The sequence below is a fragment of the Antedon mediterranea genome, chromosome 7 (genome assembly GCF_964355755.1).
Source record: "Antedon mediterranea chromosome 7, ecAntMedi1.1, whole genome shotgun sequence".
Taxonomy (NCBI): Eukaryota; Metazoa; Echinodermata; class Crinoidea; order Comatulida; family Antedonidae; genus Antedon; species Antedon mediterranea.
This window is the reverse complement of record NC_092676.1, coordinates 25,413,301-25,547,343: the sequence shown is the minus strand read 5'-3', so window position 1 is coordinate 25,547,343 and position 134,043 is coordinate 25,413,301. Positions and strand designations below refer to the sequence as shown.

At 33.3% G+C, this 134,043-nt stretch overlaps 13 protein-coding genes and 2 non-coding genes across 22 annotated transcripts; 8 read left to right on the top strand and 7 right to left on the bottom strand.

Annotated features, from left to right (window-relative positions):
* Positions 1-39,319: 39,319 nt before the first annotated feature.
* Positions 39,320-40,165, bottom strand: LOC140054369 (uncharacterized). Its single transcript, XM_072099339.1, has 2 exons — positions 40,142-40,165; positions 39,320-39,796 (listed from the first exon to the last, which is right to left on the bottom strand). The coding sequence occupies exon 2, from the start codon at positions 39,794-39,796 to the stop codon at positions 39,320-39,322; it is 477 nt and encodes a 158-aa protein (XP_071955440.1). The 5' UTR covers positions 40,142-40,165.
* A 540-nt stretch (positions 40,166-40,705) lies between these two features.
* On the top strand, positions 40,706-47,405 carry LOC140054352 (ubiquitin carboxyl-terminal hydrolase 44-like). 2 transcript variants are annotated; one of them, XM_072099311.1, is made up of 13 exons: positions 40,706-40,783; positions 41,166-41,298; positions 41,614-41,732; positions 41,864-42,031; positions 42,181-42,528; positions 42,714-42,837; positions 43,009-43,133; positions 43,265-43,414; positions 43,809-44,015; positions 44,632-44,856; positions 45,131-45,295; positions 45,586-45,632; positions 45,778-47,405. In XM_072099311.1, the coding sequence occupies exons 2-13, from the start codon at positions 41,191-41,193 to the stop codon at positions 45,945-45,947; spliced, it is 1,956 nt and encodes a 651-aa protein (XP_071955412.1). In that variant the 5' UTR covers positions 40,706-40,783; positions 41,166-41,190; the 3' UTR covers positions 45,948-47,405. The 2 variants fall into 2 exon arrangements, with proteins under 2 accessions (XP_071955412.1, XP_071955413.1); XM_072099312.1 differs by having other exon boundaries at positions 40,752-40,787.
* A 220-nt stretch (positions 47,406-47,625) lies between these two features.
* Positions 47,626-57,024, top strand: LOC140054356 (2-amino-3-ketobutyrate coenzyme A ligase, mitochondrial-like). The gene is made up of 10 exons (XM_072099320.1): positions 47,626-47,712; positions 51,358-51,584; positions 51,863-51,952; positions 52,600-52,819; positions 53,020-53,116; positions 53,454-53,623; positions 53,747-53,856; positions 54,392-54,493; positions 54,907-55,030; positions 55,928-57,024. Exons 1-10 carry the CDS (start codon positions 47,694-47,696, stop codon positions 56,035-56,037), a joined length of 1,269 nt encoding a protein of 422 aa, XP_071955421.1. The 5' UTR covers positions 47,626-47,693; the 3' UTR covers positions 56,038-57,024.
* A 3,800-nt stretch (positions 57,025-60,824) lies between these two features.
* Positions 60,825-76,043, top strand: LOC140054372 (cubilin-like). The gene is made up of 33 exons (XM_072099344.1): positions 60,825-60,877; positions 61,149-61,248; positions 61,424-61,561; positions 61,704-61,921; positions 64,414-64,579; positions 64,722-64,921; positions 65,414-65,582; positions 65,683-65,915; positions 66,146-66,320; positions 66,431-66,600; positions 66,837-67,021; positions 67,172-67,332; positions 67,422-67,469; positions 67,575-67,762; positions 68,030-68,195; positions 68,450-68,628; positions 68,851-69,025; positions 69,177-69,352; positions 69,455-69,538; positions 69,719-69,803; positions 69,933-69,960; positions 70,084-70,267; positions 70,652-70,817; positions 71,032-71,213; positions 71,325-71,499; positions 71,856-72,049; positions 72,153-72,336; positions 72,469-72,650; positions 73,613-73,796; positions 74,308-74,492; positions 74,885-75,059; positions 75,198-75,385; positions 75,769-76,043. Exons 1-33 carry the CDS (start codon positions 60,845-60,847, stop codon positions 75,931-75,933), a joined length of 5,241 nt encoding a protein of 1,746 aa, XP_071955445.1. The 5' UTR covers positions 60,825-60,844; the 3' UTR covers positions 75,934-76,043.
* A 158-nt stretch (positions 76,044-76,201) lies between these two features.
* LOC140054359 (methylthioribose-1-phosphate isomerase-like) lies at positions 76,202-81,659 on the top strand. 3 transcript variants are annotated; one of them, XM_072099323.1, is made up of 8 exons: positions 76,202-76,303; positions 76,840-76,991; positions 77,731-77,872; positions 78,588-78,826; positions 79,397-79,572; positions 80,097-80,273; positions 80,444-80,668; positions 80,895-81,659. In XM_072099323.1, the coding sequence occupies exons 2-8, from the start codon at positions 76,909-76,911 to the stop codon at positions 81,023-81,025; spliced, it is 1,173 nt and encodes a 390-aa protein (XP_071955424.1). In that variant the 5' UTR covers positions 76,202-76,303; positions 76,840-76,908; the 3' UTR covers positions 81,026-81,659. The 3 variants fall into 3 exon arrangements, with proteins under 3 accessions (XP_071955424.1, XP_071955425.1, XP_071955426.1); XM_072099324.1 differs by lacking the exon at positions 76,202-76,303 and adding an exon at positions 76,316-76,400; XM_072099325.1 differs by lacking the exons at positions 76,202-76,303; positions 76,840-76,991 and adding an exon at positions 76,326-76,400.
* Positions 81,660-81,746: 87 nt separating this feature from the next.
* LOC140054364 (uncharacterized) lies at positions 81,747-86,014 on the bottom strand. Its single transcript, XM_072099329.1, has 6 exons — positions 85,848-86,014; positions 85,445-85,507; positions 85,199-85,329; positions 84,729-84,948; positions 84,186-84,299; positions 81,747-83,589 (listed from the first exon to the last, which is right to left on the bottom strand). Exons 1-6 carry the CDS (start codon positions 85,990-85,992, stop codon positions 83,300-83,302), a joined length of 963 nt encoding a protein of 320 aa, XP_071955430.1. The 5' UTR covers positions 85,993-86,014; the 3' UTR covers positions 81,747-83,299.
* A 45-nt stretch (positions 86,015-86,059) lies between these two features.
* LOC140054370 (small ribosomal subunit protein uS17-like) lies at positions 86,060-88,243 on the top strand. Its single transcript, XM_072099341.1, has 4 exons — positions 86,060-86,090; positions 86,576-86,698; positions 87,193-87,398; positions 88,053-88,243. Exons 1-4 carry the CDS (start codon positions 86,079-86,081, stop codon positions 88,177-88,179), a joined length of 468 nt encoding a protein of 155 aa, XP_071955442.1. The 5' UTR covers positions 86,060-86,078; the 3' UTR covers positions 88,180-88,243.
* LOC140055787 (small nucleolar RNA SNORD35) lies at positions 86,803-86,879 on the top strand. The gene has a single exon (XR_011846709.1). It is a non-coding gene; the product is annotated as a small nucleolar RNA SNORD35 (small nucleolar RNA).
* Positions 87,546-87,622, top strand: LOC140055785 (small nucleolar RNA SNORD35). Its single transcript, XR_011846708.1, has one exon. It is a non-coding gene; the product is annotated as a small nucleolar RNA SNORD35 (small nucleolar RNA).
* A 4-nt stretch (positions 88,244-88,247) lies between the features above and the next one.
* LOC140054366 (thialysine N-epsilon-acetyltransferase-like) lies at positions 88,248-93,650 on the bottom strand. Of its 5 annotated transcripts, none has more exons than XM_072099335.1 (5): positions 93,567-93,650; positions 89,971-90,102; positions 89,671-89,841; positions 89,241-89,281; positions 88,248-88,761 (listed from the first exon to the last, which is right to left on the bottom strand). In XM_072099335.1, the coding sequence occupies exons 2-5, from the start codon at positions 90,095-90,097 to the stop codon at positions 88,591-88,593; spliced, it is 510 nt and encodes a 169-aa protein (XP_071955436.1). In that variant the 5' UTR covers positions 90,098-90,102; positions 93,567-93,650; the 3' UTR covers positions 88,248-88,590. The 5 variants fall into 5 exon arrangements, with proteins under 5 accessions (XP_071955436.1, XP_071955435.1, XP_071955437.1 ...); XM_072099334.1 differs by lacking the exon at positions 93,567-93,650 and adding an exon at positions 90,204-90,838; XM_072099336.1 differs by lacking the exon at positions 93,567-93,650 and adding an exon at positions 90,655-90,838.
* A 1,320-nt stretch (positions 93,651-94,970) lies between these two features.
* On the bottom strand, positions 94,971-97,268 carry LOC140054368 (diamine acetyltransferase 1-like). Its single transcript, XM_072099338.1, has 5 exons — positions 97,195-97,268; positions 96,867-96,998; positions 96,306-96,470; positions 96,153-96,193; positions 94,971-95,469 (listed from the first exon to the last, which is right to left on the bottom strand). Exons 2-5 carry the CDS (start codon positions 96,991-96,993, stop codon positions 95,302-95,304), a joined length of 501 nt encoding a protein of 166 aa, XP_071955439.1. The 5' UTR covers positions 96,994-96,998; positions 97,195-97,268; the 3' UTR covers positions 94,971-95,301.
* A 719-nt stretch (positions 97,269-97,987) lies between these two features.
* LOC140054367 (thialysine N-epsilon-acetyltransferase-like) lies at positions 97,988-100,253 on the bottom strand. The gene is made up of 5 exons (XM_072099337.1): positions 100,110-100,253; positions 99,571-99,699; positions 99,088-99,258; positions 98,612-98,652; positions 97,988-98,287 (listed from the first exon to the last, which is right to left on the bottom strand). The coding sequence occupies exons 2-5, from the start codon at positions 99,692-99,694 to the stop codon at positions 98,120-98,122; spliced, it is 504 nt and encodes a 167-aa protein (XP_071955438.1). The 5' UTR covers positions 99,695-99,699; positions 100,110-100,253; the 3' UTR covers positions 97,988-98,119.
* An 86-nt stretch (positions 100,254-100,339) lies between these two features.
* LOC140054358 (endoplasmic reticulum-Golgi intermediate compartment protein 2-like) lies at positions 100,340-107,484 on the top strand. The gene is made up of 11 exons (XM_072099322.1): positions 100,340-100,451; positions 101,035-101,165; positions 101,370-101,525; positions 101,976-102,090; positions 102,441-102,606; positions 103,168-103,255; positions 103,620-103,718; positions 104,230-104,327; positions 105,099-105,261; positions 105,776-105,855; positions 106,346-107,484. Exons 2-11 carry the CDS (start codon positions 101,060-101,062, stop codon positions 106,466-106,468), a joined length of 1,194 nt encoding a protein of 397 aa, XP_071955423.1. The 5' UTR covers positions 100,340-100,451; positions 101,035-101,059; the 3' UTR covers positions 106,469-107,484.
* A 1,462-nt stretch (positions 107,485-108,946) lies between these two features.
* Positions 108,947-118,065, bottom strand: LOC140054357 (isocitrate dehydrogenase [NADP] cytoplasmic-like). Its single transcript, XM_072099321.1, has 11 exons — positions 117,934-118,065; positions 116,381-116,420; positions 115,271-115,377; positions 113,934-114,020; positions 113,299-113,459; positions 112,870-113,084; positions 112,568-112,636; positions 111,713-111,864; positions 111,072-111,212; positions 110,382-110,544; positions 108,947-110,046 (listed from the first exon to the last, which is right to left on the bottom strand). The coding sequence occupies exons 1-11, from the start codon at positions 117,947-117,949 to the stop codon at positions 109,968-109,970; spliced, it is 1,230 nt and encodes a 409-aa protein (XP_071955422.1). The 5' UTR covers positions 117,950-118,065; the 3' UTR covers positions 108,947-109,967.
* A 5,928-nt stretch (positions 118,066-123,993) lies between these two features.
* LOC140054353 (probable RNA-binding protein 46) lies at positions 123,994-133,732 on the bottom strand. Its single transcript, XM_072099313.1, has 8 exons — positions 133,034-133,732; positions 129,913-130,087; positions 129,417-129,642; positions 129,037-129,199; positions 126,679-126,777; positions 126,195-126,327; positions 124,594-124,800; positions 123,994-124,111 (listed from the first exon to the last, which is right to left on the bottom strand). Exons 1-8 carry the CDS (start codon positions 133,730-133,732, stop codon positions 124,101-124,103), a joined length of 1,713 nt encoding a protein of 570 aa, XP_071955414.1. The 3' UTR covers positions 123,994-124,100.
* Between the last annotated feature and the right edge of the window lie 311 nt (positions 133,733-134,043).

Sequence of the window (134,043 nt, the reverse complement as noted above, 5' to 3'; positions counted from 1 at the left end):
GAGCAGCAGCAGGATGAGGAGGGTGAAGCTGCAGGAGATAGAGGAAACAACGGAATACCGTTTTATTATTATCAAGGCCTAAGTTATGAAGATATAGATAGTATAAATTTCGATTGATGAATTTATGTATGATTCATCTGCAAGTAATGAAATTTCACATTGCAAAAGCTATCACCAGACTTCCTATTCTCAATTCCTATTTTCTGAATTTCGGCAGATCTTTCTCTTCGTACAGATTTTTTGTACCTATTATCTAAGCACATTTCAATCTCACATTTTTTTAAATATTATTCACATAATAAAAACTTGCTTTATAAAGCTGATACAGTTATATTGTTTTCTTTAAATTTCCACGTCAAGCTAAACAATTATTTGTGTAAACATGCCATTTTTTTAAATCTCTATGAGCTTCTCGGAATAAAAGGGGACCTCCATTTTTAAAAGTTATTTGTAAAGCCTAATTTTTAGATATCTTGTACAATTTTGACGTACAAAGGGTAAGATAAACAATTTGATCTTATTTTCATTTGACCTCTAGTACCAAAAAGTAATACTGATATTGTATTGTTTATTAATAATTGATGAATTATTTTACATTAGTCAGGAGATGAAGTCACGAGTGACAACCGAATGAATGGAATTTTGCTTGTTTTAGACTTACTATGACAATTATTATATATGATACATTGGTGTACAAAGTAGATGTTTTTTAAATTCTAATGAATGTCAATATTCCAAATTGATCACGTCTAATAATATTCGTGGTACCGAGATCGCGTTTACGAATAAATATTTTGTTTTATATCCGCATCTATATATAAATTTACGTAAGGGCAAAATTCGGTAAATCGCGCCTTACTTTTAGAATTTTTACTCGATGGTATGTAAAGTTGGTTCGTACTTTCGGTACTGATTTTAACCGCCTGATGTAACCCTGTTTACTAATTAAATTAAGTTAGATAATTAGTTATTGACGATTAAAACGAATTTAGGTTCAAAGATTTGCCCCAAATAGGGGTGTTTTCCGATCGTGGTATACACTGTCTAATGGATGTCCATCTTGAAAAATACCCGCCACAAAAATGCGAGGAGGCTTCGCATTTTTCTATCTCCTCCTACGATAATTGTTTTTAATAGCTGAAAACCGGTTGAACAGTTCGAGTACAGCATCATAATGTTGAAGACAGGCCGATTTTCTTTAAAAAATACTATTTTGATACATTTAATATACGTTTTTACAAATGTATTGATTTGTGATGAATGGAACATTCCAAATTATTTGGTTTAACCATACAGGTATAGATTTAGATTTATGGGCCTCCTTGGAGAATAAACATAAATAGTATTGCAATGCTGTACAATACTGTTAAGGTATTAACCACTTTTGATCGCAATTTGAATCGCAAATGTCTTACTGTGAGTGTTGGTACTGTTAGATGTAATATAAAAATATATACAAATAAACTTTATTACTGTGAGTGTGGGTAGGCCCTACTGTTAGATTATAAACATATAATATACAAATAAACATTCCAAATTATTTGGTTCAACCATAGAGGTATAGATTTAGATTTATGGGCCCCCTTGGAGAATAAACATAAATAGTACTGCAATGCTGTACAATACTGTTAAGGTATTAACCACTTTTGATCGCAATTTGAATCGCAAATTTCTTACTGTGAGTGTTGGTACTGTTAGATGTAATATAAAATATATACAAATAAACTTTATTACTGTGAGTGTGGGTAGGCCCTACTGTTAGATTATAAACATATAATATACAAATAAATAAACGTTATTACTGACAGTTGCTTCTCAACGTTTGTATTAATTAATAATTTAAAAATATATAAACGTCGTAGTGGTGTATCGTTACATGTACTTTACTATTTCAATCGACTATGACAGTGAGAGTTTTAACAAAGTACCGTATTAAATCGTAAATGTTTTACTGTATTTAGTGGTATATTATTTATAGGCCTATAAAACATTAAAAACAATATTTCGTTACTGAGTGGATAAGAATATATTTTAAAATGTTTCCTCTTTGTACCTATCTTCTTTCCCCATCCCTCAACCCTTAATGTTACATACAAAACACAAATTGGGTTTGTTTAAATGAGTCCGAATAAAAAAATTTGTTTCTCTCTCGGAAGTAATTCCCAGGGTGCTAATTTTGGTTGACTACATAAATCATTGTGTATATTTATTCGTTTCTGTAAACGACAATGTATTATAGTCCTGCGGTACGTACATTTGAAATCTCCATTTTTTTCTCGCTGGAAATACTGTGTATTCGAGAACCATCTGTGGGCACGACCTAGATGGTACGCGAGCGAAGCGAGCGTGCCATCTAGTTTGTTCAATTTGATTTCTTAGTGTATAAGTTATACGTATGATTTATAATGAAATTTTGAGAAAAGTGATTTATGTTTTCATTATTGTAATTATCTATATGCATAATGGTTTACGACGTACGCGGAAGGATCTCTGGTTGTGTATGGTGGCTCGATGTTCAGTGTTTGCGGCAACAAGATTTTATCTTTCTTTACTAATTATAAATTCTGACAAAATCAATGAATTACTATCTTTAAAAAATTAAATTATCCTTATTTAAATCAATGCATATAACTTATAATTCGTCATAGGGATGAATTAAATCTAGTTTCTTTTACTCACACCGTATTCCTCTCAACGTTATATTTAACATTTTGTTTTTAGGGAGTTTCATCTACCTTGTTTGTTTAGTCAGATACTCTTTATAAAGGTGGTAACTATGAACCTAATGAGTGCAAAAGCAAACCAATATATTTACTATTAGTAGGCGGAACGTTTGACAAATACATATAAAATGATTAGCAAGAAAACCAACACTCCAATCATCAAATTAGGCCTATCTTTTTTTGGTAAATTTTCGAAACAATCCATTTGTAATCATAAACTGAGTTCAAAGAGAGATATTGCTTTAAAGTTAATGTATTGATATTTGCTTTATCGTTTGCTATGTTTACACAATATTCCTATTGGACTGTTAAAGGTCATTCGATCCGAGTTTACAATTATTTTATAAGTATGATGCTAAAAAACTAAAACTTTTATTGAACAAACGCTTTTGTATCAGCGTTTATAAGGCAATTTAAACACAAAAAGAAAAGACATTTAAGTCTTAAATAAGAAGCGAATTATACAAGTAAAATGAAATAGTAAAAACAAGATAATCTTACAGATCGAACAATCTATATGACCTATATGATGTAGTTAATTTTATTATCTATTTATTATCATTATTTTTGTTGTCAATATTATTAATATTTTCAAGTTTAAAGCGAATATTATCATTATTATTATTAAAAAATATAATTGATAATTAATTTTAATATACTGTTGTTATTAAAATTAATGCAACTGTTATATGATTATTTGTTCTTATTATATTTAATTTTAATAGTTATTTGTAATTTAATTAAACGTGATACTATTTTTATATTATTTAGTCTTATTTTTCGTACTGTATTATTTATTTATATTATTTAATTTAGATTTAGGTTAGATTATATAATTTTGGAGAAAGAAAACAAAATTTAAAAAAATATATATAATATATATATTATTGAATTAGATAAATGGTAAAATAAAAGTTAGTAGATAATATGGTGGGCGGTAAACATTTATATATTATATATATAATTATATAAGTGTAGTCTTTCTATGTCTCCATGCAGCAGCTAAGTATTGTTTACAGTGATTGTCTACAATTTCACCTATTCTCTCAAATGGAAATATGATGTTGGTAGTCGATTGTACCACTTCTAAAATTCTCCCAGAATGTATCATAACCACAATACAATAAATCAATTTTTAGTTAAAATGTGTATCTCCTACATTTTTAAGGTTTGAACATTCAAGTAGAAAATGGTCTGTAGTTTAAATTACCTGATTGTTGCATAGCTTGCAAAAACCAGGCTCATTTTCTGACCATGTATTTTATCTACCTTCTAAATCAAGAGAGTTAGACCTCGCTTTAAACTTTAAACTAAAGGAGTCAAAATTCACCATATCAAGCATGCTTTAGGTTCGTGTTTATATTTCAAATATTCGGAGAGGGTTTACTTTGTTTATGCACCTTTTAACCATTCCTTAATATTTTCTAGAGAGTTGGCATGTGTAAAACTCTTAAACCATTGACTTTCCGGATTTAAATTAAACTTATTTCCTAAATCAAATTTACATAATAAATCTTTGATATGGTTAATCCACTTCCATTTCACCTTAGCTTCTACATCCATTATAGATTTACATAGGAGTTTTTGACACATTTGGTCGTCCATATTTTAAATTCTGTTAAAGTAGGACATCCCAAACTTATTTTGAATGGTGTAGAGTGTCTCCCATCCTAGGTCACCATCAACGTTTCTTGGTGCCTTCAAAGCCATTTGGTATTGTAAATTTTCTAACTTATTTAGTGAGCCTTTAAAGTTACATAACCATATTGCAGAGGCGTAATTAATTGTTGGTAGTCCTTGTTCTCCATAAAAGATGACCGTAGTATGCTATACCCTATTGAAATCATTCTGATTGTTTACAATAGAGGTAATAAGCTATAGGCTATTATCCTATTTCCCTTTTTTATTATTTGTTTTATGTACCCAAAAATCCGGGCGATTTCCGCTAAACGGCATGAAATCACCAAAAAACAGCAATTTTTTTGGTTTTTCAATGTAACTTTGTTATTAATTGACCGATTTTTATGGCTGTTTCGACATTGTAATGCCTAATTAAGTACCTACAATAACATGTTATTTTAAACATTTTTTAATATTTTAATTTAAAAAAACTTCGTCGGCATTGATTTTTAAAGTTAGACGATTTGAAAATTGCCCTGTTTTAAAGAATAGGCTTGTTCTGCCAATTTGTTGAGATTTTTACAAAAACGTTCATAACGTTTGACCTAGTTATCCAATGATATTGGCTGTTCCACCATGCAAAAGCTAATCAATCAAGCTTTCTAATGACCTAATGTAAAATGTGATTGGTTCAGATACTTTGTCGGCACAGCCCCTTTTTTGAAGCAGTGTTTTGGTTTGTCAGTGACCGGATAGTGTTAAAGGATAGGGGAAAATTTTCGAAGTCGCCAAACCTTTCCTGAGCAGTCAGAATGTAACATTAAAACTAAAATTACATTTGCTAAAAAACTACTTAACCAAAACGCTTTATTTTTCCACAAAAGTTAAGAGTTATTATCCCTTATTTGTAATATGTAACTGTATTTAAGATTAGGGTACAGGATTTTTTATATAAGTAGTTTTAAAACACTTGGTTTACAATAGGCCCAAAAAACAAAAACAAATTGTAACGATATTGTCTGAATCTGTATGAACGTAATATTATTACACCAAGATATTTATACATTTCCATTTCTGTGATATAATGATTACCAAGGCTCCATGTTCTATGTGGATTAACTCTTTGCCCTGTGACCTGAGCACATTTGATTTGTCAAAATTAAACTCTAATTTCCATTTTTGTGAATAATCACTTGTTACTTTAAGTAGTTTCACAAGTTCTGACTCATTGTCACCGATTAAAAACCACGTCATCAGCAAAGAATATTGCACCTATTTGTGTGTCATAGATTTGAACACCTAGTTTATAACTTTTGATTAGGTTATTTAGTTCGTTAATGTAAATAGAAAAAGAACTGGTGACAATGAACAGCCTTGTTTCACTCCTTCATTAATGCTAAAATGACTAAAGTCATTGAACAAAACTCATCAATCATAGTACATATTTCTTATTAAGTTAAGAAGTTTACCACGGATACCAATTCTTTTGGCAGCAGTAATTAACCCTTATCGCCAAACTGAAACAAAGGCTTTTTTAAAGTTCAAAAAGACTAGAAATGTTTTTTTTACCCTCAGCACGCCTTGTGGCGATAATGCTTTTCAAGACAAAAATGGGGTCTTCACATCTGTCTGTCCGAAAGCCCCATTGGACTTCACCAAGGATGTCATTTTCTTCTAAAATTTAAGAAATATTATATACAATAATTCGATAATAAATTTTAGAAACACGTGAATTAAGTGTGATACCTCGATAGTTGTTGAGATCACGTCGATCTCCTTTTTAAAATATTGGGATAATTATCCCTTCATTCCATTCATTCGGTGTAGTTTCAGTTTGTATAATGCTGTTTAGTAATTAAAACATTTTAACATTTAAAATTTAAAGTAGAGATTATTAAACCTAACGAACAAGGCCACACATACATACAAAACTCTACCGAAAAAATACGAAATCTTGAACCTACGACGAAAGAACTTGAATCGGCGTTATCCCGTACAAAAACAGATTTAGACATTCAAATTAGTGAATTAAAAGAGAGTTTATCGGACATATAAAGGAAAACAAAGTTATCATTCTTTCGAAAGAAGAAAAAGATAATATAGGACATCAAAGTAATTTGCTACAATAATATAAATGAGACTTAAGTGTAATAAAATACAATTAATTTTTTAACGTTTGACTTTTTTTTAGTATAGGGCCTAAAAAGTAATAATAATCGTATCGATATATTATTTATTGTCTGCCTACAATCAACATGGTGAATATCATTTCACCGAATAACATAAGTCATAACAGAAAGGCATTATCAATAATAATACAACCATATTTTGGAGTGTGTAAAATAATGAAGACAAACAAAATACAAACAAGTTTAACATTGTATCATTTGACTCACTTTAAATAACTATAGGCGCTTATGTTTATAATTAAAATATATATTAACATTATAGAAATAAAAAGCGAATTAACAACATCCTCTGGTGTTATTGCAGTGTTTATTCACGTGATCATTTAATGCAAGCGTTTTTTTTATGTCGGTGATATACAAAACAAATTAAGGATATAACATTAAAACAAAAATACAAAAATATTTAACCATTAATATTGATTAGATAGTTAATAAGTTTACTCCTATGGAATTTATATCTTACTTTGTCTATTCTATTGATATCAAATAAAATCTGTTTGGATTTTTTTCTTCTTTTTTTTTTAGAAAGCAATTCTACGTTACCATGTACAATGTAGGCCCAATGTGTTTTGGAAACTCAGCCTTAAAGACCTCATTGGCTTATTTGAGATTCCACACATAAACAAAGACTTAATCAGGTTTTTTCTTGATCTTTTTTTTCTTACTTTATGTGGAACAATAAAAAAATGAATGAACAAATACTCAACTTTATTATAACGGTATATAATGCAGCGCTTTGACAAACACGTGACACCTTGTACAGTTGCCCCTTTTGAACCTATTTTCCCAACATTTTACCATCGTCAATATTGAAATTAAAAACAAATTGCCCCGATAATAAACTTGTTTCTGTATTGCAATGTGCAGTGTTTATTCACGCGATCCTAATAAAACAGCACTCAATCTAGGCCTATATACAAATACAAATATCTAGAACAACAAATAAAGATATAAAAATTAGAAATAAATATTTATCATTGGGTTCAAGTATGTACAGTAGATTGTCAATATGATTTTGAGTGCAATTAATATTAATTGCGGCACATAAATAAACCTACACATTAGCAGAAAGAAACACTTAATCTTTTGAAAATTTTCTAAAAAATCCCCAACACCATAAATACTATAGTTTATCATTGGATAAGTTCAAAGGGGATTTGCTATCTTACAGTGTAATTGTTATTTTCTTCTGTATCATTGTTTTCTATGATTACAGAATATTCCACTTGGAGATCATTCGAGTTGTGTTTACAATTATTTAGTAAGCAAGATACTGGTTAGTAATTAAATATTTTAACATTATTTTCTCCTAAGTTTGCAATTGTCAGTCTTCTTGGTCTATTAGCGATTATTGTAATGCCGCATGGAAATTTAATTTCATCAAATTCCATCATCTTTATTATCTATTCGTTTGACAAAAACACCATTTTTTATCAAATAATTGTAGTTTATGAGCACTGGATACAATTATATTTTCATCCGTGTCCATTACTATACACAAAGGACTTTCCCATCTTCTTCGCCCGGATCAATAAGTGTTTCTAAATACGTACCATTTGCATCAAACAGTTGTATTCTATTATTACCAGACTCAGTAATCATTAAATTACCTTCCCTTATTAGGGTGACATATTGTGGAATATACAGTTGTCCTTCTTCACTACCTTTTGAACCTATCTTACCCAGAAGGTTACCATCGTCAATATCGAAATTAAAAACACTGTGTGCCTCTGCTACGTATAAGAATATCATTGTTAACCGTTAAACATTTAGGGAGGACTTTCAATATTTGTTTCCCAAATTGAGAGATTTCTTCAAATTTATTATTACACATTACGACACTCTTTGTGAGTGTATCACTGTATAGAACACATCCATCATCTATTCTATGCATTCTATTGATCTTAGCATTCTTGTATATCGCCGACATGTTTATCTAACATTGCTATTAAGTACATAGGCCTATAGCTATAGGTCTACACTTTAAAGAGAGGAATAAAGTACAGTAGTATCAAGATGCTGATTGTGCGACCTACGTATATTTGGGGAGCCAGAAGGGGTTTACCTGCACCCTCTACCAAACTATGCCAACAATGTTTTTTTGCTTCCTTATATCAATACAAATCAATTTTTTGTAATAACATGTCTTGTGACTCCCTAGACGGTGAAAAAAGATGGGGGATATACGGTGGATAATTTTTGCTTTTGCATGAAAATAAATATCTGAAGTTGAATAAAAATATCAGAAATGTAATATTCAAGTTATATTACCTATATTTAGTCATCTGATAACATTTTTTACCACACCGTTTATTTTTCATAGCTTTTAAAAAATGCCTCTCTATTTACAAAATGTGTGTACAAAAGAATAGAGATTTTACTGTGTAATTTGAACTATCCCCCCACTGATAAGAAAGTGCTTATTTTCAACAAGCTCGTGTAACACAAATAAAATCCCAAAAAATTATGAAACATAGGGGAAACTATAGATCGATAATTATTGGAATGTATGATCAATAGAAATGTTTTGCCCGCACCTGGCCTTTAAGCTTTCAACGTTTGACTTTTTGTAGTATAGCCTTAAGTAATAAATTGTCTGCCTACATAACAATCAACATGTCATGGTGTACATGTTGCCAAATAGGTGGAAACAATACGGTACCGTATAGGCCTTTAAAAAATAATAAACCATATTTTGGAGTGTGTAAAATAATAAAGACAACAATATACGAACAAGTTTCTAATATTTTATTATTTGACTCCTTTTAAATAACTATAGGTGCTTATGTTATAAATTTTTAACATTAGATAAAAATGTTTAAAAAAATCCTCTGGTTGGGTATTGCAGTGTTTATTCACGTGATCATTTAATGCAAGCTTTTTTTTATGTCGATGATATATAAAACAAAATAAGGATATAATATTAAATCATCACTAACCTTTTTGAAAAAAAAAATACAAAAAATATTTATCCATTAATATTTATTAGATAGTTAATAAGTTTACTCTGAATGGAATTTATATATTACTTTTTCTATTCTATTGATATTCTAATAAAATCTATTTGACTTTTCTGGTTTTTTTTTAGAAAGCAATTTTACGTTACCATGTACAATGTAGGCCCTTAATGTCTTTTGGAAACTCAGACTTTAAGCTCTTTTTGGCTTAGTTGAGATTCCACAAATAAACAAAGACAGGTTTTTTCTTGATCATTTTCTTTTCTTACTTTATGTGGAACAATAAAAAATGAATGAACAAATACTCAACTTTATTATAATGGTATATGTGCAGCGGTTCGGCAAACACGTGACACCTTGTGCAATATACAGTTGCCCCTTTACCTTTTGAACCTATTTTCCCAAAATTTTACCATAGTCAATATTGAAATTCAAAACAAATTGCCACGATGTCGGCAAACATGCACTTGTTTCATAAGAATTTATAATTCTGTATTGCAATGTGCAGTGTTTACTCACGTGATCCTAATAAAACAACAATTAAACTATATACAATCGGATAAACTATCTAGAACAACAAATAAAGATATAAAAATGGACCTATCAATTAGAAATAAATATTTATCATTGGTTATAAAGTGTGTAGGCTACACTAGATTGATTGTCAATATGATTTTGAGTGCACCATAAATACCATAGTCTATCATTGGATAAGTTCAAAGGGGATTTGCTATCTTACAGTGTAATTGTTATTTTCTTCTGTATCATTGTTTTCTATGATTACAGAATATTCCACTTGGAGATCATTCGAGTTGTGTTTACAATTATTTAGTAAGCAAGATACTGTTTAGTAATTAAATATTTTAACATTATTTTCTCCTAAGTTTGCAATTGTCAGTCGTCTTGGTCTATTAGCGATTATTGTAATGCCGCATGGAAATTTAATTTCATCAAATTCCATCATCTTTATTATCTATTCGTTTGACAAAAACACCATTTTTTATCAAATAATTGTAGTTTATGAGCACTGGATACAATTATATTTTCATCCGTGTCCATTACTATACACAAAGGACTTTCCCATCTTCTTCGCCCGGATCAATATGTGTTTCTAAATACATACCATTTGCATCAAACAGTTGTATTCTATTATTACCAGACTCAGTAATCATTAAATTACCTTCCCTTATTAGGGTGACATATTGTGGAATATACAGTTGTCCTTCTTCACTACCTTTTGAACCTATCTTACCCAGAAGGTTACCATCGTCAATATCGAAATTAAAAACACTTAGGGAGGACTTTCAATATTTGTTTGCCAAATTGAGATATTTCTTCAAATTTATTATTACACATTACGACACTCTTTTTGAGTGTATCACTGTATAGAACACATCCATCATCTATTCTATGCATTCTATTGATCTTAGCATTCTTGTATATCACCGACATGTTTATCTAACATTGCTATTAAGTACATAGGCCTAGCTATAGGTCTACACTTTAAAGAGAGGAATAAAGTACAGTAGTATCAAGATGCTGATTGTGCGACCTACGTATAGTTGGGGAGCCACAAGGGGTTTACCTGCACCCTCTAGCAAACTATGCCAACAATGTTTTTTTGCTTCCTTATATCAATACAAATCAATTTTTTGCTGTTGGCCGAAAAAAATTGGGATGCTCGGTCAGTACAAGGGCCAAAAGGTCAATATGGTCAAAGTTAAGACTTTGCGTAACTTGGTAACTACTGGGTGTATTGGAATATTTTTTTGTATCAAACTACTCAGAAGACCCATATTTCTATTCAATCTAATGGCAAACTTTTGCCAAAAGTGGACAGAAACCCCTTTTCTGACCACTGGTCAATAAATTGGACATATAAATATCTCAGCAACCAGTGGTCAGAAAGTGATAATTGTGGTCTCAAATTACTCGCAAAGTATATGTTTATATTTGTTCTAATGTAATAAAAATCATAAAACTGTCAATAAACCCTTAATTTTGACCTTTGACATATAGCCGGCACAAATATTTTTGGCTTGGAGCACACTTTTCATATCTCAGAAATTTGTGGGTAGATATGGTCATAGTTGGTGTCAAAACACTCAAAATATACATATTTCTATCACTTTAATGGACAACTTTTGCCAAAAAATGACAGTGAAACTTTATTTTTGACCATTGGTCAAGAAAATAGCCAAATCAATATCTCAGCAACCACTAGTCAGAAAGTTATAATTTTAGTCTCAAATTTCTCGCAATATATATAATTATATTTGCTCTAATACAACAGAAATACACAAAATGTTTAAAAACACCTTATTTTGACATTTAACCTATAGCGGGTACAAACATTTTTTCGTGGAGCACACTTCCTATTCAAATCATAAACATTCATTTATTTGTACACCCTACGAACACAGTTAGGTACATAATAATAATCAGTGCATATGGTCTGGAAATTACATGTACATTCTCATAGCAATGAGATATTGACCATGGACAACAAACAATAAAACAAACAATCAAACAAAAAATAAACACTCCAAGGGTCCTGGGTTCAAGTCCCGTCACATGTCAGGATTTTTTCTAAGGACAAACTCCACTCCCAAAGACTTGTAATAAGACTTTGTTTATGTAGAGCATCTTGTGTGTATGTTTGTCTTGTTTGTTTGTTTGTTTGTTTTATCTTTATACTGGGTGACCTCTTCAGTCAAAGACTGATCTCCCAGAGGGCCCAGTTGGTGATCAGTGGCTGTGATGTACTAATACACCGGGGTAACCCCCTACTCGTCTCGAAAGATGTACTAGGTTCTTTAAAGTGCACACGAGCAAGTTGTGTACACTGGACCTACGGTTTATAGTCCTTATCCGAGAAGACTCGTTCTACCACCAGAACCATGGAGTGAGTGAGCCTCGAACCCCTGCCGATGTTACGGCTACGTGATTACGGTTCCACTGTCTTAACCGCTCGGCCACTCACTCACTTGTGAGTTTCCGATGGTGGTCCTGAACACAACTTAACTTTGTAAATTCTTACGAAGTCACAAACATTATAGTTTGTGAATAAACCTAATCAAAAGCGAAATCATAATTGACGCTATTAGTTTTTAATCTAGACATTTTATCACTTTATCTGTTGACAGTACCGGCAAGTTCACAATTTATAGATCACTTGTTGCAATATCGTTATGTTCAATTATAATGAATATGCATATTATACTCGAATAAACCACATAGTACTTTTATACAAAGTAAGATTTATGAAATGAAGACTGGGGGACTATGAGTTTCCGTTTCCCAACTAAATCGGACAACTGCAAACAAATTCAGAGTAATTCTGGCCATGTTGATACTCCATTACCGTCACAACCCACAACCTCTCCCTGGCAGTTTTCAATGTATTTAAAACATTCGTACACTGATTCCGGTAATTTTGAAACGCCATTACTCCCCCACCCAAACCCTCCAACCTCCCTCCAGGGATGGCGGATAATGTTTCAAACTTTAAACATTTCGAGTGCAATGAATTACAGTCATTTTTATACCCCAGTACGGATGCGTGCAGTCTAATGGGGAAAAAAACAATTGGACCAATGTACAGTAATCCTGATATGGGTTAATTGATTTAACTGTAACGTTTTCGGCACTTTCCAAAAATTACAGAAATTAATTACGAATTAATACGGTCAGTATATGCCTCGTTATTGATTCAAACTATCGGCTTATCTATAATGGGGGTTAAATTTAATTTATTGCACCTGTTTATTAGTAGTTAATACTCATACGATGATATGCTTGCAAGATGTTGAAACTAACACAGAGAAAAAATAATACAATAGTCAATAAAAGTTATCTTCATATACAGTTTAGTATCAATTTATTAATTCTAAAATTTGATTGAAAAGCATACCTTACTTTTTTTGAATAATCTTCCGATAAAATACAATTTCCTCCCGACATTTTCGTTAAACAAAAAATATCCCAACATTTCTAATTTCTTTTACTCTTGATAAATAGTTTTAAAAGAAAGGTCTACATGATGTTTGTAATTAAACATTTTTGTATTGTTTAAAAAGTGAAATAATGAGCTGGCATCGTTTTTTCCGCCTTTCAGTGTGCACCCATATTTTCCGCGCCGGAAACAACAACAATAAAACGTCTGGTGATATCGTATTTAAAAGAATACTAACAACGTAATTGTAGCTTCCAATTATTACAAACAACAGGGAAACTTCAATTTAACTAAATTATACATATTTAATTAATCGACTTTCTAATAAATATTTGTCCCAGCTCACACAATTGCAAAAAGACTGGGAAAAAAAAACAACTGTAGGCGTACATGGTTTAGCTAGATTTGATTATTAAACTCCGATAATGTTACATTAAATTTTGAAAACAAGTTTAGAATTGGGAGTTTATTACTTTATTTACTCATTTACTCTACATTATGGCCTAAAAATCCAAAGAACCTAAATTGTTTGTTCTGAAATTTACAAAATGTGATAATTTACTGAGATCTACACGTGAATTTGTAATACAATGTAGGCTACTGTTTGAGTTTTGATTGCTCCGCATCTTGCCGCACAAGCTGTCTTCACCCAATGAAATCATCGAAAGAATTATGTCTTCGTCTTCGGAATCGATTTCTCGCTGCAGAAAAAACATTTATTTTCTTTTTTCTTTTTTGAGTGTGCTCTTGTAATTCAATTTGTTCTTGCTTTCTTTCAAGAATTTCTAAATTTTTAGTTTGAGCATCAGAATCTTCTTTAAGACTGGAAGTTTTCAGGTTAATTTCTTCCATCTTACCTTCAAGATCTTCTATTTTTTGTTTTACGTTTTGTACTACACTATTGTTTTGTTCTTTTATTTGTTCAAGATCGTGTATGTCTCTAGTTTGTGTTTCAGAATTGTCTCTAAGCTGGTTTACTTTTTCCAACGTTAAATCAACATGTTGTATTCTTTCATAAGCGTTTCTAAAGTCACTCTCGGTTTGTTCATTCAATTGTTGAAGTTCTTGTACTTGTTGCTTGGCCCTTTGTAAGTCACGGTCGCTCTGTGTTTTCAATCGTTGAAGTTCTTGTACTTGTTGCTTGGCCGTTTGTAAGTCACTGTCGCTCTGTGTTTTCAATCGTTGAAGTTTTTGTACTTGTTGCCTGGCTCTTTGTTCCTTTTTTTGTCCTATTGATTCATTGGACTCTTTTAATAGTTTATTTTCTCTTTCAATTTTGCGTATTCTTTGTTTCACCTTTTCATGGGCCTCTAAGAAATCGATATTTGAACTAAAGTGGCAGTACTGATTATGATCTTCTCGCCTAGGCCTATGTGAACACCTACTGCATATGTAAACCATACATGTTTCACACCACAAGACATCGTTATGAAGAGGGTTTGTGCATGCTGGAAGTTTAACAAAAATGAATGCATTTTGCTGAGCTATATTAAAACATTCAGTTGCGGTAGCAATCAAATTAGGCTTTTGAAGTTCCTTAGCACCCTTTTTAGGAATTATACTTGAACTATGACAAACAACACACCTAATGTTAGTATCGACAGCAAAGAATGATTTACTCGCCTTTTGCATGGTTTTATGTTTCTGATCTAAACAATTACAGCAAAACGAATGACCACATTCAAGAAGTCTGGGATCTACCTTTGTTTCACGGCACATTGAACATATTGTAGAAAATCTAACCAATTCCTCCGAATCCGCGTATGTTGACATTTTGACGTGAAAATGAATTGTCGAAAGTCGAAAACAATAATCGATGCCGAAAATTGTATTCAGAGATCTTTTATCTGACCTGTTTTATTGTTGTGGCGGCCAGCCACTCACGAAATGACATGCACCGACGAACCCATTACAAATGGGGGTGTTTAAAAGACGCATATTCATCTTCAAATATCCAACATTCAAGTGGATTTACCCGATGGAAAGTTTTTTAGGGTAGGAAACCGATGGACAGTAACAGATAAGTTTTGTCTTTTGATAAATAATCACATCATTGATAATAAATAAAAGGAAGACCTTGTTTATTCTAGATGACAATCTTTGTCTACGAACTGATACCTAAACTGATGCTTACAAAATATAGGCGCGGAAATGTATCGTGGTGGAAATAACGCAGAATAATTAAACTGTACTGAAACGTGGTGAGACGTACGAAACGTGGTTGTCCGTTAATCAATTTGACTGGTTACTGTTTTTACCGAAGAAAGCAGGTCAGCTCCCTATAAAGTTATTATATAAGGGCTAAAAGTTTAAATCGTAAGTAAGTACAACATGGCAGAGCCAGACGACCCAATTACATTTTTAAAGGAGATTACTCAATGTAAAATGTGTTTGGAGCAAATGGAACAGCCTAAACGTCTTTTGTGTGGACACTCGTTTTGCTTAAAATGCATAATTCAATATGAAGAATGTAGAGAGGACCCTAATGAATTCAAAATTGAATGTGCTTTGTGTAGAAGGGAAACCCAAATTCCAATGAATGGTTTAGAAGAACTTCCACCGGATTTTTTGGTTAATAACGCTAAGGAATGCTTGATTAAAGCTATAGAATCAGGGCGAACTTTTACTAGAAACAACATGAACATTGAAAGACTGAAAGATGCTCTTAACAAGGTAGAAAATGAACAAGGCCTAAATGAAATTAAATCAATGATGGATGAGATGATGACAAATTCAGATGCCCGAGCTATACAAATTGAAGACCTTGCAAGAACGAGGGACGAACTAAAAAATGAATTACAAAACGTTACTCAACAACTACAAAATCTTGAAAGTACGCTTACACAAAGGATTACAGAAGTATCCAGTGTTGAAAGAGATTTAAAGGCTCGAGCTAAGAAAATAACAAATCTTAAAATAAGAATAAAAAAGAAAAACAGAAAGGGGATTAAAACAAAGTTTTTAGCACTAATGAATCCATTCCGAAGACGAAATCGGTTGATAGAAATTGTCTGTATATCATTAAATAATCTTCATTCGGTTCATCGACCAGAGGAGGGTGAGGAGGAGCAGCAGGATGATGAAGAGGAGCAGCAGTGTGAACAAGAGGAGCAGCAGCAGGATGAGGAGGGTGAAGCTGCAGGAGATAGAGGAAACAACGGAATACCGTTTTATTATTATCAAGGCCTAAGTTATGAAGATATAGATAGTATAAATTTCGATTGATGAATTTATGTATGATTCATCTGCAAGTAATGAAATTTCACATTGCAAAAGCTATCACCAGACTTCCTATTCTCAATTCCTATTTTCTGAATTTCGGCAGATCTTTCTCTTCGTACAGATTTTTTGTACCTATTATCTAAGCACATTTCAATCTCACATTTTTTTAAATATTATTCACATAATAAAAACTTGCTTTATAAAGCTGATACAGTTATATTGTTTTCTTTAAATTTCCACGTCAAGCTAAACAATTATTTGTGTAAACATGCCATTTTTTTAAATCTCTATGAGCTTCTCGGAATAAAAGGGGACCTCCATTTTTAAAAGTTATTTGTAAAGCCTAATTTTTAGATATCTTGTACAATTTTGACGTACAAAGGGTAAGATAAACAATTTGATCTTATTTTCATTTGACCTCTAGTACCAAAAAGTAATACTGATATTGTATTGTTTATTAATAATTGATGAATTATTTTACATTAGTCAGGAGATGAAGTCACGAGTGACAACCGAATGAATGGAATTTTGCTTGTTTTAGACATACTATGACAATTATTATATATGATACATTGGTGTACAAAGTAGATGTTTTTTAAATTCTAATGAATGTCAATATTCCAAATTGATCACGTCTAATAATATTCGTGGTACCGAGATCGCGTTTACGAATAAATATTTTGTTTTATATCCGCATTTGTTCAATTTGATTTCTTAGTGTATAAGTTATACGTATGATTTATAATGAAATTTTGAGAAAAGTGATTTATGTTTTCATTATTGTAATTATCTATATGCATAATGGTTTACGACGTACGCGGAAGGATCTCTGGTTGTGTATGGTGGCTCGATGTTCAGTGTTTGCGGCAACAAGATTTTATCTTTCTTTACTAATTATAAATTCTGACAAAATCAATGAATTACTATCTTTAAAAAATTAAATTATCCTTATTTAAATCAATGCATATAACTTATAATTCGTCATAGGGATGAATTAAATCTAGTTTCTTTTACTCACACCGTATTCCTCTCAACGTTATATTTAACATTTTGTTTTTAGGGAGTTTCATCTACCTTGTTTGTTTAGTCAGATACTCTTTATAAAGGTGGTAACTATGAACCTAATGAGTGCAAAAGCAAACCAATATATTTACTATTAGTAGGCGGAACGTTTGACAAATACATATAAAATGATTAGCAAGAAAACCAACACTCCAATCATCAAATTAGGCCTATCTTTTTTTGGTAAATTTTCGAAACAATCCATTTGTAATCATAAACTGAGTTCAAAGAGAGATATTGCTTTAAAGTTAATGTATTGATATTTGCTTTATCGTTTGCTATGTTTACACAATATTCCTATTGGACTGTTAAAGGTCATTCGATCCGAGTTTACAATTATTTTATAAGTATGATGCTAAAAAACTAAAACTTTTATTGAACAAACGCTTTTGTATCAGCGTTTATAAGGCAATTTAAACACAAAAAGAAAAGACATTTAAGTCTTAAATAAGAAGCGAATTATACAAGTAAAATGAAATAGTAAAAACAAGATAATCTTACAGATCGAACAATCTATATGACCTATATGATGTAGTTAATTTTATTATCTATTTATTATCATTATTTTTGTTGTCAATATTATTAATATTTTCAAGTTTAAAGCGAATATTATCATTATTATTATTAAAAAATATAATTGATAATTAATTTTAATATACTGTTGTTATTAAAATTAATGCAACTGTTATATGATTATTTGTTCTTATTATATTTAATTTTAATAGTTATTTGTAATTTAATTAAACGTGATACTATTTTTATATTATTTAGTCTTATTTTTCGTACTGTATTATTTATTTATATTATTTAATTTAGATTTAGGTTAGATTATATAATTTTGGAGAAAGAAAACAAAATTTAAAAAAATATATATAATATATATATTATTGAATTAGATAAATGGTAAAATAAAAGTTAGTAGATAATATGGTGGGCGGTAAACATTTATATATTATATATATAATTATATAAGTGTAGTCTTTCTATGTCTCCATGCAGCAGCTAAGTATTGTTTACAGTGATTGTCTACAATTTCACCTATTCTCTCAAATGGAAATATGATGTTGGTAGTCGATTGTACCACTTCTAAAATTCTCCCAGAATGTATCATAACCACAATACAATAAATCAATTTTTAGTTAAAATGTGTATCTCCTACATTTTTAAGGTTTGAACATTCAAGTAGAAAATGGTCTGTAGTTTAAATTACCTGATTGTTGCATAGCTTGCAAAAACCAGGCTCATTTTCTGACCATGTATTTTATCTACCTTCTAAATCAAGAGAGTTAGACCTCGCTTTAAACTTTAAACTAAAGGAGTCAAAATTCACCATATCAAGCATGCTTTAGGTTCGTGTTTATATTTCAAATATTCGGAGAGGGTTTACTTTGTTTATGCACCTTTTAACCATTCCTTAATATTTTCTAGAGAGTTGGCATGTGTAAAACTCTTAAACCATTGACTTTCCGGATTTAAATTAAACTTATTTCCTAAATCAAATTTACATAATAAATCTTTGATATGGGTAATCCACTTCCATTTCACCTTAGCTTCTACATCCATTATAGATTTACATAGGAGTTTTTGACACATTTGGTCGTCCATATTTTAAATTCTGTTAAAGTAGGACATCCCAAACTTATTTTGAATGGTGTAGAGTGTCTCCCATCCTAGGTCACCATCAACGTTTCTTGGTGCCTTCAAAGCCATTTGGTATTGTAAATTTTCTAACTTATTTAGTGAGCCTTTAAAGTTACATAACCATATTGCAGAGGCGTAATTAATTGTTGGTAGTCCTTGTTCTCCATAAAAGATGACCGTAGTATGCTATACCCTATTGAAATCATTCTGATTGTTTACAATAGAGGTAATAAGCTATAGGCTATTATCCTATTTCCCTTTTTTATTATTTGTTTTATGTACCCAAAAATCCGGGCGATTTCCGCTAAACGGCATGAAATCACCAAAAAACAGCAATTTTTTTGGTTTTTCAATGTAACTTTGTTATTAATTGACCGATTTTTATGGCTGTTTCGACATTGTAATGCCTAATTAAGTACCTACAATAACATGTTATTTTAAACATTTTTTAATATTTTAATTTAAAAAAACTTCGTCGGCATTGATTTTTAAAGTTAGACGATTTGAAAATTGCCCTGTTTTAAAGAATAGGCTTGTTCTGCCAATTTGTTGAGATTTTTACAAAAACGTTCATAACGTTTGACCTAGTTATCCAATGATATTGGCTGTTCCACCATGCAAAAGCTAATCAATCAAGCTTTCTAATGACCTAATGTAAAATGTGATTGGTTCAGATACTTTTTCGGCACAGCCCCTTTTTTGAAGCAGTGTTTTGGTTTGTCAGTGACCGGATAGTGTTAAAGGATAGGGGAAAATTTTCGAAGTCGCCAAACCTTTCCTGAGCAGTCAGAATGTAACATTAAAACTAAAATTACATTTGCTAAAAAACTACTTAACCAAAACGCTTTATTTTTCCACAAAAGTTAAGAGTTATTATCCCTTATTTGTAATATGTAACTGTATTTAAGATTAGGGTACAGGATTTTTTATATAAGTAGTTTTAAAACACTTGGTTTACAATAGGCCCAAAAAACAAAAACAAATTGTAACGATATTGTCTGAATCTGTATGAACGTAATATTATTACACCAAGATATTTATACATTTCCATTTCTGTGATATAATGATTACCAAGGCTCCATGTTCTATGTGGATTAACTCTTTGCCCTGTGACCTGAGCACATTTGATTTGTCAAAATTAAACTCTAATTTCCATTTTTGTGAATAATCACTTGTTACTTTAAGTAGTTTCACAAGTTCTGACTCATTGTCACCGATTAAAAACCACGTCATCAGCAAAGAATATTGCACCTATTTGTGTGTCATAGATTTGAACACCTAGTTTATAACTTTTGATTAGGTTATTTAGTTCGTTAATGTAAATAGAAAAAGAACTGGTGACAATGAACAGCCTTGTTTCACTCCTTCATTAATGCTAAAATGACTAAAGTCATTGAACAAAACTCATCAATCATAGTACATATTTCTTATTAAGTTAAGAAGTTTACCACGGATACCAATTCTTTTGGCAGCAGTAATTAACCCTTATCGCCAAACTGAAACAAAGGCTTTTTTAAAGTTCAAAAAGACTAGAAATGTTTTTTTTTACCCTCAGCACGCCTTGTGGCGATAATGCTTTTCAAGACAAAAATGGGGTCTTCACATCTGTCTGTCCGAAAGCCCCATTGGACTTCACCAAGGATGTCATTTTCTTCTAAAATTTAAGAAATATTATATACAATAATTCGATAATAAATTTTAGAAACACGTGAATTAAGTGTGATACCTCGATAGTTGTTGAGATCACGTCGATCTCCTTTTTAAAATATTGGGATAATTATCCCTTCATTCCATTCATTCGGTGTAGTTTCAGTTTGTATAATGCTGTTTAGTAATTAAAACATTTTAACATTTAAAATTTAAAGTAGAGATTATTAAACCTAACGAACAAGGCCACACATACATACAAAACTCTACCGAAAAAATACGAAATCTTGAACCTACGACGAAAGAACTTGAATCGGCGTTATCCCGTACAAAAACAGATTTAGACATTCAAATTAGTGAATTAAAAGAGAGTTTATCGGACATATAAAGGAAAACAAAGTTATCATTCTTTCGAAAGAAGAAAAAGATAATATAGGACATCAAAGTAATTTGCTACAATAATATAAATGAGACTTAAGTGTAATAAAATACAATTAATTTTTTAACGTTTGACTTTTTTTTAGTATAGGGCCTAAAAAGTAATAATAATCGTATCGATATATTATTTATTGTCTGCCTACAATCAACATGGTGAATATCATTTCACCGAATAACATAAGTCATAACAGAAAGGCATTATCAATAATAATACAACCATATTTTGGAGTGTGTAAAATAATGAAGACAAACAAAATACAAACAAGTTTAACATTGTATCATTTGACTCACTTTAAATAACTATAGGCGCTTATGTTTATAATTAAAATATATATTAACATTATAGAAATAAAAAGCGAATTAACAACATCCTCTGGTGTTATTGCAGTGTTTATTCACGTGATCATTTAATGCAAGCGTTTTTTTTATGTCGGTGATATACAAAACAAATTAAGGATATAACATTAAAACAAAAATACAAAAATATTTAACCATTAATATTGATTAGATAGTTAATAAGTTTACTCCTATGGAATTTATATCTTACTTTGTCTATTCTATTGATATCAAATAAAATCTGTTTGGATTTTTTTCTTCTTTTTTTTTTAGAAAGCAATTCTACGTTACCATGTACAATGTAGGCCCAATGTGTTTTGGAAACTCAGCCTTAAAGACCTCATTGGCTTATTTGAGATTCCACACATAAACAAAGACTTAATCAGGTTTTTTCTTGATCTTTTTTTTCTTACTTTATGTGGAAAAAAAAAAAAAATAAATGAACAAATACTCAACTTTATTATAACGGTATATAATGCAGCGCTTTGACAAACACGTGACACCTTGTACAGTTGCCCCTTTTGAACCTATTTTCCCAACATTTTACCATCGTCAATATTGAAATTAAAAACAAATTGCCCCGATAATAAACTTGTTTCTGTATTGCAATGTGCAGTGTTTATTCACGCGATCCTAATAAAACAGCACTCAATCTAGGCCTATATACAAATACAAATATCTAGAACAACAAATAAAGATATAAAAATTAGAAATAAATATTTATCATTGGGTTCAAGTATGTACAGTAGATTGTCAATATGATTTTGAGTGCAATTAATATTAATTGCGGCACATAAATAAACCTACACATTAGCAGAAAGAAACACTTAATCTTTTGAAAATTTTCTAAAAAATCCCCAACACCATAAATACTATAGTTTATCATTGGATAAGTTCAAAGGGGATTTGCTATCTTACAGTGTAATTGTTATTTTCTTCTGTATCATTGTTTTCTATGATTACAGAATATTCCACTTGGAGATCATTCGAGTTGTGTTTACAATTATTTAGTAAGCAAGATACTGGTTAGTAATTAAATATTTTAACATTATTTTCTCCTAAGTTTGCAATTGTCAGTCTTCTTGGTCTATTAGCGATTATTGTAATGCCGCATGGAAATTTAATTTCATCAAATTCCATCATCTTTATTATCTATTCGTTTGACAAAAACACCATTTTTTATCAAATAATTGTAGTTTATGAGCACTGGATACAATTATATTTTCATCCGTGTCCATTACTATACACAAAGGACTTTCCCATCTTCTTCGCCCGGATCAATAAGTGTTTCTAAATACGTACCATTTGCATCAAACAGTTGTATTCTATTATTACCAGACTCAGTAATCATTAAATTACCTTCCCTTATTAGGGTGACATATTGTGGAATATACAGTTGTCCTTCTTCACTACCTTTTGAACCTATCTTACCCAGAAGGTTACCATCGTCAATATCGAAATTAAAAACACTGTGTGCCTCTGCTACGTATAAGAATATCATTGTTAACCGTTAAACATTTAGGGAGGACTTTCAATATTTGTTTCCCAAATTGAGAGATTTCTTCAAATTTATTATTACACATTACGACACTCTTTGTGAGTGTATCACTGTATAGAACACATCCATCATCTATTCTATGCATTCTATTGATCTTAGCATTCTTGTATATCGCCGACATGTTTATCTAACATTGCTATTAAGTACATAGGCCTATAGCTATAGGTCTACACTTTAAAGAGAGGAATAAAGTACAGTAGTATCAAGATGCTGATTGTGCGACCTACGTATATTTGGGGAGCCAGAAGGGGTTTACCTGCACCCTCTACCAAACTATGCCAACAATGTTTTTTTGCTTCCTTATATCAATACAAATCAATTTTTTGTAATAACATGTCTTGTGACTCCCTAGACGGTGAAAAAAGATGGGGGATATACGGTGGATAATTTTTGCTTTTGCATGAAAATAAATATCTGAAGTTGAATAAAAATATCAGAAATGTAATATTCAAGTTATATTACCTATATTTAGTCATCTGATAACATTTTTTACCACACCGTTTATTTTTCATAGCTTTTAAAAAATGCCTCTCTATTTACAAAATGTGTGTACAAAAGAATAGAAATTTTACTGTGTAATTTGAACTATCCCCCCACTGATAAGAAAGTGCTTATTTTCAACAAGCTCGTGTAACACAAATAAAATCCCAAAAAATTATGAAACATAGGGGAAACTATAGATCGATAATTATTGGAATGTATGATCAATAGAAATGTTTTGCCCGCACCTGGCCTTTAAGCTTTCAACGTTTGACTTTTTGTAGTATAGCCTTAAGTATAATATCGTATCGACATATTATTTATTGTCTGCCTACATAACAATCAACATGTCATGGTGTATATGTCGCCAAATAGGTGGAAACAATACGGTACCGTATAGGCCTTTAAAAAATAATAAACCTTATTTTGGAGTGTGTAAAATAATAAAGACAACAAAATACGAACAAGTTTCTAATATTTTATTATTTGACTCCTTTTAAATAACTATAGGTGCTTATGTTATAAATTGTTAACATTAGATAAAAATATAAAAAAAATCCTCTGGTGGGGTATTGCAGTGTTTATTCACGTGATCATTTAATGCAAGCTTTTTTTTATGTCGATGATATATAAAACAAAATAAGGATATAATATTAAATCATCACCAACCTTTTTGAAAAAAAAAAATACAAAAAATATTTATCCATTAATATTGATTAGATAGTTAATAAGTTTACTCTGAATGGAATTTATATCTTACTTTTTCTATTCTATTGATATTCTAATAAAATCTATTTGACTTTTCTGTTTTTTTTTTTAGAAAGCAATTTTACGTTACCATGTACAATGTAGGCCCTTAATGTCTTTTGGAAACTCAGACTTAAAGCTCTTTTTGGCTTAGTTGAGATTCTACAAATAAACAAAGACAGGTTTTTTCTTGATCATTTTCTTTTCTTACTTTATGTGGAACAATAAAAAATGAATGAACAAATACTCAACTTTATTATAATGGTATATGTGCAGCGGTTCGGCAAACACGTGACACCTTGTGCAATATACAGTTGCCCCTTTACCTTTTGAACCTATTTTCCCAAAATTTTACCATAGTCAATATTGAAATTCAAAACAAATTGCCACGATGTCGGCAAACATGCACTTGTTTCATAAGAATTTATAATTCTGTATTGCAATGTGCAGTGTTTACTCACGTGATCCTAATAAAACAACAATTAAACTATATACAATCGGATAAACTATCTAGAACAACAAATAAAGATATAAAAATGGACCTATCAATTAGAAATAAATATTTATCATTGGTTATAAAGTGTGTAGGCTACACTAGATTGATTGTCAATATGATTTTGAGTGCACCATAAATACCATAGTCTATCATTGGATAAGTTCAAAGGGGATTTGCTATCTTACAGTGTAATTGTTATTTTCTTCTGTATCATTGTTTTCTATGATTACAGAATATTCCACTTGGAGATCATTCGAGTTGTGTTTACAATTATTTAGTAAGCAAGATACTGTTTAGTAATTAAATATTTTAACATTATTTTCTCCTAAGTTTGCAATTGTCAGTCGTCTTGGTCTATTAGCGATTATTGTAATGCCGCATGGAAATTTAATTTCATCAAATTCCATCATCTTTATTATCTATTCGTTTGACAAAAACACCATTTTTTATCAAATAATTGTAGTTTATGAGCACTGGATACAATTATATTTTCATCCGTGTCCATTACTATACACAAAGGACTTTCCCATCTTCTTCGCCCGGATCAATATGTGTTTCTAAATACGTACCATTTGCATCAAACAGTTGTATTCTATTATTACCAGACTCAGTAATCATTAAATTACCTTCCCTTATTAGGGTGACATATTGTGGAATATACAGTTGTCCTTCTTCACTACCCTTTGAACCTATCTTACCCAGAAGGTTACCATCGTCAATATCGAAATTAAAAACACTGTGTGCCTCTGCTACGTATAAGAATATCATTGTTTACCGTTAAACATTTAGGGAGGACTTTCAATATTTGTTTGCCAAATTGAGATATTTCTTCAAATTTATTATTTTTCAATTCAATTCAAGGAACATTTATTCACGTCCAAAAGACAAAAGTAACATAAACAAAATGGCAAGTGATAAAACAAGAAAATGGACGAAGGCAAATCCCAAAAAGATTACAATCTTGTGACGGGATTGCCTTTACAAAATATTTAAATAAGAGAAGAAAAAAAAAAAAAATATATAAATAAAGAAAATAAATTAATTAGACAATAAAGAAATACAAAATATATATAAAACCAGTAGATAAAAGTTGGAATAAAAAATAAAAAAAAAGAACAGAAAAAACACTTTAAAGAGAGGAATAAAGTACAGTAGTATCAAGATGCTGTTGTGCGACCTACGTATAGTTGGGGAGCCATAAGGGGTTTACCTGCACCCTCTAGCAAACTATGCCAACAATGTTTTTTTGCTTCCTTATATCAATACAAATCAATTTTTTGCTGTTGGTCGAAAAAAAATTGGGATGCTCGGTCAGTACAAGGGCCAAAAGGTCAATATGGTCAAAGTTAAGACTTTGCGTAACTTGGTCTAACTACTGGGTGTATTGGAATATTTTTTGTACCAAATTACTCAGAAGACCCATATTTCTATTCAATCTAATGGCAAACTTTTGCCAAAAGTGGACAGAAACCCTTTTTCTGACCACTGATCAATAAATTGGCCATATAAATATCTCAGCAACCAGTGGTCAGAAAGTGATAATTGTGGTCTCAAATTACTCGCAAAGTATATGTTTATATTTGATCTAATGTAATAAAAATCATAAAACTGTCAATAAACCCTTAATTTTGACCTTTGACATATAGCCGGCAAAAATATTTTTGGCTTGGAGCACACTTTTCATATCTCAGAAATTTGTGGGTGGATATGGTCATAGTTGGTGTCAAAATACTCAGAATATACATATTTCTATTCCTTTTAATGGACAACTTTTGCCAAAAATGACTGTGAAACTTTATTTTTGACCATTGGTCAAGAAAATAGCCAAATCAATATCTCAGCAATCACTAGTCAGAAAGTTATAATTTTAGTCTCAAATTTCTCGCAATATATATAATCATATTTGCTCTAATACAACAGAAATACACAAAATGTTTAAAAACACCTTATTTTTGACATTTAACCTATAGCTGGTACAAACATTTTTTCGTGGAGCACACTTCCTATTCAAAAATCATAAACATTCATTTATTTGTACTCCCTACGAACACAGTTAGGTACATACTAATAATCAGTGCATATGGTCTGGAAATTACATGTACATTCTCATAGCAATGAGATATTGACCATGGACAACAAACAATAAAACAAACAATCAAACAAAAAACAAACACTCCAAAGGTCCTGGGTTCAAGTCCCGTCACATGTCAGGATTTTTTCTAAGGACAAACTCCACTCCCAAAGACTTGTAATAAGACTTTGTTTATGTAGAGCATCTTGTGTATATGTTTGTCTTGTGAGTTTCCGATGGTGGGCCTGAACACAACTTAACTTTGTAAATTCTTACGAAGTCACAAACATTATAGTTTGTGATTAAACCTAATCAAAAGCGAAATCATAATTGACGCCATTAGTTTTTAATCTAGACATTTTATCACTTTATCTGTTGACAGTACCGGCAAGTTCACAATTTATAGATCACTTGTTGCAATATCGTTAGGTTCAATTATAATGAATATGCACATTATACTCGAATAAACCACATAGTACTTTTATACAAAGTAAGATTTATGAAATGACGACTTTGGGACTATGAGTTTCCGTTTCCCAACTAAATCGGACAGGAAATTATACCAAATTATATAGTTCATAAACAAAAGAGATTAGCCGGAAATGCGATTTGCGGCCATACACGGGCCTATAGAGAAAAAAATTTCAGCTTACCTGGACAACTGTAAACAAATTCAGAGTAATTCTGGCGATGTTGATACTCCATTACCGTCACAACCCACAACCTCTCCCTGGCAGTTTTCAATGTATTTAAAACATTCGTATACTGATTCCGGTAATTTTGAAACGCCATTACTCCCCCACCCAAACCCTCCAACCTCCTTCCAGGGATGGCGGATAATGTTTTAAACTTTAAACATTTCCAGTGCAATTACAGTCATTTTGATACCCCAGTACGGATGCGTGCAGTCTAATGGGGAAAAAACAATTGGACCAATGTACAGTAATCCTGATATGGGTTAATTGATTTAACTCTAACGTTTAATGGCACTTTCCAAAAATTACAGAAATTAATTACGAATTAATACTGTCAGTATATGCCTCGTGATTAATTCAAACTATCGGCTTATCTATAATGGGGTTAAATTTAATTTATTAGTTAATACTCATACGATGACATGCTTGCAAGATGTTGAAACTAACACAGAGAAAAAGGAATATAATAGTCAATAAAAGTTATCTTCATATACAGTTGAGTATCAATTTATTAATTCTAAAATTTGATTGAAAAGCATACCTTACTTATTTTGAATAATCTTCCGATAAAATACAATTTCCTACCGACATTTTCGTTAAACAAAAAAATATCCTAACATTTCTAATTTCTTTTACTCTTATTATTTTTATTATTATTATTTATTGCCAAAAACCAGTTACAAACAAAAAAAACACAGAAACTAAGGGAGTAGGCAGGAACCTAAAAGTGAACCTAATCACTATAACAAGAGTACAGGTTCCGTACTCTCAAAGTAACAACAATGATATAAAATAAACTATATAAAAATATTTTAAAAACAAATAGACGAATCAACAACATTGATAAATAGTTTTAAAAGAAAGGTCTACATGATGTTTGTAATTATACATTTTTGTATTGTTTAAAAAGTGAAATAATGAGCTGCCATCGTTTTTTCCGCCTTTCAGTGTGCACCCATATTTTCCGCGCCGGAAACAACAACAATAAAACGTCTGCTGACATCGTATTTAAAAGAATACTAACAACGTAATTGTAGCTTCCAATTATTACAAACAACATGGAAACTTCAATTTAACTAAATTATACATATTTAATCAATCGACTTTCTAATAAATATTTGTCCCAGCTCACACAATTGCAAAAAGACTGAAAAAAAAAAAAAACAACTGTAGGCGTACATGGTTTAGCTAGATTTGATTATTAAACTCCGATAATGTTACATTAAATCTTGAAAACAAGTTTAGAATTGGGAGTTTATTACTTTATTTACTCATTTACTCAACATTATGGCCTAAAAATCCAAAGAACCTAAATTGTTTGTTCTGAAATTTACAAAATGTGATAATTTACTGAGATCTACACGTGAATTTGTAATACAATGTAGGCTACTGTTTGAGTTTTGATTGCTCCGCATCTTGCCGCACAAGCTGTCTTCACCAAACGAAATCATCGAAAGAATTATGTCTTCGTCTTCGGAATCGATTTCTCGCTCCAGAAAAAACATTTATTTTCTTTTTTCTTTTTTGAGTGTGCTCTTGTAATTCAATTTGTTCTTGCTTTCTTTCAAGAATTTCTAAATTTTTATTTTGGGCATCAGAATCTTCTTTAAGACTGGAAGTTTTCAGGTTAATTTCTTCCATCTTACTTTCAAGATCTTCTATTTTTTGTTTTACGTTTTGTACTACACTGTTGTTTTGTTCTTTTATTTGTTCAAGATCGTGTATGTCTCTAGTTTGTGTTTCAGAATTGTCTCTAAGCTGGTTTACTTGTTCCAACGTTAAATCAACATGTTGTATTCTTTCATAAGCGTTTTTAAAGTCACTCTCGGTTTGTTCATTCAATTGTTGAAGTTCTTGTACTTGTTGCCTGGCCATTTGTAAGTGACTATCGCTCTGTGTTTTCAATCGTTGAAGTTCTTGTACTTGTTGCCTGGCCATTTGTAAGTCACTGTCGCTCTGTGTTTTCAATCGTTGAAGTTCTTGTACTTGTTGCCTGGCCCTTTGTTCATTTTCTTGTCCTATTGATTCATTGGACTCTTTTAATAGTTTATTTTCTCTTTCAATTTTGCGTATTCTTTGTTTCACCTTTTCATGGGCCTCTAAGAAATCGATATTTGAACTAAAGTGGCAGTACTGATTATGATCTTCTCGCCTAGGCCTATGTGAACACCTACTGCATATGTAAACCATGCATGTTTCACACCACAAGACATCTTTATGAAGAGGGTTTCTGCATGCTGGAGGTTTAACAAAAATGAATGCATTTTGCTGAGCTATATTAAAACATTCAGTTGCGGTAGCAACCAAATTAGGCTGTTGAAGTTCCTTAGCACCCTTTTTAGGAATTATACTTGAACTGTGACAAACAACACACCTTATGTTAGTATCGACAGCAAAGAATGATTTACTCGCCTTTTGCATGGTTTTATGTTTCTGATCTAAACAATTACAGCAAAACGAATGACCACATTCAAGAAGTCTGGGATCTACCTTTGTTTCACGGCACATTGAACATATTGTAGAAAATCTAACCAATTCCTCCGAATCCGCGTATGTTGACATTTTGACGTGAAAATGAATTGTCGAAAGTCGAAAACAATAATCGATGCCGAAAATTGTATTCAGAGATCTTTTATCTGACCTGTTTTATTGTTGTGGCGGCCAGCCACTCACGAAATGACATGCACCGACGAACCCATTACAAATGGGGGTGTTTAAAAGACGCATATTCATCTTCAAATATCCAACATTCAAGTGGATTTACCCGATGGAAAGTTTTTTAGGGTAGGAAACCGATGGACAGTAACAGATAAGTTTTGTCTTTTGATAAATAATCACATCATTGATAATAAATAAAAGGAAGACCTTGTTTATTCTAGATGACAATCTTTGTCTACGAACTGATACCTAAACTGATGCTTACAAAATATAGGCGCGGAAATGTATCGTGGTGGAAATAACACAGAATAATTAAACTGTATTGAAACGTGGTGAGACGTACGAAACGTGGTTGTCCGTTAATCAATTTGACTGGTTACTGTTTTTACCGAAGAAAGCAGGTCAGCTCCCTATAAAGTTATTATATAAGGGCTAAAAGTTTAAATCGTAAGTAAGTACAACATGGCAGAGCCAGACGACCCAATTACATTTTTAAAGGAGATTACTCAATGTAAAATGTGTTTGGAGCAAATGGAACAGCCTAAACGTCTTTTGTGTGGACACTCGTTTTGCTTAAAATGCATAATTCAATATGAAGAATGTAGAGAGGACCCTAATGAATTCACAATTGAATGTGCTTTGTGTAGAAGGGAAACCCAAATTCCAATGAATGGTTTAGAAGAACTTCCACCCGATTTTTTGGTTAATAACGCTAAGGAATGCTTGATTAAAGCTATAGAAATCAGGGCGAACTTTTACTAGAAACAACATGAACATTGAAAGACTGAAAGATGCTCTTAACAAGGTAGAAAATGAACAAGGCCTAAATGAAATTAAATTAATGATGGATGAGATGATGACAAATTCAGATGCCCGAGCTATACAAATTGAAGACCTTGCAAGAACGAGGGACGAACTAAAAAATGAATTACAAAACGTTACTCAACAACTACAAAATCTTGAAAGTACGCTTACACAAAGGATTACAGAAGTATCCAGTGTTGAAAGAGATTTAAAGGCTCGAGCTAAGACAATAACAAATCTTAAAATAAGAATAAAAAAGAAAAACAGAAAGGGGATTAAAACAAAGTTTTTAGCACTAATGAATCCATTCCGAAGACGAAATCGGTTGACAGAAATTGTCTGGACATCATTCATTCATCTTCATTCTGTTCATCAACCAGAGGAGGGTGAGGAGGAGCAGCAGCAGGATGGTGAAGAGGAGCAGCAGGGTGAAGAAGAAGAGCAGCAGCAGGATGAGGAGGGTGAAGCTGCAGGAGATAGAGGAAACAACGGAATACCGTTTTATTATTATCTAGGCCTAAGTTATGAAGATATAGATAGTATAAATTTCAATTGGTGAATATATGTATGATTCATCTGCAAGTAATGAAATTTCACATTGCAAAAGCTATCACCAGACTTCCTATTCTCAATTTCTATTTTCTGAATGTCGGCAGATCTTTCTCTTACGTACAGATTTTGTGTACCTATTATCTAAGCACATTCAATCTCACATTTTTTTAAATATTATTCACATAATAAAAACTTGCTTTATAAAGCTGATACAGTTAGATTGTTTTCTTCAAATTTCCACGTCACGATAAACAATTATTTGTGTAAACATGCCATTTTTAAATCTCTTAAAGCTTCTCGGAATAAAAGGGGACCTCCATTTTTAAAATTTATTTGTAAAGCCTAATTTGTAGATATCTTGTACAATTTTGGCGTACAAAGGGTAAGGTAAGGTAAACAATTCGATCTTATTTTCATTTGACCTCTAGTACCAAAAAGTAATACTGATATTGTATTGTTTATTAATAATTGATGAATTATTTTACATTAGTCATGTATTGCAGGAGATGAAGTCACGAGTGACAACCGAATGAATGGAATTGTGCTTGTTTTAGACATACTATGACAATTATTATATATGATACATTGGTGTACAAAGTAGACATTTTTTAAATTCTAATGAATGTCAATATTCCAAATTGATCACGTCTAATAATATTCGTGGTACCGAGATCGCGTTTACGAATAAATATTTTGTTTTATATCCGCATTTGTTCAATTTGATTTTTTAGTGCATAAGTTATACGTATGATTTATAATGAAATTTTGAGAAAAGTGATTTATGTTTTCATTATTGTAATTATCTATATGCATAATTGTTTACGACGTACGCGGAAGGATCTCTGGTTGTGTATTGTGGCTCGATGTTCAGAGTTTGCGGCAACAAGATTTTATCTTTCTTTACTAATTATAAATTCTGACAAAATCAATGAATTACTATCTTTTAAAAATTAAATTATCCTTATTTAAATCAATGCATATAACTTATAATTCGTCATAGGGATGAATTAAATCTAGTTTCTTTTACTCACACCGTATTCCTCTCAACGTTATATTTAACATTTTGTTTTTAGGGAGTTTCATCTACCTTTTTTGTTTAGTCAGATACTCTTTATAAAGGTGGTAACTATGAACCTAATGAGTCCAAAAGCAAACCAATATATTTACTATTAGTAGGCGGAACGTTTGACAAATACATATAAAATGATTAGCAAGAAAACCAACACTCCAATCATCAAATTAGGCCTATCTTTTTTTGGTAAATTTTTGAAACAATCCATTTGTAATCATAAACTGAGTTCAAAGACAGATTGCTTTAAAGTTAATGTATTGATATTTGCTTTATCGTTTGCTATGTTTACACAATATTCCTATTGGACTGTTAAAGGTCATTCGATCCGAGTTTACAATTATTTTATAAGTATGATGCTAAAAACCTAAAACTTTTATTGAACAAACGCTTTTGTATCAGCGGCACACGTTTATAAGGCAATATAAACACACAAAGAAAAGACATTTAAGTCTTAAATAAGAAGCGAATTATGCAAGTAAAATGAAATAGTAAAAACAAGATAATCTTACAAATCGAACAATCTATATGACCTATATGATGGAGTTAATTTTATTATCTATTTATTATCATTATTTTTGTTGTCAGTATTATTAATATTTTCAAGTTTAAAGCGAATATTATCTTTATTGTTATTAAAAAATATAATTGATAATTAATTTTAATATACTGTTGTTATTAAAATAAATGCAACTGTTATATGATTATTTGTTCTTATTATATTTAATTTTAATAGTTATTTGTAATTTAATTAAACGTGATACTATTTTTATTATATTATTTAGACTTATTTTTCGTACTGTATTATTTATTTATATTATTTAATTTAGATTTAGGTTAGATTATATAATTTTGGAGAAAGAAAACAAAATTAAAAAAAATATATATAATATATATATTATTGAATTAGATAAATGGTAAAATAAAAGTTAGTAGATAATATGGTGGGCGGTAAACATTTATATATTATATATATAATTATATAAGTGTAGTCTTTCTATGTCTCCATGCAGCAGCTAAGTATTGTTTACAGTGATTGTCTACAATTTCACCTATTCTCTCAAATGGAAATATGATTTTGGTAGTCGATTGTACCACTTCTAAAATTCTCCCAGAATGTATCAACAACAATACAATAAATCAATTTTTAGTTAAAATGTGTATCTCTTACATTTTTAAGGTTTGAACATTCAAGTAGAAAATGGTCTGTAGTTTAAATTACCTGATTGTTGCATAGCTTGCAAAAACCAGGCTCATTTTCTGACCATGTATTTTATCTACCTTCTAAATCAAGAGAGTTAGACCTCGCTTTAAACTTTAAACTAATGGAATCAAAATTCACCATATCAAGCATGTATGTCTCTGCTTTAGGTTAGTGTTTATATTTCAAATATTCGGAGAGGGTTGACTTTGTTTATGCACCTTTTAACCATTCCTTAATATTTTCTAGAGAGTTGGCATGTGTAAAACTCTTAAACCATTGACTTTCCGGATTTAAATTAAACTTATTTCCTAAATCAAATTTACATAATAAATCTTTGATATGGTTAATCCACTTCCATTTCACCTTAGCTTCTACATCCATTATAGATTTACATAGGAGTTTTTGACACATTTGGTCGTCCATATTTTTAATTCTGTTAAAGTAGGACATCCCAAACTTATTTTGAATGGTGTAGAGTGTCTCCCATCATAGGTCACCATCAACGTTTCTTGGTGCATTCAAAGCCATTTGGTATTGTAAATTTTCTAACTTATTTAGTGAGCCTTTTAAGTTACATAACCATATTGCAGAGGCGTAATTAATTGTTGGTAGTCCTTGTTCTCCATAAAAGATTACCGTAGTATGCTATACCCTATTAAAATCATTCTGATTGTTTATAATAGAGGAAAGCTATAGGCTATTATCCTATTTCCTTTTTTTATTATTTGTTTTATATACCCAAATCCGGGCGATTTCCGCTAAACGGCATGAAATCACCAAAAAACAGCTATTTTTTGGAGGTTTTTTCAATGTAACTTTGTTATTAATTGACCGATTTTTATGGCTGTTTCGACATTGTAATGCCTAATTAAGTACCTACAATATCATGTTATTTTAAACATTTTTTAATATTTTAATTTAAAAAAACTTCGTCGGCATTGATTTTTAAAGTTAGACGATTTGAAAATTGCCCTGTTTTAAAGAATAGGCTTGTTCTGCCAATTTGTTGAGATTTTTACAAAAACGTTCATAACGTTTGACCTAGTTATCTAATGATATTGGCTGTTCCACCATGCAAAAGCTAATCAATCAAGCTTTCTAATGACCTAATGTAAAATGTGATTGGTTCAGATACTTCGTCGGCACAGCCCCTTTTTTGAAGCAGTGTTTTGGTTTGTCAGTGACCGGATAGTGTTAAAGGATAGGGGAAATTTTTCGAAGTCGCCAAACCTTTCCTGAGCAGTCAGAATGTAACATTAAAACTAAAATTACAGTTGCTAAAAAACTACTTATCCAAAATGCTTTATTTTTCAACAAAAGTTAAGAGTTATTATCCCTTATTTGTAATATGTAACTGTATTTAAGATTAGGGTACAGGATTTTTTATATAAGTAATTTTAAAACACTTGGTTTACAATAGGCCCAAAAAACAAAACAAATTGTAACGATATTGTCTGAATCTGTATGAACGTAATATTATTACACCAAGATATTTATACCTTTCTATTTCTGTTATATAATGATTACCAAGGCTCCATGTTCTATGTGGATTAACTCTTTGCCCTGTGATCTGAGCACATTTGATTTGTCAAAATTAAACTCTAATTTCCATTTTTGTGAATAATCACTTGCTACTTTAAGTAGTTTCACAAGTTCTGACTCATTGTCACCGATTAAAAACCACGTCATCAGCAAAGAATATTGCACCTATTTGTGTGTCATAGATTTGAACACCTAGTTTATGACTTTTGATTAGGTTTATTTAGTTCGTTAATGTAAATAGAAAAAGAACTGGTGACAATGAACAGCCTTGTTTCACTCCTTCATTAATGCTAAACTTATCAGATTCTAAGTCATTGAACAAAACTCATCAATCATAGTACATATTTCTTATTAAGTTAAGAAGTTTACCACGGATACCAATTCTTTTGGCAGCAGTAATTAACCCTTATCGCCAAACTGAAACAAAGGCTTGTTTAAAGTTCAAAAAGACAAGAAATGTTTTTTTTTACCCTCAGCACGCCTTGTGGCGATAATGCTTTTTAAGACAAAAATGGGGTCTTCACATCTTCTGTCTGTCCGAAAGCCCCATTGGACTTCACCAAAGATGTCATTTTCATCTAAAATTTGAGAAATATTATATACAATAATTCGATAATAAATTTTAGAAACACGTGAATTAAGTGTGATACCTCGATAATTATTGAGATCACGTCGATCTCCTTTTTAAAATATTGGGATAATTATCCCTTCATTCCATTCATTCGGTGTAGTTTCAGTTTGTATAATGCTGTTTAGTAATTAAAACATTTTAACATTTAAAATTTAAAGTAGAGATTATTAAACATAACGAACAAGGCCACACATACATACAAAACTCTACCGAAAAAATACGAAATCTTGAACCTACGACGAAAGAACTTGAATCGGCGTTATCCCGTACAAAAACAGATTTAGACATTCAAATTAGTGAATTAAAAGAGAGTTTATCGGACATATAAAGGAAAACAAAGTTATCATTCTTTCGAAAGAAGAAAAAGATAATATAGGACATCAAAGTAATTTGCTACAATAATATAAATGAGACTTAAGTGTCATAAAATACAATTAATTTTTTAACGTTTGACTTTTTTTTTAGTATAGGGCCTAAAAAGTAATAATAATCGTATCGATATATTATTTATTGTCTGCCTACAATCAACATGGTGAATATCATTTCACCGAATAACATAAGTCATAACAGAAAGGCATTATCAATAATAATACAACCATATTTTGGAGTGTGTAAAATAATGAAGACAAACAAAATACAAACAAGTTTAACATTGTATCATTTGACTCACTTTAAATAACTATAGGCGCTTATGTTTATAATTAAAATATATATTAACATTATAGAAATAAAAAGCGAATTAACAACATCCTCTGGTGTTATTGCAGTGTTTATTCACGTGATCATTTAATGCAAGCGTTTTTTTTTTATGTCGGTGATATACAAAACAAATTAAGGATATAACATTAAAACAAAAATACAAAAATATTTAATCCATTAATATTGATTAGATAGTTAATAAGTTTACTCCTATGGAATTTATATCTTACTTTGTCTATTCTATTGATATCAAATAAAATCTGTTTGGATTTTTTTCTTCTTTTTTTTTTAGAAAGCAATTCTACGTTACCATGTACAATGTAGGCCCAATGTGTTTTGGAAACTCAGCCTTAAAGACCTCATTGGCTTATTTGAGATTCCACACATAAACAAAGACTTAATCAGGTTTTTTCTTGATCTTTTTTTTCTTACTTTATGTGGAACAATAAAAAAATGAATGAACAAATACTCAACTTTATTATAACGGTATATAATGCAGCGCTTTGACAAACACGTGACACCTTGTACAGTTGCCCCTTTTGAACCTATTTTCCCAACATTTTACCATCGTCAATATTGAAATTAAAAACAAATTGCCCCGATAATAAACTTGTTTCTGTATTGCAATGTGCAGTGTTTATTCACGCGATCCTAATAAAACAGCACTCAATCTAGGCCTATATACAAATACAAATATCTAGAACAACAAATAAAGATATAAAAATTAGAAATAAATATTTATCATTGGGTTCAAGTATGTACAGTAGATTGTCAATATGATTTTGAGTGCAATTAATATTAATTGCGGCACATAAATAAACCTACACATTAGCAGAAAGAAACACTTAATCTTTTGAAAATTTTCTAAAAAATCCCCAACACCATAAATACTATAGTTTATCATTGGATAAGTTCAAAGGGGATTTGCTATCTTACAGTGTAATTGTTATTTTCTTCTGTATCATTGTTTTCTATGATTACAGAATATTCCCCTTGAAGATCATTCGAGTTGTGTTTACAATTATTTAGTAAGCAAGATACTGTTTAATAATTAAATATTTTAACATTATTTTCTCCTAAGTTTGCAATTGCCAATCTTCTTGGTCTATTAGAGATTATTGTAATGCCGCATGGGAATTTGATTCCATCATCTTTATCATCTATTCGTTTGACAAAAACACCATTTTTATCAAATAATTGTAGTTTATGAGCACTGGATAGTATTATATTTTCATCCGTGTCCATTACTATACACAAAGGACCCACGACTTTCCCATCTTTTTCGCCCGGACCAACAAGTGTTTCTAAATACGTACCATTTGCATCAAACAGTTGTATTCTATTATTACCAGACTCAGTAATCATTAAATTACCTTCCCTTATTAGGGTGACATCTTGTGGAATATACAGTTGTCCTTCTTCACTACCTTTTGAACCTATCTTACCCAGAAGGTTAAAATCGTCAATATTGAAATTAAAAACACTGTGTGCCTCGATGTCTGCGACGTACAGAACTCGTGTTTCATTGTTTACCGTTAAGCCTTTAGGACTTTTCAATATTTCTTTCCCATATTGAGAGATTTCTTCAAATTTATTATTACACATTACGACACTCTTTTTGAGTGTATCACTGTACAGAACACAACCATCATCCAGTCTATGCATTCTGTTGATCTTAGCATTCTCTGACACTTGTATATCGCCGACATGTTCACCTGATTGGTTAAACTTCAATAACTCTTTACTATAACTTGATACTAACATACAACCATCTGTATCTAATTCTACATCTGTGACATACTCGTCCTTGTCGTGTAGTTTGAGTGCTGCGATGTTATCAGTGGTTTTTATAAGTCCTACTGGTTCTACTTTGATGTTTACTGGTGATCCTTTGACAGCAGGTCCTGATCCAGCGTTAATCTCCATCTTCCAGTCACCTTCCTCGTCATCACATCGGGCTTTTATTCTAAATTTCGCATCTCCCATGTATTCAATGGCATCAGTAGCAACGTGTTTACCCGATGGAGTTGTCAGTGTAGCAGCTAATTTACATGGATCACTTTTATCCAGACTCTCTACCTTTACTATAAATGGCTGTCCCATGGTTACAGTAATATATTAATCTTCTTCATCGATGACGTCAATACTTGTAATTTTACCAAGGCCTTTCGCAATGGCATCCTGTAACTCTGGGTTCATTATAAAGTTCGGTTTAACCTTTTTCATATAGGATAAATATCTGCTACTCATTTCCTTGATGCATTGTTTAATTTCAGTGATATTCAACTTGTAATTGTCAAGTGTGTTAGTATTGTCTGGTTTGTTAATAAATCTTGTAACGGATTTCTTCAAATGTTGTATTTGCGATTGCTGGCTGGAGTTCTAGCTCTTTTACTTGGTTTCCAGTGGCTTCATTTTTTTGCTTACATACATTTTCAAGATCCAGCAATAGCTTATTGCTTTCTTCTCTAACAGTTTCAATAATAGCTTCTGTATGACTTTCAATAATCTTCTTGATGTATTTTACATGCGATTCAAACTCCCCTTTATCATTAATCATTGAATCATATGTAGCTTCTAATTCCTGTTTGATATCTTCTGCTGATACGAGGACATCATTTACTTGTTTGTTAAAATCATCTACTGCATCTATCATTGGCCTGGTAACATGGTTTGCATAACAACTTACAAAATGCTCACATTTCTTACATGCACTTTTGGTGCAAGTTACACAAAACGATTCCAAGGAGTTGTCTTGATGGTCTAGGCATCTATCTTGTACGTCTTGTTGACTGGACATCTGTAAGATCACAAATATTTTAAAAATAACTTGTATACATAGTTTTTGTTTATTCTGTGTATCTTCTCTGTTTTTTGTTATGTTTTAATTAGTCCTAGGAATTCTAATATTTCGTAGGCCTATCGTAAGAAAATTAAATCGCTTTAAGTGATTTTAATCTGGGGGAGGGGGTGAAGAGGAAGGGACAGAAAGGGGTGGGGATTATAGAAGGATGATTCACAGATTTACGATTTATACCTTGAATTTTGCGGCTTCAGCGGCAGGACACTCAATGGCAAATATCAATGTTTTTCAAGTCAATCAATGGATTTATATATTATGTAATTTTCTACTTAATAGGCCTACCTTATTTTCTTGAACGGGAAAGAAGTTCCGTGTGTATTCGTTAGCTTTAGTAGACAGTTTATACATTTGGCCTTTTATTGTTTAAGTCAGTGGCAATGAATGATGTGTTATTCGTTTCCTTCCTGTATACCCTACGCACCTGATGTTCAAAGTGAAAATAAATTTGTAAACAACTTCCCGAAGGTTTTCAAAACTAGTTAAACGTTTCACACTTCCTTAAACATTCATTCTATTTACAGAGTTAGGCCTAATGGAAAGATAATCTAAAATATATATATGGGTTTCAATTTCAGCCTAAATTTACTAACTTTTGGAATAAAAGTGATAGGATAATTTGTTAATAATAATTTCCTTTACACATATTGATACAGTAATACTTAAAAAAAAGAATACTTGTTGTGTAATATTTCGTTGCATGTGTATGGAATAATAGAGGTTTTGGAGAACAAGATGACAATCGAAATATTATTATTTTGTGACAACCGTCCTCTTTTATGGGAAAAAAACTTCACGTTATGAATGGTGGCGCTGTCTAAAAAAAAAGGTGAGAATAAATCCCTCTGTTTTGTTTTTTAGTAGAGAGTTTGATGATTGTTGTGCGCCTCTCTTTTTATCCCTAGTTTTATACGTTTCAACTTGTTAGTAGGTGAATTGTTATTTAGGATACAACTTATTAATAATAAATAGATCCTATAAACATTGTATTAAAACACTGGCAAGTAACGTGCCATGATTGCAATATTAATCTAGGCCTATTATAAAATGTACGCCACACAACACGCTGTGTTGAGCCTAGCCCTACACTACACCACAAACTACACTAGCTAGACTGCTGTCGGTCTGTGTGGTTTTAATCGGGGAGTCCAACGGGGGAGGAGAGAGAATGGCTAGCCTAGGTAGGCCTAGCTAAATAGGGCCCTTGGGTAGGCCTAACTAACTAGACCATTCTACATCTACTTATTTATTGTTTATAATAATACTGCCAAATTTATATGAAATATGTTTGTTTTTGTATATTTTTCAGAAGTAATTTTCATGTTGCTTGTGGCATGGATCGTTGCAAACATGTCAGCAAGCTACGACTGGCACAAAATCACTCAATCCTGAATCCACAGAAATGGCTTTGCGATCGTTGTGGTACAACAGAAAGTGTCTGGGTAAAAAATAGGCCTACTCGTATTCAGTACCCATATCACCAAATGATTTCTCATGGATGCATCAAGCAGCTCCCTCGAAACTTTACCCTTCAAAACCCAAATGAATCCAAACCAGAAAACCATAATAATATTCTGAATTTATAAAGCTCCTAATGTTGTGCTATTGCTATTTGTATTTTTAATATGTGTTCCAGTTATCTGTAATCTATAAATGATTTCTTAGATTAAACTTTTTTTTTGTTGCTATGGATATATTATGTCATCATGGTATTCCGAAATAAAAAGATGAATGAAAAAATATGTCTTCATTTTTAGGCTTGTTTGAGTTGTTCTCATGTAGCATGTGGAAGGTACAATGAAGAGCATGCGGTTAGACATTATGAGGAGTCTAAACATCCAGTAGCCATTGAAGTTAACGATAAATATGTATTTTGGTAAATACCCATAGAAATACAGTAAAATAGTAAAAGGGTATATAGCCAACTAGGCAATATCAAAGAGAAATGTCATAGATAATTTTGCCTAAAAATCAATTATTGATTAAATTATATTTTTATTTTTGTAGTTACATTTGTGATGATTACGTTTTGAATGACAACGTAACCGGTGACATTAAACTTTTGAGGTCCACGTTAGAAGCTATAGCAAAACAAAAGTTTGACGAGCGAACAACACGGAGTGGTAGACGGTTACGATCTCTTTCCCTGGACAGTGGGGACACTAGCAATAGACAGTAAGTATTCTATAAATATCAAAGTTAGTCTATTGCCCAACAGACTCTGAATGAAGAGTAATTTGAAGTCAAATTATTAACGTCTGGATCACAGAGACACATTTATTAAGATAAAATTAATATTATTTTCTTTTAACATTCATTGACAGATGTCACAACTCAATACTAAAAGACAAAGGTTACACTGCCCTCGTACATCGTCGACTAACCCTCTTAAGTAAGACCTTCCTGGCGTGGAAGCATGACGTCCACGGTGATAAAGAAACCGGAAAGAGAACACCAAAACCAAAGTCCAGGGTTCAGCAACAAAAAGTGTCGAGATCAAAACTCGAAGATATCGCGGAGGGAGTTGTAACACCGCAGAAAAGAAAAGCAGAGAGTAACACAAATGACTCTCCATCTGCAAAGAGGAAGTGGACAAGTTTGACTCCTGGGGTCACTGGCCTCCGTAACCTTGGGAACACGTGTTATATGAATTCTATTCTGCAGGTTTTAGGGTATGTTTTAAAAAATATTATTTAATAGTTTCATTTTCTTTACATTTGGCCAACATGTCAAACAGTATTGTTGAACTAACTGCTGAAAGCGCTTTATAATGGACGATTTGAATAAATACAACACTGGAAACTCTCTTCTAAACATTGTTGTAATAACCATATTGTTTACTCTTGTTTTGTTTCAGGTACCTTAGTTTTTTCAGGGAATCGTTTCTTGATATAGGAGATAGCTCATTAGAAAAAAATATAAAATCAGGGACAAAACTCACAAGAGAATTCTATAGACAGACAACAGTTGAAGCATTCAATGTAAGTTAGTAGTGTACTTGCTTAATATTTACATTTATGAGGTCAAAGTTTATGAGGTCAAAGTTCCTGTATTTCTTGTGTGTTCATAATAGCATAACATTTTATATATGAAGATGATAAAATGAAGAATTTTGGTTAGGGTAATTTAATGAACTATTTTGCTTCATGTAGGAAATCACAACTCCAAAATCTGGCAGAAAAGAACACAGTCAAGTAAAGTTTGGTCTTAGTGGAGGGTCAAATGAGGCCGTTGACCCGTCCAAATACAAAGATCCAAGGTCAGTGAGGAACAACATGTGAGTATTGAAAATTTACCTATTTTAATTCTGATAATTTAATTATTTTTTTAAAATTCTTACAGATAATGAATTATGTTTGTAATTTTCTTTTTGCTAGCTTTCATTACCTTCATCTTTTTTTTTTCTAGGCCACTGTATTATGAATTTCATTTATTATTTCGTGTGATGTGGTCAGGGAAATGGGCCATTGTCTCCCCACATGGTTTCCTGAGTTCAGTGTGGCGGTTAATACCAAGCTTTAAGGGATACTCTCAACAAGATGCTCAGGAATTTTTATGGTAAGGGACAATTGAAACAAGTGGCACATCATAGTATATGGGTAATGTGGTTTTGACCTTTAGTACTCCTCTTAATATATTTGATGTGTTTATATAGCACCTTACCAGACTGATCAAAGCTCTTAACAAATTGGATTCTTGTTCGGATTGAACCTAATCTGTATTTTCTCAGTTTTCTTGTCAACTGTATATTATACAAATGTTTAACAAAGAATAATACATTACACCATCATCTTAAGCTCTGTCTACACTATCAAACTAGTTTGACAAAAGTGTGATGTGCCCAAATATGGTAGTGATATGACATCATCATGTCCATATATAGGCATATCGAATTGTGTTGTCACATAAAGTTTGATAGTGTAGCTTAATACCAGCATATTTTTTATTACAGTGAAGTATTGGACAAAGTTCATTCTGAGTTGAAGTATGTTCTGAGTCCACCATTGGTGAAAATGGGCGATTCGTTATGTCCAGTTCAGGAAATCATTCCAGAGAGTTTTGAAGGACAGTTGGTTAGTCAGGTCAACTGTCGTAAATGTAATCACAAGTCAAACACCTTTGAACCCTTCTGGGATTTATCACTCGAGTTTCCAGAACGGTAAGACTTTTTTTTATTACTTGTTTTTATTACTGTAAAACCAGAAACTTTCGCGACATGAAACTAATTAGTTACATGGGCCATTTTCGCGACATAAAACTTTCGCGAATTTGAAAAATAAAGTACAAGTAAATACTGTAACAATATTGCGTATGCGCGACGTTTGTGTTATAAAGACGCTAATGCATAAGCTATTGTATACAGTAGTATGCCTACAGTACTTATTCGTGGCATGAAACTTTCGCAAATTTCAATCATTCACGAAATTCGCGAAAGTTTAATGGACACGAAAGTTTCTGGTTTTACAGTATTCTCCATTTCAGTATTTTCTGTAACTGCACTTTTTATATTTATAAGTTAGCTCACAATACTCATTTTAGGTAGCTAAGTTTATTTATTTAAAATTTTTATCAGTATGATTTGACTTTTCTATTTCTATTTTCTTGTAAATTTAAGGTTACACTTTTATCAAGATCTTTTCATCGCTTTATGTGTTTCATTTTCATCACTTTATCGACCTGGTTTTTCTTTATATTTTGATAACGATGATGAATAAAATAAATTTGATTTGATATTTGACACATAAAATTTAATCAATTAATAATAATTTGTCCAGGTATCAATTTAGTCAGTCCCGAACCAGCTTATCAGAGGAAAGTTGTCATATAACAGAAATGCTGACAAAGTTCACAGAAATTGAACAATTGGGGGCGGTATACTCTTGCGACACTTGTAACAGGAGAAGGAGAAGCAGCAAGGCAGTTATCCGTACGGAAGCTACAAAACGGTTACTGATAAGAAAACCGCCAAAGATTCTACGACTACACTTGAAGAGATTCAGGTTTGGAATAAAATTTGTGCCTAAAAATGTACTAAATTTGTTCATGTGATGTGCCCATATATAACCATTATGATGTCATATTACTAACATAATTGGGCATATCACCACCATTTTTGGTCAAACTAGTTTGATAGTGTAGACAGAGCTTAAAAGAGTCTGAGTTGACTGTTAACAGAACTCAATAAAAAGACTTATTACTTAGCACATTCACACAGCAGAATGTATCGTTTAGTTGAACTTTGACACTTAATTAAAATTTAACTTTTTTACACAGATGGTCAGGACGGAATCACAGAGAGAAAATCAACGTTCATGTTGACTTTTCACAAGATTTAAACTTGCGGCCTTTCTGTTACCTAAGTGCTGATGAAGACACAGACCTGACCACTGAAGACTTCATGTATGACCTCACAGCGGTAGTAATGCATCATGGGAGAGGGTAAGTAACTTGAAATACTGAATACTGAATACTGAAATGCTTTATTTGTCCATCATCATCATAAAATAACAACAGAAGTTCTTCTTGAAGATTGACAATATTAGTACAATAATAAAACCTTGTGTTTGAAATTCTTTTATGAAAAAGAAATATAAACATTTATGTTATTTTTTTTAACACTTTTGTTACTCTTGTGGTGGTTAAAAATCATTAGTAATTTATGCAGATTACATTTCTAAAAATGTAATGATTACGATTGGATAGCTGATTTTAAGAATTTTTTTTTTCAGATTTGGATCAGGCCATTATACATCATACTGTTATAACAGTGCAGGGGGTAAGTTATATAATAGTGATGGAACCGTTTAATTTAAATGGAATGGAAATTTTAGAACACCAGATATGAAGTTCAAACACTGCATAAAAATCATCACTTGTTTATAATATAAGTATATTTAACTTTCAATCATTTACTTCTTTAGGCTTTTGGGTAAATTGTAATGATTCACGCCTTGAACTATGCTCTGCTGATGACATCACTTCCTGTCAGGCGTACATAATGTTCTACACGAAGCGTACGTTAAACCGAAGTGTAGAAGGCAAAAGTGAAGCTCAACCTCAAAAAAGACGATCAAGAAGAATAACGTTATGATGATCGCCAAAGTGAACTTTGACCTGTAAACAGCAACTTGGACATTAAAGTACAGAGATTATGATATTACAGTAGAACTCCTTCTTTGGGACAGTTCTATAAGGGGACACTTTGTTGGGTCCCAAAGGTGTCCCCTTAATAGGGGTCTACTGTATACCTGCAATGTTTAGGCTGGATCCTGAAGACTCAAAAGGTCGGGTATAAGTTTGTTTTTAAGCACTTTTATAAAGCTCTGTCTACACTATCAAACTAGTTTGACAGAAAATTGTGTGATGTGCCCAAATATGGTAGTGATATGCCCAAATATGGTAGTGATATGACATCATCATGTCCATATATGGGCACATCATATTTTTGTTGTCACATAAAAGTTTGATAGTGTAAACAGAGCTTAACTATTATAAATGTTACAACTCTTCCAATCATTTCTGGAATGTGTGGTGTTTCTGTTGTGTTTTTAATTGTAAAAAAAAGAATATCAGACCTAAATTTTTAGAAAAATCTGGTTTTGGGAGCATTTCCAGTATTGAGAAAATAGCTGTATGTATTTAAATGAAATCAGTTAGTGTTCACACACACTATCAATACTTTCAGCCCATTTCTCCAAAAATCTTGTAACCTTTTTCAACGCTTTGATTTTTTGCTATTTTTATGATTTCTTTTCAATACAGTAGTTCGTAACAGAACACACGTAAATGTATACTATAAAGTCAGATGAAATCTCCCAGGAGACAATCATTTTCATTTTAAAACATGTTTTACTTTTTTATATTTGTGAATCAAATGAGTTTTTAATTTCGATACAGATGTCTTATGACTAAGAAATTTTATTTCCAACCATAATTCTTTTTAAAAATTAAATTCTTAACTTTTGTTTCATTTTTTATGAGTATTCTCCAGGATTTAAGTGTACATAGAGTAAATACAAAACTCAGGAAAATGTGTACATTATGTACGATAGATTTTGAAATGAACAGTGTAAATAATTTGTTTAAACAGGACACTTGTACTTAATCTCCAATTAGATAGTTACTATGATTGAATTATGGGATTCCTTAAGAATAACAAAAATTAAATTATTCAGCATTGGTATTTCTGAGTAACGCTGATGTATGACAAAAAGTGGCGAATAGCAGGGCTTAAAGGTTTAGTTAGTCTCTTTAATTATTCATTTATGTAAAGTTATGCAAATTGTATTCACTACCTGTGTTTATTCAATTAATAGCTTATATGATGGAGTAATTTAATAATTTGACACACAAAACACGTTTTCCTTCTTCATTTAGAAAGAGGGTAATACATTATTGAACAGTCTATTTTGGATTATGCCTCCTCCTGGTCAATTAATACTATTTTTCTATAGTATGATTTTTGTCAGTGTGATCAAAGTCAGTATTAGGGTATTTAGTAGGGCTATATAGTCGTCTTTTAAAAAGGGCTTCCATTCATTAGTTGCCAAGATGTATATACTGTAGTATTTGAATCCCAATAAAGATTTTGTACTGTATCCAATTCTCATGTATTTATCTTTGTTTTTGATAATGAAATCTTTTGGATTTGATTTCCTATCTGATTTTTTGAGTATTTGTATTATGACGACAAAGGCCGCCCATAATTAGGAAACTGCTGGCAAGGCAAGAGAACCGACGGAACGGAATTAACCGCCCGGTGAGAGTACTTTACACGTGGAAACGAACGACGTGTGACGGTGGAGAAGAAACGCTGCACAGGCCTAGCTTTATAATAATGTCATTTTCCCTTCTAAGTAAGTATGTAATAGTATATTAAAGTAGGAAGAATTTAATATTATATTTTTGTGTGTTTCCAATTGTTTTTATTAGATATTAATTAGATTAGAGGGTTAGGCCTAGCGTAGCTAGGCCAGCAGAAAATACCGGACCACCGCCTTGTTAGTTTATCAATTACAGGGGCGAAACGACTTTAAATGTAAATGATAATAAAACACTGCAGAAGATATTTTTAGTGTTTGGTCAAACCAAAAGATGATTTAAACGGTTTAAAATATATATATTTAAAAAAAAGTAAATATTAAAAAAAAACCCAGAGTAAACTATGTTATGCGCGATTTGAACGATTTGCGCAATTTGAAATTGCGCAAAAAAAATCCTTGCGCAATTTGAATTGAAACATGTGTTTCAAATTGCGCAAGCAACGTATTAAATTGCGCAAGTAATCTGCAAATTGCGCAAGGTTTTTCGACAGATTGTGAAATCATGCACACCCATATTTTTATAGTAATGTTATGCGCGATTTGAACGATTTGCGCAATTTGAAATTGCGCAAAAAAAATCCTTGCGCAATTTGAATTGAAACATGTGTTTCAAATTGCGCAAGCAACGTATTAAATTGCGCAAGTAATCTGCAAATTGCGCAAGGTTTTTCGACAGATTGTGAAATCATGCACACCCATATTTTTATAGTAATTTCTAAGAATGATTCAAAATTAAAGATAAATATCGCATTTCCTTATTTTAGTAGTGCAAATATTGTTATAAGTTAGCAAACCGACGAAGGAAAACGAAGCGGTGGTGTTCCACCAGGCGGGCGCGGCGCGGGCGGCCGGCTATACTAGGCCTACTCTAGCCTAGCTAGGGTCTGGACTACTGATACTGACTAGGTTACATGGCCTAGCTTAAACTAATATTAAAAACTTAATTTTTACATTTATTTTGATTTATTTCAAGTTACAGTGATAATATTATTTAATTGTAATAATAAATGTTATGTATTTATTATACACATGTTATCTTCGCATTTATTATGTTTTATTTTGAGTTATTTAGTTTCCAATAAATTATTATAATACCGATTGTCTGGTAGAATTTTGTTGCGCAATTTGAAAATTTACAGTTCGTTTTCAAATTGCGCAAAGGTGTCATATTGCGCAAGAACTATCTTGCGCAATTTACAAATTGTGCAGCGCAATTTAAAATTGCGCAAAGATTTTCTTGCGCAATTTCAAATTGCGCAAGTTGATTGCGCAATTTGAAATTGCGCAAAAAAATCCTTGCGCAATTTTAAATTGCGCAAGAATTCTTTGCGCAATTTCAAATTGCGCAAGGATTTTTTTGCGCAATTTCAAATTGCGCAAATCGTTCAAATCGCGCATAACAGTAATTTCTAATGATTCAAAATTAAAGATAAATATTGTTATAAGTTAGCATACCGTCGAAGAACCGACGAAGGAAAACGAAGCGGTGGTGTTCCACCAGGCGGGCACGGCGCGGGCGGCCGGCTATACTACTCTAGCCTAGCTAGGGTCTGGACTACTGATACTGACTAGGTTACATGGCCTAGCTTAAACTAATATTAAAAACTTAATTTTTACATTTATTTTGATTTATTTCAAGTTACAGTGATAGTATTATTTAATTGTAATAATAAATGTTATGTATTTATTATATTATACACATGTTATCTTCGCATTTATTGGTTATCCGCAACGAAGTTGCAGGATAACCTCTTGTGATTGTACGAAATCATCATCATCATCTTTTTCTTAATCTTCTTTCTTTCTGTATGATTTTTGTGTAACGCTTTTCTCTAAAACTTGCAAACATAACATTTTGTTAACTATGTTAACATTTTGACATTTATGTAACGTCGTCAAGCGAAGCTTTTCATGATGTTTACAATCGCGCAACGTGACGTACGCGCGATTTAACGATTTTCTCGTATTTAACATATGTCGAAAACCAAATAACATTTAAAAGTGAAACTTTGCAAAAGTTTAATTTATATCATGCGCTAACCTTCTGTTGAAAAAAAATTGCGTGTTTTACACAAAGTTACGCGCGCACGCGCATTTAAAATTTCAAAATGCGCAAAATTAATTTCTAATCAACTTTCTACGCGTTTCATGTCGGTTTAAGCATGTCAAAAATTCCCACGCATGCGCACAATTTTACGTGTGCGGAGCGCACGTAGCATTGAAAACGTATTTTTTTCGCGTGATTTATGATTTTCCAGCCTTTTCTAGTAATTTTACCAAATTTTAAACAATTTTGACTTAAAGATACGTCATACGAGCACGTCGAATTGGACAATTTGCGCGCGTTTTTTATGAAAACGTTAAAAAATTCGTTTAAAATATGCCTTTTTTAAAACAGTCGTAATTTCTAAACTAAACGGTCAACTTTTTGTGGATGGCATTTTCTGGAAGTAGATGAGTTGTAGATATTGGATCAGGTATTAATATGGCTAACCGGACATTGTGATGTCATCGTATGGCCACGCAAATATAAAATTTAGGATTTTGTATCTTTCGTCATAGCTCATCACATTGAATAGAGCGCATCTCCACTTATCCGTTTTCCATTTTCACCCCGATTTTGATATTGTCTAGGTCAATCAACTATCTTTCGCATGAGTTAAAAATATTTTAATTTTTTTTACGTCATCATGCTTAAAAATTTAAATCACGTGTGGCATTAATTTCATCTTTACAGTAAATTTTAATCTGTTATAGCTCGTAAGAATAAAATGTGATAATCACGATTAAAACTTTTTCTGGAAGCTATTGGACTGTAGATACGAAATTATGTAAAAATGTTGCCAATCGGATGTTGTGACGTCATCATATGGCCAGTTAAATAAAAAAGGTCGTATTTTCATCTTTTGCGTCATAATTCATTACATTTAAAAGAGCGCGCATCAATATTTCACGTATTCAAATTTCTTCTACACGCTAATACGTTGTTGCTGAGATAATTTCCTTTCGGAATTGGTACCTTCGCGTTTCATTTTAAAACCGTCAACATGTTAAAAAATTGCAATAAATAGCGGGTCCCGTAATTTCACCTATTCTACACTGTATGTGATATGGATACAGATTATACTGTGTATACTATATATGAATTTAAATAATAAAATTCAGCAATAACAACATATCATATTCTTCAGTTCAGGTCATAATGCCAACGTGAACACTTCCTTTTGTCCTCAACCTATCCCCTTAATGTTAATGTTGCACCACTTGCGCGGCGGATAACCAAACTCGTCAAAGTGACGAGTTACATGTCTAGTTATGTTTTATTTTGAGTTATTTAGTTTCCAATAAATTATTATAATACCGATTGTCTGGTAGAATTTTGTTGCGCAATTTGAAAATTTACAGTTCGTTTTCAAATTGCGCAAAGGTGTCATATTGCGCAAGAACTATCTTGCGCAATTTACAAATTGTGCAGCGCAATTTAAAATTGCGCAAAGATTTTCTTGCGCAATTTGAAATTGCGCAAATCGTTCAAATCGCGCATAACAACTATAACCTAGTTAGTAAAAAAACGTCTATATTATAGTTTATAGTTTACTCTGCTGTTAATTCTGTACAAACAGTATTTTGGAGAATTGAAATTTACATACTAAAAGGCCTAATTTTTTTTTTATGAAGAACGCATACATCCATTGGCTGTAGGGGCCTACAGATGCCATGCCTACAGCAGTGCTCCATTGGGTGTCATGAACCAAGTGCTTGCGGAGGTGATGGACAGTATCAAAGCAGCTGGAACGTACAAACCTGAACGAGTAATAACGACGAAGCAAGCTGCGCAAATCAAGGTGCAAGGAAACAACAAAGACATTCTGAATTTTTGTGCCAATAATTATTTAGGATTGTCTGTAAGTATATTATCATTTCATGTAATCAATCACATTTTGTACTTTATTCGCACTAAAACCAAACTTTTTTTTCTCTTAACTTTTTTCTCAAACTTAATTTTAAAATTGTCTTACTGTGTCTAAATTGATGGGAAATCATTATCATCATATTTAAGTGAAATACTAAGAAAAATATCTCACTTTAAGCATGATTAGTGAATATGACCACCAGTCCTAAACTCCTATGCTTTTGTAAAACTTGATACAATGATGTCAATTATAATTTTAAATTGTTTTAGAGTAATCTAGAAGTCATAGAAGCAGCCAAGGAATCATTGGATTTGTATGGAAATGGACTTAGCTCTGTGCGCTTCATTTGTGGTACACAGGTAAACTGTAGTCTTGCAGCTAATACCCCTTTCAAACAAACAAACACTCCGGGGTTTATGACCATTCAAAACATCGAGAAACTCAGGAGATACCCCTTTCACACCAACCTAGCAACACCAGGGTTTATAAAATATAATTGTAAATGTCGCCCTCTATTTTGTTTACATAGCGACGATCATTAGAATCATTTTAATTGATAATATTTTCAATTTAATAATTATTTTCAAAAGTCTCAGAAGTCATATTATTTTCTAGACCCGCTATATATTTTTTACAAATATTAAAAATATTTTGAAATAATACTAAAGCAATGAGTGATCGTGTGAAGATGACCTTTTGACCTAAAAACTCCGGAATTTGATGTTGGTACCTTTCACACCAAAATACCGGGGTGTCCCTGCCGTTGGTTCTCCGGAGAATGTTCAGCTGTTCAACTCCGCAGTTTTAAACTCCGGAGTTGCTTGATTTTACCTTCCACACCAAAACACCGGGCCGTCAACTCTGGAGTGTCTCCGGAGTTTTGCTTTTGGTGTGAAAGGGATATTAGTTATTGTAATGTTTTACTATAATGTTTTTTTTCTCAAATTTGTACACACAGTAGTGCCGATACAATTTGAATAATAACAACTGTTATTATGTATTACAGGATATTCACAAAGAATTGGAACACAAGATAGCCAAATTCCATGGACGAGACGATGCTATTCTGTACATTAGTTGTTTCGATGCTAACGCTGGAATCTTTGAGACCTTGTTGGGCCGTGAGGATGCCGTTCTGTCTGACGAACTCAATCATGCTTCCATTATTGACGGTATTAGGTTATGTAGTGCAGAAAGACATCGTTATAAACACATGAATATGCAAGGTATGATAATTGCTGTACACTTCACCGAAATGTCCATTTTTAAAAAAGATACCGTAAGATCATATTTCAGAAAATATTTATGCCATAAATGCAAACCAATCAAAAGTAGCAACAGGTTCTGGAACCTATATGGTACCAGTCAATATGTTTCACTAATATTGTTTAGTTAATCTTTAATTTCCATTATATTGTTTTCTCAGATTTAGAAGAAAAACTACAAGCAACGCAGAAATGTAGAATGCGCCTGATAGTGACAGACGGAGTGTTCAGTATGGATGGGGATGTTTCACCACTTAGGTAAATAAAATAGTAAGAAACCAGAAATTATATGTGTACATTTTTAGTCGCGTGGACGCGACTCTGTAGTTCACTATGTCGGTCGGTCTGTCGGTATCACTATGCATTTTAGCACGCGACTTATGGCTGTTGGCCTTGTTTAATACAGTAGAACACATCCTATAGAACACCCTTACTAAAGGAATACCCCTATTCAGGGGATACTTTCGGATGAAACAAATGACAAAATATGTTTTAACAATACAACCCCTATTTAAGAGATTTGACCTCTAGTAATAAGCGAACACTTTGCGTCCCAAAGGGTTGTATTGTACTAGAATTGTTCTATTATTTTCAGAGAAATATGTGATCTTGCGGACAAGTACAACTCATTAGTATTCATTGATGAATGTCACGCCACTGGTTTCTTGGGTGCCACTGGCCGAGGTACAGAGGAGTTCATAGGGGTCGAAGGTCGTTGCCATATAATTAACTCTACATTAGGAAAAGCCCTCGGAGGAGCTGCAGGTAATTGGCAATGTGTATATTGATTTAATCTACTATCATAATTTGCAGATGTCCCCTTTTTCACTTCTCCATATCCCTCCTATTTCATTTTCATTCCTTTTCCATTGCTTCATTTTTCATCAGGCGGCTACACCACAGGACCACAGTCACTGATTGATATCTTGCGTCAAAAATCACGTCCATACCTTTTCTCCAACTCGCTTCCACCACCTATCGTAGCAGCTGCATCTAAGGTAGGACTCCTTCCATCAACTACCGTCATTTCATTGTTGATTTAAAACTTAGGATTTTCTACCTAGCTAAAATAGTAAATGGAAATGTAAATGTGGGAGAATAGCCTGTGACTTGCAGCCTAATTGAGCTGAATCGCGCATAGGTGTGGACGACACATACAAGAATTTTTGTCTCCCCTTAGGGTCCCTTCATGTCTAGTGCTGCCACCTACCATCGCCCGATAATCTGTACACAACGAGATCTGGTTGCTTGCTTAACTCTAACGCAGACCATCTCTACTTATAGATATGAAACCTCAAATTGTATCAAATCTGTTGGCTACAGTTTTCTTACATATATAATCATATGAGTTCTTTTGTGATGGAAAACTGCATAGGTTATGCTCTCTAAATATTATTAATAAATATAATTTTAATACACTACTTGCTTAATAGTTGGAATTTGTACCAGAATCTAATTTGATAGTAAGCTGGCCCAACTTGGTTTTAAAAATCCAGATAAAACTGTGTATGCAATTTTTTTTTAATTCTTCAGGTTTTTGACTTGATTACACAAGACAACTCTTTGATTGCAAAGGTAACTTCCAATACCAAGAGATTCAGAGACAAGATTACTGCAGCTGGTTTTGAAGTCTGGGTAAATTCATTCTCCTGTAATTTTAATTAGATTTCACTTTTAATCTCTGTAACTTCTTTATCTTTCCCTACATTTTCCTTTAACATTTTTCATTTTTCTGTGGCAGTCTAAAGCTCTGTCTACACTATCAAACTAGTTTGACAAAAAAGTGTGATGTGCCCAAATATGGTAGTGAAATATATCTTGTCCATATATTGGCACATTTTGTTGTCACATAAAGTTTGATAGTGGAGACAGAGCTTTAACAATACATTTGATTCAAAACATTGTTAATTTGTTTATGTAAATTTTCCAGAAAAAGATTGTCTTAAAGAAATTTTTTAAATCAGTAAGTTTCGTCACACTCAGAAAAAAATGCGAGTAATTTTACTGTAGTAAAATCTTAGAAATACCATTCATTGTGGTTCCTTTAGGGCAAGGATCACCCAATATGTCCCATAATGCTCGGAGAAGCTAGTTTAGCTGGCAGGTTCGCTGAAGAAATGCTTGATAGAGACATCTATGTAATTGGATTCAGTTTCCCAGTGGTACCGAAAGGTAAGTGGAAATCATTTTATTTTGAGTTTAAAGTGTTTGTTTACTTATAAATATGTGGCTGTGATTTGGAGGAAAAAATAAGCATGCCGCCAGTAACAGACATTTGCAAATGTGTATAACATCCAGAGAACCAGAGTTGTAATTGCAATAATTTATTTGCTCCATATTTATTTTAAATTTATATTCTTTCTGGTTGTTTTGCTTTATGATTATCTCCATTGAGATACAGCCACTGATACCCAGAGCATTGTCATTTTGTATCTCCATTGAGATCCAGCCACTGATACCCACAGCATTTTCATTTTGTATCTCCATTGAGATCCAGCCACTGATACCCACAGCATTGTCATTTTGTATCTCCATTGAGATACAGCCACTGATACCCACAGCATTGTCATTTTGTATCTCCATTGAGATACAGCCACTGATACCCACAGCATTGTCATTTTGTATCTTCATTGAGATCCAGCCACTGATACCCACAGCATTGTCATTTTGTATCTCCATTGAGATACAGCCACTGATACCCACAGCATTGTCATTTTGTATCTCCATTGAGATACAGCCACTGATACCCACAGCATTGTCATTTTGTATCTCCATTGAGATACAGCCACTGATACCCACAGCATTGTCATTTTGTATCTTCATTGAGATCCAGCCACTGATACCCACAGCATTGTCATTTTGTATCGCCATTGAGATCCAGCCACTGATACCCACAGCATCGTCATTTTGTATCTCCATTGAGATACAGCCACTGATACCCACAGCATTGTCATTTTGTATCTCCATTGAGATCCAGCCACTGATACCCACAGCATTGTCATTTTGTATCTCCATTTCTTCAGTAATTTGCCTTTTTATTTACATACTGTCTTATTTTTTCTCTCCTAGGCTTAGCTCGCATCCGTGTACAAATCTCCGCAGCCCATTCCGAAGAAGAAATTGATCGTGCTGTTGATGCGTTTATAGAAGTTGGGAAAAAATTGGAAGTGATACCATAAATATTACAGATTTAACAACTATCATATCTTTTGTAAACTATGCTCAATATGATTATTGATATTATTATAAACACTTCGATTTTCATGAAATAGCACTGTACAATTATCATTATTATGGAATCATGTACTAAATTAATTTTATTTATTAATTTTAATAAATTAATTCCTATTGTTGGCACATATGATTTATATATAAATTGCTAATCAACAAACCTAGTTTGAGCAATATAAAAATAAACAATATTTAAATTTACGGTTATTGGAATTACTTCTTGACAAACCAATTATAAGGTTGTATAAAAGAATGTGTCTGTGGGTTAAAAAAACTATGAATATTATGACTATGAATGAACGGTTTTGGTACTGATAGAAGGGGCTTGTGTAAAATATAGAGTTGTCAATGTTTTACTTTAATATTGGAAACTATATATGTATTATGGTTGTAGTAGGCCTATGGTTATTTGTATATTATATGCATTGATTGACAACACAGATTCTGTACACATTGAGTGCAAAGGGCCATACATTTCTTGTAGTAGAAGCAGATATGTTAAATATAATATAGTGTAGAGAATTGCAGTTGAAGAAAAAAAATAATACCTTAGATCTTATATTTATGGTTCTCTATTACAGTATTATATATGTAAAATCAAAATACAAATTCCTGAAAAAAATAACAGCTCTGTAAGGTATCAGTCTGGGATCTTGATGGAGATAAAAATAAAATAAAATATAAAGTTAATCAAACAATGAAGTAAAACAGCCAAATTTCCCATTATTTTTCTTGCACTGAAATATAATTAATGTGTTATAGTATTTTATTTGGTTAAGGATGCCATTTCTTGCTTTAACAATTTTTCTTAATAGTATAATTTATTTCTGTTGTGTATGTTTTTAAATTTAACATTAACTTATTAGAATGGTGGTACACATTACACAGGTCAACACTACTGACCCTAAAGTTTTGTCTAATGCTTCAACAAAGTGGTACAATTATAATTTACAAAAAAATATATATTATGATGTGTGTTGTTATTGATTTATTAAAGACTTTGTTTGGGATTCACAATTTTTCACGTTGACGTCAAACAGAAAAACATAGACCTACTGCAAACTTGTCATTTCACTCTACTCAAGATAAAATCTAGCACAACTTTCCATTGCCTTTCGGGAAATCGTTTGGAACTGTTTACCTAGCTAGCTATCAATAAATAAGCGAAAAGAAAGTAACTCAATGAATCATACACAGCGCGATTTGAGAAGTATGGTAAACCTACTGCGCCCCGTAACTCAATGAATCATACACAGCGCGATTTGAGAAGTATGGTAAACCTACTGCGCCCCGTAACTCAATGAATCATACACAGCGCGATTTGAGAAGTATGGTAAACCTACTGCGCCCCGTAACTCAATGAATCATACGCAGCGCGATTTGAGAAGTACGGTGAACCTACTGCGCCCCGTAACTCAATGAATCATACGCAGCGCGATTTGAGAAGTATGGTAAACCTACTGCGCCCCGTAACTCAATGAATCATACACAGCGCGATTTGAGAAGTATGGTAAACCTACTGCGCCCCGTAACTCAATAAATCATACACAGCGCGATTTGAGAAGTATGGTAAACCTACTGCGCCCCGTAACTCAATGAATCATACACAGCGCGATTTGAGAAGTATGGTAAACCTACTGCGCCCCGTAACTCAATGAATCATACACAGCGCGATTTGAGAAGTATGGTAAACCTACTGCGCCCCGTAACTCAATGAATCATACACAGCGCGATTTGAGAAGTATGGTAAACCTACTGCGCCCCGTAACTCAATGAATCATACGCAGCGCGATTTGAGAAGTACGGTAAACCTACTGCGCCCCGTAACTCAATGAATCATACACAGCGTGATTTGAGAAGTATGGTAAACCTACTGCGCCCCGTAACTCAATGAATCATACACAGCGCGATTTGAGAAGTAGGGTAAACCTACTGCGCCCCGTAACTCAATGAATCATACACAGCGCGATTTGAGAAGTATGGTAAACCTACTGCGCCCCGTAACTCAATGAATCATACACAGCGCGATTTGAGAAGTATGGTAAACCTACTGCGCCCCGTAACTCAATGAATCATACACAGCGCGATTTGAGAAGTATGGTAAACCTACTGCGCCCCGTAACTCAATGAATCATACGCAGCGCGATTTGAGAAGTACGGTAAACCTACTGCGCCCCGTAACTCAATGAATCATACACAGCGTGATTTGAGAAGTACGGTAAACCTACTGCGCCCCGTAACTCAATGAATCATACACAGCGCGATTTGAGAAGTATGGTAAACCTACTGCGCCCCGTAACTCAATGAATCATACACAGCGCGATTTGAGAAGTATGGTAAACCTACTGCGCCCCGTAACTCAATGAATCATACACAGCGCGATTTGAGAAGTACGGTAAACCTACTGCGCCCCGTAACTCAATGAATCATACACAGCGCGATTTGAGAAGTACGGTAAACCTACTGTGCCCCGTAACTCAATGAATCATACACAGCGCGATTTGAGAAGTACGGTAAACCTACTGTGCCCCGTAACTCAATGAATCATACACAGCGCGATTTGAGAAGTACGGTAAACCTACTGCGCCCCGTAACTCAATGAATCATACACAGCGCGATTTGAGAAGTACGGTAAACCTACTGCGCCCCGTAACTCAATGAATCATACACAGCGCGATTTGAGAAGTACGGTAAACCTACTGCGCCCCGTAACTCAATGAATCATACACAGCGCGATTTGAGAAGTACGGTAAACCTACTGCGCCCCGTAACTCAATGAATCATACACAGCGCGATTTGAGAAGTACGGTAAACCTACTGCGCCCCGTAACTCAATGAATCATACACAGCGCGATTTGAGAAGTACGGTAAACCTACTGCGCCCCGTAACTCAATGAATCATACGCAGCGCGATTTGAGAAGTACGGTAAACCTACTGCGCCCCGTAACTCAATGAATCATACGCAGCGCGATTTTGAGAAGTACGGTAAACCTACTGCGCCCCGTAACTCAATGAATCATACACAGCGCGATTTGAGAAGTACGGTAAACCTACTGCGCCCCGTAACTCAATGAATCATACACAGCGCGAATTGAGAAGTACGGTAAACCTACTGCGCCCCGTAACTCAATGAATCATACGCAGCGCGATTTGAGAAGTATGGTAAACCTACTACGCCCCGTAACTCAATGAATCATACACAGCGCGATTTGAGAAGTACGGTAAACCTACTGCGCCCCGTAACTCAATGAATCATACACAGCGCGCGATTTGAGAAGTATGGTAAACCTACTGCGCCCCGTAACTCAATGAATCATACACAGCGCGCGATTTGAAAAGTAGGGTAAACCTACTGTGCCCCGTAACTCAATGAATCATACACAGCGTGATTTGAGAAGTACGGTAAACCTACTGCGCCCCGTAACTCAATGAATCATACACAGCGTGATTTGAGAAGTATGGTAAACCTACTGCGCCCCGTAACTCAATGAATCATACACAGCGCGATTTGAGAAGTACGGTAAACCTACTGCGCCCCGTAACTCAATGAATCATACACAGCGCGATTTGAGAAGTACGGTAAACCTACTGCGCCCCGTAACTCAATGAATCATACACAGCGTGATTTGAGAAGTACGGTAAACCTACTGCGCCCCGTAACTCAATGAATCATACACAGCGTGATTTGAGAAGTACGGTAAACCTACTGCGCCCCGTAACTCAATGAATCATACACAGCGTGATTTGAGAAGTATGGTAAACCTACTGCGCCCCGTAACTCAATGAATCATACACAGCGCGATTTGAGAAGTAGGGTAAACCTACTGTGCCCCGTAACTCAATGAATCATACACAGCGCGATTTGAGAAGTACGGTAAACCTACTGCGCCCCGTAACTCAATGAATCATACACAGCGCGATTTGAGAAGTATGGTAAACCTACTGCGCCCCGTAACTCAATGAATCATACACAGCGCGATTTGAGAAGTACGGTAAACCTACTGCGCCCCGTAACTCAATGAATCATATACACAGCGCGATTTGAGAAGTACGGTAAACCTACTGCGCCCCGGTACTGCGACCAATTTTGTATTTGAATAATATTAAATATTAGTTAATATGCCTAACAATTATGATATATACATCAATATATGATGTTTTACGTGCAAAATAGAATAATCATGTACTGAACTACTATACTAAAAATAAGTAATGTAGCCCAATGTCAAACTACCTAGCCCTAACATCATATTTAGAGACTACTGTATTGGCATTACCCTACTTATAGGACCTACGCTTAATTGTCACAATTATGTTTCATTGAAAAAAATAAGGTTAAAAACAGTAAAACACTATAAACGTCTGATTAAAACGGTTTTGAATCGTAATCTATGCTCCACCACGTGGCATAAACCGGCCGAAATGGTCTAATTTACATATTATTTACAATATCACCTGTCTAGGATTAGGACGGTTCCAGTTTTTACTAGGTAGTGTATGTAAGTCTTTATTTAAGTATATTTCTTACTAATAGTTATTTTGAATTTAACAATTGCAACACAGGTTTAACTGTTTAAACTGTTATTATTATTTCAACTACTAAATGATTTTATTTAATTATATAATTAATTTTAATAAACTTGATTCATTGTCCACCCCTCTGTATACTATGTGAAATAATCTCGGTTAAATAGAAGCGGTTTACGTGAAACACATTACACTCTTCCTCGTCGGCCGACACTGCTACACAGAGGATGGGATTTATTCAACTATTATTGTTCACATTGGTCAGTATAAAACATAGCATTTTTTTAGATTAGAAAAGAATACAATTGGTAGAAATACAACCAATATGGCAGCGGAATTATTTTACCCGAATTTATCAATATAGAATGCTATGTATACTTTTAAAAAAATGGGTCCTGTAGAATGGTAATTGTGGTATCCCGCATATGTAGGTATACTTTTTTCATAAGAAACTTTATTGGAAATCCTGCTCTGCTTGAAAGACCAAATTACAGGCATTTAATGATTGTTTTTTGTATTGGAATTTTACAGGCCCTTGTATACTCCCATACCAATGGTTACTCGCACACCAATGGTTACTCGCACGAGTGGGGGGCTGAATATGGTGAATGTAGTGCCCCGTGCAATGGAGGTACGTATTGACGTTATCCGTAAACCAAATTGTAATTTTGTGAGATCCTAAGGGTTATTAGTCCTATACAGTAATGTTACAGGTGGATTTTGAGTACCACGCCCATTAGCACTTCTGGAAACACTACGACATGCACTATTCGTATAATTACATCATATACTATTATTTATCCAAGGTATTGAGTTCTTGAATAGAGTTTGTTACTCGACTGGGATAGACCGGCAAAAAGTTGCGGTTACCTACTGCGAAGCACCTGGAATACCAGAGTTAGTGGCCGCAGAAACACGCCCTTGCAACGCAGAGCCATGTTCAAGTAAGTTAGTATGTCCTGGGACAGTCCAATGTGCCATGGGGAAATTTTCTTTTTCGCAAGAAATGTATATTTATCCAAATAGTAATGAAGGCAATAAACGATATTGAATTATAATGGCAAATGCCCAACTTCTATTCTTCAGTGTGTAACCGAAAATACACAAGGGAGACGGGTGTTCTGACGTCACCATATTGGCCAGAGAAGAATGCCATTCAGCAGTTCTGTCGTCTTCAAATAACCGTTGCAGCAACGAAAAGAGTTCTTATAGCCTTTGAAAAATTCATACTGGAAGGCCTGCAGCTTCATTCTAATGTTGGGTTAACAGAAGCGAAAGTGTGCACGTGTGGAAACCTTGTCGAGGTATGTTTTTCCTTTTCTGAAACAAATATTTCAAACATAAAAAACGATTTGTCTAACATGAATTGGACTGGTGTTTATGGTACGGATGATCCTAATATTGCTTTACTTTCTTTTGAAACTGAATTTAAACGACTGTATGATAAACATTTTCCAATTCAAGAGCAGTCTGCAGGAAAAAAAAAATAAAGACCTGGATGACGGATTGGAACTCTTAAATTCAATAAAGCATAAACAAAAACTGTATTCCAAATCCCCCTCCGCTATCCGAATGACAAAAACATAAATGAATATAAGCAATTCCGTAACTCCCTTAACTCTTTAATAAAATTAACTAAACGCGATTATTATGAAAAAAAAGTTTAAGCAGCAGAAAGATAATATCAAAGGAACATGGACAATTATAAATAGTCTCATAAAAACGAATGAAAGTAAGCATTTCGAAGGAAACTTAACGGAGGATCCCAACATAATTACCTCCCTCCGCCATCCATAAATTCTTTATTTCTCAATCTTGGGACTGTTTTTGAGATTATGGATATTGTTATGCGCCTCAAAAATAGTAAAGCACCTGGCATTGATGATATTAACCCGTCTATTATTAAACAACTTATCCCTTTTGTTTCTGAACCCCTCTGCTACATTTTCAATCTTTGTTTTGTAAATGGCACCTTTCCTGACACCCTTAAACTAGCTAAAGTAACTCCTATTTTTAAAACTGGTGACAAATCTGATTCCAGTAATTACCGTCCTATATCAGTGCTACCGATCTTTTCCAAAATACTTGAACGCCTTATTTATGATCGAACATATAATTATCTTCAAAAAAATAATATACTTTACAATAAACAATTTGGCTTTCGTAAGAACTATAATACATCCACCGCACTTCTTCAATTAACAAACGAAATTGTTGGGGCTTTCGAGAGGGGTGAATTTGCCATTGGTATTTTCATTGACCTCTCGATGGCCTTTGATACAATTGATCACGATATTTTATTATATAAGTTACATAATTATGGAATCCGTGGCCCTGTATATAATTTATTCGAAAGCTACCTTTCAAACCGCAAGCAATGCACTAAATTTAAACACACCCTTTCTGATTTTCTTCCTATTTGTGGAGTCCCTCAAGGTTCCCTGCTTGGGCCTCTATTATTTTTATTATACATAAATGATATCCATAATGCCTCAAATATGTTTTCTTTTCTGTTGTATGCTGATGACACAACCCTAATTTACACTGATAAAAATATAGATTCCCTTTTTAAAATATCAACCGAAAATCTACCCAAAATTTTAACATACTTTTCTGCAAACAAACTTTCTGTTAATCTAAAGAAGTGCTGTTGTATGGTGTTCTAAAATTCACAAATACCACTAAATACTAGTACTTTTAAACTAAAAATTAAAGATCAATTAATACCTATTGTTGAGAAAACTAAATTTCTTGGTGTTTATCTGGACAGTAAGCTAAATTGGAAACATCAGATTACTCAAGTCGAAAACAAAATATCCAAAAGTGCTGGTATCATATATAGATTATCATCTTTCATCCCTCAAAACATACTCCGGATTCTTTACTGTTCACTAATCCTCCCTTACCTCACTTACTTTAATATTATTTGGGGTAATACATACCCGTCCTACTTAAACAAACTGTTATTGATCCAAAAGAAAACCGTAAGATACATAGCAAATGCTCCTCCTTTATCCCATTCCAATCCTTTATTTTCTTCATTTGGTCTTCTTAAAATTCAGGATATTAACCATCTTCAACAAAGTGTTTTCCTCTATTCATGGCTAAACTCGATCCTGCCATCTCACTTTGATGATTTATTTAGTTTCAATCTTAATTTTCATAACCACAGTACTCGGAGTGCAAATCAAATACGTATTCCTTTTTTTAAAACTACTTCTTTTAAACATAGCATTAAGTTCACTGGTCCTAAACTCTGGGATAACGTACCAGTTAATATAAAAAGTGCTTTGTCTAAGAAGAGTTTTTCTTTTAAATTGAAACGGCACCTCTTATCTAGTTATGTTTAATTATCCTTTCACTCATTGTAGTTTTGATATTTAGTCTTTTCGGTACCCTAAAACTTAAAGTCTTCATTACTGTTTTTGTCCTGTTTCCGGGTCCCTTGTTGTCCTGTTTTTTTTCTTTCAGTTTCTATGGGCTGCCTTATACAAGCTTTGCTTTTTAGGAATGTTGCCCCTCTTATTTTAATAATTTTTACTGTTAATTTTTATTTTCTATGAAAGACACGAGAAATAAATGTTACTTTGATTGATTGATTGATATTATACCCGTATGAACATCAGTGATGACTAGTAAATCAACCACTGATTGTTTTGTGGAAATCATTATGAATAAGATCTCTTCATTCATTTATTCATTCATTGTATAATTGTATGTTAATCAAAATGTAAACCAACTAACCAACCAAATTTCATTTGTACCTCGTTGTTATACATATTCACTGTTCTTGCAGATATCTGACAAGATATCAGATCGTCGAATAAGTAGTTACTGTGGTACAAAGCAACCATTCTCCTGGATTTCTGAGTCTAATGTCGTCCAATTAGACTTTGTTACGGATATGAATTTAGTTTTTAACCGATTTAAAGCAACATACAGTACCATTGACACTGCTCCGAGTAAGTCATTTTACAATTGTCATTTGTAATCAATCCTAATGGTCCTGACGGAGAAACAGATTCACATTATTTGTTATAGGCAGTGCATTATATATAATGAAAGTGAATTGAAATTTTGATACATAAAATACATTCGTTTTAGCCTGTTATAAATTTATTGAAATCACTTCGGACAAAAAACTTCGACAAGGGTTTATAACATCAGCTAATTTCCCGGATAATTATGACAACAGTTTAAACTGTGAGTATGTGATCCACGCTGACCCTCTACATAGGATTGTGTTCTACTTTGACCAATTCAACTTGGAGCCTAGTACGGGTTGTACAGCTGATAAACTTGTGGTAAGCCGTATATTCTCTTGTACTGTTTATTTTCTTTTTCTTTCTTTTACTGTAGGCTAGATAACTATCTCCTTAGTAATAAGTTGCAATGATCTTCTTACTCTTTTACCAGAATTTTAGTTTACTGTAGGCTAGATAACTATCTCCTTAGTAATAAGTTGCAATGATCTTCTTACTCTTTTACCAGAATTTCAGTTTACTGTAGGCTAGATAACTATCTCCTTAGTAATAAGTTGCAATGATCTTCTTACTCTTTTACCAGAATTTCAGTTTACTGTAGGCTAGATAACTATCTCCTTAGTAATAAGTTGCAATGATCTTCTTACTCTATTACCAGAATTTTAGTTTACTGTAGGCTAGATAACTCTTTCTCCTCAGTACGTTGCAATGATCTTCTTAATCTCTATTACCAGGCTTTGTAGTCTATACAGTAGGCTAGATAACTATATCTCTCCAGTAAGGTCTTATTATAAATATGACGTTATTTTATAGATTGAAGATTTGTTTTCAAGACGCTCAGAAACCTATTGCGGCATTGTGCCACAGTTCTCATGGATGTCAGATAGCAATGAAGCAAGGATCCACTTCCTGACGGATGACTCCCAAACATACGAAGGATTCGTCATTGGATACGAGATCAAAGACAGACCACCTGCTTCTGGTAAGTTTGCCTAGATCTTTTTAGAATGGTGGTTACACATGTACTAGAATCTGAGCTGTTGGGCAGAACACTACAGTACAAACGTCATTGTTTTCAACAGAGTTCAACCTTCACATGACGGACAGTACAGGAACCTTCACGAGTCCAAACTTCCCAGAGGCATATCCAAAAAATTCTAAAGTGCAGTACTACATACAAGTGCAACCAGATAAATACATCCTGATCACTTTCCACGAGTTTTGGCTCGAGAGTGGAGACATCGTTACTACACCGTGGAGTAGTAGCCGATCACAAAGTCCACAGCCGACATTATCGTGTCCAGATAAGATCGTGGTAAGTAGAACTAAGGATGCTGAGCACCGGAGATCAAAGGTTTGAACTGTGGCTGCGACATGATCAGTTCCACGATACTTAACGGACACGGTGTGCCGCGGAAAATACTGTTGGTATTTGTCGCAACCAGACATAAGATCAAAGAACTGTTACGAGTTCCTATCTTGACCTTAGTAGAATTAGTCGAAAGTAAAAATAACAAAACTATTTACCAGTATGTATTTTTTTAGGTGAAAGATATTTACTACAGCAACTTCTTACTAGATACATATTGCGGTCACCAACAAGAATTCACGTGGATCTCACGAAGCAATGCCGTCATTGTGACGTTTACTTCGGATGCTAACGAAGAATTCAGAGGATTCACTGTTTCTTATCGCTCTCTCCAAAGGACACCACCGGCAGGTAAACTTCATTACATTGCTTACTGCCAAATAACCTTGTAATTTACTGTACGACTTCGGTCCCCACTAATGATTTTCAAAATAATGTTATCAATGTCCTTGTATTTTTAGATTGGGAGCTTATCTTTCGCAACGTTGCTGGAAATTATGAAAACACGTACAGCAGATGGATAGATCCAAGAGCTTACGGATTTTTTCCACCAGATATCAAGTCTACTTTATATAGAGAACTCTATAAAAGTGACCTAATGTTGGATTGGACTGAGCTAGGAATCAAGAGGGTAAGCCAGTTGAATACTATCGCAGTTTCCCATGACGTACTTCTGTTTAAGCCTACTTGATGACCATGTTCCTTTTTCAGAGCTAAATATTTATCTTCCATAACGCTTACTTAACTGCTGGTGAGGTTAATTGTTACCTATCTATACTTGGGTAATTTGCAGTCTGGACTTCTCTTGATTAGTGCTACTGTAGAAAGATGTTACCGATCAACCGTTTATAAATTTTTCTTTTACAGATCAAAATAAATCTATACAAGGACGGTGTGAATGTTCGGCAACTCCGATTCTACGCCGAAGAATCGAAAAGTAACACTGATTGGTTCAAGTGTGAGAACTTGATATATAGTCCTTATACAGACCTGAGAGAGTGTGATCTTACTGGTGACGACCGGAGAGTATTTCATTTGCCATTTGAAATTGAGTAAGTTGTAAACTGGTAGTGTGGTTTTCACCATTTGCCAATAGTGAATTGATAACTGCCCCCAGTAGTAACAGAAGTAGTAAGTAGTAGTAACAGGATATCTTGACCGCTAGTAGGCCTAAGTATTACATAAGCATACTTATATTTTAGGGACGGCCATGCAGCAGATTCCAACTGTTCTTTCGGTAAAATGTGGTTTGACTTGGAAGACGTATCCGCTCTGACTGGATTTTGCTACTATGAAACCACATCTGCCGGTAGACCTTACTTTGCCTACAGCACACGAGACACTGCCGGAGACACTTCCAGTGGTAAGATTTCGAAGACCTACAATTTAGACCTACTGCTGTAATTATATTAAAAAGTGTCGATTTTAACATTCAAACACTTTATTTTACAGGCGAGGGTATAGGATTTGCAGATATTTTTGCTATTTTCATCCAACGTGGTAGGTGCTTTTAAAAAATTGTTGTTACGTCATATTATATTATAATTTCTAATATTTTGGCATTTCTGTTGCGGCACTAATTTGGCTCAAATTAATTGTCCATAGATTGTCACGACTATGTGGACTTAGATACCACTGCAACAGCTACGGTCAAATCTCGTCTGGTCAGAGGTCTGTACATCAAGAATGAAGTGTGCGATATAACTGTACAATTAAAACCGGACAAACGAATCCTGATGCAGTTTACCCACTTTGTACTACAACAAGGAGACTGCAACCAAGACTACGTAGAGGTAAATTTTATTACCAAATTCGGAGCCGCTCAATGGTCGGATACGTCGGAACAATTTTAATGATATGATTAGCAGTCTCTTTCTTAACATTTTTTCTAACCATAGCAGCAACCAATTTGGGCCTTTTCTAAACTTTTTAAATTCTTTGAGCAGACAGTAAAGAAGCTACTCTTTTTCACTGTATGAATCGAATTAATTTCCATTACGTTGGTTCTGAGTTTTAATTTGATTACTATTTTCTTAATGACTAAATAACAATAATTACAGATTGAAGATGTGCTGTCGGGTGCTGCCGACAAGATCTGTGGAACACAGGATCAAATGACGTGGACATCTTCTGGTAACAGCCTTCTTGTGAGGTTCCGGACGGATTCTGCTGTCGCGTTCACTGGCTTTATAGCTACCGTTTCTAAGGAGATTAGGGACATAGAAGGTACATGCTACATAATGCTTGATTTCCAGTAGGATGCAACGTAAGCGTGTTGACCAATGACAAGCAACAGTTCGAATAATCCATCGTCCTTGTCTTGCGTGTTAAGAACCAAGCATTATGCACAAAATGTTCAAATACTTCAAGCAATATTAGTGACGGAATTTAGAGATACAAGCTCTTAATCCTTGCAAAAGTATTACTCACTCAAACTCCATGTTTGTCTTGTTTTTATTCGGGTTTTCTTGGTGTTTTAGATTGTTCTGCTGTCAACTACGATGATGAAGGAACATTGGTCAATGTCGTTAAACCGATACCAACCACAGGCTTCTTTTTAGAAGATTGCACAAATGTGATCCACGTTCATCCAAGCCAGAAAATTGTGATTACGTTCAGCGAGTTTGATTACCAATTTGATGACTGTCCCCAATTCAGAGTAAGTTTAGGCAAATCTAGAAAATAATAAAGGATAATTCTGCCATGGGCTTATTTGTACCGTATCCAGTACCAGTATGTACGTATTCAATGTCATACAACAATTGTTCGATTATGCGCAAACGAAACTGATCTTGAGTTTGGATATGACTTTGATAGTCATTGTGAAACGTTCATAGAGTTGTATTGCAAAGTGGTGATTTCTAGATTGTATTTCCTACAGATTGATGATAGGACTGATGACGCAGAAGGAATTGTCGTGTATGGAAGTCTGTACCCGTTCTCTTGGACATCTCAAAGCAACGAGCTCATTATATCTTACTGTGCTTTAACGCCATATCGAAATTACTTGGTGTACAATGCAACATATAGGTCTATTTCTACTATACAGGCAGCCGGTAAGTTGACACTGAACATGTATCTGCGCATGAAATAACTAGGCGCGCAGGAGCGCGTGACGTTTGTCAATGTCTGCACATTAGTTGCAAATACAATTAGTTGGTTAGCTATCAAAGTGTGTATAATACGACATAGATTTTTATTCCATAGCTGTAATATCATTCAAAGATGCCGAAATTCCAGGTGTTTTTAGCTGGCCACAGACTACAGCAACAAACACAGACTCCTTCCTTATCATCCGGTTACATCCAAATGATCTTCGGCGTGTCATACTAACAATCTCGGACTTTGTATTATCTGATCAGTCATGTAGCAGTTTTATGAAGGCGAGTAAATGCTTTATTATTTTATAGGCTTTCGGGTTAATCTTTCCAAGGTGGAAATTCGTATTTGATTTTCTTTTTGTTACTTTTAACAAAATATATTAGATTATTGATACAACAACGAAACGAGAGTCTATGTATTGTGCGACCGAATTTCAGCCTTTTACTTGGACATCTGACGCAAATGAGGTTAGAGACTTTTTTTGTTAAAGACTACTTTTAATTATATTCTCTGAAGATGATAGTGGTTTCCATTATTTTCTATTGTCCTTAATCTCACCCGCTTTGTATTTTGCACTGAGAGGTGTTTTGTGATTATATCTTATATAGTTGATGTGCTTATGCAAAATTAATTGTTAAAACTTGTAGGTTCTTCTACACTTCAAACATAACAGCAATGAACAACATCAAGTGAATGCCGACTATCACAGCTATCATCGCACGCGATTTGACTGTTAGTATATAATAATATTTACCAATTTATGGCAACAGTATAGGCTAAAAGAAAAAAAAAGAATTTGAATGTGACGGGGAATTTGCAAGTGATACTAAGTAGTACTACATTCGTTTCATTTTTTTTCAGATTACAGCTTTTTTACTCTTGAACACTTGTAAGTAGAGACTAGAAGCTAGTTAGGAATGGGGTTCCACCCTCGCTAATTAGCATGATATCAAGAGTACTTTTGATTTAGGCCGAATCTTAATTTCCTTTTTTTTTAAATTATTTATTGAAGTGATGAAAGCGGAAGTTTTACAAGTCCAGATTACCCGACAAAATATCCAAATAACCGCAACTATGAAGAATACTTGATCCACGCACCACCTAGCTACATTATCGTCATCACATTCAGCAAATTCAGCCTAGAGGACGAAACGGTCACCACCACGGAAATAAAATGCGAGCATGATTTTGTAGAAGTGAGTTAGATATCATATTCATAGTATTGTGCATCGAGGTAGGTCTAATCAAGGCAATCAGGACACTGAGCTCGCCTTGCCAAGATGGGAACTCGTAACAGTCCTTATCTTATGTCTGGCTGCGACAAATACAAACCGTAATGTACAGATTCTACCCAGTCTGTTAAAAGGCGTAGAACTGATCGTATCGCAGCCACAGATAAACCCTTTACGGAGTCTCGGGATCCGGTTAGATTGCCTTGGTCTAATTATGCCAAGTGACCTCATAGGCTATACCAATTGTACTCTATCGATTGTTATAGACTTGAATGGTATCTTGCGTAAACTGAGAAAATATCTCCCTCAAATGGCAAAACAAAACATTCTTGTGATTCTATTTTTCAGTTGTACGATATACAGACGGATCCTGTTGTATTCTGTGGAACTAAAAGTCCGTTTGCATGGGTGTCGACAGGAAACGAAGTTCTTGTCAAGTTTCTATCCGACTCTCACACTGTGAAAACCGGATTTTTTGCTAAGTATCACTTCCAACCCCATTTATCTGATCAAAGTAAGTTGAAAGAGGAAGACCTATTGAAGATAACATGCGCGAAATAAATATTATCCACACAATTTTCTATTATTGGGTGTCAAACTAGTATGTAATTCGTTGGTAATCATCGTCTAACTTGGAGACAAATTGTTCTTCCGTAGGCTGGATTTCCTGAAGGTTTGCCCTTTGTAGAAACAGCAATAATTACTTGAGTCACAAACTTTTCTTTCAGGTTGTGAAGGTTTGTTTACAGCAGATGTGGGTAACTTTATGTCGCCTGGCTATCCTTACCAATACGACAATAATGTCGTTTGTCAGTATCGCTTCCAGGCTGCTCCAGGCAAAAAAATCCATTTCAAATTCTTGCATCTTGATATCGAAGACCATGTTGACTGCGCGAACGACTTTATCACTGTAAGTATGGTTTGATGGTCCAAGTAATTGAAGATGTTGAGTGCCAAATTCGTTAAAATCCTTCTCATAATTACCCAGAATATCTTCAAATTTGCCATTTTCCTTTTACAGCTGATTGATGTTACATCTGGAAAAGAAAAGGCGTTCTGTGGTTTTAAGCAAAACGCACCAATTACTTGGGAATCCGATAGTAACCTTGTGTTTGGCAAGTTCTCCAGCAATGATCATTACAAGTTCTCTGGATTTTTGGCCACTTATGAAGTGAAGAATGTGGACAAATCTTCAGGTAAATGCAATCACATAAAAACATAATGTCCTTTCTGAAAAGCGTGGTTCCCACTAGCGACGCAACACAAGGACGTAACGCAACGCAAGTGAATTGACCAATCACAAGCGATGGCTTATTCGCTTGTGATTGCTAACTGTCTATAACTTCGCTTGTCATTGGTTAAAACGCTTGCGTTGCGTTTACGTCCTTGCGTTACGTTCTAGTGGGAACCAAGCTTCAACGATGATTTCTAGCGTCGGTGTATCCTAACTACGAAATGGTATTTAGGCCTAGTGATTGCGATAATGTACACGTGCCTACACAATCTGTAATTCATTCTTTTTCTTGCTGATAGAAAAGTGATTTTTTTTCAGCTTGTGTACAAAATTTTGATGGCATATCGGGTCACGTGTCTTCTCCATGGTTTCCTTCCTCGTACCCGAATGACATCACGTGCGTCTACACGATCAATGTTGCTGAGGGCTTTCTGATCAACCTATCGTTTGATTTCTTTGACATAGAAGAGAAGAATACAGATACGAATGCTTGTGATTATGACTATTTGTCGGTAAGATAATGCGCATTACTCTCTGCGCTGCGCAGACGATATTTGGCTTTCTGCTTATTTCATCTTCTTTGTGATTATTTACTAATCTAAATTAAATTAACAGATAACCAATCCTGTAAACTCTCAAGAAAACAAAATAATATGCGGCAAGAAAGATGATCTTCAAATTGGAATTTCAAACAATGTTGTTGTGTTGACGTTCCATAGTGATTTCATTAAAGTTGGGCCAGGCTTCTACATCACATATACACAAACGGATCAGACTGGTATACAACCGATAACTACAGGTAAATATATATAAATGTAAATAAACCGCACAGTGATATTGACCTACTTGTTATCAGAAAAGTTTCCGCAATATATTGTCCAAACGTTGCTGGTTTCCATTATTTTAACATTAACTATTTTAAATATTACAGGTTGTGATGAACAACTCACCAGTTTAACAGGTGAATTTACAACCCCCAATCATCCATTGAACTATCCACTGAACATGGACTGTGTTTATACGATTACCGTTGAAAAGATTTACAAGATTGTACTCCACTTTGATCCATTCAATGTGGAATTTCAAGATACGTGTAAATACGACTTTGTACAGGTATGTATCGTTTGCTATGTTTTGTTACACCTATGTAAATGATATAGGCCTATTAGTTATCGTGTTGTAACGCCACAATGCCCTTTTCAGAATTCCCTTTTAATTATTTATTTAAGTATTTATTTTGATAATACTTCCTTTTATTGATTACATTATACTTTTTAATCATAATTTATCTTTCCAGACTCGTTATATACTTTACATGAATATATGTTTACCTCATTTTTAGTCGCGTGGAAGCGACTCTATAGTTCACTAGGTCGGTCGGTCTGTCGGTCCGGTATCACTATGCGTTTTATCGCTTTCTGACCTTATCTTGATATCAGTTTAATCTAGCTAAGTCAATTTTTCACAGTATAATCCTTATGGCCAGGAATCGATGTGGTTATGTTTTCACGGTGCGCAATAAAAATTACGCGGTCTACGCACGATTTAACGAAATCACGTTTGTAATCATATCTTCACAACCATGAATCACAATTAAATAAAATTTGGTACTCATAAATTTCAGGGCATAAATCATCATATGGCAATACAATTACGTGCGTAGCGCATGTAACGCATGCGTACGCGCGCTTCAAATTTTCCAAAATTTATTTTCGATGAAATAAGAATACGTTTCAGGCAATTTTAAGCGTTTACAAAATTGCCATGAGTGCGCAGATTTTTGCGCGCGCACTGCACGTTAAAAGTTATTGCGCACTCTTTTTTCCCGATTTCTGTTTTCTTGACTTACTTTTCAACTCGAAATTACGTTATACGAGCACGTCAAAAGTGACAGGCTACAGGTTTAAAAAATATAACTGTTTTTAAACATTTCAACTTTTTTAAACATTTAAGTAATTTCGGTCAGTTGGTAGGTTGGTCGGTCGGTCGGTAAACACTAAGCACGCGACTGCAGCCATCTATATGGCCTTGTTTTTGAATATTTTTTCATTTTTTGAAATAATTTCTTTCCGTAGGTGGTTGATGAAGCCGGTGGTACCGACAAAAAATATTGTGGTAGATATTCCGATCCGTTGATTATTCATTCGACAAACAATAAATTGTTAATCAAGTTCCATTCGGATAACATGACTCCAAGTACTGGTTTCCGGGCACGTTACGAGTCGTGGCTTCTACCTACATCGGCTCCTATCATCACTGGTAAGTGATAAATTGTCCTACTCATAAAAAATACCATGCCGTTCTCAAACCTGTTAATTTATTGTAGTCACGTCGTAGCTTCACGCATTATGTGAATTCCCATTTCCTGCACACCCATACGCCAAAATTGTATTATACATTCATTCATTTTTTAATTTCGGATAGTACATCTACAAATCATACAAAAAACAATTTCACCAGAAAATTAACAATAATGCTATAAGCAACTTCCACAAAACCAATATCCTAAAATACCAATTTGGTGTAGGTTGGATTGTGAAAGTATTGTCATGAATTCTGTCCTTAAAAATATTCAGAGAAGAATGAGGGAACGTTATTGCAATTTTCTATTAAGCCTTCATCATTGTCAAAATTTGTTTTCGGAAGTACTTAAAGTTAGTTGTTGCAATGTTCATGCTTGTACCGCACTATTTGTGCGTCATGTTGGACACTGTTATCTCAAATTGTCAACAAAGAATAATAAATGATCAACTGTTTGTTTATTCCTTAGGTTGTCCGCATATTGAATTAACGCAAAAGACTGGAATTATTTCAACACCAAACTTTCCACGTAACTACGATTTAAACTTAGACTGCAGCATTCGTATCGCTCTACCAGAAAATTATGTTTGTGTCATACGTTTTGAAACGTTTGATTTAGAAGACGACGAGAAATGTAGCTATGATTACGTAAAGGTAAAATCTAGGGGTCTGAGCAGGCGTACTTATCTTCTCGCTTGTCCTCTGTTCTTATTACGGTTTTTCGCTATTTTTGTATTACATTTTCTACCATTTACAGATTAAACGTATTTTTAGGTAATAGAATAACATTCAAAGACTTGGAATTAGTGTAAACCTAGCTTGCCAATAAAGTGTGATGTTCCCAAATGTAGTAGTGATATGCCAAAATATGGTAGTGATATGACGTCATCATGTACATATATGGGAACATCACATTTTTGATAACATAAAGTTTGAGAGGGCGCGTAGAGTGCATAGAGAGCGTTACTGCCTGTTTTATGCGGATCTTTGTTAGGATTACGCCCCTCATCATTATTGATAAAATAATTTGTTTTGCTTGTTTTCAGTTGCTAAGTCTTCCAGGCGGAGAAGAGCAAACCATCTGTGGAAATCGTAATTCTTTTGATTGGACGTCGACTACTAACATCTGCCAGGTTGACTTTCACAGCGATGAATACATAACGAAAGGTGGCTTCAAAGCTACTTACGAAGGTGTTCAGATACAAAACATCATTCCAACTTGTAAGTAGGCCTAAGCCTGGCTGAACATTCAGTATATTATTCTCATTGCTTTTAGTGGTCAGTGGGTTGCAATACTATTAATCATTATTAGTGCAGCAGCATAAAGTTTTTACTTTTATTTTGTTTTGTGTTGCTTAGCATCTGAATGTGTCCAGACTCTGATGTCACAAAGTGGTTCATTCTCTTCACCAAACTATCCAAAATATTACGATCTAAATAAGGAATGCATCACCACAATCTTTGTCCCATATGGAAATGTAATAGAAATCAAGTTTACTGGTTTTGAAGTCGAATATGAGGAAAATTGTAGTTATGATTTCGTCCAAGTAAGTATATTTGTGAATAGGCGAATTAAAAAAAAAATAGGTGAATTAGCGAGAAGGAGTTCTCTTTTACCCAAAAAAATCATCGAAGAAAAGATTGTTTTAGGCCGGACTACCTAGAAGATCTAGGGGCCTAATTTGGCTGCTGGCTAACGTAGGATTGACAGTGACCTAGGCCTAATTATCATCACTTTTCTGCTGGCCTGTTAGAAAGGAAAAGGGCTCGTGGTCCGTGGTTCACTACGAGCTTTATTAGCTTCATTATCATAAATGATTGTGAAGAGGATAATTGATAAAAATGACATCATGTATGTCTGCCACAGATCTATTTTTACTTTACGAACTCGGGAAAGTTTTTTAATGATATATTATTACTTTTCTTACAGATTACTGAATTACCATCGCAAGTTAAGTCACCAAAATACTGTGGGGCATTTGACGAATTTAAGTATACTTCAAAATCGAACAAAGTTAAAGTTGCGCTTTCTAGTGATGAATATGTGTCGGCGAAAGGATATTCAGCAAGTTATAAAACCATCAGTCACTATTGAATTTCAAAAAGCAATAAATAAATTATATAATATTATTAGGCCTAATTGCTATGAATTGTCAAACGATTATATTATATAGAAAGAAGTAGGCCTATTTACAAATAGAAAAATGTCAATAAAATTATAAAAATATTGTTTGTATAAATTGTACAGTACTTCTACATTACCGATATATACAAATCCACCCATGCAAATCCACCTGAATAGTTATGCAAATGAGGCAAAATAAGTCGTGCGGCTTCGTGATTGTGCGCATGCGATACGAAATCATCAGAGCGTGTCATTTTCAACATGTGGACATTTTCATGTGTGGATGAACTTTATTAGTATTTGTGTCATTGTAGCCTAAAATACAAACAAGGAAGTACAGGTAATTGTTGTAACGGAGGAAAAAAATATAGATCAATTTATACTTGTTTCTGATAGTGTGGTAGTGTATTATAAAATAGCTTGGGCTAGGCCGCTAGGTAGGTAGTACCGGACCGGTGTTATGAAAGTTATGGTCGCAATGAAATCATGTGTTGTGGTAGGCCTGGCCTAGCCTAGTAGTACAGTAAAGTAACAGTAGTTAGTATAGTAGGCCTTCTGCTTCTACTAGGCTTGGCTTAGACCCTTTAGGATTACTATTATACCTGGCCTCTATTATCCGGTACTATTTTAGGATATGCATATACTACTGTACTGTCACTACTGACTGTAATTGTGTCATTTTTATTTGGATATTATTTTGTTCGTTTTATAAATGATACAATTGAGCAGCAATTTGTGTCAACTGTGATGTGTAACACGTTACAGTCTCACAATCAATGGCAACATTCCAATGGATTCAACTTATTTCTGGTGATAAAAATAAATATAAAATACTAAGTTTAAAAGCACTAACCATTCGCCCCCATGTCTTCTTAGGTTCATAAACGATCTTGTTGGGTATGTTTTGCGACCATCTCGGCAGGTGTGTTTATACGATCGTGTAATATGCCAAAGATCAAGAAAACAAATACTACGTTTCATGTATACTACCGAAAACAATTAAGAAGAGAACGCGAGAATAAAAAAAGGCAAGTTATTTAGTTTTTTACTCGTTTTCGGTACAGGTTTCGGCTTGGTTGTCTCGTACGATATGATGCCAAAGATCAAGAAAAAAAAATATAATGTATATGTTCCAACGAAGACTAAAAAAGATGCGCAAGTTAATTGATTGTATATAGTATTATACGATTATATTTCACTAACAATTTTAATCGGAATGCTTAACAGTGTATTGTGATGATACTAGTATACACACAGCATGGACACAGCTACTATCGCACACAGACACTTATCATAACTCATCACGAGGGCCCCTTGATTGTCAGCATATCCTGTTTAGGGTATCTAATCTAATTTCTACATTGACCACAAATTGATATTAATTACAAATTAAATTTTAATTTTAAAACCATACGCGATCATGTACAGTAACGAACATATTTATGAGAACTAAACCGACAATATACAATATACGCATGTGCTTGTAAGATTTATATTATTTTTTCTACCAGAAACAAGTTAAAGATTGAAATATTCATAGTACACGACCTGTGCTCCAGTTATACCCGACACTAAACTAAGACTCTGTCTACATTATCAAACTTTGTGTGACAAAAAAATGTGATGTGCCCATATATGGGCATGATGATGTCTTATCACTACCATATTTTGGCATATCACACCTTCGCAAACTATTTTGATAGTGTAGACAGAGCTTTAGACTACCAAATGCACTTGCACTATGTTTTTTTTAAATTATTTTTTTAGCAAGAGCACCATGTCTTTGGAAGCAATTCGATATAACAATGGAACACTGAGTATATTAAACCAGTTATTGCTTCCAACTATCAGCGAGTTTGAAGAAATTAAGAGCGTTGAAGAGGGCTGGGATGCTATAAAAAAAATGAAGGTAATGAGATCTAATTTAAGATCACAAACTATATTTAATGTAAAAATAATACTGTATAGGTCCTATTGCGATTTTTTCTTTCGACTTTTTTCGTCTTTAAATGGTTAAAAATGTGAAAAATAAGTCGATTCTAATAATTATAACGGCCCCCTATAAATCCAAAAATGCATTGCGCGCGGATTGATTCTTCTGTTTTTCTTTAATTAATTCGATCGTTCGTGAGGCCAAAACAAATGGAAGACTCCCTCAGCGAAAAAAAAAACGGATTTTCCCTAATTTGTAACGGAGTCTGGCAAAAATAGAAAGACAATTAATGCAGCAACTATACAACGTCAGGCTAGGTATATAGCTAGCGTACGAGGTTCGTAAGCCTAGCTGGGCTAGGCCTAAAGACCGTCCACGAGATGTCAGTCGCCGCGAGCTACTTAGGTAGTGCATTGTTTCTCACTTTTTATCATAATTTACCATAAAACGTACATTTAAGACAAGGAATGACCTGGTTTAATGTTTTTAAAGTAATATATATACGTGTATTATTTTTACAAAACGTCACAAATTGTAGGGAAGGTGTCTTTAATAGTCTCTTTACTCATCAAGTACTCGAGCAGTAACAGTAATAAAAATATGAGTCTATGTTATTCCTTATGACCATTTACACACAACGCTCATTCTGAAATAGTCTTTATTATTTTTTTTACATTTTTTCGCTTTTCAGGTACGTGGTGCACCAGCAATAGCAATAGTGGGATGTTTATCACTTGTGGTCGAACTTCAGAAGTGTAATCCGTTTGAAAAGGTCAAACAAATTGCTGCATTTATCATCGATAAGCTTGAATACCTGAAGACGGCAAGACCAACGGCTGTGAATATGGCCGAGGCTGCCGGCAGATTAACCAACATTGTAAATGCTCTATTGAAAGACAAAAATACTACTGCTGATTCCATGAAATTGAGGTACATCAGCATTTTATATTGCAATTAGTTTTCCCAGTATTTATTTTGAAAACAGTATAGTTTTGCTAGGAGCCATATTACAATTACAGTATATGCCTTTGAAGGAGATTTTTCAAGTCAAGTCAAGTATCATTTATTGTCTGTTTGCTCTGTTGGCGGAGCACAATTTCGCACAACATGAACTCAAAACAAAAACATTACAAAAAGTGTCTACATGATGTTTAATGACATATGTGTACATATCCTTAGTTTTATGGAATAAATTGATTTTAATTGAATGACTTTTGATAGAGCCTTTTCAATAGAGCCTCAAATTTGCTATACTAATAACTTTTGTGTGTGTAAAGCTCTGACTCCACTATCGAACATGCCCAAAAAATGTTAGTAATATGACATGTATGTGTCCATATTTGGGCACAACACATTTTTTTTAGCCTAAGGCTAACTTATTGTGGCGGATGAATATCCACAGTGTTACCCATTCCTACTAGGCTAGAATCAATCATATTCAAATCATTAAAGTTAGATAAATCCGACGTTCATCTTTTATTTAACAAATTATTTCATTAGAATTATTCAAGAAGCGGAGGATATGTTAAAGAAAGATGTCGTAGACAACAGAAATATAGGAAAGTATGGTGCGGAACATATTTGTAAGCATTTCTTAGAACCGTCATCCACAGCACGTATTTTGACGCACTGCAACACAGGATCTTTAGCTACTGCAGGTTATGGCACAGCTCTAGGTTAGTAGCTATTGTACTTAGTTGTATTTAGTGGTGTAATACAGGGGGCAAAGGCCCCCTTGGTTTAGCCCTCCCAGTAACACTAGTTAGTTAAATTGGGCTGCTCTGCTCTGGGGCCCCTGGGTTTAGTCAGTAAGCGCTTATAGCCATACGTTAGTGGATAGATCCAGTGGTGGGAAAAGGACCTTGGTTTAGCCCTCCTAGGAACACTTGGTTGTTGCATTGGGCTGCTCATGCTCTGGGGCCTTTTAAACTCTGGGCTCCCAGGATTTAGTCAGTAAGCGCTTATAGCCATTAAGTCAATGGATAGATCCAGTGGTGAGAAAAGGACCTTGGTTTAGCCCTCCTAGGAACACTTGGCCGTTGCATTGGGCTGCTCATGCTCTGGGGCCTTTAAAGCTCTGGGCCCTGTGGGTGTAGCCAGTAAGCGCTTATAGCTATTATGCCAATGGTTAGATTGCCAATGATGCATATATATTAATGTTATTAGTAATGTAAATTCTCATGTTTTTGTTTTCTTTAAGGTGTTATTCGAGCTTTAAATGAAAGTTCCCGACTAGATCATGTCTACTGCACTGAAACACGTCCATATAATCAGGGTTCAAGGCTGACATCATATGAGTTGGTCTATGAAAAGATTCCAGCTACGTTAATAACCGATAGTATGGTGTCATTTGCAATGAAACAAAAGAAAATAACTGGTATAGTATATTTATGTTGGGAACTGTAACTTATTTACAGGCACAGTTGGTGTGCCATATGTTATTGCCTTTATTAATACACTTAACTATCTCTAAAGTAAATCATTATGTTATTGCTTTTATTAATACACTCAACTCTCTCAAAAGTAAATCATTAATTTTTTTCATAGCTGTTGTTGTAGGGGCAGACCGGGTCGTTGCCAATGGCGACACGGCAAACAAGATCGGAACGTACCAACTTGCAATTGCTGCCAAGTATCACAACATTCCATTTTATGTAGCAGCTCCCAGCACATCATGTGACCTTTCTCTCACTTGTGGTGATGGAATAGTCATTGAAGAGCGCCCTCACACTGAAGTAACTTTTTTTAAAGATCAACAAATTGCAGCATTGGGTAAGCACTAGTTTGACAAAAAGTGTGATGTGCCCAAATATGGTATTGATGTCATCGTGTCCATATATGGGCACGTCGCATTTTTTTTGTCTCATAAGGTTTGATAAGTATAGTTAAGTTCTGTCAACATTATCAAACTATCAATGTACCCATATAGAGACCCAAATTTATCGAGACTGCAAAAGAGTGATGGCGCATCTTCAATGTCATTTATATTTGTTTACAGGAATCAATGCGTGGAATCCCGCTTTTGACGTCACTCCAGCAGACTTAATCACGGGCGGTATAATTACAGAAAAAGGAGTGTTTAGACCATCAGAATTAAAACAGAAACTAAAAGTGAAGTGTGAAGTCTAAAAATAAATTATCTAATAATGGTGGAGGTACTAATAAAAGGATAGTCTTCCGAGAAACTGTTTAAAAATGTACTTGTACAGTACCGCCTTCACACTTTCCGTAATTCATTATTGAACTTTTCTCAAATGGTAAAGCATTCCATATAAATTATTAAATATACAGTATTAGGGTAGTTTATGTTTGGTTTCTATTTTTGGGGTTTTATTTTAAGGAATCATGTGCCTAAGTAACTAAAGAGTGTATTAATAATTTGCGCTAAAGTAAAAAAGTTTAAAATACAGTTATTTTCTTATTATATTAACACACTATTAACAAATCAGTTGTGATCTAGTCTTATGTTTTGTTCCGAGTCGTGTTATCAGCATTTAAATTATTTGCGGAATTCAGTGGCATAACGGCTATGAGCACTCACTCGCTAAACCCAGGAGCCCCTGAGCAGAGCCCAGAGGAAACAACAGGCTTTGAAATACGTCGAAAAAGGCTGAAAACATCTAAGAGCTTCAGTGTTGTAGAGCCAATCGGGGATTCTGAAGCAGGGGCCTTAGGCTCTGTGTTACACCACTGGCGTAATTCTGGATCTACCATAGGCATCAGCTATGTTAGCTGACTGTCAAATGCCATTCCCTCTTGCTATTCAGGATTAATAGGTAAGTTCATTGTATTTTGAATTCAAATTCACAAAATATCAAAACACTGACTTGAAAATGTTCAAATTAATTTAATATTAGCACACATGATAGTACACTAAACTATTGCACACACACACACACCATAAACAAGGCAAACATAAAATTCAAACTACTAATTAATTATGGATTCTACAATTGCATCCCATGGAATCGGAGAGTAATAACGCATAACAGAGATATCCATGCATATTTCCAGCAAATCTGTGAAAAGCTGTCTACACTATCAAACTTTATGTGGAAAAGAAAATGTGCCCATATATGGACATGATGATGTTATATTACTACCATATTTGGGCACATCACACTTCTTTTGTCAAACTAGTTTGATAGTGTAGACAGGGCTTAACGCTTGTTTTCTCTTTGGTGCCACACAATGCAACCGTGAAGTTTGAAATAGTTAAAAACATCTTAAAACTTTAAAATTATTCCATAATTTACTAAATTTGGTTTGAAAATATTCAAATTCTAAATTATAAATACTACTGAAGGTGAAACAATTACACTGTTAATATATAATGGTGTAAACAAACAATACATATTGCAATGGAATGATCCAATATACAAAAAACTTTGTTCAACCTCATTGTAATGTACTGTGTATGTGTAATAAAGTAATAACAATAAATGTATAACCACACTATCTTTTTTTCCGCTGCTGTTTAGAAAAGTGCACAAAACCTGAAGACAACAAGGAGAAGAACTTGTAGCCTAAGATCATGGCCTGGAGAATAGTACCACTGCTAGAAAGGTCACCAAGCCTTCGAGAAGACCCTTTAGGCCAACATAATGACTGGAGCATAGTACCACTACTAGAAAGGTCACCAAGCCTTTGAGAAGACCCTTAGGCCAACATCATGCCTGGAGAATAGTACCACTGCTAGAAAGGTCACAAAGCCTTGGAGGAGACTCTGCAGGCCACTTGACCCTGCAGGCTACTTGGCCTGCAAATACAGCCCTGACTTATATAAATGACTAGGTAAATACAATTGAATAGAGAACACTACATCAATTTTTGGTTACTATACTATAATTTAAATGAGATAAATTTTCAGTTATCTTATGTTATGTATAAACATGCTAAAATTATGTTTATATATCACTTATTTTTTTTATCTTCTGTGCCACTATGTAATCGTGCTTTATTTAATTAATACTTCATTTTGTTGCACACAGTATTATAATAACTTATTTCATAAATAATTAAATTAAAATGTTAAAATTGAAATAATTCAAAATATTGCAATTTCGATGGCGTATCTTTAACTTACATACAGTACCTACTGTAGCTAAAATCAATTTCGTCGTTTAAAATGGTTAAATTTAAAAGTTACATTAATGTGAATATCATTTACCATAGGCCAATATAAACATAATTTTGTGCAGCATCTCCAAACAACAATTGTTATACTCGCTGCTTTTTGATTTACTTTTGTTGATGTATCGATGTACTGTATACATTTTTTGAAAAACCTAAGGAACCACACGAAATATTGCAAATATTATTCCCGTATTGTTATAATACTATAGTATTACTAATAATATTTTGTACCACATTTGGTCAGTGTTGGAGATATATATTCACAGATTAATCTTGTTGTTCCGTTGTTACGTTTTTCCTTCTTCTTACTGTCCCTTCATCATCCTCAATCGTTTCAACTGTCCCTATGTTTTCAACTTCTTCAGGTTCAGATTCACTACAACTATCTTCGTCAATTTCTTCATCTACCTCGTCCTCATGATCATATTCTTCTTCTTCTTCGCTTGATGCACAGTTGTCGCTACATTCAATTTGTGAGTCGCTTTCTTCCTCCATATCTTCATCAATATATTCATCTGCATCATCTTGTGCATTTTCAGATTTTTCTTCATTATTTTCTAAGAAATTTGAAAAACAATTATACACACATTTGATGCATAGTTAAGATTGTTTTAGGGGATCTATATTTCATAAAAGAATACATAAGAATGTCTTGGGGGGTTTTAGAGAGAGGAAGCAGATTGAGGGACAATCTATAGATACTAAAGCTTGCCTTGCCAAGATAGGAACTCATAACAGTCCTTTGATCTTATGTCTGACTGCGACAAATACCAACAGTACTGTACTATGTAGATAATTCTCTGCTGCAGCATTTGTTAAGGGGCGTGAAACTGATCATGTCGCAGCCACAGATAAACCCTTTGATCTATGGAGCTCAGTATCCTGTTGTTAGATTGCCTTGCAAAAACATAACTTGGCAGCGCTTTAAGTACTGAATCATTTTAAATGTAGTATGCTAAGTTTTGAATTTTATCATGCCATAAACAGAGTATCTAATATTCTCGACTTCCTTGAGCTAGAATAAACGGCATATCAGTAAAGGCCATTGTATTCTAATAATGGTAGGGCCCATTTATACACCACCAGGCTTATACAAGAATATACATTCTGTGAATACAGCACATGGTTTATTTCTGGATTGTTTTTAGCTTACCGAACATTTCAGAAGACATTGATATTCCCATAGTGGTCATCATTTCCATCATCTTGGCCATAGTCCTCTCTGTTTGTTCTAATCTACTTTGTAACACCGCTACTTCTGCCTCCGCTTGAAACAAAGAAATACAACATGGAGTAAAATACGATAAGTAAAACACAGTGTATAAGCATAGGCACCATGACTGCACCAGTCACAATGTGCCTATGCTTTAATACTGTGTCTTTTTTTCATTGGATTTTAGGTGATCAAGAACATTTTTCTAATTTTTTTTAATCATTCAGTAACGTATCTTCTAAGAATATTTTACAGTAATTTGATTTCACATACAACCTTACGTTAAGAAGTTATGGTTTTTTATTTAACTTGGTGTCCTGAAATCCCCAGAAAACGCTATGTTATTTCTGATACGCTTCCCTGTACAGCATTGGATGTATTCCGTTTTCAAAAAAAAAGGCCTATAATAGACACTACAAGACATAGGTTCCAGTTTAAAACTAAGGACCATTATGAATTTAAATTTGTTTGTTATTTGCTTACAATTAGACTTAGCTGCTGCTGCAGCCCTTTCTAAATTGGCACCTGTTGTTGTGGAGGTTGGTTTCACGCCATACCCATGTTTTCGTAGCTCCTCCGACAGACGTTTCTGCAAGATCTCTTCTTCCTCACGTAGTCTCCGATCCACACTGGTGGGATTGTGTGCATCTCGTTTTTGTCTTCCTGTCAGAGGATTTTTAGACGGTTTTTCTTTCAAGAAAACCTTCAAAAAAAGCAGATTGGTAGAATACATTTTATTCATTTACAATTACAATTGTAATTACATTTATAATTTATAGACTGCTAGTACCAACAAATAAAGAATTTGAAAGGGCTTTGAACCTGACAAATAAAAAAGTAACACTCATCTTAACAGTTTAAATACAACCGGTTATTGTTTTTAGATATAATTATTATTAGAATGTGTGATATAAACAAATTCAGAAACTACTATTTGATTAAAAAAAACCCACCTTATAAATGACAAACACAAAGTAAACCATAATACCAACAGCATAGACTGGTAAAATAGTGCCCATTACACCCTTGTAGCCTGGTTCCTGCACCTTACCAGGACCAAAGGTAGCACGCTCTGGCATAGAATCTGAAATTATTAAATTAAACAATGTCGATTTTAAAAATTAGCATGTGTGGTAATTTTTTGCAAAGCCAATAAAGGCCTAGGAGACTAAAATATCAATTGTAATGTGAAAACTTACTTTGTCGATGGGCACTAGCTGGGCCTTGGAATGGCGGGCGCCCTCGCATTTGAGGGGGAATATCTAGGTAAAAAAAGTTTTTGTTAATAATATTATAAATAAGATTAAAAATATACAAAAAATAGGCTATATTTTGGGATTGATGAATTTGAGAACCGAAACAAAATAAATAACTTTTTTAAGACTAGGACTGACGAAATGCATTTTGATACGGCATGCTATAAATAATTCAGCATATGCTCCTAACTCGTTAGCTAGGCCTATAAACTATCTCTCTCCTCCACCATCGACACTGCCTACCATTACCACCCCACACACCCTAAAGTCTCTAGCTAGGGCCTAGGCCTAGCCTACTAGAGCCTACTCATTAATGCTGCCCCAAAAACCTACATGGAATACTCACCTTCTAATGAATTTTGCGTGTTTTGTTTCGTATCTGGACCTCCAAACCATTGTCGAAATAATTTACTAAATAAAGATGGGTACAACACTAAATTACATCCAATTATAATAACAAAAACAAACGCAGCAGTGTGTTGTATCGCCATTTTTATTTTTTGTTTCGCGTGAAAAAAAAAATGATAAAGGGCGCCCTCATTCTTTTTCTCGTTCTTTTTCTTTGCCAAGCTTCAAGATGGCTGACCAGGTAAAATAATTTTCTAAAATAAACTTGATTATTTTGTGATTTCGTTAGTAAATACGAATATCGGTAGTAGAGTAAATTAAAACTGAATCACTATAGATATATGATTATATAAATTTAGATTATTTAATTTATAAATAAGTGGTTTAAATGAGCGCCAAAACACGGAACTAATTTACACGTGACGAGAGTCGGTGGCTGTTACTTTAGTTGGTGAATTCGGCCGCTGCCTTGTTGCGTGCGGTGGGCTGTATTGCAACATGGCATTCATTTGCCATGCCTAGCTAGGCCTAGTGTATATTAGATTAGTAGTTACTGTGTATTAATGCACATAATAGTTAGAATGACTAAAATAGCCTAATCATCTTTTATTCTTCTAGCCTAGCCTACTGTACAGGCCTAGGCAGATTTATTTTTAGTATATATATTATTGCATAAATTAACTTTTTAAAATTTGATTGATGGTTCAAATTCATTATTTTTAACAGAACGAGAAAGCTTTTCAGAAGCAACCAACCGTGTTCCAGAACCGAAAGCGTGTTTTAGGCGCAAAAGTTAAAAAACAACGTCTGGTCAGAAATGTCGGTCTGGGTTTCAAAACGCCAGTTGAGGTAAGCATCTATTTTGTTATGTAGGTTATGCAATTTCCAATTGTCTGATGTTTGCTTTCCAGATTGCTTTTATTAACTCAGAACAGGGTGCAGTAGTGTTTTCGTGCAAATGATGTTTCTCACGATGGTCTTCTTATAATTTCTAATGATGATATCATACAGATTTTTCTGATGCACAAATCTCTACCAATACTACCATTGAAAACTTTAATGATGCCCACACACAACAGCAACGTACCAATTTTCTCCAAAATGTTGTTTTGAATGCTACTCCTTTCAACAACAAAAATTAATACTGGATTTTAATTGATTAATAATTGTAAAATTGTTGTATGTAATATTCTATTGTCCATTATGGAAACCATCTTGTGTGTAAAATGCTTACAAAAAACATTGTATTAGGCACTATAATATAAAACTACAATTATTGTATGTTATATTAAACAAATGTCTTTATTACATTTTAATTAATTTATACAAATGTTTTGGTTTAGGCAAAGGAGGGAACTTACATTGATAAGAAGTGTCCGTTCACCGGTAATGTTCACATCCGAGGCCGAATCCTCAATGGATCAGTTGTCAAAATGAAGATGGACAAAACAATTGTAATCCGACGTGACTATCTTCACTACATCAAGAAATATAACCGTTTTGAAAAGAGACACAAGAACCTGTCTGTACATCTGTCTCCTTGCTTTAGGTGGGTCACAATTCATTTAGTACTGGGCTGTTTTCCTAACAATAATTTATATGAAATACATTATTTATTGTTCATGAGGATTTTTTCGAGGGAGGTGTTTATTTAAAGTGGGGCGGTGTTTATTCAAAGTGGGGTGGTGTGTTTTCGTGCAAATGATGTTTCTCACGATGGTCTTCTTATAATTTATAATGATGATATCATACAGATTTTTCTGATGCACAAATCTAAAAAATACTACCATTGAAAACCTGAATGATGCCCATACACAACAAATTTTCCCCAAAAAGTAAAAATTATTTGTAGACATATTGAAGAATTATCCTGGATTTTTTCCAAGGGAGGTGTTTATTCAAAGGGGGCGGGCGGTTTTTAATGAAAGTGGGGCAGGGTGTTTATTCAAAGTGGGGCAGGGTGTTTATTCAAAGTGGGGCAGGGTGTTTATTCAAAGTGGGGCAGGGTGTTTATTCAAAGTGGGGTCTTTAATAAATTAATAAATACGGTACAGTGATTAAAAAGTCCTTACACACTTGATTAATGTAATTGTAAAGGTATGCGTTTTGTTAACAATTTTAAATCACAGAAATTCTGAGATAAGATCAACATTGCAAACTACAAGATAGGCTGTTAACTGTGCCATTCAATGTTCTATTTCAGAGATGTGAAACTTGGTGATTTCGTAACTGTTGGCGAGTGCAGACCACTCAGCAAGACTGTAAGATTCAACGTCCTTAAGGTGAACAAAGCTCCTGGCTCCACTAAGAAACAATTCCAGAAGTTTTAAACAAATGATAGTAACTTTATTATGTACATTCATGATGGATTGAATAAAGTATCCGATTGACAAAGTTTTGCTTGAATTTTGTTTTTATTATGGTCTCTGGTAGATTGATAAATTATATTTAATAGTCTACTTACAAAAATAGTAGTACCCAACCTAATGTAAATATGTATGAGTGTAATTTACAGTGTTGTACTTTAGCAAGCATTACTAATTTCTAAATGATAATGATAATTCTGTGCAATAAATGGTGTTGCCGAACACACTTTTTGCAGGCTACTGCTATTGGGAAGGCTACTGTCGTGGGCCAAGTTACTGCTATTGGACAGGCTACTACTGTCATAAAAAAGGCCCAGGCCGCTGCTATACATTTTCAAATGTGCCAATTGATGATGCAATATTCTCTGAACATTTTTAGTTGGCATTTGCAAGTTTCATAAACACATCTTTAGGAAAATAATACGACTGCCATTGTTCTGTTTCAGTCAGATTAACAGCACCAAGTGACGTGTAGAATTTAACAGCTCTGTTGTTTTTTGGATGATTTACCCATTCCATGCCGCCACATCCATTTTGTACACCAATCTAGAAAGTAAACAAATAGCACTAAGTTAGACTTAAGTCTAGATAGTGTACCGTAAAGCCTTCAAAAAGTGGTTTACAAAAGTAATCTCGAAAAGAAGCCCACCCAAGAGTCCTAAAACAAGAAGCCCACCCAAGAGTCTTAAAAAAATAAGCCCACCCAAGAGTCCTAGAAGAAGAAGGCTAATGAGCTTTTTTTCGAGGTTTAAAGCTCTGTCTACACTATCAAACTTTATTCGGAAAAAAAGTGTGACGTGCCCAAATATGACGTCATCGTGTCCATATATGGACACATGGCATTTTGTTGACATAATGTTTGATAGTGAAGACAGAGCTAGTTACTTGTTGAACTAAAAACTGAGGCTTTATTTATCAAATCAGTTAAATGGAATTACTGAATGTACGTCCTGGATTTTAAAAAGCATCTTTCATAGACCAAAACCTATACATTCTGTTAAACATCATAGTAAAGGTAAACTTGCCTTTGACAGTTCTTGCAAAAATGATTTTCCAAACCCATGGCCTAAAATTTTTAAATGAAATCAAATATTTCAGGTGTACAATGTTTATCATTTAGAGCTTGAGATGTTGCGAGAAAGTTAAATGTCTGTACAAACTCAAATTGTATTTGACAAAAAAATGTAATGTGCCCATATATGCAACATGTTGATGTAATATCACTACCATATTTGGGCATATCACTACCCATACTTGGGCACATCACACTTTTTTTTGTCAAAGTAGTTTGATAGTGTAGAAAGAGCTTTACGCTACGCACCAATTGATTAATACTGTAATTGTAGACCTATTCCATTTTATAAAATATTTAAAAAGTGCTGTTATAGTAGTTAATACTATAATTGTCCTAAAAAACATGGCAATTTAAATATACAGTATATTTTAAGCCTTTACCTCTGTATTGCTCATCTATAAATAAATCCTCCATAAACAACCGTTTTCCATGATACGAATTAAAAACTGGAAAGTATAATGAAAATCCAACAAATTTGGAGTCTTCTTCGTCAGTTTCAGCTATCAACAAGTTTATAAACTTGTTTTCACTTTTACATTCTTTAGCAAAGTCTTCAAAAAGATTTTTGAAGAAAATAAAAAAAATATTAGCATGAGCATTTATAACAAGAATCGTCATGTAAATTTGCCGTATGAAGAGTTTAAAAATTTTATTCATCTATCTATCAAAATCAGGCTTACCTTTCTCAGATAATGTAACCATGTGTTCATTATCCAAAAACCTAGCAAGATCTTTAATTTTGTTAAAAATCAAATTGCTATCTTTTTCTGTTCCTTCTCTGAATATTATTTTCGGTGTTATGGACATTGTGGCTGAAAGAATAAAGGTTACAATTACTTTACAGAAGTTAAAACGAATATACACCGATCATTGTTATTGGTAAAAAAAATTAAATAAAGAGCTCTCCGCTTACTATTATCAAAGAATATAATATATATCACAAGAATGAGTAATCCGCGATTTTCCCTGTAACAGTAATATTGTCAATGTGGTAGGGCGCCGCCATAAGTGTGGATGTATCTGGGATGTATACAACTTTTGGTGACGGTTTCAATAATCAAAGGCTAGACCACCGGTAGTATTTTCATGATAAAAAATGTTATCAACTACATGCCAACATCATGTTAAATACTATTTGGATATTTAATTGATCGTTTTATGCAATTTATTTAGTAAAAACTGCCGTATAAACAGTTTGCTTTATCAACCGGGCGCTACGATAGCGTGACCGGGCGGCGATTTTTTTTTTCGTACATAAGTTGGGGACCCCCTCATGAAACGTCACAAAATAAACATGAATAATTCATCAGTTAAATTTTCTTGTTCCGTGTGCACCCAAGCGTATAGCAACAAGAAGTGATTACACAAGTGCGGTACGATTCTAGGCCTATCTCCGCTGTTGAAGAATAGCGGCGTTTTGTGTGGATTGTCGAAATAATCGGCCTTTAGTTTATGGTGTTTTTAATATAATTTATTACTAAAGAATTACGTGTTAAAATTATAGTTTCTATTAATACTATTAGGCCTAATTATTAGTCTCTAAACCCATGTCTATTCTTTAGTAGCTGTGTGGATGTGTGTGACGTGTGTGTGTGTTAGGTATGACCAAAGATAGTTAGTTACACTATCTTTGGTATGACACAATCCGAGTAATAAGTCAGCAAAATTAAACAATAAACATTACACAAAAATACATTTTTTATTCTCGTGGGTCAAATCTTCCCATCTCATGTGTTCATACGCGCATTTTTAAAGTTCCTTTGAGTACATTGCATATTGTTTGATAATTGATAGCAGAATTAAAAAAATACAGTACACAAATTATACACATTCTTTATTCTTGTGGGTCTAAGCTTTCTTTGGGCTATGTCCAAGAACGCTTGGGTGCACACGGAACAACAACTGCGATACGATTCTTTCTACAATAATAGGCCTAGGATTCTAGGTCAATTCACGTGATTGCCTTCGCGCACTCTATTCTTCACACACGTCACACGTCCACTATGCAAAATGTGTCGAGGCTAATCGACAGCTAGGCAAGACATTAAACTAAGTAGTAATTGGACATAGCCCAAAGACACAAGTCACACACACCCACTACTCTAGAATATACAGGGGTTTAGAGACTAGTAATTAGGCCTAATAGTATCAATAGGAACTATAATTTTAACACGTAATTCTTTAGTAATAAACTATATTAAAAACACCATAAACTAAAGGCTGATTATTTCGACAATCCACACAAAACTCCGCTATTCTATTATGAAATCAGCGGAGATAGGCCTAGAATCGTACCGCACTTGTGTAATCACTTCTTGTTGCTATACGCTTGGGTGCACACGGAACAAGAAAATTTAACTGATGAATTATTCATGTTTATTTTGTGACGTTTCATGATGGGGTCCCCAGCTTATGTACGAAAAAAAAAATCGCGACCGGGCGTGTTGGTGTTTACGCGTTTTTCACGAAGGATAGTTTAATAATATTCCTATATTTAACTTGTTTCTGGTAAAACAAATAAATGTTAATGACATTTAACATTTTCTCCTATTAATAACATGTGTTTTATACTAATTTATATCATAAAAACAATACTTAATTTACCGGGCGTAGAGTAGTACACGGCAATGGTAAAGAATATGCCGTGCTGAGTAATATTCGTTGATTTTTGGTGTTGCTGTGTTAGGCCTTTTTTGTGAACTAACTTAGCATGTTAGTAAATAATTATTTGTAAAAGTGAATAAACACTAGTTTGTTAATAAATATGTATTATAAAATAGTTTACAATTGCAAAAACTATCATCATAATTCTATTTAATGTGACATGTATCATGTCTATTAAATCAAGTCTTATTTAGTATGTATACATCCGCCCTTATGAGGGCGGGCATCACTCACTGGAGCTCTGTTATAAATTTCTCATGCAAAAATCGCGGAATACTCATTCTTGTGATATATTCTTTGCTATTATCGATTAAAAAGTTGAATCTGGGTAACAGTAGGCCTATTTAATCAAAGAACAAGTATAAAAACGAAGATCCGTCGCTATATTGGTCAACTCGCTCGCGTTACGTGTACGTCTTAACCCCCCACAACCAGTGGCGTATCACGGGTGGGGTGGGGGGGGGGGGGGGGGGTCCCTCTGATTTGATTATAAGAATAAACTATTATTCTGACAAAAATTGAACTGCAAACATAATTCTTTCGAGTGTTTGTTTATTTACATATCATATCATTCCATTCAGATCATTTTTTTTAAATTTTCATTTATACATCTATTCAACCTTGTTTTTGCAGTTTATGACTTGGCATTTGTATGTCTTCCTACGCTACGATTATATAGTTCCACATGCCATGTGCTTTTTTCTCTAAGATATATATTTATTATAAGTGCCAAATCCCAAATAATGTTTTTTTCTCGATATTATTCAAATTTGTTAAAGAAAAAGCACACATACCATAAAAAATATCCATGTATTTCATTTTTGGAACAGAATATTCCGTGATATAACTTTAGTTACCATTTTGTGATATGATGTCATCGTAAGCCAATCAACGCTGAGCTTTCCTACGATTTGCATTCTGGCTGATTTGATTTGATTGGTTGATGCATGGAGAACTGATTTCTCCATGGTTGATGCCAATCATCACCCGCTACGGAATGTTTTCTCTCGCGCGTGTACAGTACCATGAACTCACATGGTCTCTCTGATCGTTACTACACAAAGTTAGAGCAATGAATTCCGAATTCCGTTAAGTAAACAACTTTATATATTTTATAAGCATTTAATAACATGTTTTATTGATATTTCCAATGGTGATAAAATAAATTACTAAAAAACGTAATTATATGTAATTATATTTTAACCAAACATGGCACAGTTAATACTAATTGTCGATTGAGGCCGCAAATTGTTTTACTTCTTTCGTGGCTAAAAACGATCATTTTTGACGATATTAGGCCGCGCCTATAGACCCTATATTTCGAAAAACTACAAGTTAGATTTCGTAATTCTTTCTTTATTGTAATATTAATACAACTTTAATTAATTAATACACATACAAACAGATAATGTTTATTGGTTTTAATTCTGCATCGTTCCCTATAAGACAACATGACTATGAAATCCTAGAACATATATTGATCAGGTGTATATACAGGTAATGACACTAATTTTGTCGGCAAATTGGCAATTCCTGGATACGTCACTGACCCCCACGATGCGCCCTAGCTCCAAACTTTAATTAGTTACGGTACATTTAAGCAGAGACTTACCTGTTGTTGTAGAGACTGTATAAACGAACCGTGCCAGAACAGGTGTGCAAAAAGAACCTTAACAGTAGATTTCCAGTCTTAACTATCACCGATAAAACAAACTGACCTTAGTATTACTGTATTATCTTAATAATCACAAAGGTGGATATACTTATCGTATTCTCCTATTGGAAACCGGCAGCCTATCTACCAGTGTTACTATAGATGGATAGTTCCAATTCCTATCTGACGTTCACTGACTGGCAGTGGTACAAAGCAGACTGATTTAATCTCATTTGTCAACGATCGTATTCCGTATACGATAGAATGTTACAATCCAAAGTAACAATTTGACCCTTACCATAATTGACCATTCCTATGCTAAATAGCAATACATAACTGCTGTAGCGTCGTTACAAAAGAAAAGGCTTGATTGGCAATTTTTGCCGATATTTCTGGTACTTATAAATCGTAAACAGAGCGAATGCAAGCGCAACACAAGTAAGTTGAGCATTAAACTGTCAAGCTGCAGCAGAAGTACCTGCTACCTGGCTGTCCGTGTAGTTCTCATCTCTTAAGCTGTCCACACTATCAAACTTTATGTGACAACAAAAGGTGATGTACCCATATATGGATATGATGATGTCATATCACTACCATATTTAAAGATGTATTGTCCCTTTGACTAATTCCAAAAAAATTTTAAAAAAAGATTTTAAAAAAAACTGGGTCACTTTGAAGTATCATAATAGTTATTAACTTTCACTAAAAATGAGTCGGGAAAAAAACCATATAACTGAAATACAGACATTTTTTTGTTCAAAAAATAACTGTAACTTCCAGTCAAAGTTTTCGATCAAAACATATCTCATAATGCCAAAACGCGCTTGTTTGGCTCATCTGTATGCATAATCATAAAATTTCTTCCCGATCTGTGTGAAAACACCTTCTCAACCGTGACGAGTTGTAAACAATCCTAATTAGCATCATGCATAATGCATACTCGTGGTTTGAAATCTTTGTTTACTTTCGCTCGCGGTGATTTTTCAGACGAAATGTAATCAAATTAATTTACCTGTTAATTATGTAAACTTGTTGTTTTTGGCTTGACTTTTCGACTTAAAGTGAATAACTTTAATATTACTTTGATATGGCCAATTTAAATTTAGAATATTTTGACCTTCATTTTTTGTGTTTCAAGGGACAATACATCTTTAAGCATCACCACCATGTTTGGGCACTTTTTATGTCAAAATAGTTAGATAGTTTAGACAGAGCTTAATAATGGTTCTGTTTATTGATTGATTTGGTAACATTTATTTAATAAGCAATATGCCTTTAGAAAGAAGAAAGTTAACAATTTCTACATTAATAATGTAATATTAATTCAATTCAATAATGATAGTAAATGCGGAGTTTGCTCAAGATAGCAATAACGTTTTCTAAAAGGTAGACTTCTGCAAACTTGTTTTTTTGCAGTTTGCTGAAGTTTGTCAATTGCATAATCTACAGTATCTGGCCTACACTTTGGACATTTTGTCATGATCAACTTGAAGCTTGCTCGAGATCGAAATCTCGAGCAAGATTTCTAATTCTACAAACTTGTTTTGTAGTTTTCCGAAGTTTGTCAACTGCATGGTGTATCTGGCCTAGGCCTATACACTTGAAATGAACGGTTGTCATGATGAGTTTACTCGAGTGTGCAAACAAAAGTTTACATTTTGTAGGAAAGTTTATAAGAATAAAGTTTCATATTTTATAAATTCGCCATTTTTATAAACACATCCTTAGGTAGATAATAAGCATGCCATTTTTCAGTTTCTGTTTTGTCGACAGCGCCATGTGACTTGTAGAATCTAACAGCTCCGTTGTTTTCTGGATGAGTTAGCCATTCCATGCCGGCACAACCTCTTTGAACACCAATCTAGAAAGTAAAAAAATAGCACTATGATATTAGACTAGGTCACTTGATTAATATTAATAATAATAAGATTTAGACAGCGCACATATCCACTAAAGTCCTCAAGGCGCTGTGAAAACTATGAAACATATTAACCTTAAACCTAAATACTATTGATAAATTTGACAAATACCGAATAAAAAACAAAATCGAACCCACATCACTGCTTCCGTTTACCAGCAATTTAAGGTGCATAGACTAGCCAGTACACAACTCACAGGTGTTCTCAGTTTAAAATACTGGCTATTTTGAAAACTGACAAGATTATACATGTTTTCACCAATTTTAACATTTGGATCCGCCATCATAACATTCTTTATAGTCCATAACAATATTTTCTATTATATAATAATAATATTTCTCTATTTCCTCCATGATTATAACATTATTAAATTCTGTAGGCCTAATTGTTTTAACAGTATACGGAATAGAACCCCTGCGCTGGGACACCCCCACCCCTCCCATTCAGGGGAGGGGACACCTATATTGAGGGATACTTTCCCGTAAAGTTAACGAGGAGAACATGTTAACACGAGGCCACATTTATATTCGGTGGACACCCCTATTAAAGAGACAAGAGACACCTTTTTTTTTGGGTATAAAATGTGTGGGTTCTACAATTCAAGATTAAAGTATTTAATACTTGCCTTTGACAGTTCTTGCAAAAATAATTTTCCAAAGCCATGCCCTAAAATAGAAAGAAAAAAGTATAAATTCCAAGGACCGGTTTATTAAATGTATATGTTTTCTGGCCTAATTATGAGCTGAGTTGTTGGTAAACTGTACATCGATAATCCTACCTCTGTATTGCTCATCTATAAATAAATCCTCCATGTACAATCGTTTTCCATAAAATGAATTAAAAAATGGAAAATATAATGAAAATCCAACAAATTTTGAGTCTTCCTCGTCAGTTTCGGCTATCAATAAGTTTATAAACTTGTTCTTAAGTTCTTTTTCCAAATCTTGAAAATTTAAAGAATATTAGTACTTAAAAGGTAGCCATGCATATGAGGGTCCACATTGTGTTTGGGAAATGGCTCAAATGGGTTTAAATCCACCAGCAGAAACACATTCTTGCTAAACCCTATTTTTAGTTTAAAATTGGGCTAGTAGGCCTACTTTTGCCGATTTTCCACTAGGCGAATGTGGTCGCGCGAATCGAAATCGTCTTATACGCATGCGTATTCGTATTTTACACGAACCGGCTTTACATTATAAAGTGGGTTAATATTTGCAGATAGCTAGCATCAAATATTTGTTAAGTATAAGTCATGTGAGACTATACAAGCATATATACAATTAAGTGAGGTTTCATTCAATTATAACTTATAACTAATAACGTATAATAACTAGCCTACCTTTTTCAGTTAATGTAACCAAGTTTTCACTACCCGAAACCTTAGCAAGATCTTTAATTTTGTAAAAGATAAAAGTGCTGTCTTTTTCTGTTCCTTCCCTAAATTTTATTTTTGGTGTTACGGACATTTTGGCTGAAATGATACAAAGAATATTTTAGTAATTTAAGACTAACGGACGAACATGGACCATAACAGATTTCATTCTGATACCGATATACATGAACGCAACAAACAAAATCAACATAGATCCCGATAAATTGGTAGAAATACATAAAGATATTATATAATAATTATCTGTATGGGTACAATAAAGTTAGCAGAGACTTACCCACTTGTTGTCACTGTAGAATTGATAAGCAGTTGATTTTCAAATCAGATCACTGCGATACAATAATAACACACTGACCTGGCCACATAATTGATATCTGTATATACTATCTATCGCAGTCTTATCGCATATATATTGTACAGAAGGGTGGCGGTACTATATAACCATATGATTGTATTTCTGATGGCGGCCGCCTCATACTGATGCCGACCGCCAGATTGTAATTAAAGTTTCAATTCAGCAACCGGATAGTTAAAAGTGTCGGCCGCCAAATGAACCGCGCCGGTCGGCCCACAATTTGAAAAATCATATAAAATGTGGCCCGAACGGGCTTCCGTAATATTTGAACCAGTGTTACGCATTTTTTTGTCAATAAAGTAACAATATGCGGGTTTATTCAATCAATCTGTCGACGGTTACGGCCGCCGCGTGTCCGTTTTGAACAGCTTCTATTCACACGTCGGCGCCGTTTGTTAAAAAATAGTACGAGTATTGAAAGGCAAAAGACATGGAAGACGTCTTTAGCCGTCCATATACGGAACAAGTGTGTATGACGTGGGCACGCTATCACAGTACGCGCAACGCAAGTCACCTTTGTGCGCCGCCGGCCCCACGTGCAATTATTCATTCCTGCTATATACCAAGTATTGTACCTGATATATATTACATATTTCAATAAAACACAGCAAGTCTACAAAATATTATTAGCTTTATATTTATTTTCAGATAAAATATATTTTAACATATAACAATATATTTATAATATATTGTTAAAGTTACAAGTAAAAGGACTGCATTTAGAAGTACTGTAGAAGATTATTGATATAATAGATAATTGTATATCTACTCTAATTTTTATAATGTAAAATAATTATTAATACTGTATTACATGCTACTTCATACTTAAGTAATTACTTAAGAATATTTAAGAATTTGCAATTTTCATAAACACATCCTTAGGTAGATAATAAGAATGCCATTTTTCAGTTTCTGTTTTGTTGATGGCGCCAAGCGACTTATAAAATCCAACAGCTATGTCATTATCTGGAAGCGTTGTCCACTCCATACTATGGCAACCTTTTTCAACACCAATCTGCAATGAATCAATTTGGAAGTAAACAAAAAGAACGCACACAGAAAGATTAACACCCAAGATTTTCTTGCTAAAATAATCATTGTGGGCATACTGTGTCTATGGGGCCAGGATGATGGGATGGGTGGGGTAGATGAACTGGAGGTGGGGGTGATGAACGGGGGTGTGATGGTGTTTGAACTGCAGGATCTGAAGTGGGGGTGCTGGAGGTTCTCAACTAGAGGTGGGGGTGTCTAAACTGGGGGATCTGAATTGAGAGGAGGGTGCTGGAGGTTCTCTTCTTTTCTGAAGTGATTATGGCTCACAATAAATGTACAGAATTACCTTTGTTATCTCACGAAAAAAGACCTTTCCAAATCCATTACCTAAAAAAGAGAACCAAATACATTTTTGGAATAAATTTCGATTTCTAGGCTTGAATGTGAATCAGTTTGGATTGTCACCAAGTAACAGGGACAAGAGGAAAATAATGGTAATTAAATTGTCTCAACCCCAGTTTTTCAAATCACTGAAAAAACAGTGTACAAATTACAAATAATTCAAAATGTATTACTTGAGCCTTGAGCATGTTTGGAGCGATGTGCGCTCTAGAAATTTTTATTATTATACTTAAAACTACCGTATAATTGTATAATAATAAACTTCCCTAACCCAGCCTGGTCCACTAAATTTGTAAAAAACTTGATGTAAAAGAGGTTAAGTTCCCTCCCACTATTTCAAAAACATAAATCTACAAGAAACCATTAATTTTTTCTACAAATCGCAAAACATAATTGAACATAATATACTGCAGTGACTACCTCTGTATTTTTCTTCTATAAACAAATCTTCTAAATACAACCGTTTTCCAGAGTAAGAACTAAAAAATGGGAAAAATAATGCATATCCAACAAATTTTGATTCTTCTTCATCAGTTTCAGCTATAAGCAAGTTTATAAACTTGTTTTCACTTGTGAATTCTTTGGCAAAGTCTACAAATAAAAAAATGTTATTCAATTAGTGATAATGTAAATCAAGGGATATGCATTGCATGAATAGCAAAATTATTATACTATTGTAATTAAATAACCTAAATTCCTCATGTATGAGATGTTGATTTTATCTCTGGGTCCCCACCCCCTCCTTTAGCCCTCTCGCCCACCCTTATTTCCAAATCTAGGATCTGCCCACTGTCTTTTTCATCAGTTATGGGAGGCAATTAGCTATTGAGGCTGAGGCTTAGCTGTTGAGCCAGAGGCTTAGCTGTTAAAGCGGAGGCTTTAGCTGTTGAGGCGTACACTAACCGTCTTCTGTTAACGTAACCATGTCTTCGGTATCCATAAACCTAGCAAGATCTTTAATTTTGTTTAAGATGAAGCGGCTGTCTTTTTCTGTTCCTTCCCTGAATATGAGTTTTGGTTTAGACATTTTGGCTGTGAAATTAACAAAGAATATTAACATTAGTATAGGCCTATAGTAGTAGTTGGGATCCTAGTAGCATATACTGTAGGACAAAAAGAAAAGAGAATTTCTGTGAACCAAAAAAAAAATGTCAATGATGTTGATTGTGTATCTTTTGCTTTATGTTAGTAAAGAATATAATATATGAGGTTTAATAACAAAACCTCCATGTTTGACCACTATGGCCCACCCAGCCAGGCAAGGCCGAGCCCAGGTGGAAGCAGACAGCAGAGTAGGGGAGGGGGTAGGCCTGGCCTAGCCTAGATTAGCTAATTGACTAAATACTAGGGACCCCGTTTACTGGTTAGTAGTTAGTAGATTATTTACTACTTTAATAATAGCTAGGACAGGTAGTCCAGCTATATGTGTTACTGTTACTTACATTACACAGATTGCTGGCCAACCCGGTTATATTAATATACTGTATTAGTAATACACTTTACTAGCCTAGGCCTACACTGTGATATAACAATTATTAAAATCATATGAAAAACACAGACAATGCAAACTTGACCACCAGCATAAAAACTACTGAACCGAATAAAATAAACAAAAATATTTTGTCAACAACGTGACGTGTACTACCACTGCGCATGTGCACTGGGGTTTCGTGTCTGGCGGAAGAAAGAAAAAACAAGAAGTGAGAGAGAAGATGTTGTTGTTAATTTTGACAATAAATAACCATTTATGCTAAAAAATATACTAGTAACCGGCGTAAATAATTGTAGGTTTATAGCCGGAAAAGGTTGACTATTTATATTTTGTTTTAGATAACCTTCATTATAGTATTAGTGAATTATTTGATAGGTGTTGAAGGCCAACAAACACACAAACTTCATCCCAGATTTCATGCTATGCCCGGCTGCAATGACCTGGTCCTGGATGCAGCCACTGTGTGTTTTTACAGAGAGATGGCCTAAAGTTGGTGGTTTTCTTCATCAATGTGCTAGCTATCATAATTCATACGGTTTAGATTTATCATGTTCATACTGATATTCAATTATTTTTTATCAAAGAATGGCTCTTGAAATTTAATTTATAATTGTATCAAAACAATTTTTCTAATTTTTTTCAATCATACAGGGACAGCCCAATCTTTGAAAAATATTTTTCAGTAAATTTTAAACAATTCTATATATAACATGGTGTCCTGAAAACCCTAGTATGTTTTTGTTTTTACGCTCAGCTGGTCACGACTGTCTACTCTTAGATGCGTTAAGTTTGTTTGAAATAAAAGATAACCACTGTAATATAATAAGTCTCACAATTTCACTATTATTTTCTCTTTTGTTATCAATTCATTATAGTAATTCATACCTATTCCATGAGAGAATGAGGCGTTTCAACCGAAAAACAACTTTAAAAGTGGTTAAGGAGCTTGATGCCTTCCCAAAAGTACCGGAAGACTATCAGACAACGACGAGCAGTGGAGGAACAGGTAATACTGTAATAGTTGATTGGTGCACAGCTGTGTGGAGAATTGTGCAAACGAAATATTGACATTTGATTTGCTGGCGTCGGACCTTATTAACTGTGCCGGAACAGGGGTGAAAACCCCTTTAAGGGTGTCTGTCTCAAATTTGTTTAAATACAACAATTTAATATATAATTAAGAACGCTTTTTCTCTTTTTTTTATTTCAGTGTCTATTTTAACGTTCATATTAATCATTATCCTGATTGTATCAGAGATACGTTACTATAGCGATACACGAATGAAATATGAATATGACGTGGACGATGACCTATTTAGTAAACTACGGATCAATGTTGATGTTACCGTGGCAATGCCATGTATTAGTGAGTATTCATGGCAAGTTATTTATTCTTAGGATAAAAACATCCACTAATAAGTTGGCTTGGCAATATACAGAATAAGAAACTTCTGCTTTCTAAACCATGTCTCATATGAAGCTAAATTGGCAATCAGAAGAATCCTGGAATTGTGATTTGAACCAAAGACCCTGAGATTGGTAAGCAAGTGCATTAACTACCAAGCCACAGTGCCACTATTATTTGGTAAAGAATTAGTTGGGAAATGGCAAAATAATAGACAATTAAGCTCTGTTTACACTATCAAACTAGTTTGACAAAAAAGTGTGCGCAAATATGGTAGTGATATGCCCAAATATGGTAGTGATATGATATCATTATGTCCATTTATGGTCACATTCTTTTGTCACATAAAGTTTGATAGTGTAGACAAGGCTTCAAAACCAACATCGTTTTCAAATTCTTATGTTTTTACAGATGTTGGGGCAGATGTAGTTGATGTTGCTGGTGATCCAGCCATGAGTCTATATAGTTCACTTCAAGAAGAGCCAACGACCTTTGAACTCTCCGAAGAACAAGCTGATCGTTACAGGTACAGGATATTTATTGGTAAACATGATGCTTTGTCTGTGAAAATTAATATTAATATAATCTAAAAGTTTGTAGAAGATAAAACAGTCTCTCCTCTTAACTCTTCCAATACTGGACACCCTTGGGCTTGCCAAATCGGGTTTTCCAGAAAGTCTAGTATTCGGAATGTGTTTTTAATGGTAAAAATAAATGTGGGACTGTTTGGACTGATTTTCAGAGAGTCCGTTATTGGGAGAGTTGACTGTACAGGATTTGGACTTGGAATCATGAAGTTGGAAGTCGAGTACCTTCCCATCAAACCATTTAATCCACTATAACACTTGTTCATGCTTTTCAACTTTCTCTTTTTAGACAATTATCAATAATACGAGATGTAAAAAGTGATGATCACGCCATTCAAGATATTTTATACAAATCTGGATTAGATGGAACAAAACAATTGTCATCAAAACTTAAGCGTACACCAGGTCAAAAAAATGATGCTTGTCGTGTGCATGGACATGTTGTTGTGAATAAAGTAAGCTTGTGTTTTTATTGCATATTATTCAGGGGAAACGTTTATTTATGTTATTATTTTATTTATGTATAATCAAATTAATACCGGATTGTAATTGTAGTTTTTTGCGTCAGGAGTTGAGTAATTAGATGTTTTGCCCTACTCTGACGTAATTTGTACTTTATACTAAATACATTGGGAAAAATGCAAGTATTTCTCAGGTGAGACTCAGACCCACGACCGTGAACGACGATGTGATAAATAACAACACAATAAATATCGAGAAGTGATATAAAATACAGTAAAAATTGTATCAGAATGCTTGGTAATATCATGTCAATCAATTAATTCTATTAAAAATAGCAATGTGTTATAATACAAAATTGTGTAGATAATGCATGTGGCAGGGCGTTTATTTGAGGAAATAAATAAAGGGAATTTTATTTAAAATAAGGCATTTATTGCAAAATTTAAAAAACTTAAATGCATGTTTTTGTCGCTCATTCCACTGACACAGGAAAACTTATTAATCGCTTGGAATTCAGATTAATTTCTAATTTCCCATTAAATATTCGTTTTTAGGTTGCAGGTAATTTTCATGTTACCCTTGGCAAGACGATACCACACCCAAGGGGCCACGCCCATTTATCACTTGTAACTGGTAATACTGGTAAGTATAATAAATATTCATTTCATAATTCACAGTACTCGTTATTTTATTTATACATATATTTATTTATTTTAAATTTGTTTGGTTTTTCTTATGTTAATTCAAGACTTTTCTTTAGGGAGAAAGCCCTATTTCAATTCTTCATTTAAAAAAAAATCATTTGTAATGTTTTTTCATTTGTTTTAATGGATTAAAAGAAAATAAATGTAAACAAATTGTTATTGACATTGAAGACATGATTGTTATTATAAACACTTAATAAACAAAACTTGTCTTTTATTTGAACGTTGTTCTGTGTATTAAGTGCTTTCAATAGCTTCGGAAGAATACATTTTAATAATAACTTTCTATTTTTGTTTTATAGCCACTAATTTTTCTCATAGGATAGATCATTTTTCTTTTGGTGTACCAACACCTGGAATTATTAATCCACTTGATGGTGAAATGAAAACATCTAATGAAAGTAAGTTGCTTCATTATTCGATCAGGTCAAAGTTCACAACAAAACATCAATTGTTAATATATCCGGGTTTGAATCTTGATCACCTTTTTCTCATTCTCACAGAGTTCCTCATCTTTATTGTTTCAAAATAATTAATTAAATTTCAGTATATCACCGGGCGGTTTAGAATTCATGATCTGTGCATGTTGTGTTTATTATATATATATATATAAATAAAGGCAAATAACTGTGGGAAAATTTGCAAAGCTTTCGGGCAACACTAGCCCTTCATCAGGGCTATTATATATATAAATTTATTTTCAATTTTTCTTTTGTCTTTTTGTATTTTTTTCTTTTGTTTTCTGGTCTGTATGACTAGATATAAAAAGATCGACACAGTACTGTCTGCAGATTGGATATATATATATTTGTTATATATAATTTTTTGTATAATAATAGGAAATCTGTGGCATGTGGTACAAAAACTATTGTTTATATTTAAATGCATTTATCATTATTATTGTTTTCTCAGCTTTAATGTTATACCAGTATTTTATCCAAGTTGTTCCAACAAAAGTGAAGACGAGAGCAGCTAAGGCTGACACAAGTCAGTTTGCAGTTACAGAAAGGGTAAGAAAATCTGTTACTTTCATACCTACCCAGCTTTGATGAATAATGGGAAAAGTCTTAGGTGTGTATTGTAAACACATGCATTGTGGTGCACTTTATGTAATAGTTCCAACGGATTCAGTATGTCTAGACAACCATTAACCCAAGTGTGTGTGTTGCAGTGTATTGAACTATTGATTGTGAGTTCGAATCCAAAGCTTGTCGCATTGATGGCGTCCTTAAGTTCTGTCTACACTATTTATATGCCCATATATAGACATGATGATGTCATATCACTACCATATTCGAGCATATCACTACCATATTTGGGCACATCACACTTTTTTGTCAAACTAGTTTGATAGTGTAGACCGAGCTTTAGGCAAGACACTTTATTTATGTTTGCCTCTCTCCACCCAGGTGTAGAAATGGGTACCTGATAGGTCAAAACACAACTGCGCTGATTACTAGCTGCATTATGGGAGTATGTTTCCATACATGTTTGATCCAAACAAGCACTTAGAAGCTTTGTGCATTAGATGCTATATAATATTATTTATTATAATTATTATTCATTCGTACTGTCTATATTTACCCATTTCATCATATTTTATTATGTTTTTTATATGTGCAAGACAAATCTCGAGCTTGACGAAATAAAATAATTGAATAGCGACACAATATAGGGTCTAGTTTGTCACAAAACAAATGCTCCCTATTATCAGTTTTAAAATGGCTAAAAGGTTTTGCACACCTAGTTGTATATGTAACTTCTTTAATTTTGTTTGCTAGGTACGTGTAATCAATCACTCCAAGGGCAGCCATGGGGTCACTGGTATTTTTTTCAAATATGAGCTTTCATCAATTAAAGTCAAAGTTACTGAAGTTCATGAACCATATTCGCAGTTTTTAGTGCGTCTATGCGGTATTGTTGGAGGTATATTTGCCACGTCAGGTAAACTATATTTGTTCATACCTGTTTTCATTTAGTTCAAGTAGCATTTTCAATTGCAATATATTTTGTTTATTTCAGTTTCAGTGATACATTAAAAATGGATAACTGGGGAGAGACAGCTGCCATGCCAACTATCACCAAATGGTGTGTCTCTCTAATTCCAGTGGGGATGGGGATGGGATGGGATGGGATGAAATGGGATGGGATGGGATGAAATATTTCCATATTTGATTTTTTGGGGCGTCCTTGCTTCCATTCACTTTAGTTTTATACATTTTTAAATTCCATTTTTTAAAATGTATTCTTTATGTATTTTAAATGTATTGTTGAATGGATGCTAAATAAATAAATAAATAAGTAAAATAAATAAATGAAAACTAGATAGATTAGAACTCAGTCAGCCAATAAGTGTTATCATAACTTATGATTATTATATTATTAATGATAATTAATTATATATAATTAGATGCGCCTGAGAAATAAAATTGCTATTGACTTTTAATTCTCTTTTCAGGAATGTTACATTCATTTATAGGATTTATATTCAATATAGTTTGCTGCCAATTTAAATATAAAACAACGAAACTGGACGAGGTAAGTGAAGACCTGTCTATATTCTGAGAATACTACTGTGGAACCCTATATAGGAACACTCTCGGTTCACAAAAAAGTCCCCTTAATAGGGGTGTCCCCTAATAGTAACTGATCTTTCTGGTCTTAGTGTCATAGTTTTCTTTTAAAAGATACTACTGTAGAACCCTATAAAGTAACACTTTTGGTCCCAAAAAAGTCCCCTTAATAGTGGTGTCCGCAAGTAACTGATCTTTCTGGTCTTAGTGTCATATTTTTCTGTAAAAAAATGCTACTATAGAACCCTATAAAGGAACACTTTCGGTTCACAAAAAAAGTCCTCTTAATAGGGGTGTTTTCTGAATAGTAACTGATCTTTCTGGTGTTAGTGTTACTGTAGAACCCTATAAAGGAACACTTTCGGTTCACAAAAAAGTACCCTTAATAGTGGTGTCTCCTGAATAGTATCTGATCTTTCTGGTCTTTGTCTAATAAATGCTACTATTTTTTACAGACGGTTCCACGGTCTCCCGGTTCACCTTCTGTCGCTGGACATAAGTTAGTTGACGATCAAAATATAAATTTACCGTCGCAAATAAAACAACCAAAATTTAATATTGCTGCTCCACAGACATGATGATACGTTTATGGTTTACTTATTAATTAATTTATATTTTTAACTTTCAAATTCAATTTAATCAATTACCTTATATTGTGCTCTATTTTTTTCTTTTAAAACATTAATTGCATTTATTTTACAATTTACATTAAATGAAAATAGTAAATTAAGGAAAAGAAAATCAATATATTGGAAATACTAAAATAAGGTGAGATATAACAGCAAGTAAATCTTAATATAGAAACACTTTTACAAAATTAAAAACAATTTGTAATATTATAAACGGAACTGTGTTTCTATTACAGTATATCTAAATATTTTAAACTTTGTTAGCAATAAAAAATAAGTTTTAATTGTTTTTAATATATTATACATTCCATTGTTTCATTATGATATAGCTGCATATAACTAGGGTTACCGTACTGTATGTCTTAACTAAATTCACCATGTATGGCAGTAGGATTATGGAGTTTCTAATTTATACTCCATAGTAGAATCCTACAAGACAATACGGATTTAAATACCATATTTCGAAAGAACCGTATTCCTTTGCCAGTAGAAACAGGTAAAAAAACACTTTTACCTTACATTACCATAAGGCTGCAGTGGCAATTTTAGATATGGTTTATCTATTGATCCTGGTCTCGATCGTAAAATACTGGTGTTTTTGTGGAGAGGTTTTGAGCTACAATGCAATCTTTTTATGATTTCTGTTGTGATTTTTCAATAGGAACAGGCCCTAAGTGTCATATATTTCTTTAAAAAAAAAATGTTTTTTCCACCAAACAAGTTAATTATTTAAAATTTGCTTTATTCTTGGATTGTTGCTAGCTTCATTTCATTATTTATTTGGCCGTTTTAAAAAATGAAATAATTGTGGCGATAGAAGATAATGAATTTGACTCGCAGTTGACTATTACATGCACTTTTGACCGTGTCAATAATATCATCATCTTCATGAAAACTGAAAATAAATATCGTGCCTTTGTATGTCACAAACTTAATATTTAATAAATTTTTACTTATTATTCTTATCACTACTGTTGTTTGTTTTGTATTGGAATTAAAAGACTATGACACAATATGTGCATATATGACAATATTATTGCATAATAATTGAATTTAAAAAGCCGATATTTTGGCCATTTTTGTATAGTACAGGGAAATTTTCGAAAAAATGGTCGATTTTCGACCCTTTTATTTTTTGACATAAATGGTTACTATAGCATAATAAACATGCGCAGAGTCGAATAATAAGTTCTGCGCATGCCAATTGTGCTATAGTAACCACTTTTGACATAAATGGTTACAATAGCATAATAAACATGCGCAGAGTCGAATAATGCGTTCTACGCATGTCAATTGTGCTATAGTAACCAGTTTTATCGAAAAATAAAAAGGTCGAAAATTGGCCATTTAAAAAAATCCTGTACTATAGTACAGGGAAATTTTCGTAAATTGGACGATTCTCGACCCTTTTATTTTTTGATATAAATGGTTACTATGCCATAATAAACATGCGCAGAGTCGAATAATGGGTTCTCCGCATGCCAATTGTGCTATAGTAACCACTTTTGACATAAATGGTTACTATAGCATAATAAACATGCGCAGAGTCGTATAATGCGTTCTGCGCATGTCAATTGTGCTATAGTAACCAGTTTTATAGAAAAATAAAAAGGTCGAAAATTGGCCATATTTGAAAAAAATCCCTGTATTATAGTACAGGGAAATTTTCGTAAATTGGCCGATTTTCGACCCTTTTATTTTTTGATATAAATGGTTACTATGGCATAATAAACATGCGCAGAGTCGAATAATGGGTTCTGCACATGCCAATTGTGCTATAGTAACCACTTTTGACATAAATGGTTACTATAGCATAATAAACATGCGCAGAGTCGAATAATGCGTTCTGCGCATGTCAATTGTGCTATAGTAACCAGTTTCATTGAAAAATAAAAAGGTCGAAAATTGGACATTTTGGAAAAAAATCCCTGTACTATAGTACAGGGAAATTTTCAAAAAATGGCCGATTTTCGACCCTTTCAATTTTTTATATAAATGGTTACTATAGCATAATAAAATATGTGCAGAGTCGAATAATGGGTTCTGCGCATGTCAATTGTGCTATAGTAACCAGTTTCATCAAAAAATAAATTTTCGACCCTTTTCATTTTTGATGTTTTTTAACATGCGCAGAACTCATTATTCGACTCTGCGAATGTTTATTATACTATAGTAACCATTTATATCAAAAGTGGTTACTATAGCACAAAATGCAATTTTTTTTTTCTTTTATTTTTTGACATAACTGGTTACTATGACTCTATAAGAAGATTATAACGCAATATATCTGCATATATGGCAGTATTATTGCATAATAATTTAATTTTAAAAAGTCGATATTTTGGACATTTTCGAAAAATGACCAAATTTCGACCCTTTTATTTTTTGACAAAACTGGTTACTATGAGTCTATAAGAAGATGATAACACAATATATGTGCATATATGACTATAAGTTTATGGACAAAAAAAATCAACCAGTTAAGCGAACAAATATTTATATTAGCATATTTTGAAAAGTACACATTTTGCTTAATGGATTTATTACCTTACAAATACAGAAGAATATAAACATTATATAAATACTGTACTACAGCTACTGCTATAAATATTCTTATTGAAGATGGAAGTATTTCTGTATGCATATCCCTGATAAGTGCTACTATAGCACAATATAATAACTAGGCCTACATGTTTACCATCATATTTTTTTCCATCATAAATATGGTTCAAAATTAAATAAAAAAGGATTATTTACTATTGAAAATCGTTTCTATAAAATCTCAAAGTTTGTGGTATTTGTACAAAATATTGTACTGTAAAATTATTCATTGGTAGTCTTTGTATTGTAATATTCATATTCATTAAATTCAATTATTCAGCCTCTATATTAATAAAACAATGTGATGTATTTAAACTTTTATTTTTTTAAATCTATTATTTTTAGGAGTTGAATAAAATAACTGTATTTATAATCATTTGTGTTTTAGTGTGGATTATTCTTACAATTTTTAATTTTCATTTTTTTGTCCGTCTAATAAATAATTAAAATCTAAAATAGGTAACCTAAAAATATGGTGGTCTGATATACAATCTATAAAAGATTAAAATTTATAAAACATTAAAAACATTAAAGATATATTGTCTCCCTAAAAAACAATTTGTTTAAATGTTTGTTTTTTTTAATGCAATTTTAATGTCAAATATAGTTATTCACTTTGACCAAAAATTGGATAGAAAATTTACTGAAAAAACTATATAACTATATAAAGCAAAAATAGTCAAATTGGCTTGAAGTCAATGGGTTTTTGGTTGAATTTAACTGTAGTTTGTCCTTTTTTCTACAGAAGTGATTGACTTCATTAACACTATTTTTTGTTTATTAATCTTCATTTTTCACATTTTTGGGGGACAATACATCTTTAAAATTATAGTTTTGCAAATCCTAGTCACTTGAGCTTTGCTCTTAGGTTCTCAGCAACCTTGTCAAGATACTCAAATGTATTGAGGTAATCAGAACGTTGTACACTGTAAGAAAAAGAAAAAAGAATTGTGTTAATCTACTCATAAAATAAATTTAGTCGGAAGGGCAGAAAGTTGAATAATGTGTAATAAAACTAATCATAAATCTGGCATTGACAACCTAATAACTCCCCACCCCCCTAAATCGCAACCCCCAATTTGATTTAAAAAAAATGTACACTACTTAAGATGTAAGTTAATTATTTAGGTAATAACATTAAGTTAAGCACTCAATTTACAATTTTTAATGAGCCTGCTCCCTACAATATTTCAAAATACTGAATTCGTTACTGATCATGACAAGATGATTAAAAAATGTTGAAGAAAATTGACAAACTTACTGTGCAGCGCCTTTGATACATATAGCTAAGTCTTTAGTCATGAAGCCAGCCTCAATTGTCTCTATACAAGCCTCTTCAAGGCTTTGTGAGAACCTTTGTAAGGCTTCGTTCTTATCAAGTTTAGCACGGTGAGCTAGGCCTCTTGTCCATGCAAATATGGAAGCTGAAAAAACAATTTATAAATATTTGTTTACAACATTAACAGAGATCAGGGAGGACGCAGTCACAAATGATAACATGCTACTTAGTTACACCCAGGACACATCCATGGGTGGACACCAGCGAAAAGCTGACACAAGAACAAGTAGTGGCGCTAGACTGCACAGAGATACAATGAGTGATGATAAACAATCAACACGTCAATCGCTTTAACAAGGCTACCGATGCAAGTCGCTTAAATGTAGCCAAATAGTAATAATAGTCTATTTTTTATGGTTTACCAAAAGGAAACAATACAAACATACACTAGCCATATATCATATATGTTTTATAATGTTTCAGTACTTTCAATACTGGACACCTTTGGGCTGGACTAATATCTCTAGTTCTTTAGAAATTGTGGTATTCTTAATGTGTTTATAATAAGGAAAATGGACCTCGAGAAAAGTCTGATTTTGGCAAAGTTTTCGCTTTTCTTCGGGTCCTGTATTGGAAGAGATGACTCAATATCTATCGGCAAACTATACATACCAACTGAGTTAGTGGAAGTTTCTTTTCCTTGTTGATGGAATCGATAATGACGTGTAACTGTTCCGTGCGCCGCTTCAGATTCTACGGTCTTTCCATCGGGACATATTAATACGCTCGTCATCATTCCTAATGAACCATATCCTAAATTGAAAAAAAATAATAAAAACTAATATTACATACATAAACACATTAGGCATAGAACATTAATTCTATATCAATATATATATTAATATTAATGATATACTGAAATGTAATTAATTAATTTGAAATGTGAGAATGAGAAAAAGTCGATCCAATATATAGATTTAGCTTCTGGCTTTTTTTTTTGTATCTCCATTGAAATCCAGCCACTGATACACACAGCATTTTCATTTTTTTCAGTAATTTTCCTTTGGATTTATATGTATAAATGAGATAGGTCTGTTATCTATATTATAATAGCACTAACGCATGCTCTTATAGTTCGGCCATTTTCTCTATGTCACAGGTCATATCAGGTCACAGAAAGGTCATTATGAAATCCCTAAGTAGATGGTACCTGTCCATATTGGATGGGTGAATCTCAAGTAGCATATAATTTAATGTGAAATATGTGACAATATTTCTGAAATCGGATCACAAAAAAATTGAATAAAATCTACCTTGTGCTACAGAGTCTGATTGGACATCACCATCGTAATTCTTGCATGCCCACACAAAGCCTCCCTCGGACTTCATTGCATAGGCAACCATGTCATCTATGAGTCGATGTTCATACCAGATACCTTTTGCCTCATATTCACTCTTGTACGACCTTTAACAATAAGTATAAAGAAATTTATAAAAGCATATATACACCACGAAACTTTTCATTATTTTAATTTCTTTTGAATCTAACCCCTAGCTATCAGCGCAAGCTCGGTGGTCTAGAGGTACGACCGCCAGGCTAGTGATCTGGAGGTCATGGGTTCGAGTCCCACCTAAGAATTTCTTTTTCAATATTTTCTGCAAGTGCTCTCAATGTACGTCAGAGAGGGCAAAACATCTGACCAATTACTCAACTCCCTGACACAAAGCTACTCCACAGTAGTTAAACACAATTACAATTCAAATAAAAAAACTTACAAAAGACAAATAGCAAACTCTAAGCTTAAATATATAGAATACTTCTCCATCTACAATACATTCTTGTTTTATGGAGCATACATTTGCAAACACAACAAATGAAAAAGTTGCATATTATATTAGTATATTACTACTACTATTATAAAATACTATAATTACATTGACCCAACTGAGGTCATGCGATATATAATAGCATCGTATGACATATATTTATATATATAATATAATAATATAGGAATATACAGGAAGCCTGAATATCATGCGATGCTATTATATTTAAAATACTATAATTACATTGACCCAACTTAGGTCATGCGCTATATAATAGCATCGCATGATATTCAGGCTTCCTGAATTTCAGCTTTTTTATTAAATAAAATGTGTTCTTTTACTTTTCATAGATTTCTTGAAATATATCTTTAAATCGACCATCGTATTTCTTAAGAATAGTGTTCTTTGTACTGAAACAAAATAACAAAAATATTATTAATCAAGTAAAGCAAAGAATTAAAGTAATCAAAAAATCAAGGCCATACATTTATATACTAGTGACAGACACTTGTATGCAGAGAGATGAACTGGCTGTCACAATGGCAGATAGGAAATTATGGAGGAACCTATTCATATAACTTAAGTATGTGTTGGACTAAGTAAGTATAAAACATTTGTTTTAAATGATTAATGATGTAATTACCTTAAATAAAGTGGATATCCAAGATTAAGTGCATATTTAAATGAGCTATGAGCAAAGTCACATATTGATTTATCAGTGTTGTACATCCCCATAGCAACGCCACCACCATCGATGAAGTCATGAACAACGAATTTCATTGGTTCTGAACCGTCGGTGGGTGTAAAGGTCATCTCGACCTTACCGGCACTTGGCACAACAAAATCGGTTGCTTTATACTTGAAAGGAATAACGGTAAAACTGATTCATTGAATTAAATGATCTAAGATAAAATGTAGTAAATTAAATGCATGAGGCTAAATCAGTCAAGCATAACAAATGACTGGCTATTTAAACGAAAAATGTGATGTGCCCATATTACTACCATATTTGGCCACATCACACTCTTTTTTTGTCAACCCAGTTTGATAGTGTAGAAAGAGCATTACTGACCTGATCGGCATGAGCGTGTCTTCCAATCACGATTGGTTTCTTCCACGTGACAACTAAGCGAGGAATGTTTGAGCAAATAATCGCTTGACGAAACACGGTTCCTCCAAGTATATTTCGGATCGTTCCATTTGGAGACTTCCACATTTTCTTCAGATTAAATTCTATGGAATACAATTTTAAAATGTTGTCTGAAGACTCCTATGATAAACTTTTCTGTGATATAAATGAGGGGAAATATAGTGACACCCTAAAGCTCTGTCTACACTATCAAACTAGTTTGCCAAAAATTGTGATGTGCCCAAATATGGTAGTGATATGATGATATGATATGATATCATCGTGTTCATAGGCACATCACATTTGTCACATAAAGTTTAATAGTGTAGACAGAGCATTTAGTTATATCCAGCGTACATTTAGATTTTTTTTTTACGTCAGACCAAAATCAAGTTTGTGGGGTATTAGCACAGAACACTGAAACATTCATTTTATTCCACAAAAAAAATGATTGCTGATCAATCTGAATTTGGAGTAGGAAGCAGAGTTTTGTTGTTTGATAGTGTAGACAGAGCTTTATTAAGGGGACACTGTTGGGTCCAAAGCTGTCCCCTCAATAGAGGTTCTACTGTACTTACCTTCTACACGCTTTTCATCAGGGGTAATTGTAGCACACTTGATTCCTACATTGTATTTAGCAATGGCTTCAGCACACTCTACAGTTACTGTATGAAAACAAAAAATGAATACAATTTAAGTGTATACAGAATGTGTGTGTAAAACATACATGATGATATATTGTTTGCGGTACACTACGTATATAAGTTCTGAAAAGAACTCAACAGTTCTTTTCTGGTGTACCGCAAACTTTATATCAACTTTTGATTTCGCCATGCAAACCTTCAAACAATTAAATACTGGATATGTTTATAGTTTAGCAAACTCTAAACTCTTACTGTACCAAAATACCTCACAATATTACAGAGCATATCACAGGCTATACTGGGTATTTAGTTGTGTGCAAAACATTTTTTTTAAACAATAATTGAAAATAAGTTGGGAAACAACAACTTATATTTGTATATTTAAATTGCTTACAACAACAATATGATAATATAATATTTTATCATATAATTGATAATAAAAGTATGTAGTTACATAATTTATCGTATCATGATAATAGTAAACTTTAAATAAATTTAACAATTTAACCCATATTTTATTTAAGACTAGCAGAAGTGTATGATATAACAAATATTACTATATAGATAGTTAAAAATATGAATATATTTTTATTGCAATTCCGGTTTAGGTGTCTAAGAGCCAAAGTACCAGGAGAAATAAGAAGAAAATATTATTAAATGCTACTGTATCATCAAAACAACTGTGTGTATCAGCGGGTTAATTCTGTTTTTTTTAAAAACTTCTGGACTATGGGCATTGAAACTCGAAAACAACCAAGTAAATCCATTTGACTATGATTTAAGCTCAGACTGTCTACACTATCAAACTTTATGTGACAAAAAAGTGTGCCCACATGGACATGATGATGTCATATCACATATAACTACCATATTTGGGCACATCACATTTTTTTTGTCAAACTAGTTTGATAGTGTAGACAGAGATTTAGAGGGTACCTTCACAACCAATTGTAAATGTTGAGGGTATATCTGAAATCTGATTACAATGAATTGCATTGCTTAACTGACTGTATAGGTTCAGGGAATAATTTCGCCAGTATAGCATAGCAAAAAGCTATACAAAACAACCTTTTTGCTACACATTTGTACAAAAATACAATACAAAACTATGTATCTCGAATCAAAAATCAGTTTGACTGGCAATATTGCTAAACAGAATTTCGAAATGAAATTTTTCCCTGAGGTTAGAATAATATACTTCCTACCAGTGTAATAAACGAACATAAAAGATAAATGTAAACAATACCGGTACAAAAGAGCATTATACAAACCTTTGTCTGATGTAGCATCCCTGTGTTCAATTCCGAGGTCAAAGGTCTTAAGATCTAGATCTACAAACGGGAATATAAGCTTTTCTTTTATTAACTCCCAGATGATCCTATTATTGCAAAAACAAAAAAAAGGGAAAAAAGATGTGATTTTAAATCTCAATAACTCATTAAATTTATATTCTATTTGGAAGAGTTGCAGTGGCAGATCCAAGATTTTATAGTTGTAATTTTTGGTAGGGGAGGGGGAGTTGGGAGAGAAGGGTGTGTGAAGTGATGTGAATTTTCCAATGAGAATTGTAATATTACAGTTAATGCCAGTACAACTACACAGGGTGTTCTTTTTTTAAAAATTGTGTAGATTATTTTCAAATTATCTATTATAAAATAAACCATTTTTAAAGACCTACTGTAGCCTATTATTTGCTAACTCACAACTAGTTCCTGTTTTCAAATCTAGATCAAACAATAACATATTGTTCTCGAACTTGAACCTACTTAGCTCTTGAAGAAATGATTCTAGATTATGGATCCCATAGAATCGTTTTATATTCGCCGTTGCTAAAGATACGGTACCGTATCCATGCTTCTAAAAACTAAAGATACGGTAATTATAGAGGGCGCTTCCGTTTGCTAAAAGTACTGTAAAGTTGCATTCTTAAAACTCGTACCTAAATATAAAATTCGTTCCTAAATATAAAACTCGTTCCTAAATATTAAACTCCCTCCTAAATATTAAAAACCTAACCCTCTAAATAATCTCTCTCTAAAAAAAAAAAATTAAGAAAAAGACGTCAAGAAGAGTATCGAACCTCCAACCCCTTAAGCCAAAGGCACATCACATGCCCACTAGGCTACACAGCTGGCTTGCAGAAAACCAATGCAATAACCAATTTGATTAACATCCACATTACATAGCGCCCTCTATAATTACCGTACCTTTAGTTTTTAAAAGTATAGATACGGTACCGTATCTTTAGACATAACGTTTTATATTCATATTGGTTCAAAGAAAATTAAGTGTAAAATTTAAAGATAGTAGCGCAGCCCTCACTCTCAATCCCCCTCCCTTCTTATATAAATCCTGGAATCACCACTGCCTATAAAACTTACCTTGTCATTTCATCGCCCTTAGCTTCTACTACTGTTCCACCTAAAAAGAGTAAATTCCTGATATCAATATAAACAAAATGGCATCATTTTTAAACAAAATGTTTCATTCTCACACTATTGCTAATAAAAAAATATAATACAGGTATTATATTATAATTTGAATCGCATTTAAGTTTTGAGATGGAAGATTGAAATTTCCCACAAATTTAATGTAATATTATGAAATAATAGTACAATGTTAGTCATATAAATAAATTTTATAATAATAAATCCTATGGTCGAGCATAATCACACCCCACCTATTTTAATTTCACAAAACTCTCCCCACCCAGGCCCGTATGCAGCATTTATAATGGGGGAGGGGGGTGCGAGCGAAGCGAGCAACAATGGCTGGGGGCCAGGGGGTCGCCAAGGGCCCCCAGTCAGGGTCCAGGGGCCGAAGGCCCCAGCAAAATTTGCGTTATTTGACGTCCTAAAGACTGATTTAAGACTCTTTGTTGTGGCTTGAGCTAGTTGAACGATGGACACCAGAACTTAATGCTTTCATGATGTTTAAAGGCCAACTCAGACAGCGTCGTACGACGAAGTTGGCCTTCCTTCCCATGTTTAGGCGCCGTATTCTTCGATAGTGTCTGTATTTCCAGACACGTCTTTACCGCCGGTTGTCTGTATTTCCAGCAAACACTTTACCGCGTACCGCGTACATGAAGCGCTAAGCTATTGCTTGTCGTCACATGATCGACTGCACATGTTTTACATCGAGTTTGTAGTCAGTTCAGATTCCGTAATTTAATTACCGGTATTTTTTCATTTTATACTAACATATTTTTGTTTGTATACCATTGATAATGTAAATTTTGTATATATATAATGATATTGTCTTTAGTTAAACAAGACAAGAAAAAATACAAACCGAGGAAATAGTGGACCTTTTGGGACTTGGGGGGGGGGGGGTACGTCTGCACCCAACGCACCCCCCCCCCCCCCCTGGATAGGGCCTGCCACCTCATGAGTATACATAAGCATACCACCAGCATTTTATTTATTTTTTTTTATTACAATTTAAATCACTCATGCATGTAATAAGTGAGTTAAAAAACATCATCATCATGACTGTCATTTTTCAAAAAATGACCTAAATTAATTAAAATAGAAGGCTCTCCACAAGGACCTTGTCAAGGTCATTTGAAAGTCAAAGATTTACGGTCGATACCAAAACACAAGAGAGGGGTGTGAACATTAAAAAATGGCGAACATAAAACATCTGGGCTTTTAATTTATTGTTTAGCAGTTCACTACACTCTAGACCTACCTTTTAAAATCATTTTTCAAATTTGGACTAGGCCTACTCGAGGAGGCAGACAGTCTAGGCCTAGTCTACCTACATAAATAACCTGACTGGGGTCGAGGACATCATATCGAGGACCACAGCCGGGCATTTTATATCTAGCTAACTAACTAGACTAGGCCTAGGCCTAGTCTACCTAGGCCTAGGTAGGCCTAATTTTATTTTATATACTAATAAATACTTCCTAGCCTAATTACATAATTACCTTGTATTTTTGACATAGTGGTGCACGGGTTTTTAAAGTCTGAAGATAAACTAATTTTATAAACGTTCGTTTCTTATGAGGTGTAAAAAACCGACTGACAAAAAGTCGTAAGTCAATTTTGTGTACTGTGTGACGTATGTTGTGGCGGTGTGATGACGAAACAAAACGCCGGTAGTCGGTACTTAAAATAAACTCGCCACGCCTCCTTCAATCCTATCCATCCTCCTGCCTCTCTATTGACAAAATCAATTAAAATCCGGTGTGTCGCCCTCTCTATGCTGCAAGTTTCAACCAATGACATGTCAAAAAATATAATAAAATTTAATACAGTAATACTGTATAATATTCAAACAATTGCTTATTACACTTTAACTGTCCAGATATTTCTCCCACCCACAATTCCATTATGAAATATTAATCCTATATGGTTTGTAGTTGCAGAGGTGGAGAGGGGGACACATGGAGTATGCTTCTTAGACGCGCGTACCATACCATGCACCACCACGAGACTTATTTTACCGACGGAAATTTCATCTTCAATTTCTTTCATTTCATTTTTGCAATCATCACCATCCCCTTCCCACGTGCACAATCCACGTGATCTTAATGCTATTTATACTACTTTCCCATCATGTATAGGAGGCGCGGCCAACGCTCGCATTTTGAGTGTTGAACACATGGTCGCGTGCATTCATCCCCTTTCCCCCACGCACAATACATGTGATCATAATGCTATTTATAACTTTTGCATTATGTATTTTAGGCCAACGCGCGCATTTTGAATGTTGAACACATGGCCGCGTGCATTTATCCCCCTTCCCACAATCCATGTGCTCATAAATGCTATATATACCTTTCCCATCATATATTTTAGGCTAACGCGCGCATTTTGAATGTAACAACATATGGTCGAGTGGTTTACTTCCTACGTACTCTCTACTAAGTATTATGTATAGGCCTACGTGCGTGAAATCGTTTCGTTTATTCTGACGATATTTTTCAATTGACACAATAAAAAAGAAAGACACTCCACAACGTGTATTAATATCGAGAAGCAATTTAATATAATCTTCAAATCTAAAATCATTTCACAAAAAAATTAACTGAACACTGTCGCAAACCTGACACAGCAAAAAAACTGTGTAGTAATTTATACAGTTTTAACACCTTTAACGCACAAAACAACGATAACCTTTGTCTATACAATATACCTGGACAACACCTTATCTAGCAACAACATTCAAAGGTTAGGTAGTTTGTAAATAGGCATTTTATTAATAGGTAACCAGAATATATGATATAAATCTCCACATACGCTAACGTTTGTATCAACATGTTTGCACTAGCGATATTGTCAACTTCAGTATCCATTATTGGGAGGCGTTGGTACGCGATTGCATTGTATTTTTAACCTTATTTAAGTATAGCAGATACCTGTATTACCAAGCATCAGCAAATAACACGATAAATTCAACGTTTTAAGTTCATTTAGGGTTGCTAGTTTAACGCGGTCACGAGTACGTTATCTAACTCTAACCACATCACAAGACTGTATTTGAAACTGGGCCGTTTACAATAAAAACTGTATATATTAGAATCCATGAGAAAAAGATAAATGTCAAAGAATTTATGAGAATTCTTATTGTATTTTGACCAGAAAGATCATGTAACACATCATCTGTCTGTTTTGACATTGTTAAGACTAGTGTCCTTGTGCAAGAAGTGCTGGTAAAAATCATTGACTGACAATGACATGCAGTAACCTTATTTTAAAGTTAAATATCTTGAGATGTCGACATTCTAAAGAGAAATATTTTGGTTGAATGTATAAAACTCATAAAAACTTACTTTAAAATATTTGTTTGTTAAAAATTCAAATAAGATTTCAAATATATGCAGCACCAGATATAGATAATCAATTGATATTTTGGAACACAATATGGATACCAAATGTGCAAAAATAAACGTTTTGTTGCATTGTTTCTTGTGTTTAACTGTAAAACTTTATAGTTGATTTTAATGTAAGAATTGCTATATTAATTAATTAGTTAGATTGTTTATAATATAACCAGCAATACTTCCATATATTGAGGATTATGTAACATTAGTAAATACTTAAGTTTCTAATTGGGTAAAACTTTTAAAAAATCAAATGCATTATAAAGCAATTATTATTTAAAACGTATAGCTGCTATCTAGCAGCACAGCATAAATAGTACCCAAAATAGAAAATGCAGCCTCTGTAAAATGCTTAATATATATACTAATTGTACGTACCTTTAATACAAAGTATAATATAATATTGTATAGTTGATTGGATAATTGTTTAAATACAGTGTTTTAATAGATTTTCCGACACTGTACTAAAAGTTCATGTGGAACATAATGGAATCTTCCAGTTATTTTTATACTCAATATATTAACTGTATAACTTTTAATAGTGGTTGTCTTTACAATTACAATCGGTGGTTAATTCAATTAAGTACGATTGAGAGTTACCAGTAAAGTATGGTAACTATGAATAAGACCATGGGCTTATAGTTGGCTACTATTAAAAGTTATACAGTGTTTCAATATTAGCATATACATACAATCTGAATAGTATCAAATTTACTAATTAATTAATAGTGCACACTTTACATTACACACTGTTAATTTTATCAGAGCCCTTTTTAAAACTCGAATGTATAAAAATACCAGGAGTAACACACCCCGAAAATGTTTATAAAATAATAGTTTTTCTCTGTACAGTTTAGCAACAGGCTCTACTAAAAGACAATGTGAAACGAGTGATATAGGCCTACTACTACATAACAAAAGCTGTTAAAATGTTTTAAAATAGAAATAAAGATATGACTACCTTATTAAAATAATAAAAACACTTACTATGTACGACTACATATATCTAGGAAAAAATATAAACAACAAAATGGATCAAATATATACTATAAGCTGAGCTATAAAACTAATATTTAAACTAAACAACGAAGAAAACAGTTTGAAAAATATAATGAAATTGTCAAAGGCTCAATACTGTGTAACACTGTACAAGCAAACACTATAACACCTGTGTACCTCTACCAATATGAACGTTTGAGACGTTTAAATACATTTATTTTTATACTGTGTTTTTCTCATTTTGGAGATCTAGACAGTATTATGAAATGGCAAAAAAATAATACTGATGAAATACAACATTTTATCCTGGTATTTGAACCTTGACCTTGTAAATAGCGCAACTGGCGTACAGAAAAAAACTTAAACATATAACATGAATAAGTAAAGTAAAAAAAAAATGATAAAGCATTTTACAGTTATCTTTATACTTTTCATTCAAAGCATGATTTCAGAAATATTTAAGAGAAACTGAAGAATTTATCTAAAGCTCTGTTAACATTATCAAACTTTATGTGAGAAAAAATGTTATGTGCCCATATATGGACATGATGATGTCATATCACTACCATATTTGGGCATATTACAATGATAGTGTAGACAGAGCTTATGAACTTAGTGGTCTTTAATTTGGGATGGCATGCTTAAAACAGCATTTTATGTATATCATATTCACCTTTGCTTGCATGCATGTTTTGTTTTTGTTTTGCTAATATTCCTACCGTTTAAAAACTGGCATGAAAAGCATGAATGTATTTGATTCAATCATAACATGAATTACAGTTTAAATGTTAAGTATTTCGTAAAAGATCTAAAAAAAAAAAAAAAATGATACAACGCAAGTAAGTAAAAGAAAATCAAATTCAAACTAAAATGATGAGATGTATACAAAAAAACACCGGTATTCATAATTTAAATGTCTATAACAGTAACATTTAACTACATCATAATCTCAACATTGTAACATTTTTTGGTAAAATATCACCGGCAAAAGCCAAATCTCAACTTCTAAATTCAATCAACAACAATTAAAACGTCAAATATTAGATTTTTTCTTGAAAATTTAAATCAAGAAATAGTACATGGTATATAGTTGAATATATTAGTTTTAAAGCAATATTTTAAATTATCATTTTATAGATGGTTATTGGAAAATTGCCTAACCTTTCAGCTATGAAAGGAAAGAATACATAATTGTAAATCATATAATATATATATTTATATAAAACTAAAAATCTAAGACTGGATTACCAGCCATGCTGTTAGCTTTTATAGTTCATTGGAGTCTAATCTTCTTTTCATGTTATGTAATAATACAGTCAACCTTCTCATAACTGATTGGAGCATTGATTTGTGATAACATAATAATTAATATTCTGGATTTATAAAGTGCCTAATGTTGTGAAACCTCTACAGTAAAGTTAGCGGGAAAATGGCAAAATCAGCACTGTGGTCATGTTAAAGAGTTGTCAAAACAATATAGATTATCTGATAAAAATCCTAGAAAGTAGGAAGCTTTTTGCCATTTTTCCCTTGAAACATTCCCCATATGGAAACATATTCCCATAATGCAGCTAGTTATCAGGTATCCAGTTGTACACCTGGGTGGGTGGAGAGAGGCTTTAAAGATGTATTGTCCCCCTGAAAAAATAATTCTTAACAATTTTGTTGTTGAATAGTCCATTGTAATGTAACATAATAGTTATCCACTTTAATCAAAGATTGGATCGAAAAAAAATGTATTTACCTAAAAAAAGAACAATGTAATTGTCAGCAAAACACGGTCAAATTGGCTGCCAGCCAATGGATTTTTGGTTGAATTTAACCATTTAATTTGTCATTTTACAAGTGAAAATATTATTTTGTTTGTTTTTTTTTCTATGAAAGTGATAACTTTATTTAAACTACAAAATAACATATTCAAAGTCTGATTTAATTAATCTTCATTTTTCATGTTTTTGGGGGACAATACATCTTTAAATTATGCATTGTATTATTAGTGTATATACACCCAAAAAAGTTAAAATACGTATGTATGTAATAACAGATTGCAAGTTTTCGTCTGGACCTAGAAACAACCAAATTTGGTCAAACGACTTGACAAAAAAGAACCTCAACAAAAGTACTTCCACATATTAAAATGTTGTTTTGAAATCAAAAGCTCCTTATATAGCAAACACTGTGAAAGAGTAAGGCGTTGACTGTATTATTAAATGAATGATGAATACTGAGCTTAGTATACTGCAAATATAGCACAATTTGTAGTATTAGGAATATCTATATAATCTCTATGGGCCCGTTTCTGCTGCCAACCCAAAATATACCGTATAAATATACCGTATAAATATACCGTATATGAAATTCGTGCACCGTTTCCGCTGCACATACTTCGTGGGTGGGTTGTAAAAAAGTTGGCTTTCATTACCCAAAATGCATTTCGTGAGACGGAAGTATGGATTGACCTAGAGTCTCGTGTAGTGAGGTTACATGACAGCATTGCTTTCTATTTTAAATCTAATGAGCAGAAGTGGCAACGAATTTACACCGCACATACAAGCACAATCTAGAAATGTCACTATAAATAAACTCTGTTATTCAAATTGAGTTTATATTATGCTATATTATCCTATATTGCCGTTTTAATTTCCATTTTCTATTATACAGTATTTTACCATGATTTTACATCACGTTGTTGTCGTGTAAGAACATTCGATTTATGGTAATTAAAATCTCGGTATCTCTTCTGTTGCCATGCAGTCTCCCCCCCAACCTTCGCTTCCCCCCACAATTGAATTGCAAAAAAAGTGATTTGTTCGGTCCACAGTGACATTTTGATCTGTTGCTTGCTTTTACACGTGTGTTTCAACTTTCAATGCAGCAGAAAAACCAAAACAAACGCGTCGCGCTCTGTTAGTTTTTGACCTCGTGTCACGAGTCGGGTCACATTTACGGTATATTTTGAGTGCAGCAGAAATGGGGTACGAAATATACGGTATATTTTGGAATATACCGTATAATATCCACAAACGATGGGGATATTTATACGGTATATATACCGCATATATATACGGTATATTTTTTATGAGACCCATTTCTGCTGCCAAAAAATATACCGTATATAAAATATACCGTATATATACGGTATATTTTTGGCAGCAGAAACGGGGCCTATGAAAAAGGAAATCTGTGTTTAAATTTATCGCTATAATAACCACTGTCTGAGAATTGTTGTTGATAATTTTTTTTTTTACCACATGATCAGTGTTCAACTTCTACCACACAGCTGTAAGAAAATAGTTATAATTCAGTTAATATTTAAATGACATGATACAACTATTTCTCTACATATTAGATGTTGATTGCATGAGGTAGTCCGACAGTCTAAAGCTCTGTCTACACTATCAAACTAGTTTGACAAAATAAGTATGATGTGCTTAAACATGGTAGTGATATACCTAAATATTGTAGTGATATACCCAAATATGCTAGTGATATGACATCATCATGTCCATATATGAGCACATCACACTTTTTGTCACATAAAGTTTGATAGTGTAGACAGAGCTCAACATGTTCAAGAGGGGCAGGTAACACCAGACGATTCAGCAAAAACAAAAACACTTATATAGGACATAGATATATATGAAAATAACCGAAAATAAGAAAACATTTAACACAATTATGAAGAGGTAAGAATGTGATATATATGATGTGACAATAATAAGCATGTTTGATATGAAAGACAAGGATAGAGTCGAGTCTTACCTTGAATGACTCCTGGTTGGTGAGTGACAATGGTTGGTGTTGTAGTCATGGGTACATTAACAAATGTAGCAGAAGGATGTAGGGCTTCATTAGCCGCATGTGCATTGGTCACCATGGTGTAGCCAGGCCCCATGGGTGGAGGTGCTTGATAAACTGGTGGTGATGCGGGTGAACTGAGCACAGGCGTTGTGCTGGGGGACTCACCGCCTGCAATTTAAGAGCCATTCAAAGTCAAAATGTAATACCAAGTTAAAGGCCCATTTACATTAGGACGATAATGATAAAAAAGGTAAACATACATTTTTCTCACATAAAACACAAGAAATTAGAAAAGCTTTTATGCTTGAACTATATGATAACAATTTATGCTGAATAATATTGTTTAAAATCCAATCAAATGACGTCATGATCCGAAATCATTGTATTGTCACAATATTATTTCCCGTACTAATCATGACGTCATTTGATTGGATTTTAAAATATTATTTTATCAAAGTCAGCATAGATGGTTATCCTATAGTTCTAGGTTAAAAACTGTTTACATTTCATTTATTTTATATAGAAAATATTTATCTATTTATCGATATTGTCTAAATGATTATATTTAGTTTAAATTTTGCATCAGAAAAATCACAGTATTTTGCTAAAATCTGAGTTAAAAAATATACTATAAATATTCCTAGAGCTGACCAGAATTGAACTAGCCATAAAATTTCTTCAAAGGAACATAAAATTATCTTTATTTTGGAGAATTATCATACTTAAAACATTACTTCAACTCTTATCTACTCGCTTTTGACTTTGCATGGCTTAAGCAAATTTGTTTGCCAACAGGCCTACCTAAACAGAGGGTAATCACAAATATTTGAGGAGCAGTGTTATAAAGCAGTCTGGTATTTGGAAAACATGAATGAAATGCAACTGGCGGCATGACATGTACGGAAAGCATACTATGAAATGTATTCAACTATTTTGGATGAAACAAGAACGTGTTCTACATTAAAGATATATTGTCCCCCTAAAAAAAATTGTTTTTCCCTTCCAAATTTGTTGTTGAATATGCCATTTTAATTTCACATAATATTTATTAAATTGGCTGCCAGACAATGGGTTTTTGGTTGAATTTAACCATTTATTTTATTATATTTTATAAGTGAACAAATGAATTGTTTTTTTTTTATAGAAGTTAGCTTGCAAAAACACCCATAAAAACCTGCAAAATGGACTATTCAAAGTCTGATTTTATTAATCTTCATTTTTCATGTTTTTGGGAGACAATACATCTTTAAACATTAAAAAGAACTGAGACACATTTAGGTAATTTTCATAAGGTAAAATATTTAGCAATAAAGATTGAGTTGAACAATTGAGATAAAATCACCGTTTTTAATACAATTAGATCCACATAGTACTTACACAACCACCCCACCCCCACATTTTTTTAAAACATAAAATATGGCATAGTAATATTGACAATGACAATAACCATAAGCACCGTTTTGTAGAACATTTACTATTGTTTTACCTCATGAAAAAGCCTAAATATTCTAGAAACTTCAAGACGCATTCTATATCACAAACCATAATGGATTAAAACATACTTTCTGGAACTGGAACTCCTAGTTGCAAACAAGCAAATTCTGCAGCTAATTTCTTGGCAATTTCCACAGATTCACATATTTTAGTAGGTGTTATTCCCTGTGGGAAATGTGGTTGAAGAGCTGGAATTGTTACCTATGATGGGAAATAACAAAGTGCAAGATTAAATTGACATTTATTTATGTGAGAAAACACAAGGGATGGTCCACAAATATATCCTATTTCACCTTGTATAATGCATCCCATCTTTATGCGACAAATGTGATATGCCTCATATGGACATGATGATGCCATATCACTACCATATTTGAACATGACACTTTTTTTTGTCAAACTAGTTTGATAGTGTAGACAGAGCTTTAAATTATGTGCATGGGATTATATTAGGTCGAATACAGTATTGTACTGACATAGTAACTCTGTATAAACCCCACTCCTACTTTAGCTTTAATTATGCCCAAAGAATAATTTGTTTAAAATATTTACTTTAAATACAAATCTTTGGACCTCATCCTGGCCTGTTGTGGAAAGGAGGGTATATGTTGGAGAACCATAATTGCTTTTCATGCAATATTCTTCAAGTACCTATAAATAAGAAAATTGCAAGAAAAACATCAGTATATGATTAACTACAATTTCATTTATTATTGTGGTTATTAAAAAAACAAATTTAAGATTAAATTTAATGTATGTACATAGAAAATACAAAAATTTAACTATATAAAATTTATGAACAATTGCACACAAGAACATCAAATATAAAAATGTAATCTAAATGTAAAAGAATATAAAATTGAGTAAGATATATAACACAATGTACTGTAGCCATTGTATTAATATAATAATATTATATAATAGTTAGTGAATGATTAAAACAGACACATGCAAAATTAATGAAAAAAATAAAAGTAAAGATACAGAGTACAAAATTGTTATTGGTGGTTTATTTATAAAACTATGGCATGCATGATATAGCGGAGATACTCTGGCCAAGCTTTTGTTTAGTGGCGGTAGAGAAAGAAGATGTTAAATTACCATCTTCTTCGTCTACTGTCCCGAAACGAAAACCTCACTTAAGCTTTACACTATCAAACTATTTTGACGAAAAAAGTGTGATGTCCCCAAATATGGTAATGATATAACATCATCACATTTTGTTGTCACATAAAAAGTTTGATAGTGTAGACAGAGCTTTATAGGAACTATGGAACAATTTACAAAGTAGATGGAAGTTAAGTGAAGTGCTATAGGTTGTGTCCACACGTAGATAGTACCTGTAAAGTAGATTTTTCAGGCTTCAATGTTACTGGATTGGTAGGAGTCAGCTGCATGCCAGGCATAATATCAAAAACTCTTGGCTAAGTAGCATACACAATGTAAACAATGTATTAGTAGAGGTTAACTAAAAACAATGCAAAATAACTCATACACAAAGGTTAAAATAATATTAATAGATAAAGTATTTAGCCAAACTTGACATAGTAGTACTATGCTAATTATATATTTTCTCTTTTTAAAGTAAAAAAAAAAGTAAATATTTTATTCATGTTTACCATTTGATTTATTTTTGGGCAAATAAAAGAAAAAAGGAGACAAATTGTAAAGGGTAATCAATTTTATTTTAAATTATCATTAAGTAAAAGCTAGATAGCGTTAAGTTAAAAAAAGCAAGTATGGACGAACTTGTTATCACAAAGCATAAATTTCACTACTACAATTTAGTGGGAGTCATTATTAATATTACAATATAGGCCCTATGTTACTGTATAGGCCTTTTCACACAGAACTTCGGCAATATTGCGGTAAGCAAGCCGGCGTTATTGCCGGTCTAAACCCATTCACACAGAAGGTAATATTACGGTAATTTTACCGTCTTCTGTGTGAAAGGCCACAGTGGAAAGGCGCAATTTTAAAGATTACGGTCTTCATAAAATAGAGGTCGCACTTTTTGAGAAAAAAAATGGCGGGCACCTGCCGCCGGCGACAAAACATGCCATGCGCGCACATGTTTGCTGATGTTGTTTTGTGTCCGTCGTTAAGTTTTTTTTATTTACGATGCATAAAATCTATATTTTTGCCCAACACCACTCCGTGCTAATAACTGCCCGATCGTGATGGCCATTCTACAGAAACAAAATCTATTAGGCCTACAAATAGACGCGAATTTAATTATCAGAAGCTGTTATGAGCTAGCACCGGGAGCGCGCACCGCCGGAGGATGTTCCTGCTAGAACTATGCTAACTAGGGCCTAGGCTTACATACGTTACAGCAAGTTAAATAATCTTTGGACCTGTTATATTTTTATTATTATTGGCCGTATTCTTCCATTGTATTATTTACAAACTAACCTAAAAATATATATATATAATGGATATAATCTAATAATTTGGCCTAAAGTAATTGCCACAGTCTTTCTCAATCAAGGAAAATGTCCCGAATTTATCCTTGCTTCACTGCGTAAGCAGGCGTTATATCGTGGACTCTTTCACACAGATAAGGCTTACGACCGTGACGGTAATATTACCGCAATTTTACTAGGTCCAGAGGCGGTCTAACGGAAGCCGGCATTAAGGGGTTTTTACCCTTTCACACATAAGCCGGCGTTCGCGAATTACCGCAATATTACCGTCTTACAGCTCTGTATGAAAGGGGCTTATGATAGGCATACAGTTTTATAATTAGATTAGCTATTTGTAATAATAACGAAAATAAATATATATACCAAAATATTTGCTAGTTAATGTTATAATTATATTATATTGTTAAATGAAAAATGAATTAACTTTTATTAGCTTCAAAAAATATTTATTAAATTAATATTCTACGAATATTAAAATGTTTACCTCTTGTGGTTTTTTATCAAATCTGTATCCACCTCTTCCGACATAACCATAAGCTCTGGTACCACCAGCACCACGCATACCTGCTGCCCCACGACCCCTTCCTCTTGTACCGCCAGTTGCTACCTTAGGAACGTTGGTGTATGTGGCTCCCCTAGCTGCATAGCTGTGTAAAAAACGTTTACTTTAATATGTTTTATCTATAAAGAGAACACTGGTTCTTTTTTACATCAATATTTCGGACATCAAATAGACAAAATGCTCAATGAACTTATCTTCTTCTACCATGGCTCTCCACTGGGAGAGAACAGGTAGCCGATTTAGGCATGAAATAGACAGTTTTTAATATGGTTTGGATCAAACAATTTGGAATATTCACTTACTTAGTGTATTGAAGTTGTGGTTGATATGGTTGGTGTTGAGGAGGTCCTGCATTGACTGGAGCATAGGCTTGATGGGCTTCATAGTAAGGTGCAATGTTTGAATTGTATCCCTGGTTTTGATTGTAGGCACTTCGAACTGTTCCCCGTGTCATGCGTTGTTGAAAGTTGTTACGATCAACTGGTTTAGCAAGAACTACTTCAATTTGGGATCCATCAATAAATTCACCTATTATTAAATATTCACCAAATTATAAATAACTCTTTAGAAGTACAGGCTCTTCTATATTCATACTTTTTTTCAATGAGCTATCCGTGAGTATGAAAAACCGTTTACAAAATGATGCATAACCGCAACGCAATACTACAAGCTTTTATTTAAGTGGAAACAAATTAACTTGGCATAATATAATAATTAATGCAATGCTGTAGGTTAATATATATATGCAAAGTTTGATTTAAAATAAATGTAAACCAAATAGATATTTAATATACTAACCATTCATAGAGTCTAAGGTTTCTAAAGCGTCTTCTCTTGTTCTGAAGTGAACAAATGCAAAATCCCTGAGTTTCTTTACCCTTTCCACCGATCCCTCCTTGTTTCTATTGAACTCCTTTTCGAGTGTTTCTTCTGTTGTGTTTAACATTAGGTTTCTCACATATAAAATTTTAACCTAAAAAAAAGCAACAAATTTAAATAAATTAAACAGACTATAACACTAAGCATCTACGTGGCAGAATATTTTAGTTTATTTTAGCTGTTTAAAGGATTTAATACATTTTGATAGGGTGGCAAATTATATAAATTTATTTACGGGTATTATTTTGTTTAACTAATTATAAAATGTTTTGTAATAAGTATAAAGTTTAATATGAAAATATATAAAAAAAAATTAAATCATCATTAATTATCATTTGATTGACATTTTGATGTTAAATTAATTTTTGTTCCATTTATAATTAACCATATTTCGGCTAGTTTCAATACTAGTGCCACATGTACAACATGCGTTTGTACTTTGGCCCTTATTGGATAATCTGTAACATATTTAATAGTGGTATACTCTTTCCATCTGATTAGCAAATATATTTGTTTGTTCTGCTATAAAGATATCATGATAAATGGCATATTTTATCTCTCATGTTGATTATCAATTAAACCTCCCACAATAAGTGACCTCACTCGGGTCTACTAGTAAGTAAAGTGTTTGATGTTTAAAGCTAAATCTACCAACAAAATATATAATTAATAAAAAAATGTTGTACTTTAAATGTTAGTTTTCCAGATGATTAAAGATCATAATATATAATTTATTTTGTTTTCTTGAAATGAAATAAAATAAATATCAATATATCAATATTGTTCCCTGAAAAAATATTTTTTCTTTTCAAATGTTTTTGTTGAATATGCAATGATTTGATTACTTTTCATCTTTTATGTTTTTTGGGGACAATACTTTTTTCCCCTAAAATGTTCTTATTTTAAATATGACGTTTGGTAAAACTGAATATTTACTTTATATATTTAAAAATGTATTAATTACATTTGATTAATATTATAATTATTAAATTTATTTCTCAATAGAGAAATGAATTTACATTTCAGGTTAACCTATTAACATTCAAATATCTTGCTAATACTGCATTAGTCACCATAAATCCTGTCTATAAATGCTAAACACTTGTATAACAACCACTCTATGTAAATAAAGGAACGATTCAAGTTTGTTTGCAATTGGTTTAAGACCAACACTACTCCATGGTTTAGCGATGCCGAAACACATGCAGATGTAAATGACAGAGAAAAATTTCATTTTAAAATATAACATTTTATAGCATAATAATAGAAAATGTATGGCATGGTTGATTAATAATAGAAGTTCACTGTTTGTCTAAAAATGGTTTGAGCAATACATGAAAATCTATAATTTAATACAAAAAAAATAGCAGTAGTTTGAAATTTAATCAATACATAAATAAATATTTAGATTATACAAGTATAATTAACAGATTTAGATTTGTTTTCTTCTTTGAAGATATTTATATTTTTAATAAATATTATACTATTATTAATAAAGACTATAATAAAAAAAATGTGTATGTTTGATGTCGAGATTTAGATTTTTTTCCTTAGGCTTGTAAATATTTATATTTTTTTAATTAATCATATTATTCCCAAAAGAAACCTTTTCAAAATTCAAATCACATTTAGTTAACGATTAAAGTAATTCCTTTAGATTGTGTACTTGATTTCATCCACAAAAAAAAAAAAGATGATGGTTTAGCCCAGTAAAACCAGAGGTCAGACTGATTTAGTGAGTTGTAGAGTAAAGGTTGTTATTAGTACAAAATTATAGTTTACTACGTCTAACCATATTTGTAATTAATTATTAAATAACAAAATAATTACATTTGGTGAACATTGTATAATATTCTGATCAGAATATGAATTTCCAAGAAATAAAATGTTGAAACTGAAATCTAATTGGTGGTGCATAAATAGTGTGTAAAAGTTGTTCTTTCATTTGTGGTTTACAGTATCTTAGATGTGGTTAGACATAGCCGATATTTATAATTACAACAAAAGATAATTGAATAGATTGTAGTTAATCCTAATTTTAGTAAATAAACATTGTTGCTGAAACCACATGTGAAAAGTTTGAAATTAATAATGGCTGATGTTGCAATTCAACATGTTGTCATACCTGTTCTGTGTTTGCTGTGTGAAACCACATTAAGATTTTGAGTGTTTAACTACCTTTTGTTAAAGTTCAATAGACGGCAATGAATCGGTAAAGTATTAAAGATTATTTATGGTAATTCTTAATATGGGGTTACAAACAAAACAAACTAAATTGTCCTTAGGAACTATTGGTGTTTTTAAATCTTGGGGCACTATCTTTTATGAAATTGTAACTAATAATTCATTTGAAATAAGTTTTTTATTCGACCATCCCATATATTTTAATTAAGGCAAGACCATTCAAATAAGTACCATTTAAAAGCACTGCACTAACCTCATATGAAAATGAGTGTAGGTAGGCCTATTCATTGCATTTTTTTTAGTGAACACTGAAAATCATGCAACATAGCCTGCCTAAGTGAGTGAGTGGCCGAGCGGTTAAGACAGTGGAACCGTAATCACGTAGCCATAACATCGGCAGGGGTTCGAGGCTCACTCACTCCATGGTTCTGGTGGTAGAACGAGTCTTCTCGGATAAGGACTATAAACCGTAGGGCCAGTGTACACATCTAACTCGTGTGCACTTTAAAGAACCTAGTACCTCTGGGCTTTAAGGCCATCCCCTGCTTTCCATGCTTATTTTCTTGTCTAGTCTTGTATTTTTATATTTAATGTTTCTCTTTTTATTTCATTTACATTATTCTGTTTTATTTATTTGTACTGTATTTGGAAAGCAATAAATATTACTTACTTACTTACTTACCCCGGTGTATTAGTACATCACAGCCACTGATCACCAACTGGGCCCTCTGGGAGACCAGTCTTTGACTGAAGAGGTTACCCAGTATAAATATAAATTTCAATTCAATTCAATAGGGGTAGCGAAATAATACACTAGGCCTAGTACAAAATCATGAAGTATTAATAAAATGGTTACCGTTCTCATGATATCCTCATCGACATCCTGTTCTGGTTCTGCCCAATCCACCATGATTTGATGTCCCCAAAGTTGAATTCTTCCAGGTATCAGCTTTCTTCTGGCCATTGCTGCAGCTCTATGGTTCTCGTATTCTACGAAAGCAAATCCCCGATTTTTTGTCTTGTCTACAGCACTTGGATAGACGATAACATCAACGACATCTTCAGTTACTTTCTTCATTTCGGATAAGATTTCTTCACGCTTTTTATTCTTTGGTATTCCGCCAACAAATAAGCGACAGTTATCTACACTACCACAAACACCAAGATATCGACCTTTTCTAATTTCATAATTATTTAATTGCTTGATGGCTTTCTTAGCATCTTCTTTGTTTGTGAACATGACAAATGCATAACCACGGTTGTTTCCACTGAAATCCATCATCAATCGAAGTTCATAAATTCTACCAATTTTCATGAAAACTGGCACAAGTTCATCTTCAAATAAATCACGGGGGATCTTACCCACAAATACTTCGCAACCTTTTGAGGGAGTTGGAACATCTGCTCCCCAATCAGGAGGTGGTCCACCGAATTTCCTCTGACCATTTTCTTGAATTATGTTGTAGCCGGTGCTCTCCATAAGCTCAAGAAGAGCAGTTTCGTTTCTGGCACCGGCAATGCCCTCGGGGGCAGCAGCTGATTTAGAGGATTCCATCATGATCTGGTTTGATTGGTAATTCATCTGGTTGTAAGAAATCTACAAAATCATTTCGTTAAATACTAACTAATACTAACCACCTTATCTCCTTATCGATGGACTTTGAATCTCTACAATGTCTACTAGCTTATACAAACAACTAGGCCCAGTCTACCGTAGCGGCGCAGTGTTACACAATCATCGACAATCTAATCTAGCCTCTCTTGCCTAGCTAGCTAGGGTGGGTCGGGTGGTAAATCACGGGGCCGGGAAGATGAAGTGCGGGCGGCGAGAGTGTGTAGAGCTAGCTGAGAGAGAGGGGAGAGAAC

Excerpts from the sequence above, each read along its gene's own strand:
- LOC140054369 (XM_072099339.1), bottom strand. The coding sequence starts at position 39,796 with ATGTCCAGTCAACAAGACGTACAAGATAGATGCCTAGACCATCAAGAC.
- LOC140054352 (XM_072099311.1), top strand. The coding sequence starts at position 41,191 with ATGGATCGTTGCAAACATGTCAGCAAGCTACGACTGGCACAAAATCAC. Across the intron at positions 41,733-41,863 it reads AACGATAAATATGTATTTTG|TTACATTTGTGATGATTACG; the intron begins GTAAATACCCAT and ends TTATTTTTGTAG. Across the intron at positions 45,633-45,777 it reads CTGTTATAACAGTGCAGGGG|GCTTTTGGGTAAATTGTAAT; the intron begins GTAAGTTATATA and ends TTACTTCTTTAG.
- LOC140054356 (XM_072099320.1), top strand. Across the intron at positions 51,953-52,599 it reads GCTTCATTTGTGGTACACAG|GATATTCACAAAGAATTGGA; the intron begins GTAAACTGTAGT and ends TATGTATTACAG. Across the intron at positions 53,857-54,391 it reads TCGTAGCAGCTGCATCTAAG|GTTTTTGACTTGATTACACA; the intron begins GTAGGACTCCTT and ends TTAATTCTTCAG.
- LOC140054372 (XM_072099344.1), top strand. The coding sequence starts at position 60,845 with ATGGGATTTATTCAACTATTATTGTTCACATTG. Across the intron at positions 60,878-61,148 it reads AACTATTATTGTTCACATTG|GCCCTTGTATACTCCCATAC; the intron begins GTCAGTATAAAA and ends GGAATTTTACAG. Across the intron at positions 64,922-65,413 it reads GTACAGCTGATAAACTTGTG|ATTGAAGATTTGTTTTCAAG; the intron begins GTAAGCCGTATA and ends GTTATTTTATAG.
- LOC140054359 (XM_072099323.1), top strand. The coding sequence starts at position 76,909 with ATGCCAAAGATCAAGAAAACAAATACTACGTTTCATGTATACTACCGA. Across the intron at positions 76,992-77,730 it reads GAACGCGAGAATAAAAAAAG|CAAGAGCACCATGTCTTTGG; the intron begins GCAAGTTATTTA and ends TTATTTTTTTAG. Across the intron at positions 80,274-80,443 it reads GAAACAAAAGAAAATAACTG|CTGTTGTTGTAGGGGCAGAC; the intron begins GTATAGTATATT and ends TTTTTTTCATAG.
- LOC140054364 (XM_072099329.1), bottom strand. The coding sequence starts at position 85,992 with ATGGCGATACAACACACTGCTGCGTTTGTTTTTGTTATTATAATTGGA. Across the intron at positions 85,330-85,444 it reads AGCTAGTGCCCATCGACAAA|ATTCTATGCCAGAGCGTGCT; the intron begins GTAAGTTTTCAC and ends TAATAATTTCAG. Across the intron at positions 84,949-85,198 it reads TTGTGTTTGTCATTTATAAG|GTTTTCTTGAAAGAAAAACC; the intron begins GTGGGTTTTTTT and ends CTTTTTTTGAAG.
- LOC140054370 (XM_072099341.1), top strand. Across the intron at positions 86,699-87,192 it reads GTTTCAAAACGCCAGTTGAG|GCAAAGGAGGGAACTTACAT; the intron begins GTAAGCATCTAT and ends GTTTTGGTTTAG. Across the intron at positions 87,399-88,052 it reads CATCTGTCTCCTTGCTTTAG|AGATGTGAAACTTGGTGATT; the intron begins GTGGGTCACAAT and ends GTTCTATTTCAG.
- LOC140054366 (XM_072099335.1), bottom strand. The coding sequence starts at position 90,097 with ATGTCCATAACACCGAAAATAATATTCAGAGAAGGAACAGAAAAAGAT. Across the intron at positions 89,282-89,670 it reads TATAGATGAGCAATACAGAG|GCCATGGGTTTGGAAAATCA; the intron begins GTAAAGGCTTAA and ends TAAAAATTTTAG. Across the intron at positions 88,762-89,240 it reads TTTTGCAAGAACTGTCAAAG|ATTGGTGTACAAAATGGATG; the intron begins GCAAGTTTACCT and ends TTTACTTTCTAG.
- LOC140054368 (XM_072099338.1), bottom strand. The coding sequence starts at position 96,993 with ATGTCCGTAACACCAAAAATAAAATTTAGGGAAGGAACAGAAAAAGAC. Across the intron at positions 96,471-96,866 it reads GGTTACATTAACTGAAAAAG|ATTTGGAAAAAGAACTTAAG; the intron begins GTAGGCTAGTTA and ends TAAATTTTCAAG. Across the intron at positions 96,194-96,305 it reads TATAGATGAGCAATACAGAG|GGCATGGCTTTGGAAAATTA; the intron begins GTAGGATTATCG and ends TTTCTATTTTAG.
- LOC140054367 (XM_072099337.1), bottom strand. The coding sequence starts at position 99,694 with ATGTCTAAACCAAAACTCATATTCAGGGAAGGAACAGAAAAAGACAGC. Across the intron at positions 99,259-99,570 it reads GGTTACGTTAACAGAAGACG|ACTTTGCCAAAGAATTCACA; the intron begins GTTAGTGTACGC and ends TTTTATTTGTAG. Across the intron at positions 98,653-99,087 it reads TATAGAAGAAAAATACAGAG|GTAATGGATTTGGAAAGGTC; the intron begins GTAGTCACTGCA and ends TCTCTTTTTTAG.
- LOC140054358 (XM_072099322.1), top strand. The coding sequence starts at position 101,060 with ATGAGGCGTTTCAACCGAAAAACAACTTTAAAAGTGGTTAAGGAGCTT. Across the intron at positions 101,526-101,975 it reads CGTGGCAATGCCATGTATTA|ATGTTGGGGCAGATGTAGTT; the intron begins GTGAGTATTCAT and ends ATGTTTTTACAG. Across the intron at positions 105,856-106,345 it reads AAACAACGAAACTGGACGAG|ACGGTTCCACGGTCTCCCGG; the intron begins GTAAGTGAAGAC and ends TATTTTTTACAG.
- LOC140054357 (XM_072099321.1), bottom strand. Across the intron at positions 110,545-111,071 it reads AACTTCCACTAACTCAGTTG|CTTCCATATTTGCATGGACA; the intron begins GTATGTATAGTT and ends TTGTTTTTTCAG. Across the intron at positions 110,047-110,381 it reads TGTATCAAAGGCGCTGCACA|TGTACAACGTTCTGATTACC; the intron begins GTAAGTTTGTCA and ends TTTTTCTTACAG.
- LOC140054353 (XM_072099313.1), bottom strand. The coding sequence starts at position 133,732 with ATGGAATCCTCTAAATCAGCTGCTGCCCCCGAGGGCATTGCCGGTGCC. Across the intron at positions 129,643-129,912 it reads AACCTTAGACTCTATGAATG|GTGAATTTATTGATGGATCC; the intron begins GTTAGTATATTA and ends ATTTAATAATAG. Across the intron at positions 126,778-129,036 it reads TTGATAAAAAACCACAAGAG|GTACTTGAAGAATATTGCAT; the intron begins GTAAACATTTTA and ends TCTTATTTATAG.